The sequence below is a fragment of the Rhipicephalus sanguineus genome, chromosome 1, assembly GCF_013339695.2.
Source record: "Rhipicephalus sanguineus isolate Rsan-2018 chromosome 1, BIME_Rsan_1.4, whole genome shotgun sequence".
Taxonomy (NCBI): domain Eukaryota; kingdom Metazoa; phylum Arthropoda; class Arachnida; order Ixodida; family Ixodidae; genus Rhipicephalus; species Rhipicephalus sanguineus.
Genome location: NC_051176.1, coordinates 136,465,724 through 136,609,902, shown reverse-complemented (window position 1 = coordinate 136,609,902; position 144,179 = coordinate 136,465,724). Strand labels below are relative to the sequence as shown.

The following is a 144,179-nucleotide window of genomic DNA, read 5'->3' as shown; positions in this document are numbered from 1 at the left end:
TCGATTCCCACAGTACGTGAAATCTGCTGATTTTTTTTTTATTGTTTGCTTGCCTAAATATTTGAGCCGCCTTTCGACCAGACGTCACATACATTTCGTAACCATCGCCGACGTATCGACGTGTGGTCAGCAGTGCGCATTAAAATGTGCTCCATATCGCTTCGATGTGAGTCGGTTAATATTCTAGCATTGCAACCTACCCTCTAAGTTAAAGTTATTAATGATATATAGTTCTGGTGTATAACTTTCTTTTCCTTTGCGTGAAGCGCAGAACATTGTGATTGTGAGGGGGTCACATGGGGTCACAGAATTAAGTCCGGCAAAATTTTCCAGGCCTTCTGTGGCAGTGAAAAGGGTTTGGAGCCCTATGTATGTATGTACAGTCACAACGGAAAAGGATTAGCACAAGCGACAGGTGGCCGTAGCCGCAAAATCGCGACACGCGGCGCTGTTGCTCACGAGAACGCCGATAGCGAGATTGCCAAGCACATTCGATTTTCTAAAACAGGGGTAGCTGCCGGACCGGCCGAAAGCAGACCATCTTGTGGTTGGTCCATCTGAAAGCCCATATCTTAAAGAGACGCTTGTTCATTGCTTATCGGCAGATGTGGCCTTGCACATGATTTCTTTTTGTTTTTTTTTTTGCCAGCAACCGTATCTTTATCGCACAAGCCCCGAAAAAGCTGTTTGTTAGAGTGCTTTCCGCCGGCCACCCCTGCTTTGGAAAATGGAATGAATGTGTTTGACACTCTCGATATCGGCGTGTTCGGGAAAAAGCAACGCCGCGTGTCGCAATCTTACTGCTCCGGCAACCAGTCAATTGTGCCAATCTTTTTTCCGTTGAGACTGTACATGTTTGTATGCGTGTATGTATATATAGACATACAAATTGAGAAATTTCGGACTAAGGAGGTCTGGATCCCCCTCTCCTGTCCCTCTGGTTACGCCTATGACGGACAACTATGCTTAGTTACGTACTAGCAGTGCGGGAGGGACACCATCACTGTCCAATGAGAGGTTTGAGTCTCTTCAGACGTTTAGAGGTACGTTCTTAATTGGCTTCGAGAGTACGAACCGTAATAGATTGAGAATGAGAGCTGGTTGAGGTACAAAGATACTTTTGCATCAAATGCCGCGCGGACATGTCCCGAAAAGGCATTAGTACCATTTGAAATAACATCACCACGTTTATCAACAAGGCATGTCATTCTCACCGCTTTTTATTAGAAAAGCGAGAGCATCTGTGCTTCCCAATATTTTTTGAATCATGTGTCACGTTGGTTTCAATACCGTCATTATGGTGTTGGCATGTGTTATTGCATAATTTACAGAAATAACGACAGCGCTTAGGTAACGTTTCCCATTATAATAGCATATTATAATTAATGATGGGAATAAAGTTAGGAACCTATCTCACGAACACACTACCTCCAATAATCATTTCAAAGGCTCAATAACTTGTTAAGGACTTGTTCCTTACCTCAACTCCACTATTACTGCTTCAGAACGTTACTTACCTTGCCTTCTTTCTCCAATTCCGTAGTTTTTATCTGGTAATAAAAATATATTCAACGATGTTAAAAACTTAACTGCATTGTCAGTATGTATTCAAACTCAAACATGAACATGAAACAGCTTGAATACATGACGCCTCAACGAAATAATCGGCAACGTGATATGGATGTGCAGTGCATATGGAACAACACGCCTCAATTTATATCTAAGAAACACCCGTGATTTAGTTTCCACCATACTCTGTTAAATGTCACATCGGCGTCACATTGGCTCGAGCACTCATATTTGAGCCGACATCATCTTTACCGACCAGAGTCGTAGTGGTATGTCGTAGTTATCTCGAGCGATCGCGCATACCAGTTTTACCATTTGTTGTACTTAAAGGAGAACTGACACGATTTTGAGATGTCGTAAAAGAGACATTTTTCATTTCATTGGTATGCAGTGTCAACGCTCTCCACACACCAGAGTCGGAAAACACGTATAAAATATTTTACTTCGATATTAAAGTTTTCGTCGCTGAGCATCTGCAAGCCAGGCCCACTGCAATGGACATTATCTTGACTTGTTGCACTGAGTTTGCGAGCTCTGCGTCCTGCATGCAGCCTAAATCGCAGGAATCACTGTCAGGGTCACTGGACGACAATTCACTCATCGTTGTTTCCGTGCAACAAGAGCAGATGACAGATTTGCCGCTAGTACGTCGCGAGTTGCTGTGTCATCGTGACGTCACTGAGAAGCCGCCCCCTCGGCATCGAAACCGAAACGTGCTTCTTAAGGTAGCAATAAGAAAAATATATTCCATGCATTCCCAGGCACCCCAATACTTGTTTTAGGTTTCTCAACGACGACGACGACGAAGTGTGTTGCTATCCAAACGCTTCTCTTTGTGCTCTGAATTCTTCGGTGAAATTTTTGGTCTTGTTGCCTCGGCTCCCCGTCTTGCGGCCATGGTCGCGGAGCATTCCAGAGGACCTCCTGGCCAGAAGTCATCTCGGCCGTCCACAGCGAGGAAAAGAGGAAACTCCCCCAGTGACACCGAGGACACAGAGCTGTACTCAGCTTCGGGAGACGACTCATCTGATGACGATTTCATCCCCGTCCGGAGTAAGAGGGCGAAGAGGAAGGTCGTCAACGCAACCTCGCCCACTCCCGCGAGTACGGCGACTATGAAGTCAAGGCTTGAGCGTTGGCCGCACGTCATCATCTTCGTGCCGGAAGAGTCCTCAGGAAACTTGCGACTGCTGAACAGGCAAGCACTATCCGCTTTTCTGGAACGTGTGGTGCCTAATGAGATCAAGGACGTCAGAATAAATACACGGAAAAATATACTCGCTATAGACGTATTTCACGTGAATGCTCTCGGACCACTTCAACAAGTCACTGAGCTAGGCGGCATCAAAGTGCGTTCCTTTATACCGATGGACAGTGCATCCATAGCCGGTGTGATATACGACATAGACATCGCGATTCCCGAAGCAGACTTGCCTACCCTTATTAAACCGGCAAATGAGGGTATTGTCATCACACAAGTGCGCCGTCTTGGGAAGACGCGCTGTGTAAAACTGGTCTTCAAAGGAGATTGTACGCCATCCCATGTCAAAGTCGGACATTTCCGACACCCCGTTCGGCCGTTCGTACAGAAGCCACTTCAGTGTCACCAGTGCTTTAAGCTAGGACACGTCAAGGGTGTGTGCCCGAACTCGCTAATGTGCCCTCGGTGCGCAGAACCTCACTCGGAAGAGACCTGCCGTTCCACGATTCTTAAATGCGGCAACTGTAATGGATCACATGCTGCCTCGTCAAAAGACTGCCCTCAAATCAAGAAGGAGCGCGTGGTGCTTAAGCAAATGGCCAGAGACAATTCGACCCACAGGGAGGCTGCCGAAACAGTACGGCGTCGGCACCGGCGACGGCGGCATCGTTCGACCTCAAAGAAGGCGCAAGCTCCCTCTAGCACAGAACCACTCAGTCAAGCCGTAAAAGGACCGATCAGCTCAAGGAAGACTGCGGAGAGGAATCTATCTGCAGAGGAATGGCCGGTACTTCCTTGCCGTCCCCTTGCCGTGGAGCCTCAGAAGATCGCGCCCACTCAAGAGTCTTCACCGAGCGCTGGTGACGCACCTAGAGGCGATCGACAAGTCATTTCTCTGCTTCGTTCTCTCATGGACGCCATCCGAGGGATATTATTGGACATGGGGACACCGTCTGCTCGAAGCGCTCTCAAAGTACTGGACGCCTTAAGCCCAGTGCTTGAATCTCTCGAGTAGAAACATGGCTAACGTTCACCCTCCTTTCCGAGGAAAAGTCAAGGCAGCGTCCATCATCCAGTGGAACGCCAGAGGACTAGCATCGCGCCTTTCAGACTCGTCAGTTTGTGCACCCTAACATGTTCCCGGTCATCATAATTTGTGAGCCCAACTTATCGAAGCCAGTAAGACTATCGGGGTATGAAGCTGTCATGTCCCCAACAAATGGAGCATGCAGCAAAGTCCTCGTTTATGTTCGTCGGGAACTCACTTATTTGTTGCATCCAATTGCGCCTCATGATGGCAATCAATATGTATGCCTGACAATTAAGAAGAACAAACTCATGTTCACTCTGATAGGCGTTTATATATCGCCTTCAAGTAATTTTGACTCAAAAAGGTTAGATAGTATCTTGGCCGTGTGTCCAGCTCCATGGGTCATCATAGGAGACTTTAATGCACATCATCTGGCATGGGGAAGTACGAGGACAAATGCAAGAGGGCGCCGATTAGCAAGTTTCGCTCACAATCATGACCTCACCCTCATGAACGACGGCAGCCCCACTTTTCTTCGAGGTGTGACATATGGCAGCTGCCTTGACCTTGCTTTCGTTTCCAACTCATTCGCCAGGTGTGCTAACTGGTTTTCGGATATTGAGACACACGGCACACGGGAGTGACCATATTCCCACTTATCTTCACATCAAAGGGATGTCCAGATCTGGTCCAGGGAAGGCCGTTCGAAGAATTGACTGGACCACTTATAAGTCTGACATGGATAATGCTTGCCAAGCGGGTCTAAGCACTGGGCTAGAGCAAGTCATCAAGTGCACAATGCAAGATGCCACGCGCACGATATCGATTACATCCAGGCGGAACGATTTTGATGCCGAATCGGAAAGACTGCGAGCGCTTCGCCGCCGTGCGGAACGCAGATATCGGCGCACAAAATCCGTCAACGACCTTAGAACAGCCAGAAGAATGCAAAAGAAGATTCAGCGTCGTATGGACAAGTTAGCCTCCGAACGTTGGAGAACGTTTTGTCAGACACTAGACCCCCGCAAGCCCCTATCTCACATCTGGAGAACGGTGCGTGGCCTGCGCTGCATTCCTGAACAGCGTTTTCCGTTCAAGGCGCTTGCTCTCTTCCAAAAGCGGCGAGACATTGATGTCGCAGAAGACTTTTGCGCGAGGATAGCAGACCAAGTAGTTCGTCGAGGTGCTCTGGCCGAAAGTGACGCTCCTCATTCCCGTGACGGCCGCATGGACCTTCCATTTACAATGGAGGAGCTTGAGGCGGCACTAGCCCTATGCAGGCGTTCTTCATCACCGGGGCCAGATGGTATATCATATCGAGCCCTGTGCAATCTGGGTGAGACTGCGCGGGGAGAGCTGCTACGTCTGTACAACGCATCCTGGCAAGAGGGCAGTGTTCCTGACGAATGGAAGACAAGTCGTTTGGTACCACTTCTGAAGCAAGGCAAGTCCCCACTTGAACTTGCCTCATACCGCCCTATCGCACTGGCCAACTGCGTGGGAAAGATAATGGAACGGATGATCCTTAGCCGCCTCGAGTGGTATCTCGAACATTACAAGGTTTATCCAAACTCCATGGCTGGCTTTCGACGTGATCGCTCATCTATTGATAATGTCATTGATCTCGTAACGTATGTCCAACAGCAGAAATCACGCAAGCGTTTGTCTGCAGCCTTGTTCCTAGATGTAAAAGGCGCATACGATAACGTGCTACACGAGGCCATTGTCGACGCCCTTGAGATGGTTCGCCTGGGTGGTCGAGTTTTTCGATGGATTGCTAGCTACCTGACAGCTAGATCTTTCTTTGTGTCAACCGACGACGGCCCAACCACACGACACTATACCTGCAGGGGCGTTCCTCAGGGCGGAGTACTAAGTCCTACTCTGTTCAATCTCGCTCTCATTGATCTTGCCGAATCCCTACCATGCACGATCGAGACATCTATATACGCAGACGACATATGTGTCTGGACATCAGCCGTCACACGCCTCCAGATACGAGCGAGGCTTCAAAAAGCTGCAAGTGTGACAGCGAGCTATCTCTGGAAGCAAGGCCTTCAAATATCCCCGGAAAAATGTGCATTAGTGGCCTTCACACGTAAACCAATGACGCACTATGCCATTTCTATCGAAGGACGGACCATTGCTTATGCCCGAAACCACAAATTTCTGGGTATAATCATAGATAGAGACCTTCGTTGGAGCCCGCATGTGTCTTACATGAAACAGCGCCTGACAGCAATCTCCCAGCTGTTCAAGTTCCTGAGTGGAAAAACCTGGGGGATGTCGGTCGACGCAATGCGGGAACTGTACAGATCACTATTTCTCGGTTTTTTGAGATATAGTCTGCCTGTATTGACTAATACATGCAAGACAAATATTCGCACTCTGCAGGCTGTACAAGCTCAGGCTCTCAGAGTTTGCCTTGGCTTGCCAAAATGCGCGTCGACTGAAGCGACTATTTCCATCGCACGGGACCACCCTATGCAAACGCACATTGCGGTTGAAGCCTTGAGAGCTCATATTAGGCATTTTTCCCGGGCCGATTGCCACCACCTTGCAACATTGCCTTCAGAAAGACCACGGGCATCGTACTGTGCAACGATTGCGAACCATTCTGCCCACCTTCCGTCAGGCTTCAGCCCCGCATCTAAGCCAGCGATACCTCCTTGGTGCTTCATTAAACCTGAAGTGCACCTCAACGTCCCGGGAATCAGAAAAAAATCTGAGCTCTCATCTCCAGTGCTGAAACAGCTGTCTCTGATTCTTTTACACGAGAAGTACGCAGATCATGTGCATGTTTATACTGATGGGTCAACTACCCCCCAGTGTTCGTCCGGAGCAGTGGTCGTCCCAGCGAAAGCTATCAGCGTCACTTTCAAGACAGACCACCCAACGACATCAACAGCAGCAGAACTTGCCGCTCTTCGCGCTGCACTTTGTGTAGTCAACCGTGAACAGCCCCAACGATGGTCAGTCTTCTGCGATTCGAAGGCAGCCCTACAATCTTTGCTATCAGCCCTGCGACACGGACCATACGAGCAGTTGGTCTTCGAGGTTAGATATCTCCTCCATACTTCGTTAGAGAAAGGACACCACGTGACATTTCAGTGGCTACCAAGTCACTGCGGCCTGATAGGCAATGAACACGCCGACAATGCTGCTCGATCAGCTCTTCAAGGTGACAGGATCGAGACGATACCCCTATCAAGGACCGATGCTGCTAGCCAACTTCGAGTGGCTGCACAAGAAATGACTTCCTCCACTTATAACACAGTAAGCAGACTGCACAACCACCACCGCCACTGCCCGACCAATCTGCGTCTTCAGACACCTACGGGACTACGCCGAAATGATGCCACTCTGCTTTGCCGTTTATGGCTAAGAGTGGCTTTCACAAAGTCATTCTCCTTTCGAATCCAAATGGCTGACAACCCGTTTTGTGACAACTGTGGTAGCGAGGAGACACTACAGCACATCTTCTGCGACTGTCCTCGCTACAATGCGCAGAGGAAATCCCTCGCCGTCGCTCTTGCTCGCATAGATCCCAGACCGATGACGGCAGGAACCATTCTGGAATGTCGTCCTGATAGGTCATCGCGGGTGAAGGCGACGAAGGCAGTGCTAAACTTCTTGAAGGCATCAGACCTGCACCGTCGCTTATAGACTAACGTCGTTATGATGACCGTGAAATGTGTGTGACTTTTTGTGCGTGCGTGCTCTCCTTCTCTCTCTCTCTATCTTTATATCTCCCCCATCCCTTCCCCCAGTGTAGGGTAGCATACCGGTCCTTCTAGACTGGTTAACATCCCTGCCTTTCCTTTCTCTCCTTCTCCTCCTCCTCCTCAACACCAGACCTTTTTATTTAGAGCAACAAACCGAATTTTTTTTTGAATTCTTGTCAGTACTCCTTTGACGTTTTGTTGTCACGTTTCATTCCGTGAGCACTGTACGCAGTACGTAAAGGGCCGAATCGTAAAGGATCCAGCAGCACTAAATACCACATAATGTTACGGTTGGCGTTTTTAAAGCAGTCGTGAACTACTTTTCCAAGTAATGATCAAATAATCTCAGCATCGGAGTTTATTGCCTAATAGATAGATCTCCGCAAAAAAATTTTTGAATGTTTCGTGAAGAACGAGCGGAGTTAGAAGGACTTGTCACACGCTTTACTCGCTTTCGCTCTTTTTTCCTCCCGATGAGGGCACTGGAAACTACAAAGCAGGGATGGCAGAGGGAAAGAAACTACGTCAGCGCTCGTCATGACACGCGACCGCTCTCTCCAGGTGTGATTCTGTCGCGCGATAGTGTTGCTACTGTGCAACTTTAGCACACTGTAGAGCGCAGCACCGGCACAAGGCGGCACCCCCTGGCAAGAAGCGCATCTGATCCAAACTCTTGGCTTATGTCATCTATCGGCCAATAGCAGCAATCTGCTCTATGACGACAAACAGCTGGTGAATGAGAACGCGTCTCAGTACGGAAAAGGTGCGCTTGAGAAAGTGGCAACTTCGCGCTCTGCTTGTATACTCTCCTTGCCATGCACGACTGCAATATTTGGCTGAGCCGTTCAGAGCAGCTTCTCCTCTCCGCTGTATGTGTTCTTTCACCAAGCACAGGAGTGATTCAGGACCACTTGAAGAAAACTCGGCATAAAAATATCAACAGTGCAGTTTGATCAAAGCCTAACAGAGGAAGGATGAGCTTGCCCGCCCCCAAGTTTTAATACTGCATCGCATGTGTTTGGCCGAGATTCTTGCTTGCCAGGCGCCTTTCGCCCAGTAAGTCCCTGAAAAGCCAGCTTGTCTAGTGCTGCCGTCGCTGCATCGCATGCGAGGAACGCCATGGACGCCAGCAGACAACTCCAGATGAACACACCGAACAATAGGGTCATCTGATAGAAATAAAAAAATTGCACTTTGGTGGTACAAATTTAAAGACCGAGGTTTTACGAGTGAAAACTAATAATAATTATCAGGGTTTAACGTCCCAAAACCACGGTATTATTATGAGAGACGCCGTAGTGGAGGGCTCCGGAAATTTCGACCACCTGGGGTTCTTTAACGTACACCTAAAACTAAGTACATGGGCCTCAAACATTTTTGCCTCCATTGCAAATGCGGCCGCCGCTGCCGGGATTTGATCACGCAACATTCGGATCAGCAGTCGAGCACCATAACCACTAGAATACCGTGGCGGGATTTCCCCTAAATTCATGTTCTGGAAAAGTGGGTGATCCCCTGTCCAGTGGTTGTGAAACTTGCCTTCGGACCATGAGGGCGCTTATGTTGTTTTCTTTATTCCCGTGTTTAGCAAACGCCAACGCCGCCAGAGTGGGCACAGGGTCGGCTAAGTGAGCTTGGCTGTGGAACACTAACTACAGTATCGGAGAGGACTTCTGCCACGTAGCATTTACTCGCGTATAAGCATTTACTCGGGTCGAAATGTTATATATTTGATACATCAGCGGATACCGTAAAGTTAATAGCATAGCAGTTTCCTCCCTCAGCAAGCATCGATAATGCGCCAGCCCGCTTCCCACTGCCATGTTCTCTCGTTCTGCGTAATATTTACTAATAAATGTAGCTTTCTTCCAAAACGGGAATTCACGAAGAACATTGTCTTGCCATCAAAAAGTAACCTACTCGTACTAACAGAAACATATCTTAAATGTGGTGACGTAACGGTGAAATGTGAACTGATTTACGTGAGTTCCACGTGTCTTCCACGATGAGTTGCAACTCATCAGTACATATCGTGCACTGTTGTTAACGTCGAACCCGATATGGAATCCTCATGGCAAATTTCTCCGGCTCACCGGGTAACAGTCCTGATGGCGTTCGCTATAAGCCCCACAAAAAAATTCGGCAGATCCCACACACTGTGGGAATCGATGTAATGCGAAGCAGCCAGCAAAGAGCTGCATATATCGCCTTGTTTGCCTTTTGAGCCAAATGAAATCATTCATGCCATGGCATCTAGTCCACCATATATCGCATGTTTGCCATGCACGCATGCATGCACAATCTAGTATACACCATGCCAATGAAACGCATATTCTGGTATATACAATGCATGACCTGTCGCTTATGTTCATCACGCACTCGAGTCGTGCCATACCAATTTCGGTATATATCCAGTTAACAAAACGGCCGGAAGCACACCATGACAGTGGCATGTAAATTATACCGTACATGACATGCATAACATGATTCGCATGTTAAGACCTCTCATTTATGGTCGTCATACAGTCACATCGTGCAACATCAATTTTGGTGTATATCAAGCGAGCGAAATGGCCACGAGTGCACCACGAGTATAGCATGTAAATCATGCCATACATGACGTGCATGTGATGATTTTCATGTTAACACCTTTCATTTACGTTCGTCATACAGTCGCTTCGCGCAATACCAATTTTGGTGTATATATCAAGCTAGCGAAACGGCCGGAATGCACCATGAGCGCGGCATGTAAATCATGACATACATGACATCATGTCACGGTTTTCATGTTACCACCTGTTATTCATGTTCGTCATACAGTCGCGTCGCGCAATAACAATTTTGGTATATATCAAGCTAGGAAAACGGCCGCGAATGTATCATGAGTGTGCCTTGCAAATCATGTCGTACATGACCTGCATGTCATGCTTCCATGTTACCACCTCTCATTTACGTTCGTCACGCAGTCGCGTCGCGCAATACCAATTTTGGTGTATATCACGCAAGCGAAACGGCCACGAATGCGCCATGACCATGACATGTAAATCATGTCGTACATGTCATGCATGTCATGATTTTCATGTTACCACGTCTCACTTACGTTCGTCATACAGTCGCTGCGCGCAATACCAATTTTGGTGTACATCAAGCTAACGAAGCGGCCACGAATACATCATGAGCGTGGCATGTAAATCATGATACACATGTCATGGATGTCATGGATTTCATGCTACGACCTGTTATTCATGTTCTTCATAGAGTCACATAGCACAATACCAATTTTGGTGTATATCAATCTAGCGAAACGACCGCGAGTGCGCCATGAGCGTGGCATGTAAATCATGTCATACATGACATGCATGTCATGATTTTCATGTTATCACGAGTCACTTATGTTCTTCATACAGAAATGTCTCGTCATAATAGTTTTTGTATATATCCCTTCATTTAAACGGCCGCGAGCGCCCAGAGACCATGTCATGTAAATCATGCTGCACATGACATGCGCGTCATGATTTGCATGTTAGGACCAGTCATTATGTTCGTCGTGAATTCTTGTCACGTCGTACCAATTTTGGTGTATATGAAATTAACGGAACGGCCACAAGAGCCTAAGGTCGTGGAATGTAAATCATGCTGTTCGTGACATGTGTGTCATGTTATGACTGGCAGTCGGTGGCGAGGCGCTGACCATGAGAATCTGCGGGCGAGGCGTTCTCACACTGCTAGAACACCTGCATCCTTCCACGAAACGGAATTTCTGGGACGACGAGTGACCAACAATGGGCAGAATCTCGGCCTCAAAGTCTGGGACGGCAAAGCCGGAGACAATGGGCCACCTGGGCTTGGCTTGGTACGCTGCCGAAGCCACCTGACAGGTATGTCTGGACGGGAGTCTCCGCAAACCTTGTTCTGCCTTCGGGGAAAGAACTGCAGGAGCAAGCACGAGGAACCTGTTGTCCTGCTTCCCCCACCTGCGTGCCGTCAACCGCCGGACCCTTGCTGCTTCAAGTGGGCAACGACCCCTCAGTGACAGTGAAATGGACTGTGCCATGTTGGGAGGTGTCGTGTGTGTGATTGGTGGTCATCAAGAAGGAGGAGCCAAACTGAGGGGTTAAAACGACGGTGCTGAGTGAGAAAGGGGGTTCTGAGCCCTCGGTAACAGGCTCATCCAATTCGCTCGTCGCTGAACTCTGTCCTTGTCAAGATGCAATTGAGTGTACGAAATGTGCCAGTAAACTTGTTATTGTTTTCCCATCTTGCTATAGCATCAGTTCCTCAACCCGGAGACTCGACTACGCTACCAAGCGGAGTCCGGGTACGACGCTGCCCTCTCGTAGCAACAACCTGGTTGCCGATGAGGGACGGATCCAAATAACCGGTCGCAACAACTGGTTGCAGCGGTGAGATGGATTCAAATACCCAGGCACGACAGTCATGATTTTCATGATATCACCTGTCATTTATGTTCGTAATAAGGCCACGTTATTATACACCAATTTTGGTATTGGCCTCGAGGAGTTACGGAGTCGCCCTCTATCGGACGCGCCTCGATTGCGTGCTAGGCAGGATACCGCCGGCGCGCTCCCCATAGATTTTGCTGTAGGCGCTCTACAAAAACACCTCGCGGAAGCCCTCCAGGGCATTTCTGTAAGTATTTTCGAAATGAACTGTGTTCTTTACTGTCAAAATAATCATTTTCGACGAACTGAAAGCACAAGGTAGTCTACAGTCGCTGCCTCTTTGTAGAAAACCGAGCACCAGCTTCACGCGGTCACCGCGGTGGAGACCCCTGAACCGGCTTCTTGCGTGAAAGGTAGTCACTCGCTGAGTGCAAACTATGCGAAATATCTCGTTAGAGTAGACTGCCTGTATAACCAAACGGAGCATAACAGAAAGAAGCCTCAAGCCAGCGATCGCACGGGTTCGCGACGACTTACGGTGTCTCTGCATGTATGATCGTCTGCATGTATGTTCGTACTGATGGTTTCGCTTTTGCTACGAGCGCGTTTTGGCACCGCGCTGTGAACTTTAGGCCGCAAAATATGTGAGTAAACAGACAACTACTGTTGCGCGGACGCTATCAGAGCAGTTCAAAAACAATTTCCTTACAGCTGCGGCTTCGGTGCGCATGGCAACTTTGTGATCTGCCGTCCCGACGATTCAGTGTTTTTTTTTTCTTTTTCGGTCTAAATTCGGGTACGTTTCAATGTCATTTGACAAGTTGTCTCGCACTGCGTATTGATCAGTCTTCTCAGCGGGCAAATGCCGCTGCTTCTGTTTCTTTATTCAGCGCATTCGTTTCGTTTGGTGCTCACACAAAACGTGAGCAAATGCCACGCCTTTTTTTAATGCTCCTTAATTATCGTTCCGTTTGCATTCCAGTGAACTTGCCGCTCTCTGTCATCAACAAATTCATAGACAAAAGCTTCACCACTTCGAGATTGCTGGTGGAAGAAGAACCAGTCTACGAGACCGAGCACGTAGTAGCATGCGACGCCTAGGAAAAGAAAGAAAATACAGTAACGTTTGCCGGACTTGTTCTGCAAACGTCGGCTGTGAACTAGGACCCACATGAACTTGAAATAGCGGTGAATAAAATAGAAGGTATTGCAGCAACCAGCAGCCGCAAAACAGGATAGTAATTATTTGGCGTGTACCCCAGCAATTTTGGCAGCAGTGTCGTGTCTAACGCCAACAGGGTGGCATCTTTCCCACGTAAATAAATGAGGCTCCAAGAAAATACATGGGGTTGGCCGGTAGGCCGATCACGGAGGCAATGCAAAATTTATGTAGCTTATGAAGCAATGCATGCCTCATCAAATGGGAAGGTTGCCCGTCGGCGTCCCGCGTCGGCGGCGTCAACACGAGTGATGCAAAAAATAATCGTCACGTGATGGTGTCACCATATGACGTCATCATGACGTCACAGATCGCCAAAATATGTAGCGTCATTACGACGTTACGTGATGTCGTATTCACACGTCATAGTCGCTTTGCATTGCCTCCGTGATCGGTCACGGAGGCCGTGCAAAACCGCGTTAGGTGCAGAACGCTTTTGGAGGGAGGCGCGGGAGAATCAGTACATCGACTGACAAGAAGAAGATGGCTTTCGCCTTCTAGTCATCTTTAACGAATGCATAAGGGACCCTGTGCGTTCTTCAATTTAACGTATCTAAACAATGACTTGCGCATCTGCAGCCGATTTTGTGGACGCTGCACGGGGCTGACGATCAAGAGGTCGCATTGGAGGGTTCTGAGATGGCATCGCACGTGGTAAAGGGTAGCGCTTTTACCATCCTGTGGAAGATAAGCATCATTTGCCGGCGGGAAGCGCGCGAGCCATCGTCTCAGTGCGCGCTGTCTGCTACTCACCGAACATCGCAGGCCCGACGCAGTAACAAAAGTCTTCGTCGCGGAAGTGCTTGTTGCACACAAGACTCGTAGCGGATGGCTACTTGCCGGTTCTTAGCTTTAGAACCCATGCATCACGCTGTTTCTTGTCCTGCGGTTACCAGTGCAGGCTGACATTGGGCTCCTTTGCGTAAGCGCGGCACTGCGGCACCGAGCGGTAGAGCTCCATGTCCGTCGCCTTCAGAGGCAGCCACTCTATTACAATAGTTTCAATTGAGTAGAAAATGACAGAAAACTTCCGAATTTGAACAGACCGCAGCGCATGTGGGACTTGAAACTCGTTTTCAAAGCACGCGGCAGTGCGCCAGAAGCAGCCGACGCGGCCGCTGAGACCACGTGATCCTGCCAAGCACGTCACGCCGACGGTGGCGCCGGCGTTTCCAGTGGTGGGCCTCGAGGCCAATACATCCGATTAACGAAACGGCCAGGAGAGCACAAAGTCGTAGGCGGCTAGATAGATAGATAGATAGATAGATAGATAGATAGATAGATAGATAGATAGATAGATAGATAGATAGATAGATAGATAGATAGATAGATAGATAGATAGATAGATAGATAGATAGATAGATAGATAGATAGATAGATAGATACGCTCAAAGTCGCATAAGTTGGCTAAGAAATGCTTCGCATTTAATAATCCAGACTTCCCACATCATCTGAACAATACCATTCATAAACTTGCTTCCACATGCACAAATGCCAGGGTTCCTCTTTGTCGATTTTAACTACCCCGACATTGATTTGCAGAACCACGGCCGCTCGAGCGGCCGTGGCAGAACATAACAAATTCTGGTATCTTTGCCCAGCCAAAGTTGTAGATAGATAGCACAAAGTTGTAGTGCACTTTGCTGGTGAAACCGATTAAGGAACTGCACCAAACCCTGAGAAAAGTTATTTAGTAATTTGCCTCATTTAAGAAATTGTGCGCATTAGCACACATATTTGTTAAGCTGAGAATGTTGAGGCAGACTTGTCCGTTTACTGCGTAGATGTGCTTAAAATAGAGTGAGCAACGAGCCCACCTGGGGTGGTAGTTTAATGTCACTAGGTAAAAGCGACACGAGCCGCGAAGCAACAAAGGGGTGCGATAATGACGAGGTAGATCTGTTTACCATGTTCCTGCTTGACACTGCAACACCTTAACCATATGGACAACAAACTGGCCCAAACCATTACTAACAAAGAAGCAAAAAGACAGAGTGAGCAGCCAGCACACTTGTGTAGGTAGTTTAATGTGTCACAGGTGTTATGTTTGTGTTTGTGTGTTTTTAAGGTAAAACGAAAACCTGTCGAGACTTTAAACGATATAGCGAAATCTAGCCACTGTTTGCGAGAGCAAGCGAGACCCCGCGGGGCTCTGCGTGAAAGGTGACAAGTCCTGGCAGAGTAAACTTAACGTAACTTTTATTGCTTGCCAAGCATGACGATGCAGCACGAAATTGTCTGCAGTTTCAGAATTTTTTTTCTTTCATCTTGCACTGCAAGAACGTGCTTAGGAAAATGACTTTAACGAATTTGTAAAACGGTTGTTTCTTCCTATTCTATTGTTTGCCCCATTCTGTGTCGCCAGGAAAAAACGTCACATCGCCGTGACTTCGTCAGTGATGGCTGTATCTATATGTGCGGCTTATTTTCACGCAGGTTATTAGCGGATTCTCGGCCTATAAGCGATGCCAGCAATTTCTTTTTTCCGTGTGCAGGTAAGACTTCATGTATGTATAGGGCAAGACCGGTTCTGGGGGAGTCGCTAGTTTTTGTGTTCATGGATATGTGAACTTGGTTCGTTTGCATATCACCCTCGGTGTTTGTGCCTAGAAATGCATAAATTGCACATACGAATTAATGAAGGTCATGCATGGTTCACTCTGTTGAGCGCTTCGACAATCCTTCACGCTAGCATCATATGCGATAAATAAATGAATATATATATATATACATATATATATATATATATATATATATATATATATATATATATATATATATATTAGCAAAAGAAGCAAAAGAAGCAAAAAGACAGAGTGAGCAGCCAGCACACTTGTGTAGGTAGTTTAATGTGTCACAGGTGTTATGTTTGTGTTTGTGTGTTTTTAAGGTAAAACGGTATATATATATATAAACGCTAGGTGCTTGGGTTTCTGTGCACTCTGATTTTGTTTGCCTTGGAGCCTCATTTGCCTTACGGCACACTTGAAGCCAAAACGGTGTGCCAAGCACACGAGAAAAGGTCATAAGGCAAAAATTACGCATTCTTCATGGTATGCAAGTTTTGAGGTTGTGATAAGTGAGAGCTTTCTCGTGTTCACTGTGGGGCCTATTCTAAAATATATTAGCCTTTTGAAGCTACCTTTATGGTTACGCAGTCGACCTACAAATGACAGCCCGTCATTGCGGAGCAATATATACGTTCAAATCTTCTGTTTGCGTGCGGCCTTACAGTTGCAACTGCGGTAGTATTGTAAAGGAGGGGGGTGCAGGGAATGTGATTCTGTCATCGCTCTAGCGCTGAACAATTACAACGTCGCAGAGCGTATAGCTTAAGCTACTTTCACGATGTTAGGATGGTGTTCACGATGTCAGGTGTTGGTTTAGCAGATTTGAGGTCAAAGGCGTGCCATGACGCGCCCATAAGCGAGTCACACGCATGTGTGTGTGTGTGTGCTTGGGGAGGGGGTGTGCGTGCGTTCGTGCTGCTCCCATGTCTGTCGTCGTCTATTCCCGTTTCGCCTCAGAATATACTTTCGCGAATTCGATTTTATCGAAATGAGGAGAAACTTCTGCGTAGAGGATACAGTCATCGTAAAATCCAGACCTTGTAGCAAAAAAATTCCCGTGATCCGTGCATATCTAAGTTTACCGAAAGAAATTGACACAAGTTTAGCAGTCAATGCACTGGCGGTTATCGAGTTCATCATGTTCCAGCGCTCAGAAAGTAAACTTCGAGAAAGAAAATGTTTTACTCTCAAAGGGAATTAACGCTTCGAAATATCTGCCTTCGGATATTATCGCACATCCTTCACAATTAATGCAGTAACGAGAGCTCGTGTTTCGTAGCTGGCAGTACCAGTTGCCAGATATTCTCGTATATGTTCGCTTCCTGTCGGGGTTGACAGGAGCAACAGGAATGCTTGGTACACTGCCAGCTTCATTTGAGCGGTTTTTGTTACCAACATTCTGTAATACTTAACAATAACGATGGCCTTTCCATACGTATTAGAAATAGCGCTAATATTGCCGAATAAGTGCTCTAACAATTCTTCAGAGAACTGTAAAAAAAAGTTAGAACCTGGACCTACAGCAGGGTCTCCGAAAGTAACTATACGTATGTATTAAAAAAGATGCAACGCTTCATTCACTGGGCGAAAAAGGAGCAGTATGTACCCCCACACCCAAAAGTTTTCGGAACACGAAATTTCCTAGAAAGCTATATTCCCGTTTTGTGGGAGAACACAGCCTGCAAATAGATGCTGCAGCCTGTAGCAGTTCTTGCGACCTACGCAGCTACCTGCTAGTTTAGAAGCGCCGTGCACTAACAGAGCAGAAATTCGCATTTGCAGAGGAGCCCACGGTCCGTAAACTTTTGTGGGCGGGTGTACGTGTGAACTAAATTTTATCTTAGAACAGGTATACAAAACTCGTGACAGGTACACTAGATACCTGAATGAAAAGATCAAGTTTTAAATGTTAAAAGCAGATAGTGTAGGTTCATAAATTACGCGTTCGCTTGTGCGCGTGTTTGTTATTGCTGTAACATCGCTCATTCAGGAAAACATCATTCAGGAAAAAGTAAAAATACGCCTACACAGAAAGGCAAAAGAACAGTAAGAACGCAGTAAAAACACTCACAACACCCAGTGTGCTCTGATGAGCGCTCGAGTCGTATGTCACTGTAATTAACTTCGGGTTTTTCTTACAGAAGGCAGAACCCGGAAAAATATTGGTAGTACGAAACCACAGACAAAGCGTCTCTTTAAAAGCCGCTTACATTCGCAGTAAAAGTGGTAAAACTACCGCCATCTCAGGTTCTTGTCCTGAAGTCATTGGCATAGCAGACTCTCCGACAGATGGCATTATATGCCCATTTGGCGTCATGAGGAAAACAAGTGGCGTCGGAGGAAAACAAGTTTTTCTTTTTCTTCTCGTTCTCAGGTGACAGTGGCAAAGTTGGCAGAATTTCTCTATGTGTTGTTTTTCTTGAGTAAGAATCTACGCGAGGCTTAAGGCGAAGGCCGCGCGAATAGTTCCTCTGGCTTTGCTAATGCTATGACGCCGCTAATTGCTCTGTCTGAGCCTTCTTCGCATTTTCACAGGTGATAATGACCCGGCTTGCGTTTCTTTCGAAGCTGGGAGCATGTTTACTGGAAATATTGTCGCGCGATTATTGGAGGTCCCCTAGGACAGGCCCGGTTAGATTAATTATGCCCTGCCACCCCTGGGTGCAGGTGCTACAGGACGTCATACGCGAAGTATAAATTTCCTCTAAGACCAGTGGTAAAAGATTATTACAAGCGCGATGTTGGTGCTACATGTTTTATGCTTATCGTTTTATTATTACACTGCAAACGGGTTTGAGCCTTTTAGGGAGTTTTGGGCTCGTTGCGCAGCGTGCATCCTAAAGGTACTACGCAAAACCCCCTTCAAAAGGAGATTTTATTTACATCCTTTGTTAAGGGAGTGATTGCAGGGAACTAACAGAGTCTTTAAAAGGTACTTTAAGTTTTTCTATTGAACTCATTTTGGGGGCTTGAACGGAGCGCATTGGGAGTTCTGCTTCTTTTAAGAGCTTTTAAAACCTCCTTTTATAGGCGGCCCCAGAGCGGTCGCGAGAAAAAAAAAATTTACTAGCGTTTCAAGAACAATTTTCTGCTAATATTTATCACTAAGACATATTAGAAAATGGACATCCATGTATTTATGCACAGTTACGTCATTTACATACAAGTACGCACAGCACAGGAATCGAACTCGCGACCACACGCACTGCAAGCAAACACCATAACCATTACACTAGAGCGCCACCACTTGCTCGCGTGTATTTTTTCATGGGCTTATATATGTACCAATGTATGTACACAGCGGCTGGTAATCCACGGCGGAACTCCGAATTTCTGTTCTTGTACCAGCGGCGTGTGTTTGCGCTTGAGTAAGGTCGATACCTAATTTGTGGGGCGTCATACACGGCGACGTAAACACCTTCGGCTCCGAATTCATCGGTTCGTCGTGTCGTGCCTTTAGGAAAATGATAAACGTGTGCCCTCTCGAGTGCTTCTCCATATACCGACAACGCTTCGCTCGCCCGAAATTCGCGAATACCAGCGCGACAAAGGTATCTTCAGATGACCGAACGTATGTGCATTCCATGAGCGTATGCTGTGGAGCAATTCTCGTTATTACTGCCGCCGCGAGCTGAACGCGTCTAGAGGCGGCAGCGTGCTCTGAGCTGTTCGAAGAACGCCTGCGTTCGCATATGAAAATTACACACGCAGAAAATTCCAGAGTTACAAGGACATTGTAACGCGCCTACATAAAGCGCGTTGAATGCGCGCGTACAGCCGCGAGCCGCACGCAGCTAGGGGCAGCGGCGCCTTCTGAGCAGCTGAACGCTTATCTATTTCCGCAATTAGCGCTTATTCGCAATGCACGCTTTAGCACGGCATTCAGTGATTCTCTATACCGCATATTCAGCATTTATTTGCATTCATACTCGAACACTACCCACATTTCTTACTAATTAGCTTTTATTGGTAAGCATCACGCCACCGCGTTAAAGAGAATGCCTAACGCGTGCCCCAAGGTCAAGGACAACCTCCCCAGTTTACCAGTGACAGGTCTCCCTCAAAACAAAAAAATTAATGTACTTGCACTTCTCTCTTGTGAACGTCCATGTGTACTTGGCCCTCCCCTCAGACAGATGATGCAGTGCCCATTAAGAAAAAGCATTATCCTCTTCCTCAATGGAACAGCTGTTCTTGAGAAAATATGGTTCTGTTGAATTACTTCACCACACCAGCAGAGAGGTTGGCTTGCTTGCAATTCAGAATTGCACAATCGTAACACAGAAACACGAGGACTGTAGCAAATATGCAGAAAACTGGAAAGACTATCATATGTGCACTCCCTCGTCCACCTGCACACTACTTTAAACTTTATTTATACAACAGCAACCTTCATTTATGCTACTATTGATAAAAGATCACCCAATCTACGTTAGAACACAGTGATAACTTTCTGTCTAACTTTCTGTTGCCTATCTTCTACAATGTGTCATAATTTGTGAATCATCTGTTCAATGTGTTTGGTAATAAAACACAAGCAGTTACATTGAGCAGGCAGTGCTTCAGCAATTTGTTTTGCAAGCACAAATTCATTTCTTCAAGTTGCATGCACGACAAGTAGTCATACTTCAATTGATACAAGAACCAGTGATTGCAACATTTTATTGGAATCAAAACAGCAGCAGTTCTCGTGTCAATGTAACGATATAGGTATATATTTCCATCGTTGTGCACAGAACCTACTCCCAAAACTGAACACGTGGAACAACATATACAGTACAGCCTAAGCACTATGCATAATTCACAGCAGTAAAGCAATATGAAAGTAGGGTGTAAAATCTCATCATGATACGCACTAACGTGTGCAGTTCACCGTGCCAGTATGTAAGTACAATCCAAAAAAATAAGCTACCCAAGGAACTTGGTGTCAGCCTACACACGAAGGCAACTAAATTAGTACAATAAGGCTAGCATCACTTTTGGGAAATATGAAACCGTGTACACAGGCAGTTGTACAGTTTTTTATTGCATTAGTTTGCCCTATGGCATCAAAACATGTCGCACATGATTTTGTAGTTGAGTTTCCTACAAAAAAGCCCAAAATGGACCTGTGGTGTTGACTGTAGGTCCACTTACCAAGGTGCATAAAAGCATTCAGCAATGCCCACAAAATTACAAGGTTGCCTTCATATGTTGCTGTACATATTTACTCACAGATACCTGGAAGCCATCGTAAATTTGTGGAAGTGTGCTTGGGAATTTGTCGGCATAATCACACGACTGCAATGTACCAATACTTCTAATATGCATAACAAGTGCAGCCATGCTTCGATGTTTTTATGCCAGCTAGTGCCATCTGTAACTGAAAAGTTCATCCTTAATTTCTCACTTGATGGCTTTCGCAAAATTACCACATTGAAAATAATCCAAGCACCATGGCTGCAACGTCAACTTGCAATTAGGCAATCACAGGCGCAATAAAAAAATTCCTGTAAATAGCGACTGGTCGCTTTGCACATAGGATCCTAGGATTTGATATGCCATGAGGATGAATAAAAATGGACCACACTTATATAGAGGCAGTAAAACAGTTAGGAGTTCAGTTCATAGGTAAGGAAAACATGAAAACGATATCACAAAACAGCAACAAAGGGGTCGGAACGACACACTACTAACAACTGAAGTTGAACATGTGCTTGGCTTTATTAGTCATGTGTGTTTATATCTTTCTGTGGTTTTCATTACACTTCAGTTGCTAGTAGCGCATTGTCCTGTCTGCCCCCTTCATTCCTCTGTGGATGTGTGATTGTTCAGTCTTGTGATGTTTTCATACTGTGTGTTTACATCTTTCTGTGGTTTCGATTAAACTTCAGTTGCTAGTAGCGCGTCATCCTGCCCCCTTCATTTCTCTGTGCTGTGATTTTTTTGCACCCTCTTTAACTATGAATATACACCAACTCGCCCAACTGCCCCTGTTAAGACTTATGTTTGCTGAATAACACTGGGTCCACTCAGCGTCTTTTTAAAAAATGCGAAATTTTCAAATGCACACGATATCAGAAAGGTTGCACGCAATATTGCGCATAACACTGTGCATCAATACCAGTGTTCGCCCCGCCACGGTGGTCTAGTGGTTATGGCGGTCGACTGCTGACCCGAAGGTCGCGGGATCAAATCCCGGCCGCGGCGGCTGCATTTTCGATGGAGGCGAAAATGTCTGAGGCCCATGTACTTAGATTTAGGTGCACGTTAAAGAACCCCAGGTGGTCGAAATTTCCGGAGCCCTCCACTACGGCGTTTCTCATAATCATATCGTGGTTTTGGGACGTTAAACCCCAGATATTATTTTTATTACCAGTGTTGGCCTAAATGTGGTAAGATATACGAGCTGTTCGACATAGTGTAAAGTGAGGCACATCAGGGTGTTCCCACAATCATGGGTGTCGGCAGGGGTTTGCACAAAGGGCACCTGCCGCCCTCAAGACACACCAGCACTTGACACCACCTAAGCTACACCAATGCTCTCCTGCTCACGAGGCCGACACGTTACGCCGCATTGCACCCCCAAGACAAAATCCTGCCGACACTCATGCCCACAATACACTTGTGTTGAACACAGACTGGTGGGCAAGCAACACTTGCTGCTTTGCCAGATGTGTATTCCTGAAAATTACACAAAAAAGAAATCCACTAAGATTTCTGTACACATAAAAATGAATGTCTTACCGAAGATTCGCGCTTGACTGTCCTTATTGCAGACATTTTGTTAAAAGACGAAATAAATACAAAATTGAGATGCTGCTAAGTATTTCCTTGTGAGCTTTTCACTTAGTGTGCACAGGGCGAAAAGCAAACGGATGTAAAAAAATGCGAAACACCACCAGAAGTGTACTCTTGTGATGTTTACCATTATGTGGGTAGTTTTTGATGTCAGTAAAGTTATCATTATATGTACACTTTAAAAGGGTTGTGAATGTTAGCAAGGTCTTGATTAACCGCACCTACTCTGTTTAGGAGTGAAGATTGGGCAACTTGGCACTGAACCATGGCAAAAATAAACAGCGTACTTCTAATGAGGATAAACTAAGGCCTGGGCACAATAACAGCGCTTTCACCTTGTCAAATTGTGTCAACAGTCATGATACTATGTATTGACCTTGAAAACTATGGCAACGTAATGCAAAACATCAATTTAACGAGAGGGAATAAACAAGATGATTCAACAATCTGGTTCAACAAACTCAACAGCTGACCTATATCAATGCGATTAAATTAGTCTTGCACATCTCTTAATGGCTAAGAATATGCACATGTATCCTTGGCAAATTCCACTGTTGATACGTGACCAATGAAGTTGCATTCCTTCCATGCCGTTGAATGGCCGTTCCTTCTTTTTTGTTTTCACTGTTTTCTGATTTTCATTGTTTTCACTGGCGTAAATGTTCACCCTTTTTGATTTTTCCACTTTGCAGATGGCGTAGGTGTTTTGCCTTTGAATGTGCACGTTTCTTCTTCTTTGTCTTTCCTATTTCTTTTTGTATGCGTATAGGTTTTGCCTTTGAACGTGCACACGTTTCTGCTGCTCTGTCTCTTTTTTTGCTCTACTGGGCCTTGTGCACTTCTGAAGCTACTATTGTCGCTTTTCACTTGAGGCCCATTTCCTGTATTTTGCTGGAAAAAACATTTATCCATTCATTCAATGCCATAAAACGCATGTGCTTCACAATACACACTGCACTTAACATATGTCTGTCACATGATATGGCCGTCATTGTATAGCTTTAACATGACTTATTCTTTCTAACTAAATGAATCCAAGCTAATGATGTTAATGTACCTTGATATGCTATTTCACTGTTCCTTGATGCATATGTATGAAGGTACAGTGCTTATGTACCTATGCTATTTCAGGAGACGGGCAGAGTGCGCAATGCAAAATTGTTGCCGAAAAGTCTTTTCACTTCCTGACAATCTGTGCTTCGGTGGGTTCTCACAGTTGCATGGCGGGAGAAAGATGTCCAGGGTAGTTGACTGCATCCAAGGTAGATGCTGCAAAATGAGAGCGCATGGTCTTGTCACATGTCAATGTGCGCAAATTGACACGATGATGAAGGATTAAAACAAACAAATGAAGTTGGAGAAAAGAATAAATCGAAAACAAAGTTGTCCTTTATGCACATTCCATCATGTGACAATGTGATAACCGTGGCCTTTTGCTCTAATGTATATTCCCTGAAAGCATCATGCCTCATTCATGCTTTATCGAAGGGAAGAAAATTCTATCGTGCAAACAACTTTATCAGGGCGCACTCCTGGGTCGATTGACTGGTCGTATGAAGCATGAGTGGTATTCACAGGAGTTCCAAAATATGCATCACACATCATTGCTATCTGAGTTTAACGACTTAAATGCGAAGCATTTGTTAAACACTTCTGCGACTTTGAACGGATCTATCTACTTATCTATCTAGCCGCCTACGACTCAAAGCTCGTGTGGTTGTTTCGTTAATGGGATGTATGCCAAAATTCGTGTGGCATGACACGACTGCATGAAGAGCATGAATGATAGCTCTTAACATGAAAATCATAATATCCATTTCATTAACGACATGATTTACACGTCACTCCCTTGGTTCTCTTGCGACTGTTTCGTTAACTTGATATTTACCAAAATAGGTATGGCGTCACAAGAGTGTACGACGCACATAAACGACAGTTTCTAACGTGCAAATCATGACACGCTTGTCATGTATGGTGTTATGTTGACAACATGGTCTCGGGGGCGCTAGTGACCATTTCGCCCGCTTCATATACACCAAAATTGGTATTGTGCAGTGTGACTGTACGACCAACATAAATGAGAGCTGGCAACATGAAAATAATGACATGCATGTCATCTACACACGCCACGCTCATGGTGCGCTCGCGGCCGGTTCGCTAGCTTGACATACACCAAAATTGATATAGCGTGACGTTATTGTGCGACGAACACAAATGACATATAGTAACATGAAAATAACGACATGTATGTCATTTACGGCATGGAGCCTGGTGCGCTCGCGTCCGGTTCTCCAACTTGATATCATACCAAGATTGGTATAGCGTGATGTGACTGTATGACGTACATAAATGACAGCTGGTAACATGGAAACAATGAATGACATGCGTGTAATGTACGGCATGGGTTACATGCCACGCTCATGGCGCGCTGGTGGCCATTTCGCAAGCTTGACATGCCGATTTTCTTTTCTTTTTTTTTTTTGCTTTTCATTGCACTTTTCAAGCGACGCAATGTGCAGAAGGTCATCTACAGGTGCATAAGCGACGATAAGGGCTCGCAAAGAGAGAGAACATCAGTATTACTTACCATTTTTGTTCCTGACTGTGCCGAGCACGCAGGGTGCCCACCATCTGCCTGGTAATGCATAGCGACACGCTCCCTTGAGTCGACAGGCCGTCGCAATTATCGCACTCGCAGCGCAGCATGTTGCACTGTCGTCAAACCACGCATTTCACATCCAGCGGCGAGAACACAGTGAGGCTGCAGGCACAAAACGCGCACACACGACCGACACAGCTGATCACTTGAGAAGTGGCGTTCACAAGGCCTAGCCGCCTAGCTACGACGATCGCGCCGCCGCGTGAACGACTCCCTCCTCGCGTTTCTTTCTTTTTTTCTATGTTTTTTTTCTTCGCGCGCGCATGCGGTGCGAAGCTTTGTCCCATTTCACTTCGGTAGCGCCTCCTCTGGCTTGCTTTTGAGCTGGCGGGGACGGGCCGCAGTAGGCTGCAGCCGCCAAGGTCAAAGGGCTTCCTCGCTTCCTCTCGAACATATGCAGCAGCCGTTCAGAGGGTCGCGTATATCTCTTACTCTGGGCTATCTGTGCAAGGGATTTTTAGTGCGCTGAAGCATGCCGCCTCTATCTTTTACTTCTTTCCCCCGCACAGCTGCATACATGCCCGCCAGCACTGAAGGCATCATGGAAAGCTTCGGAAAAAATAGAGAAAACATGCCGGAGGAAATGAGATGGGAGTATTTTGTTCTTGAACTCCATTTGACGAATGGCGTCAGATAGTGAATTTACCTCCTTTCTTCCACATAATTTCTTAACGTAGTAAAATTGAGGACGCAGAACTTTATTACACGCACCTCATTACACCTTAAGGAAGTACTGTCCAGATGAAGGTAGTATTAAGGCGGATTGTAGCCCTTAAAACGCGCAATTCGGCTAGTTTGCGTTTGCAGTGTATGCTTATCGTCTTATTATTTTAGCTTATCGTTTCTGTTATCACTTTGAAAATAGGATAGTTGATGTCCTTGGTGCCAGACACGCATTTCGAAGTGCTTAAAACGGTGCCTGTGCAGGCGACACTCGAGTAGTGAAGGTCAGCCTCCAAATTTCCCGGCACAAGCTCACCGAACCAATTTCACCAATCCTGCTCAACGTTAGGTAATAGTACCGCAATGAATTCGCGTATGTATCTACGTCACTTTTAACACGAAAGTGTTTTATGCCGGGGTCCACCACAACTCCACTGGTGTATTTCCGTCATGGTTATCACGTTGTAAAATACAGACTAACAGACGGCAAACAAAAAAACTGGACGAGAAGGTTCCGTCACCGGGAGTCGAACTTACGACTCCTTGCTCCGCAACGCGCGTCGCGAAACCATTCGGCCACAGACGGCACGTTCCCCGGCATGCTAACGGCGAGATATTTATATACACCATTTGCCGGTGGCGGTACGCAGAGATCGGTGGTACATCGGCGTGTTTTCGTTATCACTAGTCAGATGGCGCGAAGGGCTCGAAGAGCGTAAGAGTGCTCTTTAAAGGTCGTCGCGCCCCGCCACGGTGGTCTAGTGGTTATGGCGCTCGGCTGCTTACCCGAAGGTCGCGGGATCGAATCCCGGCCGCGGCGGCTGCATTTTCGATGGAGGCGAAAATGTTTGAGGCCCGTGTACTTAGATTTAGGTGCACGTTAAAGAACCCCAGGTGGTCAAAATTTCCGGAGCCCTCCACTACGGCGTCTCTCATAATCATAGCTTGGTTTTGGGACGTTAAACCCCAGATATTATTATTAAAGGTCGTCGCCCCACGCGTTGCGATGAGCGCGCTTCTACAGGGTGTGGTCGCTCATGCGCGCTTAGCTCGTGATGGCAGCGGTTTGTACGTCGTGTGATCTCACCGCAAGTTTGCGCTGAGAGCACGAAGGTCACTTCGCTCACTGCAGCGGCCGCTTTTGCGAAAGGAGCGCGCTGCTCACACAAAAATAAGTTATAACTGTAACAGTTAGTTCGGGCTCATCCTGTGCATTTTCGTTCCGTGCGTCCTTTCTGCTTGAGCAGCGCGTTGCAAGTTTCGAGCTGCTTGCCGTTCTTCGCGTGGCATTACAATTTGTTCCTATAGCATTCTTCATTCGCCCCTGGGGCGAAAGAATGCACAACAAACGTTCATCCACGTCTGTGAAGACACGTTTCTCTTTCGTGTTATACCGATTCCCATAACATAGAGATCATCCATGTTTTTTTTTTTCTTAATTGAATGTGCATACGCACAACTCGTGCATACACATGAATGTGCCTACACAACCCGTGCACAACTTGTGGCTCTGTGGGGGGCAAGCCTTTACGCGCCACTGCTCAGCTGACACGTCGACTGCGTGGACAAGCAAGAGCCGTTTGAAGAAGGGCCGTTTGCAACGATGTCCGTTCTTTCAAACGCCGCTCTCTCTCGTACATTTTTCTGCCTGATCTGTTCCCAAGACGCAATCCTCTTGTCTTTTTTTTTCACATACCGTTAAGAAGAATGCTGCCGTGAGCGAGAGCACTACTATATGCTAATTAACTTCTTATCGGCCCTTGCACCACAGCTCACACTTATGGCTTCCGGTTCAAGGACCGGCAGGAAAGGCAGCCAGAGCGTGGCGTTGTTGGCTTCGCATACGTGCAGTGGTTCTTAATGCGTGTAAACCGCGTCCGAGGTCTGATAAACATCGGCTGTTCTTTCGCAAATGACACCGTCTCAAGGATGTTCATGGCGCACAGGTCCCCACCCGTGGCGATTTCTACAGCACTTACAATATGCGATTCCGGTACTCCGAGATCGGTGGGAAATGAGTACAGTTGAATCATGCATATACTGAACGTCTTTGTATGCAATCCACGTTCACTTCTCCTGCTTCCTTTTTGTACAATCTCATCCTACGAATGCTTGTCTCCGCGTGTAAATTCTGGCTGGAAACCGGGTCATTCCTCCAATGCACGGTGTACACGGCAAACCGCTTGTGTAGCCTTCTCTGAGGCTAACGCACCAAAGTATTGGCGCTGAATTCCAACGTTAAAGTAATTTATCAAGCGGTACTACAGTCCTCAATACTTCAGCCTTTGCTGTGTTGCATCTATATTAACGAAATACCTGATACTCTTAATCTCTTGAAGCTTCTATATGCTGACCACATATTGAGTCACTTCAATATGACATAAAATATTTAACAACCTTATTCCCAAACTGGAAAAAAATGTTAAACCCCAGATATTATTATAATATTAAACTGGAAAATACATTGGCTCAAGCTGTTGAATAGTCTCATTCAAACAATTTAACATTAAACCTCGTCAAACTCCGTTTATGCTTTTTAAAAAGCATCAAAGTTTGCTCGCCTGTGTACCCCAAGTGATGATTGAGAGTCACATATCTCCGTAGCTGCACTGTGTCAAGTTTCCTTTAATTTCAACTTTCTGCTACCTAGATACAGGAGCAACAACGGAAAAGTCACATCCTTGTTTTCATCTAAAATTACGAAATGACCGATTCTTTTGACTTAAATCTTAACCATTCATGGAATCACAAAAAAAAAAACTCACAAGGCCCTTTATGCATTCAGCTAAGACGACTCGAAGGCGAAAGCCACCTTCTTTTTCTTCTCAGCTGATGTGTTGATCCTGCCCTGCCATCCTCTGAAAACTTTTTACACCTAACGTGGTTTTGCACTGCCGCCAGGATCAGCAGCACCTCGGCTGGCTTTGCACTGCCTCCGTTATCGTCATACCTTTGACCAAGCAAGGGTGTCACGTGATGACATCACCATGTGACGTCACGTTATGTGACGCCATGATGGCGTCACGAATTTCGGCAATCTGTGACATGACGACGTCATATAGTTACGTCATCACATGATGACTTTTTGCATCACTCGTGTTGACGCCACCGACGGGGGACGTCGACGCGGGGCGCCGGTCACTTTTCGCGTTTGATGATGCATCTAAAGCTTTCGCCTTAAAAACGCAGTCGTCATATATAGTACGCAAGTCCTACTACATTTCCAGCATGAGAAACACCACGAACGCCTTCACATTTACACGGGTGGTGGAGTTTCTCCTACCACTCAGCAGGAGCAACGGGTTTTCCGGCGAATTTCGTCACCATGTTATTGAAGACATCGCATTTCACATCATGGACGGCCGCAGAACTCGCCGCCCTCCGTGCAGCACTAAAGTGGGTTTTTTTTATAGTTCATAATTGAAGGACCGTCATAGATATATACAGCGCGAAAACCGGTTTGCTCCCAGGAGCGGCCGTATTCTCTTACACAAGAGTTAGCCTCATTGTCGCATTCATTGCTTCGTCCTTGCGACGAAACTGTGATTTTTTTAACATACCTTTCTCAATGTTTTTTATTCCCTTACTCCCTTTTCCCGACCCAGTGTAGCCAACCTGTCTGAGAACTGGCTAACCTCCCTGTCTTTCTGTCTATTTACTCCTTCCCTCCTTCCTTAAATCATCATCTTTGAATGCATTCAAGCATGAATTCAAATATTTTATTGTGAATATGTTGTGTACTGCCCGGTACTGTGTTCCACTTTTCAGTTATTCGCTTGTTTAATTTCTTCCACATATTTGTCACTATATTCAATTGTGCACGTTTATTTCTTTAGCTCGTGTCGCTCATTGATAACAGCAGCGACGCCGCGGGACGCGACGCTGCGGGACACGACGCTAATAACTAACCCGCTTGAAATTAACGCATCAAGGATGACAAGGCACCTTTACAAAGAGAGATCCCCCATCGAAACGTCGGCCAGCCTGTCTGAGCCACCTTCACCTGCTGATTAAACCTATCCGTACGTTGTGTTTCCATGCGTCGGCTCTCACCGTGACTTTGGAGTGCAACTTTGACGGGCGCTTTTCTGTTGAGAGGCCGACCAAGTAGACGCATCAAACTGCCAACTCTGAAAAAGCACACACAGAGAAGCTTGTTTTATTGCGATAGCAATTATATGGACAGTCTGTGTTGGATTTTGCCGTCGCCGTCGCCGCCGTCATGCACCATATATGTATAAGTATCTATATATATATAAAAGCCCCAAAGAAAAATCATTCAGAAAAGTGCTTCCGAAGCGCGGAATCGAACCAGGGACTTCTTGCTCCGCAGCGAGTGGCGCTAACTACTACGCCACAAAACGCAGATCTTCCACGTAGCTAACGGCGAGCATTATATACACACCCTTTACCACTGAACGGACTCAGAGACGGCAGGCGATAATAAGCGTTTCTTCATTACCAGCGAGATGGCGCTAGGAGCCCGACGGTCGCATTTAAAAGTCGTCGGCGAGCTCGCTCTCTTCTTCTTATATTTGCTCATGGGAGAAGCTTGCGCTTCCGCTGTCTGCTCGCGCGGTTTTCTCGTGGTGAGGGGAAGAGGAATGTTTCACGCTTTCACCGTGATGTCCGCGCTCATGTTACGGAGCTTACGAAAGTCACTCGATCTCAAGGGACGCCGCTAAACGAACAAACAGAAGATGAGCGCGAACTATCAAGTGTCACAGCTCGACACTTGAAGCACGCTAGTTTCCTTCGCTGCTTCGGCCGCCTTTGCAACAGAAGCGATGTTCAAACTGAGAGTATCCATTGGCGAGCCTCACTTCGTATAGCATTAGTTCCTTGCTATCGCATTCATTGCTTCGCCCTTGCGGCGAAACTGTGACTTTTTTGATAAAGCAATTACTTTCTTTATCACATATATTCGTCGCGATGAGGATGTTCAGGTACGGTATGCCATTTTACAGCGTGGTCGTGCAGCGGAAAGTCCGCAACCGGGACACTTTTGGAGGTAGTTCGTGTGGGTCTGTATATAAACCTATTCGAATGCAACATACATTAGGTTTTTCATTACGTTGAACCGAAGATCTGGCTAGACCTGCCGCGACATCATGAGATCCAGCGGCACACCGTCAGACCAGGTGATTTTCTGCAAGACCCTGTGCAGTGTTTTGCACAAAAAAAAAAAGACAACTCACTAGCACCGCGAGAACACATCTTCCTTTTTTTTCTCTGGACTCGCACTGTCTTCGTTCACTTCAGTTCTCCGCTTCTGCTTCCGCGCTCTTCCACCTCCTGTGAGCTTGCTAAAAGCGAGCTTGTCGAGTGCTGCTGTCGGTGCCTCGCAGGCCAGGTACGAAAAGTACGCCAGGATGAAGCTCCAATCAAGCACTGAGAACAGCATCGTAACCTGCACAACGGATCAAGAAAGCGATTCGTTTCGACTTCTCTTATGTGCGTAGCAATAGAGGCGGACATTTACCCTTCTAATTTTATCTGTGAAGCATGCAAAAACGTCTATCGCTGTTGTAGGCCTAATGACGCCGGACATCGTATTAAGAATGCGTATTCAGTGCAAACTACCGCATACAAAGAGAAAATCGCCACAAGTGGGTCGCGTTGCCAAATAGTAAGCTTACAACCCTGTATGCATGAATTTGGTACATAGAGTTGTTAATCACTCCCTGTTCAATCATCACCTGATCAAATCTTGCAGTCATTGTTTAAATATATTTTTACGTTATAACAGCCTGATGAGATCGTACACAAGACGTCAGCGACAGCTGGGCAACTTTCCGTTCCACAAAATATTTCGTAAACGCGAGACCATGTAAAATTGTGTACAAACTTCCAGCTCCCATATGCGGGTGATCTTCGACGTGCAGTACTTTTTCACGCTGGAAACAAATGCGTGGCCCATGAACCGCTGAAAACGTGAGCAATAAGTACAATTGTGAACGTTAGAATTACATATGATAACACCATTCGGATACCAAAAACCTGCTTGAAATATCTATATGGCTTTTACATTACGTACGGCAGCCCCTGCAAGTTTACTTGAACTCGATCACCCAATATACTTAAAAAAATAGCGCGAAATTTCTATTTTCAAGAACTATATGGCTGTGGTGAAAAGCCGAGCAAATGATATCATTGAAAAGAAGGAAACCGTTCCCTTTTTAGGGCACAGCTATGACAGGATAGCGTCTAAAGAAGTGATTTGTTGCTTGCGCCATTAAGAGTTCGTAGGTATTTAGAATGCACAGTGTTTGCAATAAAAGCTGCTGGGCCTATGAATTGATGCAGTGATGCCGCTGTGACGTTTTGGATCCATCATTTATAGGTCCAGTGAGGCAGCTGAAATAATTTTGAAAATACAAGCAGCGTTTTTCTTCTATAATAAGGAGCTTTAACACAAGACCAACTCCAACACCACGTATTTAAAACGTATGATATGTAGAAATAGTTTTATCAGACAACCTACCTACCGATTTGAATGAAATATGTTTCATTTGAGAGATAAAGTTCACTTGCAGTGACTGTAGGAAGACAGCTTTCCATTTAAAGCTAGCAAATGTGTATAGAAATTGCCGAATAATCGGTTATTTTAAGAAATGAGATAACGAAATTTAGAAATTCGTAACTCTGCACCAAAAATAAATGCTGATGTTTCGTGAAGTGCATCCATAAGATAATATAGAGCGAACATCCCTGATGTATGTAGCTAAGGCTTAGATTAACTTGCAACAATGTTTTCAAAGGTTTTGAAAAAGTCTGACTCACGAATTAGCAGTATACTTGAGAAAAAGATCAAATGAATCCTTTTTTTTTTACGTTTGGGATCCATGATTTAATGAAGTGTGCATAATAGGAATGCCATTTTATAAAATTTAGATATAAAACTGCGAACTTTACATTGTCGTTTTGATTTGCCATTTTCAACACATTTGTAACAGTAAGATTGGGCTAAATAAAAATTAACTTGATACATTCCATAGACTTCATATTTCACCTCGAATGGCAAAAAACAACAACAATCAAACTCGGTAGATTGGCTGTCCAGAAAGAATGATTTCTTCGTTGTCATATGTTTTCAGATAGAGACCTCAAAGTAAAGTGCCCCCTTACGTTCACTAGAATTTAGCTAGCTAAAAAGCACGCAGCTCTGTGACTGGTGTTTACCTGGTTGAAGTCTGACCAGTGCATACGCTCCCTCGAGGAGTGTAGCAGCAGCTCGATGAATGGATAGTGGATGAGGTAGACGCCAAATGAGAGCTTGCTAAGGGGCACGAAGAGATTCCAGGATAGGAATTTGCCCACAGGTCCTGCAGGGTAATATGTATCGCAATATGTAAAACACACACACACACACACAAACACGCACATACATACATACATACATACATACATACATACATACATACATACATACATACATACATACATACATACATACATACATACATACATACATACATACATACATACATACATACATACATACATACATACATACATACATATATTGCCACAGTAAACTACCTATGTTCGAGTGCTACGCTCATCGCTCTATACCAGGGCCGTATATCAGAGCCCTTCATTGTGAACAAGGCTACTTTGTGGGAGCCGAAACCTCAGTAAATATTTTCAACCATCGTCCGTGTCCATCAATGTTTTCATCACGGTTTCATCCCGACCAGACGAGATTTCGTCAATTTCTCGACTTCATACTAGGGATCTTCATACCAGGGAATTTTCGACTATCTCCGATTATTCTGAAAAAAAATCGTGCTAGCATTTGTGAATATCAGAACTAGTTATTGACGCGTTAAATTTCGGGAAAACATTTTGTGTTACCAAGGGGGAGCTTCGAACTTTAGGCACGGAAATGAATCACTGTGTCGCGCTAAATAATTTATGTAAAATTACTGGTTTGAGCTATTACTGCGAAGCAATTTTTTTCTTAATGTCAAGGCGCTGATCTTTCACGAATATGATAGGTTGTTCATTTTTATTTTACCTTTCATTATTTTTGATCTTCATGAAAAATCGCAAAATTCTGCATGTTTAGCGGTTTTTAAAACAAGCACAAATTTTTTTTCGCAAGTAATATATTCACATTCTGTGCTTTATAGGTCCCTATAATAAAGGAAAAAATACTGCGGGAGAGAATGAAGTAGAAACGTTGCCGCAATATTGTGACAAATATGGGAAAATCAGCATTTTGACACATATTGCGGCTTCATTTACGCAATGTATCGTTCCAAGTAATAATATGACTTATACATCGTTGTGATATCCCCTGATATGCCAGTTTTGATATATTACAAGTTATGGAGACGACCAGGAGAGCACCCAGACCTAGGTGGCTATAGATAGATAGATACGTAGATTCAAACTGCCAAAGTGCCTGATGCTCGCAAAGAAATACTTCGCATTTAATAATTAACGGCACAATAAAGGTATAGCTTGCTTAAGTTGTTTTTATGACGTTTCGGGTAGAAGTCAACGCGTGATCGCTTACCACTGGTTTGCGTCATAAAATTTTGCATCCAAGGTGCACATGCTCGAGATGATTCGATAGCGTCCCCATAAATAACACATCAGTCACCATTACAGGACGGGCTTTTAACACTTTCAGCACCCTATGACCCTTAAGACAAAGGAGTGATGAAAATGTTAAATCCCGTCCAAAAATGGTGACTGACGTGTCATTTATAGGCACGATATCAAATCATCGCGAACATTTACACCTAGGTTACATCATATCATCAGGCAAACCAGTGGTAAGCGATCACGGCTTGGCCTATACCTGAACCATAAAAACATGGCTGATCCCTCCGTCATAGGAATAGGTATCACACGAAAGTGAAACGTGTCTTCACAGAAGCTGTTGACTGTTCATTGTGCATTGATCTATGAGAGCTACAATGTCTGTTGGTGTTTGTTTGGCAGCTACAGCACCGTTTGACCTGGATGCACACACGTTGACTTGCTGAATGCTGATTTTCCACACTCTGTCACAATATTGTGGTAATGTTTCTGCTTCATTCGCTCCCGCAGCTTTTTTGTCATTTATTATAGGAACCTATAAAGCGCAGAATGTGAATAAATTACTCGCTAAAAAACCTGTACATTTTCTAAAATCCGCTAAAGATGCAGCATCTTGCGTTTTTTCGTGAAGGCCAAAAATAATGAAAGGTTAAACAAAAATGAATAACCTATCATAGTCATGAAATATCAGCGCCTTAACATTAAGAAAAAAATTGTTTCGTAGTAATGGCTCACGTCAGTAATTTTATATAAATTATTTAGCGAGACAGAGTTTCACTTCCGTGCCCAAAGCCCGAAGCACCCTCTAGGCGACACAAAATGTTGTCCCGAAGTATAATGCCTCGATAACTGCTTCTCACATTCCCATATACTAGCACTTTTTTTGTCAGCGTGATCGGATATGGTCGAATATTTACCTGTTACACTTGATATTGAATGACCCATTCGGGGCCACCTCCGGGAAGGAGACAAATTAAGGTAAAATCAGCCCGAAAGGAGACGCACCGTGGTAGCGACCGCAAGGCGTGTATACCGCGGCTATATGAAGTAAACTTCACGAGTTTTATTGGCCGTATATGTTGCAGAAAACGATAACTTCCTAAAGAGTCAGATTTGTTTGGCGCACGCACGTACATGCAAGGGAACTACGACTGCTCGCTCTCAAAATGCTAGCACGGTGAACAGGGCAGCCAGAGCTGAGTTGACACTTAGTTTGGCTTTTCGCTTCAACGCGTCTCCGAAAGCTAAAACACCGTGAGCCTCAACAGCAAGTTGCGGGAAGACAGTGTATACACGAAGCTAGCAGCAATCGACAGTCTTGCTGAGCCTTTACACGCGCCGCAGATAACCACTAACATATACAGGCTTCGTGGACCCCCTATACGCTCGGCCACGCAGCTGTAAACGGGAAAATACGTGCACATATTGGCGTCAACTTAGCAAAGTCACTCAGCAGAAGAGACATTTCGAGTCCCAGAGTATCAGGCCGAATTCACTTCCGGAAACGGCGCCTTTACGCTATGCTCAAGCCTGTAGACCTACCACCTCGGCCTGAGGAGCACGTGAGAGTGATCCAAGCGAGCAAGAACGACCACATGGCGCGGTCTGAAAATGCGGCGAGCAAGGTTCCCGCTTTCGAGGTAGGATCCGGGCTCTTGTACCAGGCGAGCTTCATGAAGACGCAGCAAAGTCCACAGCTAGCAGCTATGCACCAGCCGGCCGCTTGCATTGTCTGCACCAGCAAGAAAGTATCATCAGATGGTCGAACACACACACACACACACACACACACACACACACACACACACACACACACACACACACACACACACACACACACACACACACACACACACACACACACACACACACACACACACACACACACACGCGCGCGCGCGCGCGCACGCACGCACGCACGCACACACACACACGCGCACTCACGCATGCACACAAACACAAACGCACACACACACAGCGCTTTGTCTGCCCGACATGTTCATTACCACATGTCAAAGGAATGTCATATACCACCCGTGTTGCATATGTTATGTATTTGTTCACATGGTTCACAGCACATCCACCCTTTGCCTGATTATTTGCTAGCTTTTTATCCACTCAACCAGATGTTGCCTACCTTATTCCTAACAGAAAACAGTACGTCTATGCCATACCTGGAATGCACCTTCTTTAACCCGCGCGCATTTTGTGTACGTACGGAACTACGGCACGTTTTCTGTTGCTTCCTCACTTCTGTCACAGTCACGTTGGTTGTTGGGGTGCTCAATGTTGCGAACCACAGAGCCACTTTGGTTGCTGGGGTGCTGAACGTTGCGAAGCATAGCGTTACAAATAGAGGCAAGCACATTTCTCGGGAGTCCAGCGTTCAACAAACGCGGTATCTGTATATTAAAGGCTTGACTTAAAATATGGGAACAAAGTTTTTAGCAGCGGAGCTGTGCTAAGGCTGGACCTGACGACAGATGAGTGTCCGCGCTTGATGTCATGCACCGGTTCCGAGATACACCCATAGATGACATAACTGCCTCAGGCGCGGACAAAGCGGTAGCCGCACAGTGAAACGGGGAAGCGCGGCTAGAGCGTGAATAGGGCCTAAAGCAATCCCACAACAACCAGTTCCCAGGTACACCCACAGATGACGTAACTGCTGCGGTCGCGGTGATCTCAAGGGAAACAGAGGAGAAGCGCAGCTCCGCTGCAGATTTCACACTGTGTGGAACTGGGGTAAGGTTCATTCAGTGCATCCTTCAGTACGACAGTCGCTACTGCCCTCTTAACAATCTTGGAATGGCCAGAATTATAGCTCGGGATGTGAACAAAGGTAGTGTTCACCGAAAGGTAAACGAATGTCTAGGAACTTGTTCACCAGAAGTTAAACAAGTTAATAGGCATTCATTTAGCTTTTTTTTTTCAGTTTTCTTCGACGACGACTGTTATTATTTTTTTATTATATGGTGTTTAGGAGATGTTAGCGCTTTCGTGCAGATCCGGCTACTCCTCTTCACAGATAATAGGATACATGAAAATCTCAGTAATCAAAAAGAAAAAAAAATATACGTAAGAGAGCACCTACGCAGAGTTCATGTAAGTGCATTCACATAACAACACGAAAAAAAAAAAGTCACAGTTTCGCCGCAACGGCGAAGCAATGAATGCGATGGCAATAAATTGGAATGTAACGCGAAGAACGGAAAGCAGCTCCAAATTGCCAGCGCGTCGCTCGAGCCCAAAGGACGCACGAAAAGAACGCACACAGGACGAGCGCGAACTATCATGCGTCACAGCTCGACACTTGAAGCGCACTGCTCAAACATAAAGCAGGACGCACGAAACAAACGAACAGGTACACACAGGACGAGCGCGAACTAACTGTCACAGTTGTTACTTATTTCTGTTCGAACAGCGCGCTCCTTTCGCAAACGCGGCCGCTGCAGCAAGCGAAGCGACCTTCGTACGCTCTGTGACTTCAGCGCCGATATCTCGGGGAAAGCACAAGACATACAACCGCCCGCTCCAACCCCCCCCCCCCCGACCACCCCCTTCTTTCCTCGAGATAAGCGCACGAAGGCGACCACGCCCTGTAGGGCGAAGAGCAACGTCGTTCGCAGGAGCGGGGCGACGATCTTTAAAGCGCGCACATCGCGCCATCTATGTGGTGACCTGGAAAGCATGCTGAAGAAAATGGTGTATATAAATAGCTCGCCGTTAGCAGGCTGAAAGGCGGTACTGTTGGCGGCGTAACCGTCTAACGCCGCGCGTTGGAAAGCGAGAGGTCGCCTGTTCGATTGCACGTGTCGGAAAGTTTTTCTTAAATATTGCTCATCGTGGCTGTTATATATATATATATATATATATATATATATATATACATATACGGTGCATGACGGCGGCAACGGCGACGGCGACGGCAAAAATCAGCCGACACTGTCCATATAATTGTTATCGCAATAAAAAACACAAAATAGAGTCCCGTCACATAATATATCTCACATAAAATGTTATTTATTGTGCCTCTAACTTACCTTTGTAATTTTGCGCTCCCTGAAATCATCCATGATGAGGAACGTTATGCAGCCACTGAAGTAAGGCAGGGCGTGAATGAAAGGCAGTATGTAGTATTCGTGAACAGTCACGATAGTTCTTCTGTAAGCCAAAGAGCATTAGTAATAGTTAGGGAACAGATAGTGCCGTTGGTCGTCTGCAAGAAGAGTGCTGACGGCAGAAATCACCCAAAATTGTTCGTTTATGAGAAGCATAGATAATAAAGAAGAGATGCTAAAATTAAGGCAACATCTGTGTTTAAATATCATTGGCCATATGCACACATCCCATTTCAAATAAATTGATGAAAGCATATGGACATTCTTAAGATATGTACAAAATTACATAAATTAGTCACATCTTCATAATTGTCCTGTTTAGGCACCAATAAATACCTCATATCTTCAGCAATTTACTACAAGACGCTGGACGCGTTCTTGCGAGAAAACTGAGGTGGTGGGATGTTGCCTTGTACATGTTCCGGTGAGCCGTGGTAATTACGGAGTACATAATTGCATATTTATTGCGCATGCATATTTACTTTGCATTAAAAGTGAGAAATCTACTCGAAGTAAATGCGCGAGTTACGATGAGCAGTCAAAAAGTTCAGGGGAAATTGGAGACTTGATGCGGGGAGAAACCGTTGACAATGGAATTTCGCTGCAGCCAACGTTTCGACAAGTGGCCCTGACGGAAACAAGTCCACTTCTTGAAACGTTGGCTCCAGCGACATTCCCTTTTCACCGATTTCATATTGGCTTCAAGCAGTAGTAAGTACGTAACAAAGCTATTCTCCCATCGCTGCTGTCGTTAGCGGCACCTCGACCACCGCACGACATAGCGATCTCTTCAGCAAAGTGACCATCCTGAACAACTTATGGAGCCCGCTGCAAGTTTAGTCAATAGAAATTAGTCATTAAAATTGTTGAGTTCACCCAACGCTCAGTTTTTGTTTATTTTTTTGTACATCAGTAGTCACAAAGGCAAAAACAAATCACGTGCAAAAATATGTATACGGTGCCTTGAGGGGTTACATAAGAAACTTCGTTGAATGCAAATACCTCCAATGTACAGTCTTCCGATTTTTTAACAGTACCACGCGAGCGTCGACTGGCCGGACGTTAAGCGCCTTCTAGCAACGTGAAGTGATGGACTCAGCAAGAGAGGAACGTGTCCTGAAGAGTAGCCCACTAGTAGCGTAAACTTTGTCTGCTAGGTTCTTCCGACCAGCACTACACAGCACTATTAAACTGCTACATTGCCGGCTTATACGAAATAGCAAAGGTGTGTGCCGCTGGCTCGCGGCTTTTTTTTCTTCAGCGTGCGGTGCTCCAGTGCGCATGCACAGACAAAGAACGAACAATAAGGACAAAGTTTAAAAAGTTCAAAGCGTATAAAATGTACTGCTGCGGCATATCTGTTAAAAAAAGACGCGTACGTACTGGTGCACGCAAAGATGCTGTCTCCGATAAACAGGAAAGCTTTCCGCTAAGCTAATCACGAGAGGTGGTGTTATGCCTGTGGCAAGAGCATAGCACACAAAGCTTGCGCTACAAGTGAACCTAGTGCGCATGCGCTGCTCTTCCTGATTTCGTCGCTTCGCGTCGCTGGAAGGTGCTGACCGGCCGGTCAGTCGACGCTAGCGCGATACTGCTCATAATGAATGTTGTTGAGGTTTAACATCCCAAAACCATAATAATAATATCTGGGGTTTTACGTCCCGAAACCACGATATGATTATGAGGGAGGCTGTAGTGGAAAGCTCCGAAAATTTTGACCATCTAGTGTTCTTTAACGTGCACTGACATCGCACAGTACACGAGCCTCTACCATTTCGCCTCCACCGAAATGCGACTGCCACGACCGAGATCAAACCCGCGACTTTCGGGCCAAAAGCTGAGCTCCGTAACCACTGATCCACTGTGGCGGACCTCTCAAAAACCACGATGTGATTATGACGGACGCTGTAGTGTAGGGCTCTAGAAATTTCGACTTCCTGGTGTTCTTTAATGTGCACCTAAAGACCTAGATCTAAGTACACGGGCCTCAAGTTTTCGCCTCCACCTAAAATGCGACAGCCGCGGCAAGGATTCCATCCCGCGGCCTTCGGATCAGCAGTCGAACACCATAACCATTAGACCACCGTGGCGGGTCGTGCGGTACTATCAAAAAATGGGGAAGCAGTACTTTCACAACGCCGAGCCCAAATCACTCTGCGCCAGCTCAGATAACGTACGAAAAATTCACTTCTAGCTTTAGTTGTCACTCGAAGCTAGCATTCGCCACATTCTGGCGATATATGCGCCGATGATTAGGAAATCACAACGACGAACATGACCTCCAACGTTTACGCTTCACTCGTACACGACCATCGTCGGCTTAGTGATCGTCATCAATTATTCGTCAGTTATGTTCGTCATGCATACGATATGCTTCTTTATTCCGGGGATGTATTCAGAAGAGATAAGCGTTGTGCTAGTTGGTCGCACTTTTTAACTACACAAAAAATAAGCGGGAATATCCTAGACCAGGACACGTCCTCGTTATTCTGAGCAGTCAGGCTCCGTTCCTCGTATATTTATACAGATCACTTGCGCTTATGACTTGCGGTTAACGTCTCCTGTGTTCTTTGGTGTAGCCCACTTGTTGTACAGGCACGGTTGCCGCCGCGCTTGCCGTAAAGGCTCGTTCACACCTGCGACTAGCGCCGGTCATGCGACCAAGTTGGTCGCAAATGGCTGCTTTGGTCGCAAAGCCACTGCTTTGCCTCAGTCGCTCGCTGCTCGATTTTTCAATCACGCGACTGCAGTCGCAAACCTCTGGACCAATCAGATACGCAGGATCTTATATTGCGGGGCAATAACAATGCGAGCAAAGGTGAATTCCACGTGGCGACGGGTATAAGTCGCATGCTGTTGTGAGCATCGATCGCGTTGATTCGCTTTTCGGTCGCTAGTCACAAATGTTAGGCGACCGGTGCTAGTTGCAGATGTGAACGAGCCTTAAACTTTAAGGATTTACTGCTTCGAAGTTTTAGACGCAAGGGCAAACTCATAAGCCGTGATAGCTTAGCGGCTAAGGCGTTGCATTGCTAAGTTCGAGGACGCGGGCTCGATTTCAGGCCATGGTGGTACTCAGATTTAGGTGCACGTTATAGAATTCCAGGTGGCCAAAATTCATTCAGAGTCTTCTACTATCTCGCGCCTCTTACAGCGGATGTAGCGCACACATTCTAAGAATCTATTTCTTTCTAAATTAAACAATTTAGGAATTATAGTACAGCGCGCTGGAGTAAATATTCTCTAGTCAATTGTAAGCTGCAGGTATATGGAACACAGTAAAGAAATATTGAATGTGACTTTGGAGTTCCTCACTTAGGTACTCCTTCAAGCAAGTGAGCATCCTAGCTGACTTTGAAACGTAATGGTATAAGTTCCTTGCCGCGTGCTGCGCAATAATGTTTGGCTCATATGTTCACGTGAGCCTCGACTATACCGATCGGCAGCGTTTTCCCGCTGTCTTTCTTCCGAGCGAACGACACCCGTCCGTCCTACAGCGAGTCAAAAGGGTGATTGCTGACAACAGCGCTAGCGCGATCTCTACGTCACGAGACAACGGGGCACTACGATTGGCTTGAAATGCCGCCGCCGAGTATCGCGACACTTGTGAATCGTGGCATCGGCAGTGGCCTGGGGGCGGTAGGCGCCAGAAATTCTTGTTCTACGCGTCTCTTGTGTACAAACGCGATAGGCTAGAATCTGGTCATATATAGAGCTTTACTGTAAAACTTATTTATTCGAAGCTTAGTAGATAAAGAAAGAGTAACGAAAATATTCAGCTCTGCGAGTACGTCTCCCAGCGGTAACTTAATGGTGCAAGAGCGTAATCAGCCGTCATGTAGATTAATAGGTATGCCTCAATATCGCAATACGGAAAGCGTTTGGTGGTCAGTCGTATGAGCAATATTTCCTCAACTTTGATTAACCGGTCGCCAGTGATTAAATGATGCTGACATAGTTGGGGTTGACAGTTATTAAGGGCTTCCGAAAGTCTTCATTGGAACGCTCTGAGAGACGTCCACCGCATGTATGAGACATCAAACACGACAGTTTCCTGTACACAAGCACCGACCGCTTTGCTACATGCACTTACTGTCGCAAAAACGGGGCCTACTGCCATCAATAGAAAGCTTGCATAACAATCAGTTAAAACCTGCGATGTTTACGCCCACATATCACTGTTGTACTTACTCAGGTGTTTCTGCAGGAAATATCATGAATGGTAGCGCATTAGAGGACGCCAATTCCCAGGCTGCAATGCCATATCCAAGCAGAGACAGCAGGGCAAATGTTCCAATGGCCAGCGTTTTCCGGCTGCACGAATTCAATATTCGCTGCTGCTATTATTTGCAGAAAAAAAAAAGAATACACTTTCTTCAACCACGTCCATTCGTCCAATTCTCCTTCCCCTGCCTCCTTTTTTAAAATTCAATATTCCAACTCATTACATGCATTGTCTCCGCTTTTATTAGAAAACCACACAGAAACTTTACAGCGCCAGCTTACGGGGAAGATATTTAGGCCTTTATTTTAAGTATCTATTTCTACTTTTTGAAAGAGCCTACCTGTACCCCATACCTGTACCCCATACCTGTACCCCATACCTGTTCTTCCTTTAGTATAGCAACACCAAAACCTTCTTCAACAAAATGAGGAGTTGTGCTAGTTGGTTAAAATTCATATTGAGCAGATGTCGAGGTCCGCCAACACACAAACGAATATTAAAACAGCGCTTTCACTGTCAGCTATATTTAGTATTCGTCCGTGTGCTGGTGCACTTCGAGGCCTGCTCAATACGAAGCACGCCTTCTTTTTTTTTTTTTGGAAAACTCAGATTTCGCTTACTTTTCTCAACGCACCAGCTTTTTCACCTATTTCTCTATTAATGAAGAACAGAGTGAATTACCTAGGGGCACAAAAAAAATTGGAGGAAGCTAAATCTTCACCTTCAAGAGTGCAATGCAATAGAATAATCGCCCTCTCATTCGCTTGCCACGCTTCGCCTCACGGTGGACACCTCAACCGCGCCGCGAGGAAATTTCCTCTGTACGCGTAATATTGGCTGCTTTAAGCTCTCCTAGAATATATACTGCAAGTACAGTTGCGAAGTGCCCGTATACGCCATAATTCGTCACATTGTGAAACAGGGGCGTAGCCAGAAATTTTTTTTTGGGGGGGGGGGGGGGGTTCAACCATACTTTATGTATGTTCGTGCGTGCGTTTGTATGTTGTGCGTGCCTATATACGCAAGCAAAACTGAAAAATTTCGGGGGGGGGGGTTGAACCCCCCCAACCCTTCCCCCCCTTGGCTACGCCCCTGTTGTGAAATAGTGAAGTACCCAATTGCAGTAAAACTGAGAGCTGGGCGAGTTGGTATGAATTCATGTTGAAACTTTTTTAGCGCGCACAAAAGACGGAGGACACAGAAAGAAGGTACAAAACGAGCGCTTACTCACAACTGATTTATTTTTTGAAAGCGACTAAACATATAAGCAGAAATAATCATCACAAAGCATGCGCGGAGCAAGTCATGAGGCATATTAGCAGATTACAACAAGTTAACCACAGTTCAAAAAAGACATTTCTTTATCAGTAAGCGCCACCGATGGTTGACTAATACAATTTTTCCCACACCTACTTATATGGAAAGCTTCAGTGACTTCACGTGTTAGTTTATCATTATGAGCAAACAAAATGTCCGTCTCACTGAAAACAGGATTACAATGACATGATTTGCAATGATTGGACAAGTGCCAAAACGTCTCTTTTCCCAAAGAACTGTTATGTTCTTTTAGACGAGTATTGATGCAGCGACCTGTTTGTCCGATATACATATTTCCACAAGCCCTATTCTGCATCTTATGAACTTAGAGTCTTCTTTTAGCCCACAACTACATTTTTTCTCTTTTTTGTTAAACTTTTTGGCAACTGCCTGGCACAACTGTTGCACTTTTATGGGAGCGCTGAAAACAACATCAACGTCATACCTGCGCGCTAAAAAAGTTGAACAAGTGAAGTACCCATTACGCGTCCGTATAAGGCCATACGCGCGCCTACGTAGCTGCACACTTTGTTGATGCTTTGACTGATGACGGTGATGATCAATTTTGCCTGAGCGCTTTGTAATGGATGGGCCTTTAAACCGCCCGCTCTTTGCGCAGTTTACGTGGTGACATATGCCTGGTGCAAATCTACGCTGATGCCACGCAATATTACTTCTGTTAATACGACCACTCGCGCTACATGACGCCTGTATAGGTGTTTTTTTTTCTCCCGAAGCAGTTTCAAGCACCGGCGTGGCTCTGTGGCAGAACACCTGACTGCCACGCAGTGTATGTCTGGGTCCGATTCCGACTCGAACGCCTGTTTTACTCTTTTGCATCCATCGCGATTTTTCGCGCCTTTCCAATGCCTACGACGCCGACACCGACGCCATCACCGGCATTTCTGCGGCACGGGCTCTTTAATGCTATCACGTTAGAACCCCGCTAACGGAAGTAGTTTCTGCCCTGACAAATACAAGACCACTGACAGGAACGCTGGCTCTAGTGACATTACTTGTTCGGCAAATTCTAATCTATGCTATTTGGGTCACTTTTAGTTTACTATTATTTTGACATTTTCATCGACACAAACGAAGAGAACGGTCATGTTGGTCAAAATTGTCTTTTAGCAGATCGTTTCACGCAAGACACACACTGTTAAAATGAGAAGGAAAGTGATGTGTCATATATTTTTTTTTTTTTGTCCTTGAGATAATCGCTCAGATTCACTCATAACATTTTTCAGTAAGCAGAAACTCCCAGAGAGTAATATATGATTCCCTGCGACCGCATAATAAAATATATTGCATATCATTAATTTATCTTCAAAAGAAGGCAATCAAATTTTGTGGCGCGTATATGGAAAGCGCCTAAAGAACAATTCAATTTCATAAAACTTTGCATCTTTGTAACGCCTTCTGGCTTCCGTCATTTCCTCTTATTGCCTGAATGGTGCGCAGCTTCTCTTAACGCTGCTTTTTCCTGTCAAATTTTCACTTCTTTGGTGCAATAGCTCACCCTTGCAGCAACGCCAGCGTGAGAAGAGAAACCACGAAGAGCTGGAAGTCAGCGGACAGGTACCACGTGTGACCAAGGACGTGCTGCAATTTGAACAACATTCTGTGAGAAGACTCGTAAGACGTAAATTTTACCCCTGAAAACGCTGTAATAGGAAAATTTCGCAAAACTGGCTGTGCGGTTCCTGATGTGCCCACTGAGCAGACTGCTTTTAGAAACATTTGCAGTTAGCACTATTTTCCAAAAGTAGTTTAAGTTGCATTGTTGCCGCTAGGCGTGCGGATAAATTTTATGCCCCTTTCTTCCCCCCAAACTCTCGTGCTGCTCCTCCTCCGTCTAGACCCGGCAGGCAGCAAACTGCTGGATCGAAGTCCTCGCTGTGAGGAGAACAAAAGAAAGGGAGTAGATTGTGGAGCCGTTTTTTTTTGTTTGATTGTTTGTTTGTTTTTGAGACGCTCACACGGAAGCCGGAATGATAGTGCCTCAAAAAGGGATGGAAGCAGTAACTGGGGAGCAGTCTAAATGAGCAAGAAACTGTTTACAGTATAAAGGTCGAAAAAACAAGGAAATAATTTTACATGCTATATACTTTCAGGGAACAAGAAGAGAATAAAGAGCACGCGTAATGCTTCAACACCATATAGGAAAACCCTTTCACCTGTGCAGGGTAGCAAACCAGAAATAAAGCCTTCGACACGCTCAATCGCTCAATTCTATATAGCAAGCTTGATTCATATATTATCACCGGACCGGCTTTAAACCCTTTTAATAGTTATCTGCTTAACCAACAATACGTGGTCCTCACTGGTGGCTCTTACTCTAGCACTAAGATTACTAATCAAGGTGTTCCTGAGTGGTTCATTCTTGGTCCCCTGCTTTTAACAGTTTATTTAAAGGGGTCATGAAGCACCCCTTGGGCTTGTTGAAAAAACACAACCCGTGGAAAGCTGACACGGCTATGAACTCCTCTGCAAAATATTACAGTCGTCGTAAAGGCCACAAGCGGAGCGCGAAGTTGCCGTTTCCTCAGGCGCCCTCTTTTCAAACAGAGGCTGGTTTTCACTCTCGTCGGTGGGCGGGGCGTCTGCACGTTGACTTCGCGGAGACATAGCATGCTTATTGGCCGATATCCGGATGAGATGTGCTTCTTGCCACGCGGTGCCGCCACTTGCCCGCGCCGCACTCCTCAGTCTGCTAACACGGTAGCCGCACTCGCGCATGCGAATCACAGCGGGAGAGCGATCGCGTTTCATGACGCGCGCTGACGTAACTTTTTTCCCCCGTGCCATCCCTCCCTATGTAGCTTCCAGTGCGCTCGTCGGCACGAGAAAAGAGAGAAAGCGCTGAGAGCGTGCGCCAAACCCCCGTAACTCCGCTGATTCTTGACGGATTCGAGAAATTTTTGCGGCAATCGATTCAGGAGGCAGTAAACTTCGATACTAAGGTCATTAGATCATTACTTGGAAAAGTAATGACCCCTTTAAGTGACTTCCCGGACGACATGGGTTGTGTACATAACGCGTTATATCCTGACGACGCTACAGTACCCTGTAAGGACAAAACGGTTCCCACTCTAATATGAAATGTAATCTCTGTGCTGAGCATGGTTGTTAACTGGCGGAATGACGGCCTAATAACGTGATTTTCACATCCTCTCGATAGGGTATATATATATATATATATATATATATATATATATATATATATATATATATATATATATATATATATATATATATATATATATATATATGCTGCATGTGATCTAATGATCGACCCTGACATTATCTCTGCTTATGATTCTGTTTACTTTCTTAGGTACAACCAAATGAATCGAACAGACAATTAGGCCAAGGAAAGCATATGGGATATGAATTGTTGTCTTGAACTGTAGTAGCAATTATGACGTAAATTGAAAGGAGTTAAAGTGGACGAAAAATCACCCTTTCCGTCGGTGTGATCCGAACCCACAACCTTCGAATTACGCGTTCCATGCTCTATCAGTTGAGCTACCACGGAAGGCACTTCCCCCTTGACTTCGTTGGGTTTTTCTGTACGTCTAATCCCTGGGAGCCAGCGCCCCTTGTAGCCAAGGCGTCGAGTGGGGAACTCACCACCTTGGATACGAGTGGAACTGGATAAGAAGGGAAAATGACCCTCAGCAACTGAAGAGAAAGGGGCATATACATTCTTTGGTATCAGACATACAACATATAGAACACAACATTCATTTCGATGAAGGACAACCATAAAGCAAGCATCCAAACCACATATTTGGTGATAAGGAGTGTAAGCACGTAGCGCTCACCGCATTCGATTCCCGGTGAAGATTTCTCGTACGGAAGATTTCGTGACGAGGGCAGCTTGCGACGTGGAGATGGCGTGCCTTTCATATGTAAAACCCGAGTATGGAGCAGGTATACAAACTCTTGACCAGGGTTATCGCTTTTCTGCGGGGCCTGTACTGGGGCGGCGGGTTTGGTTACGTGGAAGCTGATGCCGAGCGAACACTGGAGCCATAAGGACAAGCAGGACTTTATCGAGGTCACTCGTTCCACCTGACCCGCAACCCCTTACTAAAGATGGCCGCTACAAGCGATGAAAATTCTGGCCTATATAAGAACACCAGTGGTCATAGGCGTGCGCACAGGGGGGGGGGGGGGGGGCAGGGGGGCGGCCGCCCCCCCTAATCACCTAAGAGGGGGGCGCGAGATCTGCCCCGTACATTGACCCTTCTAGTCACCTAAGAGGGGGGGGGGGCTGCGACGACCCTTTGCCCCCCCCCCTAATGGGGAACCCTGCGCACGCCTATGCCAGTGGTTATTGTTGGCGACATTAATTATGACACTGAAACCGTACAAGACGGACTGCATGGTTCCTCTCGTTTGACTGGCAGGGACAATTTTAGACCCGCGTACAACGACCCCAATCAACCAGCCACGAGGTACAGATGGTGTTTAGATTGTCTTGGCCACGAAATCATCGAGGCCACAGAACTCGTCATGGCGTACCACCACGACCACAAGGCGAATGTGACTATTATTACTATAAAGCAGAGTGTCGAAACGAAATGTGTTTCTTTTCGGTCTTAGTTTCGTTCCACCGAATAAAGTTCCGTTCCGTTTTTGTTCCGGAACAAAAAAGAAAAAAAAATGTTTCGTAACGGTTCGTTCCAGTTAATATTTCTATGCGAAAATTTGAAGCTAGAGCGACAATAAAAACATATTATTGAATTTACTCATGTGTGAATCACAAGTTCTCTGAGCTGGCTCAGTGCTTTGCGTCAAGGGGGTAAGCATGATCTCAGAAGAAGCACGTCATCGAGTGTAATCTCTGATATGCGACACCTCTGCTCTCATGAAATAAAATTCAGCGCTGAAAATGCCCTCTCCACCCTGGCCCGTGTGACTGGCACACCAAGGTTCACTTGCGTTAATAGGGAGTTTTAGCTTGTAACGTATACTTCTTTACGTTACCGTGTTACCGGATACCGGATGGAATCTGCGCATGCGCGAACCTTTACGGAACGTTAAGGTTTACGGAACGTAAACTACTCGCTGGATAGGCTTTACGTTTACGGCCCTATCTCGCAAATCCACCTTCGTTCGTGGCTTCGCGGAGACTACAGCCGCCGAGTCAAAATAAGCCGAAGTGCGAGCGCCACTTACGATCACCTCATTTCAGCCGGATTACCGAAGCTAGAGCGACCTAGAATACCGAGTCCGCAAACGTGAGAAGCCTAAAGACGCTGACAGACTGGATAGGTGGCGCCATCTAGCGGGGCCAAGGTGTACCAGGCGAGCACAAAATAGTTACTGCAGAAACACCGGGCATTCTACTCCCGATGTAAATGCCTTGCAGCGGCATTATTACGAATGAGTTGCCTTTTTAATCATCTTTTCCCCTCAAGTACACTAAGCGAAAACAAACGTGTCCATGATAGTGGTTGCGCGAAGCGTCAGAAGATGTCGACACCATAGCCCGGTAACCTGGTATTGCTACACCCCTTCGCTTATACTGCACACGCTAAAAACCTCTCCAAGGATTTTGCCGCAGCGTAATTCAATATTATCTAAATTAAATGTAGTTTAAATGCTGTTATCTTCACCATTTAGTGGTTTGCGCAAACGTAAAGGTTTACATACGTACGTAAAGGTTTACGTTTGTGCAGCTAAAAAACTTTACTAAAACTCGAGTTCCAGTAAAACGGTATACGTAATCCGGTAACGGTAACGTAAAGAAGTATACGTTACAAGCTAAAACTCCCTAATATAAACAGCACCGGTAGCCACTCTTCTCCTTTTTCACATAAGTTCAACACGTCTTTCGTTTGGAATCTCGGCCCGAGACACAAGGTAGTATTGCCCTCTGAGATATGCATTAATGTTCACATTGCCTAACCTCGGTTGTTCCGGATGGCCAACTTTCCCCCTTGATGGACTTTTCCCCTTGAACCAAAAACCGACAAAAAATATTTCGATTTCACTCCAGAAAGTAATAATAGATAAATTTCCGTTACGTTACGGTTTCGTTCCGGTCGAATATATTGTTTTAGGGGCGTAGCTCCTCTTAGTCTAACCTTGTCACGTCTCCGTTGTCCGGCGTCAACTGCAGTATCTCTGTCCGGCGTAAACGGCAGATAGCGCTGTCTCATAGAAGTGCATACAAACTGCAGTTCAGGGACGATATTCTAGATAGCGCTGTACACAATCCGTGTCGTCATCACCATTTGTCGTCTTATTTCCTAGATGGCGTTGGTCCAATAGAATTGTATGCAACATGGCGCTTGTGTGAATCGACACTAGATGGCGCTAGAAGTGCCGCTGCTCTCCGATTGGCTGCTGCGCGGGCTGCGCGGGGATGCGCGGGGAGCGAGCGCCTCTCTCATTCTCCTGCATCGTCGCTGTGCGTGTCGGATCGTTGGTGGAGCATGAACGATGCGCAGCGGCGGGCGCTCGCTTGGCGGCAGCCAGGCGCATCCCGAGACGGTGCGCGCCAAGGACGCCGCTGTGAAACGGGCTTAACGAGAAGCCGATCCCGAGACCATGATTGCTTCAGGAGCTTCGCCCAAGCTCTTCATCATTCACCCGTGAATATGCTGTAATTTTTTTTTTTCGTTTTTTGTTCCGTTCCGACACACTGCTCTAAAGCAATGAAGCATTGCATACACCCCTCAACACTTGTTGTGGTTATCAGCAGCTTCGCTGGACGCCCACTTTCGCGGTGCCTGGATAACTAGTAATGTTTCTTTGTGTGCACAAATTAATCATCGGAATGAGATTGAATGAAGCTAATGTAAGCGCTATAACAGCGGACAGCCATATTAGATAATATTAGTCGATCGCCACAAGTGTTGGTAGTATACAAGTAAAAGAGTTAGGCTGCACTGCCTTCGGGATCGCCCACTCCACGAAGATGAAGAAATCTAGGGATGCGAGTCATATGCAGCCTAGCTGTAAAAGATGGTCGTTTCGCTGGTAGCGATTAATTGATGGCGATATCACAGCTGAACGTTGCGCTTGAACACATCGGGCGGTGTTCTACGCGGATGCGTCATGATGGCGCCACCAGCACACAAGGCAACCCTTGCTAGAGAGGAGGAACAGCCGGGAACAGCCCAGGCAGCTACCAGGCGTCTCTGAGCACTGTCGTGATGACGAGCGTCGCCAGTCTCATTGAAACTCAATGATTCGCGCGATATAGCAGGAAAGCGGGAACCATCGGTGTTATTCGGCGTTTTGTACAATAATAGATAACGGTAGCGTTATCTATAAAAATTTGAAGGACGCTTGAGCTTTCTCTTCAAGAGTAGAGCGCGATAGCGTAATCGGGTCCCTTGCGTATCGCCTTCTCAAATGCTAGCCTCGCTTCGGTTCTCGGTGCATGCCTAAACCGTGCCGTAAGGAAACGAACGACTATGCGCGTAACATTGGCCTTTTCAAACTATCCAAGAAAGCCTACTTCAAGTACAGTTGTTAAGTGCCCTTTACGCCATAATTCTTCCTTTCGCGAATCAGCGAAGGGCCCAGTATACGCGTCCGTAAGGCAACACGCGAAGCTACGCAGCTGCTCACTTTGTTGACTCTTTTGCAGCTGATGATGATTAACTATGCCTGAGCGCTTTGTAATGGGTGGGCCTTTAAAACACCCACTCCTTGCGCAATTCACATGTTTTGACGACTGGAGCGATTCTACGCTTTTGCCATGCAATATTACATGCGTTAAGCAGACTCTTCTTACTACAATACATTCCTCTAGTGTTTTTTTTTTTTTTCGAAGCTGTTTCAAGCAATGGCGTGGCTCTGTAGTAGAACACATGCTTGCCACGCAGACGGCCTGGGTGCGATTCTCACTCAAACCGAAAATTTTAATTTTTCATTTTATTTGACCTTTTTCGATTTTGCGGTCACGGACGAGATGATGATTTTTCGCTCACAACCCACGACGGCGGAATTTCTTCGAAACGAGGTCTTTAACGCTATCACGTTAACATAATGTGGTTTAAGCTGACGGTTATCTATTATCGACCAAGTGAAAGGGTCGCACCACGGCCAGCATCCTCCTCTCCTCCTCTTTCATTGGACTGAGGACAAGGCCTCCCTCACCCACCCCCTTTCTCGCGAAAAAAAAAAAAAAGGCACCGCCAATAGTTCGAATACCTGACGAGTCCAATTGTTTCTCAAACTTTCGCTGTGAACCTGGATGTGACCTCTTACGCCTATGTTTCTTTATTACTTTGTTTTCCCCTTATTTCCAGCCATCCAATGTACTACGAAAGAGGAAACGCCGCCGCGCTCGTGTGTTGTCGACTCGTTGGTCTAGGGGTATGATTCTCGCTTCGCGTGCGAGAGGCCCAGGTTCAAATTCCGGACGAGCCCACTCACTTTTGCCTTTTTCACCATAAATTTGGATATGGCCTCGGATGCTTACGTTTTCATTTCTTTTTTTTTTTTGCATTCATTTTGTTTTCTCTTTACTTGTGACCAGCAAAGGTTTTATAAAGTTGTAAACATGCTCCTGGGGCCACGTGTTGAAGCATCTTTGTACTGAGCATATGATGATATTGTGGGTAGATGATCATTGACTTTCGTTAGGTAGATAGATAGATAGATAGATAGATAGATAGATAGATAGATAGATAGATAGATAGATAGATAGATAGATAGATAGATAGATAGATAGATAGATAGATAGATAGATAGACGAAGTGCGACGGCATCCTGTCGCGTGCCGCTAACGGAGGTTCTGGCACAAAGAAAGGCGTGCGTGCGCGGATGAGCGAATAAAGATAGTGATATGATGCGCCATGTCATCACGTGTGTGCTAGAAGGGAAGGTGATTTGCGTCTTCTCCTCTTAATCTATCTATCTATCTATCTATCTATCTATCTATCTATCTATCTATCTATCTATCTATCTATCTATCTATCTATCTATCTATCTATCTATCTATCTATCTAGCCGCCTACGACTTTGTGCTCTCCTGGCCGTTTCGTTAATCGGATGTATACCAAAATCGGCATGGCATAACATGACCGTATTAAGGACATAAATGACAAGTCAGGACATGTAAATCATGACACGCATGTCATGAACAGCATGATTTACATTCCACGGCCTTGGGGCTCTTGCAGCCCTTCCCTTAATTTCATATATACCAAAATTGGTATGGCGTAACAAAAGTTCATGACGAACATAATGACAAGTCCTAACGTGCAAATCATGAAACGCATGTCATGTGCAGCATGATTTACATGACATGGTCTCGGGGCGCTAGCGGCCGTTTAAATGTATGGATATATATGAAAACTGGTATGACGAGACATTTCTGTATGACGAACGTAACTGACACGTGGTAACATGAAAATCATGACATGTATGTCATGTACGATATGATTTACATGCCATGCTCATGGAGCACTCGCGGCCATTTCGCTAGATTGATATACACCAAATTCGGTATTGTGCGACGTGACTGTACGACGAACCTAAAAGAGGTGGTAACATAAAAATCATGATATGTATGACATGTACGACATGATTTACATGCCACGCTCATGGAGCACTCGCGGCCCTTTCGCTATATTAATATACACCAAAACAGGTATTGCGTGATGTGACTGTATGAAGAACGAGAATAACAGGTGGTAACATGAAAACCATGACATGCATGTCATGATTTACATGCCACGCTCATGGTGCATTTGCGGCCGTTTCGCTAGCTTGATATACACCAAAATTAGTATTGCGCGACGCGACCGTACGACGAACATAAATGAGAAGCGGTAACATGAAAATCATGACATGTATGTCATGATTTACATGCCACGCTCATGGCGCACTCGTGGCCGTTTCGCTAGATTGATATACACCAAAATTGGTATTGCGTGATGTGACTGTGTGAAGAACATGAATAACAGTTGATAACATGAAAACCATGACATGCATGTCATTATTTACATGCCACGCTCATGGTGCATTCGGGGCCGTTTCGCTAGCTTGATATAAGCCAATATTGGTATTGCGCGACGCGACTGTATGACGAACGTAAATGAGAGTGGTAACATGAAAATCATCACATGCAAGTCATGTACGACATGATTTACATGCCATACTCATGGCGCACTCGTCGCCGTTTCGCTAGATTGATATTCACCAAAATTCGTATTGCGTGACGTGACTGTATGAAGAACATGAATAACGGTTGGTAACATGAAAACCATGACATGCATGTGATGATTTACATGCCACGCTCATGGTGCATTCGCAGCCGTTTCACTCGTTTGATATACATACACACCGAAAACTGGTATTGCGCGATGTGACTGTATGACGAACATAAATGACAGGTCCTAACATGCGAATTATGTTATATGCATGTCATGTACGGTATGATTTACCTGACACTGTCACGGTGCGCTTCCGGCCGTTTTGTTAACTGGATATGTACACCAAAAAAGTGTATGGCATGAGACGAGTGCGTGAGCATAAATGACAGGTCATGCATTGTATATACCAGAATGTGTTTCATAAGCATGGTATATACCAGATTGTGCATGCATGGCAAACATGCGATATATGGTGAACTAGATGTCATGGCATGAATGATTTCATTTGGCTCAAAGAAAAACAAGGCGATGTATGCAGCTCGTTGCTGGCTGCTTCGCATTACATCGATTCCCACAGTGCGTGGGATCTGCCGGATTTTTTGTTGTCGCTTCTAACTTATATAAATTTAACGTGTTCTAGTATAACAAATGACCACCTACTTAAGCTTGGTAATAGCCAAAGCCTGTCCGATAATCTAAACCACTGTGCAAAAACACGGAGTAGTATATTTTAATGGTTGTCAGCGAGCCCCACGAAGCGGCGTTGAGACAAGACCTCGACGTCCCGTCGTAGGAGGCCTTAGCCTGGGTCTCTAAAACCTGCAGAACCTCTCAATAAAGGTACTTCCATCCATACAAGACAATTAACACAGTGAAGCTCACCTGTGTACCTAACTCGTAGAAGTTCCTGATTTGGAGGACATAGTGCCACCATTGAGAGGACACTTCGACGTAAAGCTTCTGGTAGAATGATTTTGTGTCTGGCCCGGTGACGATAACCGGCAGCAGGCAGAGGCACATGATGATGAAGAACAGTGGCACGCATATCCTGTAAAAATGCAAAACAAAACAAAAAGAGGATGTGGTAACAATAATTTTCACGCACATAAACCTTATTTTGCAATACTGCACTGATACTGAAATAAAGAAAGCAAAGCTAGATAAAATAAATTGCGAAGGCACGGAGTTCAACGTCAGCATGCAATATATCCGTTGTTTAAATTGCGCCCACCGCCATGGTCATCTAGGAGTCTATACGAAGAAGTAATGTACATACATCTCAAAGGTGATGTTTCCGAGCAGAACCTGTTATGGTATTAAAACAAAGAATGCCAGATTTAACATAAAACTTAAAATCCAGGAATCGTTATTATAGGGTTTCACAGAACGAAACAGGGACATTATTCACATTTAATAAGGTCGTTTGTAATTTTTTTTGCTAAACTTTCGCCGCCAGTTTTCTTCACTGTGTGCTGTAACTACGCCAACTGTGACTCAAAGCGAAGTATGGCGGAGTAGTCTGAGATTGCCTTCGTGAATTTCGAGTCTTGTGTTGCCGTAAATACCGCATTTGCGTCTCTAGTCGCTGTGTATGCCTTCGTGAAGGCAACTCCTAACCAAAGCCGACATAGAAGCGAAGCTTCACGTCGACTAAATCCGGATGGAGGTCGGAGTTCCAGCGAAGGGTTTATTTGGTCGAGTCTTGTACGTCTTATACTTGGCATGTTCCACTCCGCCAAACAGAGACTACGTGCCAGGTGACGAAGCTGCCTCGCAGCGTCTGTCCTAGAAAGAGGAATCGAAACGGTGGTCTCTTCTTGATGGGATGTGCGAGCATCATTGTCTGCGGAAACATTGCCACTGATCCCGCAATGACCAGGTAGCCACTGAAAGTCAACCTCGTGGCCTTTTTCTTTGACACGGTGATTAATTGGAGTGACCGACAGTGCAGCATGCGAGGTCTGCAGTACTGAGGAAGACATTGATCATCTGCTATGCCGCTGCCCTTGATTTGCCTCTGAACGACGAACTCTTTCTGACGCGATGCGACGATTGGACGATCGACCGCTCTCCGTGCAGATGCTGCTGGAGCACCGTCCCCATCGCTCGGCGGCCCACAAGGCCGTTAAAGTACTTTTGTGCTTCTTAAGAACTACGGGCCTTTGTGAACGCCTATGACTGTTGTACAGTGCCACCGCCTCATACGTGTCAGCTCATTTATTGATCATTTCCTTTTTTTTTCTCGCTCCCCCTCTCTCTCTTTGTCTCTCCCATCTTTCCACTCCCCTTCCCTTTCCCCCGGCGTAGGGTAGCCAACCGGACTGCTGTCTGGTTAACCTCCCTGCCTTCTCCCTTTCTGTGTTCCTTCCTTCCTAGTCGCTGTGCTTGTCATCGTGTTTGAGGAAAACGCCAAGGCTTCATTTGACGTCTTGTTTCAACGAAATAAAAGCGCGTAGCAAACATGGTCTTTAAAGGGACCCTGAAACGGTTTTGACGATTTTGTACAAACACATTGGGACGGTAGAGCAAGTCCTAAGGATCATTTACAGAGCGATTTAAGCTCTGTGCGTAAACTGTGTAATTTATTACAAGGCCTTAAAGCTGCGAATCCCCACCGATCACAGCGGCTCAGCCAAACGCGATTTCAAACCGCCCACTTCCATCCAGTACGCGTCGTATTGGAAGCGCGACGTCACGCAGGCGGCTGATCTGACTGGATCCACAGTACACGTCACAGGCATTTTTTTTTCGACATAACTGCGAACAAATGTTGTTCGTGATCTTTGAAACTCTTTATAATTTGTTTTGGTTAAAAACCAGTCACTAATAAAGCGAACACAATCGCAATTTACAACTAGACCTCAGGACTTCCGGCGCACAGCGAACGTCGACTGCATGTGATACCACGCGCTCCACGTTGACGTGAACTGCGCGACCAGTGTGTATTGCGAGGTTTCTGTTTGACATCATGAATCGCCCTTGCTGCTTTGTGGGCTGCAAGTCGAGCGATTGGCGACAAGTGAAAATACGACACCGTGTGCCTTTGGAAGGCAGCAGGCGCGCCGAGTGGCTGCCGCACACCGAACTGTCTGTATCGGATCGACGGCAGGATATACGCGTTTGCGGTCGCCACTTTAAGCCGGAAGACTACGAGCTCAGTTCCGTGTTTATGCAGCGATTCGGCCTCGGGTCTGAAGAGGTATCCCCTCAAAGCCGACGCACTGCCGTATTTGTTTCTTACCGGTAGAAAGGTAAGTTCACAATTGGTCCAGACCGTGTGCTGTTTGTACATAGTGCGCGGTTCGCACGTGGGCACTCACAAAATTATACGTAATCTCGTTAATTATAACTATAACGACTCCATCTCTTCAATATAATGTGGCCAGTTTCGCAATAATTATATATACACAGAATGCCCCTCGCCGCTTTGCGATTTCCAGCGCTGATTAAAAATGAAAGGGTGCATGTGAACTGAAAACAATGCATTTGAAACCTCTGCACAAGTGTGTATGTCGTAGGGCCAGCTGGAAATCTCCGGTTCATGCGGTGTCGTGTATAATGAGCTCAAATAAAACCCCGCAATAGCGCAACTCGTGTGCGACGACGTTGATGTAACACGGCCCGGCGAGTCTGGTGGTGGCACACTCTTAATCAAATCCTGGCTAACTCATGCCCTGTAGGCGGGACGCTTCGAAACTCAGGAAAAATCCCGGCTATAGTAGGCCTTCGAAAAGGAGTTAGCCGTGACAAGTGCATATAAAAAACGTGCACCCTTCACCGCCGCCTTATAGACGGCCTGCAGTATTAGTGGCGCGTCGGTGTGGGCCGCGTAAGTGAGAATCCTGGCCATAGCTCAGCGTATGCTGCCGCGTGTTATAACTTGTCGGCGCAAGCGTCGGTGTATACGCATGCGCCGACAGCGTCAGCCGCAGAGGCGAGCTATGCTGCGAGGAGGTATACGCATGGAGCTAACTATACGCGCTCTCTCTTGGGTGCGTGAGAGAGAATAGGGGCTGCTACGCTTTCCGTTGCACTCCGCTTCTGCTGTTTTTGCGCAGAGAAATGAAAGGGAGGTAAAAACGAGAGTTCGAAGACATTGTGCGACGGGAAGGGGATTGCGTTTTTGGCGCGATATGAGTTAATTCTAGCGCATTCCACGACAGCGGCGGATGTTTGATAGGTTGGTGTGGTTTGTTGAGCGTGCCGCGTGAGCCTGTGCTCGGCCGCCATGGAAGAGTTCTCTTATCTCAATATTGAGGGGGTGTTGCGAGGACATAGCGACATCCCCTTGCACGTACAATACACGCAAGCTGTTGACGCAGGATTACACGACGCTTTCGCGCCATTTCTGTCTAGCTGGTGCGCACACTGCGGACGCAGCCCGGCGCATCATACCTGCCTGGGTGAGTGCTGTTCTTTCTTCACATATATGTTCATGCTGTTAGCGTTCACATTGTTGCATGCTTGCGCTTATGTATATGAATGACGGCATTGAACTGCTAGAATATTTTTTCGACGGCTTTTGAAATAACTATACGAGTGTGCGTACGAGTAACTATACGAGTATACGAGTACTTATCTTTGTTGTAATCGTCATCCGTCTCTATAGTCGCGCACGTGTTGTCGTGCTGCTCGCATTTATTGTGAACTCTCATACAGTTCAGACGCTTTCGTCGATCTTGACAGGTGTCACTGAGATAATCACTTCGTCTTGCTTGACAAGTTGTGTAATTTTAGCTCTCGCATGGCCTCTTATCCCTCGGCTAGCAACTGTTCTCTGCATTTAGTCAATGATACAACGCGGCATTAAAAGCAAGCATATCTTTGCTAGCAGTTGAATGATGTTAGGATCTGCTTTCATGGTAGGTCGTTATACTTCGCATTTATATTTCTTTTTTTACCTTTGGGAAGCGGAAAAACTTTTCCACAATCAAAAATAAAACTGCACTTACGAGTGCCGAAGACGTTAGTACCGTTTCATGGGATCAGGCGCTCATAGATACGACTCGCAGCATGTCTTGTTTTTAGGAGGCAAAATCAGCAATTTCACTTTCTGAATAGCGACAGTCTTTAAAACGCGGTTTGCAGCCTAATTTCTAACATGTTTTAAAGCCTGCCTCATTCATGTTCGTGAATACATGTGCAGTTACTGTGCTCCTTCACTGATTTCCGTGGTTTTCGATCACATTTGCCCATTGGTCTTATGCAGTGCCAAGTCAAGTGTGGGCAAGTACATCAGTGCATCATGCACCGGCTGTGGCGCCTGTGCAAACGGCAGATCTCGATGAAGGTAAAGTAATGCGTCATATCTAATTTAGGCGTTAGCTAGTTGATGGCATTTTTGTTCTCTCATCTATCATTCCATGCGATGCAACAGCCATATGTAACCGTGGTTGTATAAAAGTACTGTTGTTCTCGTTGGCAGCTTATTATTTATGTTAAATTGCTCATTCTAAATGTTATTACAGAGAAGTGAAGTGGGTACAGCAGTCGTAGCAAGGGTTATAATCCTCGTTCATCATCGTGTTAGTATACACAGAATTTGAATACGTTTCCAGGTGACAAAACCTTCTGACACAAGAGCCAGGCGCAATTTTATCGAGCAACTGGCCAGGAGCTCACACCTTGCAGGGTCTCCAGCAGCAGCAGCAGCAGCAAGCAGCAGCAACACCGGCCGTGGTGTTGCTTACAATGCCGTAACTGAGCATATACGATCTTTCTTTGTGTTTTTTATTATTTTGTGTGTGTGTGTGTGTGTGTGTGTGTGTGTGTGTGTGTGCGTGCGTGCGTGTGTGTGTGTGTGTGTGTGTGTGTGTGTGTGTGTGTGTGTGTGTGTGTGTGTGTGTGTGTGTGTGTGTGTGTGTGTGTGTGTGTGTGTTTCACTCCCATCTAAATATCGCAGCCGAGCATTGACCCGCCGCAGCGAATTAATTTTTAATCATTCATTGGCTCCTACCATTCAAATATTCGCCGTTACTGGCATTCCCATGGTATTAAGAAAATTCGTTTGCAATATTGTGCAATAGTGTGCAACCAAATTTCAAGGCAAGTTTACCTGCCACTTTATTTACTTAACGAATGAATCGTGAGTCTATTGTTAAACTGCTTTCCTTGTACGTGATTCTCATCAAATTACGGCTGTGCTGTGGTTTTGACTTGCAGCCGACATTCGAAACAGAGCTTCACTTTTAAGAAAAACTGGAAGTTTCATGGAGAAGTTCGACAAGGTGAAAGTAATAATCGGTCAGATGTGCAATGCCCGCATGTATTTCGTGGAGATCGATTAGTATATCTGAGGAAATCATGCTACGCTTTCTCTCATAACTTCAGTAAGTTTATGGTTAAAACGCTATTAGAAAGCTTCATTAGCAACTTCTGAAAACACTTTCATATTTGCAACTTTCGTGACGCTGTCTACACAAAATTCGACGAGGTGCATAACAGATTGGAAACGTCCGTTTACCAGGTAGAAGTTTTTGTGTGATGGGCGAAAGCGCCAGGTGATCTAAGAACATAACGTCGCATGTGTCCTCTGCTTTTCTTTTTTTTTCCGTCAGGATGACATGCCAACAGCCCGCCCATCACCTGACCGCTGAATTTGGAGGGAGTACGACAACAAGGCGTTCTACTGCGATCAAGTGCAAGAGAAAGTGAAACCTTCGTTTGGCACACTTATAGAGAAAGCCCTTATTTGGTGCTTGACGATGTACTATGTTAAGGACCTCACATAGCCAAATGGGTATGCTCAATACTTCGTCTTGTGCAGAGTATTATGAACCCAGTTGTTTCCCAGGTGTTTTGCCGGCGGGAAGCTGCTGAAGACACATTGAAAAGATCAAAGGTATTCGTTAAGCACCAGAATATATTTGTCCAAAAAAAAAACATCGGATGGCACGTTTATCGTTTCCTTCAGCGCTGAGCATTGCTTTTAGCGCGGTTTGTATTTTTTTACAATAAAGAATTATTTTTTGCACCTGAGCAGTACCTGTTTCTCGCATGCTTATACTCGCTAGACACAGCGGGTACTCTTGAACTATGAAGCTGGTATGGTCCGTGATGTCATTCTCAACCGAAATGATTCCGCTGAACGGTACATTAATGGGGAACGTGGTGCGTCCATGCTTTAAACGCCGCTACTAAAAAAAAAAACAATGCGAATTTTATACGCATGTCTAAACACACTGCATGCTTATAGTTTACAAGCTCACTGTTAATGGTTAACCTAGGTACCCATCAAGGGGGAACTGAGCGCGAAAACGCTCCTATGTGATGTAATCGGTTCACGTTGAAAAATCCTTGTGGTTAAAATGAGGTAGTATTAGAATACGGTAACCAGAGCTTCGTGTGCACAATTTCTTGTGTTTGTTGCCACTGCGCAACTGTCAAAGACTAAACACTGGTATACGCACGTTACTTTCCGAATACAATATAGCGTACGTGCCCAGCCAACGCAACGTGTGCGTACACAATTCTAAAACTCTGTTAGCCACAATCACCACTACACGGCCTGCCACTTGACGTCAAGGGAGTCCGCATTTGCATAATTAAATAATATTTGCATAACTAAATTAATTAATATTTGCATAATTAAATCACCGTCCTCTGGAACGTACATATGTGCCAGCGCGAAGCGCGCACGCCGGTGGGTGTACCTCGTATAACATCGCTGCATTGGCTTAAAAAGTTCAGAAATCGTTAAACACTCCATGTTCGACAAATGGCCAGTCTACGTTAACTTTCTTGCGATATGTCATAATTTAGCAGTTTAAGTTCCTCCTGACGACTGCCACAGTGGGGCGCAACCGCTTTGCATGTGCGCAATAAAAAAAAATCTAACTTGCACCAAAAGTTGCATCCTTCGTTGACCATACCTTGTCTTTTAGCATCTGCGGATAGCTCTGCAACACTAGAACCTATTACTCGATAGTGGCAAATTAATTTTCTGTTAATGCAGCACTATACTACGTTCTGGATTTCTGCTGTACGCAACGCGTCTCAGTAATCCGCGCATAAAAAATTAGGTGCGTGTATACGTAAAAAACTCCAGAAGGCTATCCCATGCAGTCTAGCACAACAAACATTGCCCAGTCGCGTGTCCATGCAAATGCAGCTGTGTGGATGTAGCTCGTAAATGTTTGCGTGTTCCGCCGTATTAATCACGGCGAGATTTGTCAAAAATGTATCAAAAGGTGAAACTTGTACAAGGCACTGCATGCTCATGAAAGTGCCTTTCGCACCAATACTATACTTAGTACATTGCATGGACTCGCGCTTCCAGAAAATGTTTCAGTAAACTTATGTGAAAAATATAGCAGCTTTGAGATGAGTGTGAAGTGATTTAAATAGCGCGGCGGGACCGCTATACCAGCGTGAATCCAGACGTTCTCAAAAATATGGCCACTGATGGAGTCCTAACAGAACGCCACAAATATTTCTGCGATAAGTGCTGCCGGATATAAGATCCAGTCCATGTTAGCATCAAATTCCTGCCTGCGCACTGCGTGCCTGAGAACGGTGAACCGCGAGCCGCGTCTCCAGCGTGCACAGCCCAATTCACGAGTCACGTATGTCGCGCGAGTGGCGTCCAACATAAACGGCATTTCCTCCGGGGCGCAGTCGGAGGAAGCTGCATGCAATCAGCGCCAGCTCCTCGCTTCTATGGTCGACGCAACGTCGCCCACATTTTTTATTGAAGCTAAAATAATGTCTGCTGGAATAGTGTCATTCATTTGAGGGGCAGCGACGTGAACTATCCAACGTTTAGAGCCAAGATGAGTTCCTTTACAAGTGAAGTTCATCTGCAGTGCGTGCACGGCGTACCGCACCTGCTCGGGCGTGTTCGCATATTGTTATACGGCTGACAATACCACGATTATCAGCGCATGTTCATCTCAGTGTGTAATTATTACGGGGAGAGGGTCGAGCCAACGACGGTAACAAGTAAAACATCCTGGCATATGAGCCTGAGCGGTTTGTTCTGAAGCACGGTCGACTACGGCTTCGAAATAAACTGAATAGGCTTAGTGACGATATCGGCTACCGGCCCGGTAACCGTCGGCGGTGAAGCGGCCAGCGACGTTACTGAGAACGCGGCGATTCTCCGTCGGTAATCGGCTACGCCGCTGTGCGGTTGGCGCGATGGATTCCGAGCACACGTTCCACGGCAAGCGAATCTTGACGTTGAAAACTCGTTCAATCCACGAAAGGCAACAGGCTGACGGCTAACATCAATAGAACTCGCGTATTATGCGCGCCAAGATTCTTTAGATGTCACTGAGGCGCCAGTGCCGAATATATGCGGAACAGTTTTATCTTTTATACCAAGCCCGCAAATTCGCTTCAAGCATGCTCCCAGCAATAACTTGAGTGACCCCATATATATTTTCACGAATGTCATTTAAAAAATGCCTCCTTACGTATCAGTGAACGCTACATTTTAATACGACCTCCACTGCACTAATACGCCAGTGCACGTAGTGACGCATTGGTGCATATAAACCCCTGTTCTTTTACCACAGTGGCCGCGGCGTGATGTGGTGTAGTGGTTAGCGTACGCGCTTGGTGACCGAGTGTGCGCGAGTTCGAATCCGCGTGTGTCTACTGTGAATTTTTCTGTGGTTTACTTCTGAATGTAATATGTGTACATGGATTATGTATGTCATAAAACGTGTGTATAAGCCTCCAAATCCCAGAATAGAGCTTAACAGGTGACCTAAAATCAAATTTTTTTTTCGCCGCTTCGTACACCGCCTATAGCTAGGACGCGCCGCAGCTGGGACGCACCGTGGGTAGGACTCTCCGTAGCCAGGACAGCTGGTCACGTGGAACGAGGAGATGTCTATAGCCGGCCTTCAACTAGCCGGGATTCGAGACGAAAAATCTCCGGCCTATATTGAGTCCCGCCTATGAGATGAGCCGCTAAGAAAGCTACTACGCCGAGGGACGGCTACGGGTGGCACCGCCTACAGGTTGTGCCGGCTAAACAGACAGTCTATAGGCGTTAGATTTTTCGTCTCGTTTCCGGGCTATAGACTGCCACTTTAAGCAGGACATGATTAAGAGTGCACATCAGGCGGATAACAGCCGCCACCCTCAGAACGAAACGCCGGATCGCGAGATGGCGTGTCACTGTATGGGTCGAAGCCCATTTCTCGGCTCATTCGGCGCAACCGCTCTTCGAGGCCGGGGTCCATTCTGAGCAACTGTCTGAACTGCCGTGAAACAAAACACACGCTGCTCGGATGGCGCTCGCAGGAGACGGACGATCAGCCGAGCCGAGCCAGCGGCCCAGCGCCTGACCCACCGGTGGCTACTGCGCTGCTTACCGGAAGTAGACGACGCGACGGCACGCAAGCGTTCTCGCACGTCACATCGTGACGCAGAGCCTCTTGAAGGCGGAGCTTAGTCCCGAGCACTCGAAGGAAAAGTTGAGGGTGAAAGGCGGAGTGGAGGAGGAGGGAAGGTAGTTATTATACGTAGCTCCCTTAATAAAGGATGTTTCGACTGAATAATCGTGCCAATGATTTGCATCCCAGTAATGGTTTTAGCAAAAACGAAATGTCAAAAAACCGTTCCAGGGACCGTTTCACTGGGGGGTCATTGCATGCGTTGCCGTTACGTTCACGCCAAGTAGATGTACGCGGCTAAATTGGCGTTGACTAAAAGCTTTACGTGGGATTGCTCCTCGCTTCGACAACTTGCACTGGCACTGCCATTGCCCCTTAAGCCCTTGAACGTTCAAGTTTTTAATGAACTTATTATTTATGTATTACATACCAGCGTCGCCCCAGTGGGCATTACAGCAGGGGGGGGGGGCACTTTTGCTGGAAGAGGGGCCCCTACCTTGTATATATGTGTGGGTCTGTGCGAAGATATATATATATATACCTTCGCAAGACTTCACAAGAAGAGATAAGCGCTTAAAAAAATGGTCTTTGCACTATAACCTCCACGAGTTTAATATAAACAAATTATCACTGCGTAATACACGCACACAATACACGAGAAATGCAAAAAAAAAAAAGAGACGCACGTTAGACAAAAACAAGAACTCCAAACCTGATATCGTGAAGTATGATGCAACGCCATTAAAAGCAAAAGTTTTTTTTTTTCAATCAATAATAGCTTTAGCGGCGTAACTTCAGTTACGATCACAATCCATGCATTCGATGTGTCACAGCGAGCGCATCATTTCACGGTTTGTAGACAACGATTACCTCGCACGGCGTTGCTCAATGCAAGGCGTTCGTGCACCGAGCGCGAGACTTACGCGACGGGCACTTCAACCTAGCACATCATTCTGGGCTGGTGGAACTGAATTCCGTTAAGACGACGCAACTGCGCCAATAGGCACACGTCACATAATCACACACGCACCAGATGACCACAGTTATCTTCTTATAATGCACACATCACTGCATAATCTCCACATCTGATTTGTTTACTTTCGCATTGTGTTGTGCTAACGGGCTATGTTGGTAGCTTCCTCTCTTTCACACTTCGTCCACACATACGTCACTTATATAGGCGCACAGCACGGCGCATGTCGCAATAGATTACCAAGATTCCCACCTTGCGAGCTCCAAGTAACACACACGCACACACGCACATGTGGCAACGCTAATGCCATGGCTTTTGCGGGCGGTAAATCGTAAACAGACGCGCACATTCCGACTTCACTTTCACCTCACTGCACGCGAATGAACGCGACGACAGTCGCCGATGTGGTGACCCTCAGGCGATATGCTTGGTGTATCCGAGCGATGGAGGGAACACACGCCGTGTTACAACTTGACGCTGCCGAAACGACTGAACGCGATAAAGCGTTGTAAAACACTCCTATAGCTGCTGCCGCTTCGGTGCACTTCAAACGCGGCACAGTCACAAGCTTCTACTCCATCGGATGACGACCGGCGAGGATGATGCTGGGTACGTGCGGATAACAGTAGGAAATAGGTTCTTCTGTAAGAAACAAACACCGCAGGAAATTTGAATTGACGGATCTCGGTCTCGGTGCAGCGGTACCTCGCCTCTCGTCCCGAACGGCGCCATGTTGCATTTTTCAAAGGTTCGCCTTAACCGTTATGTCATGGTTAAGAATGGCCGTAGTTGGACGCGCATAATACAAATGGACAGCGGTACAGTTTGCTGTTTATTCTTAGCTTGTCGCCGGCTACAGTTAAAGTTACAGGAATGGTAGGCAGTGGCTATAGGACATCCGCTGATGCAACTAGAGGCTAGCCTGAAAAGCGAAAAGCTGTACTACACAGCTGATATTAAATGCGGAGCATTTGTTAGTGAACCGAAGACACTTCGAGTGTTTCTATCTATCTATCTATCTATCTATCTATCTATCTATCTATCTATCTATCTATCTATCTATCTATCTATCTATCTATCTATCTATCTATCTATCTATCTATCTATCTATCTATCTATCTATCTATCTATCCATCTATCTATCTATCTATCTATCTATCTATCTATCTATCTATCTATCTATCTATCTATCTATCTATCTATCTATCTATCGGCCTACGTCTGGGTGCTCTCGTGATCGCCTCCTTAACTTGGTGTGACCCAAACCCAAAATTGGCATGGGAGGGTAAAAGGTTTTGACAAATATGAGTGTCTGATCATGACATGAATAAAGTGAAAATCCTGTCGCGTACGTAGTCGAACCCTTTTCTCCAGAAACGTGTGGCACCTGTTTACTACGGGCCGCGGTACACAGTTATGCGCCACAGGTGATTGGCAGTTTATATTTACCCAGGAACGGCGAGAACAGACATTGGTAATTTAAATGTGAGAGCGTGAAGAAAAATCGACATCGGCAGCGTTGGCCCAAAGAATGCAAATAATAAAAATTAGGATCCCAGCAGGAATCGGACTGAAGCATTCTGCGTGGCAGTCAGGTATTCTACCACAGAGCCACGGCAGGTCTAGAAACTGCTTTGCAAAAACACCCTATGCAGGCATAACGTCGGTGCAACGTCAGTTGTGGTCGTACTGCTGGCTATCTAATTTGATAAAAAAAAGCGATAAACACTACATATGTACTCCTACGATACAGGCGTCATGTCAGGTTAACGTCAACTGTGGTTCCAGTGTTGGCTCTGCTTTTACAGCAGTCTAATAAACATTGCATTTGGATTCCTACGATTCAGCAAGTATATTCATGCGTTGCTCGATCCCGGAGGAATACGCAAACGAAAGTCACGCATGATATTCACATCATCGCGCGGTAAAGTGCACTTCGTTTTGATAATACTGACGCATGACGTGAGTGCTGACGTTACGTCAGACCATAAGGTACCCTTTAAACGCCAGTGTTGTCGACGTGCCTGGTAAGCTCACGATGTGCACACAGCTACTACACTTATAAGAACACGTCGATTCACCTCGTTACGCTTGGCTCAAAGCCAAAAAATGCAACATGGAACTACTCGCTGACTGCTTCGCATGAAACCGATTTTCGCAAGTTGCGGCATCTACCGAGTTTTTAGTTAATATCTGCTGCGGTTGTGCGATTTATTGTGGCCCTTCGCGGGGTGGAGGTTTTTGCATGCGCGGCGTAGGAGTAACTTCTTAACCGGCTTCGCATTCTCCCGTACGGACTAGAAGAGAAACGTGGGTGAGTTGGTGGTAACTCATGATTGAGAGGCTACAGCGCTCATCAGACGAGGACAGAGGAAAGAGGGTCAATGCTCATGTCGTGATCCTCTTCGAGCCCTTGTCCTGGCCTGTTTAGCTATGTGGCCTGCTAATGATGAATTCCTGGTATGCTTCTGGTAGGCTTCCGCGTACCTTTTGACTGACATTGCAGTGATCCGCCTTTACGTAGCGTCAGATGATACGTTACTAAGAGCTCCTCACCTGATTACCCTTCGTAGAGCTCCCATTATAAAAATGACCATGGGGTTCGCCTTCCGTTTTCCTACGGTGAGGCACAGGAAAAATCCGCTGTAACAGCACAAGAAAACACGGTCAGAATGGTATTAAAGAAGTCAAAAGTATCGTCATGCAGTCAGGAAAGCTTTACAGCTGCTTTTGGATGAGCCTGATTTTATTCGAGTTGGCTTCTATTGTACAAATGGAGTCGTCGGATTCTGGTAAAGGCGAGCGAATCTATTTGAGTGAGCACTAAGCCGAATAGTGTCAACCCGCCTGCCCAGTGTGCGTTGAGTCGCCCAGCCTACTTACTTGGCAAGGAGCGCGGTAGACTGGGACTGAGCCAACTTGACTTCTCGGAGTGTTTGCGTCGAGCTTGTGTAAACACCACTGGTGTCAGTCCATTGTGATGCCCGATATTTTACGAGACGATTCTATGGCAGCGCAGTGTTCAGCGCTTCCGACGACTACTTTTTCGTCGAAAGGCTGAAGGCGCACTATTCACTGCGCGCACTCTGGCATATCCATCGGGCTGGTCATTCGGGCATGTTGCTTCGTTTGCCTTTTCGAGCAATATTTCTTGGCATGCACTGATTCAAATTTATTGCTCTGTAGACTCAACATATGCATACCGGCTGGCTTTTTTATACTATCGTTTTCTCGAAGACTGCATTAACAGAACATTTCTTCGTAAGTGCCTTTTTGCCATTGACCTGCCTCCATCGGTAATAAATGTGTCCGACATGACAATAGGCTACCATTCGCTCTTACAGACAAGTCTAGCGTGAGAAATGTTTTGTGAACACAGGCTCTGTTTAACAGAAATGCTTCTTTTTATAATTTTTGTTTTCCTGTTTTATATTTAATATTTTGGTTGCAGTAAAGCTCTAGAGGCACGGGCGAACAATACATTCATACTACCTTTCTGGAGGTCCTACTTGTCAATAAATCAGAACAAAACAAAGAAAAATGGCAAGGGTGGCAACCTTATCGCGCATCAGGTCCGACAGGCTGCGGTAAAGGTGGAATGGAACTGTACGCTGCGTGAATATTTGGCTTCGAGTACACGCGTGATGAGTCGGTGCGCAACAACACTCGCCCGTGATATCGGCCTCCGTTAAGATAAAGTGAAATGACCAATTCTTGTGAAGTTTTATTTGCACCGTCATTGCAACTGCAAATGACGAGGAAAATGACAGGCGTACAGGTGCCGCCAGTCGAATTAGTTAAAAACGATCTTCCATATTTAAAAAGTTTGGGCACTGTTCCACCTTCTGCTTTGCACCCCAGGCAAATGGTGAGGTTTGCCTTTTCACCAAATGCAAGTTCTCTGCTTTAGGTCCCCAATGTTGCCCCTGTTGTTTAATCATCATACGTGTAGTTGCCTCGTCGACCTCTTTCTGGCTTCTAATTCTATTAAGCTATGTGGCCACATGTACAATGATCTACCTCGTTTTCCAACTTTTCCGCCCTTCGTCGTGGGCTCAGGCGCCACCGCACCGGAGTTTTCAGAAATCATCAAATCAACGTGATGCATAGAAGGAAATAAGAGTGTAAAAGCAAGTTGCAACCTCACAAATACAGGCTCTCATTTCATTCGCTTTCGCCATTGACCCCTGAAGATAAATTTTTTTCTATTTCTACTTGTTTTACCCTTCGTAGATCGAGCGCTTGGAGGCGGATTCAATCAGTAGTTGTGGGAGACTATGAGAACTTATTAATCAAGTTGTGTATTCTCGGTGTGCTTGTAGGTAGGATAATATTCAAAAACACTCATACACAGTATGCTTCACTAACACATGATGGTCCGTCAAGTATGAGAAACGCTGATAACAAAACTGAGAATATAACATTTTCAAGTTGCGTATTCAAGAGCAGTACAAAATTGGCAATATTATTTTTTTTTCATTGGAACAACAGCATCAAACAACCAATTCCAGTTTTTGATTGTATCAGTAAAAAAATGAGAAAACAAAATTGTTATTAAGTAATATTTAATTAATGAAACCGAACAGAAAGCATCCTATCAAGCACGGCCACCGGTATCTCACAGCACTATGAAAAATATGGGGCTGCCCTTGTAACAAATGAAATCCTGATAAAAACTGAATTTGCCAATGCCCAACATTTACGAAAATATATTAATAACAAGTGTTAAGACCAGTATAAAAGGAAAAAAAACGACACCCTAAAACGTATTTCTAATTTAATGCCGAAACATGAAACGACCAATACAAGGAGCTCTGAAATAGGGGAAATACCGAGGTCTAGAACGAATTATACGTATCAGATATACGTTTTAGACTACCCTATCACTTAAATACAAAAAACATCATATAACGCTTCATGTTACGTGAGAGAATAAACATGTATGTAACTGCAAGCGCTTATGGGCTAGTGCCTATTTGTTGCATAAAAGTTCTGTTTTCTTTTTCTCTTTGTACTATGCGTATCAAGTTTTGTATATGCTGTGGCACGAAATGTTTCGCGCATTGCGTCCCACAAAACTTGTGTATGTGGTGCAACTTTTTTTTTCTGTTTGCTTTTGAGCTTTTCGTAGTGTATCGATGGCCAGTAGTATTTATAAGCTTGTATCATCATGTATTTTCACAGTTCTGAGCGTGAACATCTCATTATTTCTATTTTATAGTCTTAAATTGTTGTCCTCATCTCGTCTTTTGTTGCTGCCTCAAAGTGGAAGATTGGGCCAGTTGGTGATTCATGATCGAAGTATACTGCGCTTGTCCCCGTGTTCTTGTTGTCCGTATTGTCCCCCGCGCAGTATACTTCGATCATGCTGCCTCAAACATGGGGTCGTGGACCATGTCAAGCCTTGCTGGTTTTTAGTTCATGGTCCTCAACATATGTTGTATGTATGTTGAAATAAATTTGATTTGATTGACGATTTGAATAACGCACTGACAAAACGGCACTTAATTTAGGCGGCGGGATAACAGAGCTCGCATCCATTGCGCAACCCGAGCCCAGGCGGCAAAGGTTAAAGCTTAATTCTTGGCCCATTACGTCTGGCATATATTGCTTTAATGTATTAAGAAAGAAACAACCAACGCGACCACAGCGGTAAGGAACGTAAATTAATAGCCCCACAAAAGAATGAAGCAACGCGAATACGATATGGAAGCTGCTGAGCATTGCTGTATCTACTCTTCGAGCCAGGTCAGACTAAAACCCCAATGACCAGCTCGCCTTCGCTATAAAGGTCCTCGAAGTACTTTAAAATCCCAAGCACACAGTGCGTAGTAAGTGAGGATTTGTGTGTTTATTTGTACACTGGGTAACTATTGCTAGGGTAAGACCAATAGTAACGTTACGCTATTTCAACTGTATGCTGTGACGGAGACAGTCTAAAGACATTTCACGTATTCAAAACAATTTTTGTCTAGTGTCATAACTTACCTCAGGAAGAAGAACGTCTCCACACTGTTGAATGCAGCTGCTATGAGCATGCTTAACCAGCGGTCAGAAAGGATAAGTATATTCATTAGGGTACCTGAAAAATCAACCCGAGCAGTTAAACAATATGACCCTAAAAAGCACACACTCAAAAACCAATTAACTTCCATTCTTGAAGCACACCAGTGACAAAGAAAATGAGAGGGAACGAAAGCAGAAGAAAAAGAGGAAGAACAAGAACAAGAACAAGAAGAAGAGCAAGAAGAAGAACAAGAAGAAGAACAAGAACAAGAACAAGAAGGAGAAGAACAATAAGAAGAACAAGAACAAGAAGAACATGAAGAAGAACAAGAAGAAGAAGAAGAAGAAGAAGAACAAGAACAAGAACAAGAAGAAGAACAACAACAACAACAACAAGAACAAGAAGAAGACCAAGAAGAAGAACAAGAACAAGAAGAAGAAGAACAAGAACAAGAAGAACAAGAAGAAGAACAAGAACAAGAAGAAGAACAAGAAGAACAAGAACAAGAAGAACAAGAACAAGAACAACAACAACAAGAAGAACAACAACAACAGCAAAAACAAGAAGAAGAAGAAGAAGAAGAAGAAGAAGAAGAAGAAGAAGAAGAAGAAGAAGAACAACAACAACAAAAACAAGAAGAAGAAGAACAACAACAACAAGAACAACAACAACAACAAGAAGAACACAAAAAAACATGATAAGACGAAAATGAGAACTAAAATAATGAAAAGAGGAACGCAAAACGAGGGGGGGGGGTGTTCGCGTTGGAAGGGTACAATGGGGAGGGAGGCATTACGCTAAAGTATAGGCAGTTACTGCACTGAAGAAGATAGGACCGCTTGTCCAAACGTTGGCCCCACCAACACCACGTATTCAAGGATACTTCATCGCTTCTAGCTTCCATCTTTCCTTGGACTCCTTCCTTATTTTGCCTTCTCTCCCTTGTTGCTTCAAAGGTGTGATATCCTTCAGATAGTTATAGAATATCACCAAATATGGCCTTACGCACATTAATCATTTGCATAGTAAGTATGCTTAAGCATCACGCGAACACGACCATGTAGAGAACGCAATCAACCGTGATGGCGCCAGTGTTTTCAGCCCACTTCTGAGGGCCCGTAAGTTTCGATAAGCTACCTCGGCAGCATAGAAGTGCACAAGCAAAGGTTCTGTGCGCCGACAGAGCTGCCTAAAGTGTTCATGTGAAATTATCTAGCGACAAAATATAATAAACCTACAGAGCGAGACTCCCGATGAACCGGCGAAAGGCGAGTAGTGGGCCAATACGCACAAAGATACCACGCCTGCTTAGTCTAAATTGAATGAACGCATAACAAAGGCAGCCTTTTGTACTTGTTTAGACTGCATGGAAATAGAGAAACATCAAGTGAAGTAGGACAATATATAGATTTTGAGCAAAGGGATCTGCGATGAGCAACACCTTCTTTTAGAAAATTTGTGAAGCTTGCTCCCTGAAATATATATATATATATATATATATATATATATATATATATATATATATATATATATATATATATATATATATATATATATATATATATACGGTAGAAACAGAGGTCGACCAATAAGCGAACCACACATTTCGCTAACCTGTCGCCATGAGGGCCTGCCTTCGTCAGAGTGAATGGTGCACTCTGACGTAGGCAGGCCCTCATGCCGAAACGTTAGTAAAACTTGTGTTTCGCACGTTTGTCGACCTATATATATATATATATATATATATATATATATATATATATATATATATATATATATATATATATATATATATATATATATATATATATATATATTTATATATATATATATATATATATATAGAGAGAGAGAGAGAGAGAGAGGCGCGTGTACATGTTTGAGGGTGGCAGAGGACCAACAACACACATCTTTACTCAGGTACTCTTTCAACGCTGTGTTCGGGACGGTATCCCCTTTCATATGTTTTTTTTTACTGGGACATACAAGCCAAACTTATTTAGAAGTAGGAGAAACCTCACAAGATTGATAAAGTAATTATGAAGCGGTGCAAGAAAACACGCGAAACGGTGCTGACCTGTGGTGTCCGTTATAGTCTCGTAGCAGTGACCGAGCACAATGTGCACGAGGCTAAAGAACCGCAGGCCATGCAGAAACTGAAGAGCATAGTGGTCCCCGTCTGACCTCTTGGCCGTCCTAAGCAGCATCCGCGTGTTCGTCACCAGCGAGAATGCCTTCACAGCTGTTATGAGAGAACCTGGGAGGTAAGTGGGAATGCTTCTAAGTACAAGCTATGACGCTGCAGCATTGTACGCGTACGGTGATTTCTTTCCATATTTCGAAACTTGGCATGATTTGCCGCAAGGTATATGAAGGATAAACTGAACTCACATAAAAGCCTTCAACTTCGCACCATGCAATAGAAATAATTGTTGGGGTTTCACGTCCCAAAACCACGACATGATTATGAAAGACGCCGCAGTGGAAGGCTCTGGAAATTTCGACCATCTGGTGTTCATTAACGTGCACCTAAATCTAAGCACACGGGCCTCTGGCAATTTGGCTCCATCGAAGTGCGGTCGCCGCGGCCGGGGTTCGGTCCTGCAACCTGCAAGTCAGCAGTCGAGCCCCATAACCGCTACACCACTGCGGCGGGTGTGCATCATGCAAGAATTGACGCAGTGACTTTGAAGTTTGCACTCTGCTGCCCACTGGTAGTAGTCGTCAGGTCAGTCAGGCTTCACTCCAACCTAGCCCGTACGTCAGCGGTCCAGAACGGGGTCCGCAGGGGAAAAGGGAAAGTTCAAGGTGAGTGTCTAGAATACGGTTTGGCCGTTGCCCAATGGCGCACTGGATAAATAAAAAAAATTGGTATTTTTAGCGTACGCGGAAAAGCAATGAGGTTATATTGGCAGAGCACTTTATGGCGCAAGAATTTATAGGAGCGCACCAGACAGTTTTTCAGCATCGCCATCGCTGTCGCCATAGTGCGTTCTGGAAACTATCAGTGCGAAAAGATCCTTCCTTCAGTTTACTTTTATTTTATTAGTTTTTCGGTCTCCTTTTCTTTTTCTTCCTACATGTCACACGCTGCGGTTCCGAGCAAAAGCAAGCAAGGGTAGTATAGAGAAAGGTTCGTAAGGTTATGCTTAGAAATTTGGGCCCTAAGTGCTCTATGTTAGACACCTCTAAGAGCTGAGTAGCCGGCGCCTTATGTGTGCGCCAACATCTCCTTACATCATGTCAAAAAAAAAGAAAAAGAAAAAAAAGTGGACTGATGCGTGTAGACTATTTAACGTCGGAAGTGACCCATGCAAAGCGCGTGCAACGCGGCGTGTGTGTGTGTGTGCGGTCGCCAGGGTCAGCCGGGAGGCCAACCGAGGCTGACCATGGCGACCCGGTTGAAAACACAATCCAAACCGCTTTCCTGGCACGCGAAATCAAGTAAATACACCTTGTACGCGGAGGATAGAAACGTTATCTACGTACCTTCTTTTCCATCACGCTTTCGTCTGGCTTGTACAAGCATGTCGAAGACGGTAGCCGATGTGATTATGACAGCAAGGAAACATAAAAATATCCTGGAACAGAAAGCGAGGTACACCTCAGTTGTAGTGGTATTTGCCACTTGCAATGTCTTTAGGGCCTTTCTGTATGTGGAATACAATTCAGGTTACACGCATTTCGCCTTGTTGGACATGACGTCTTGTCTTGTCTTCTTGTGTCTTTACATTTGAGCCTTACTTTTGCCCCTTCAGTCCTCGCCCTGATTCGCAATGCTTCCGTGCCAACTCAGATAACTAATATTTATTCTCCAACCAAAGTTACGAAAACACGTAAAAACCCGACGTTTCGGAACCAGCTCGGTTCCTTCCTCAGGGGGGACTGCGGCGGCTTGGCAGTGGCCTCTTTAAGGCACTCTCGCGGCGGTTAACGATCCCACGCATTACCGCGGAGCGCAGCCCATGCGCATACACCGGGGGGAGAGTTCCGAGGGAACGGTTGATATTTTGAGTGGTCCGCTGTATGTGCCACGATTCCAGTAGTAACCTCCTCCTCCACTTGGTTTCACTTTCGAGGATGGCGGTTCCGTTGAAGTCTATTCTGTGGTCAAACGTCTCCGCGTGCTCGACGACGGCGCTGCGTTCTTTGTTGAGTTTACGGACGTCGTTGACGTATTGCCTAATTCGTTCGGGGAAGCTTTTGGTCTCGCCGATGTATGACGAGGGGCAGTCGGCGCACGGTATTTTGTAAACGACGCCGGGCGCCCTGTCCTTTGTTGGACGGTCTTTCGGGCGGGGAAGGAAGCGGCCCAGCGTGCATGAAGGCACGTGCGCGATGTGCACACCTTCTTTTCTAAAAATCCGGGCCAACGCCTCGCTGGCTCCCTGGACGTATGGGACCGACACGCGTTTTGGAGAGCTGTTCGTCAATGCTGGCTGGGAGGCGCGTAACCTCTTTTGCTCTGCGCGGCGGGCGACGGATCGAATGAAATTTCTGAGATAACCGTTTTTTCTGAGGTCCGCAATTACGCGGGCCTCTTCTTTCCGGCGTTCCGTGTCAGTGGAACATATCTTTTTGGTTCTCTGTAGTAATGTGGACACAACGGAGGCCTTGTGGGTGGAGGGATGGGACGAATCGTATTGAAGGTATCGGCCGGTGTGCGTCGGCTTCCTATAAACGGAGAACTCCTAGTCACTGCCCATTCTTGCCACCTGGACATCGAGAAAGGGGAGGGTGCGGTCGCGTTCACACTCGACCGTGAACTGTATGGCTGGCTGAACGGAATTTAGGTGCAGTCTGAAGTTTTCAATTTCAGATGTCTTCCCGACACAAAAGCAATCGTCCACGTAGCGAAGAAAGATCTTGGGTCGCGGCGAGAAGGAGCCAAGTGCTTCCCTTTCTATATGTTCCATGGTCAGGTTTGCCATTGTGACAGAGATGGAGGCTCCCATTGCGGTTCCACTGTTTTGCCTGAAAATCGTTCCTTTTTAGGAAAAATACGTGCTGGACAGGCAGAATTCCAGTAGGCGGCAGAGTTCGTCAATAGTGAGCGGGGTCCTTTGACTCAAGCTATCGTCACCCTCAAGAGCAGCACGGGCACAGGATACAGATAAGGGTACCGGCACTTTGGTGAACAAAGATACGACGTCGAACGAGACCAGGCTCTCGACATCGTCGATGCTCACCTCTGATGCTAGCTGCACGAAGTGGCTGGAGTCGCGGACATGAGTTGGCGTCTTCCGGGTGAGAGGGGCGATGATTCGGTGCAGGAAGCTTGAAAGGGCTCGGCATGGAGATAAAGTGAAGTCGACGATCGGTCGGAGGGGGGCGCCAGGCTTGTGAATTTTGGATAGTCCGTAGAAACCCGGTGCGGAGCCGTTGCGGCAGATTAGACTTAGGTAGAGTGCTTTATTGTGGGTGGTGCTTGAGAATTTCGGAGTAGCTTGTTTAGCTGAGTCTGAGTTTGCTTCGTCGGATCCTTTTTTAGCTGCGTATATGCGTCAGCCTCTAAAAGGGCCGAAATTTCCGGTCATAGTCCCGGCTGTCCAACAGCACCGTTGAGTTGCCCTTGTCGGCGGGGAGGATGACAATGCTCTGATCTTGTCGGAGTTCCCGAAGGGCTTTGCTCTCTTCTGCGGTCAAGTTCTTTTTCCCTTGTGACGGCAATTTCGAAAGGATTCCAATTGAATTTAGCCTAATTTCTTCTCTGGCGCTTGGCCTCACACTCTGGACGGCTTCCTCTGCAGCTGCGACGACTTTCGATAAACGGGGCGTCGTTGACACGTTATACCCGTGTCCCTTTGCCAGAACAGAAGTTTCCCGATTAGTGAGTGGGTGGGATGACAGATTGGTGACAAACCTGGGACTTGGGTTGCCTTGGGGCGAACCCCGGTCCAACAGGTGAGAAAGTTTCCTATCCTGCGTGGTCCGATGCCTGTCTGCAGACGACGCCGCCACGGAGTCCGCGAATGCGTCGACCGGAGGCATCAATCCAGGGATGCGGTGCTGAAGTTTACGCTTGGCGAAGAACAGGTCCAATTCCTTTTTCCGTAGAGAGGCGTTGATTTCGTGCAGGCGGGCGTTGACCAGCCGTTGTTCTGCTCTCATGACGATTTCCATACCTTCGGGGGTCGAGACAGGGCGTTTCAGGCGTAGGCTTTGAGGGACGACTTTCCTATCTTTGCAGGTGCGATTGAAGTCCAGATGAGTTTTGAAGACTGATATTCTCTCCTTGATGCGTATGTAGCGCTCGACTAGCTGCATGGTATCGCGGCCGAAGTCTTGGCTGATTGAATTGAAGGTAAACATTAGACAGAAGTCTGTCTGGTTGGGTAAGTAAACTGAGATAACTAATATTTATTCTCCAACCAAAGACCGTCCAACAAAGGACAGGGCGCCCGGCGTCGTTTACAAAATACCGTGCACCGACTGCCCCTCGTCATACATCGGCCAGACCAAAAACTTCCCCGAACGAATTAGGCAACACGTCAACGACGTCCGTAAACTCAACAAAGAACGCAGCGCCGTCGCCGAGCACGCGGAGACGTTTGACTACAGAATAGACTTCAACGGAACCGCCATCCTCGAAAGTGAAACCAAGTGGAGGAGGAGCTTACTACTGGAATCGTGGCACATACAGAGGACCACTCAAAATATCAACCGTTCCCTCGGAACTCTCCCCCCGGTGTATGCGCATGGGTTGCGCTCCGCGGTAATGCGTGGGATCGTTAACCGCCGCGAGAGTGCCTTAAAGAGGCCGCTGCCAAGCCGCCGCAGTCCCCCCTGAGGAAGGAACCGAGCTGGTTCCGAAACGTCGGGTTTTTACATGTTTTCGTAACTTTGGTTGGAGAATAAATATTAGTTATCTCAGTTTACTTACCCAACCAGACAGACTTCTGTCTAATGTTTACCTTCAATTCCGTGCCAACTCGCCCACATTTCCCTTCTGAAAATACAGCATAGCGTGAAGGTGTTTGAGAATAAGCAAGTATTGAATAGGAATGCAAAAATATAGGCGAAAAGCTTTCTTTTGATAGTCTGGTGAAGGTGCGTAACGTATACTACATTATTTTTTAAGTTGCGAACCGATAACACAACACGGCATGCTTCGCTGGATTACCTGAAAATGTTGAAATCACCTGCCCTATTAATCGCAATGTCAAGGAAGTTAATGAAAAAATACAGGATTCACTAAGAGTGCTTTTACTCATTCACTTTGAGGGACATGCTGATATTGCGAAACTCAAGCGGAACGTTTGTAGACTCTTAGAACTCCGAACGCTTGTTAACTTTCGACATATCCGTTCAGAAAAGCTGCATATGTATGTATGCACATTTGTATTTACTTAAGGTTATTGTGAAGTGATAAAGGAAGCCTTTTGAAAAAGTTATTTTCAAAGGGTTAGTAAACGCATCATCGTGAAAATCATCGATTTTCAGAATGATGCGTTTAGCAGAAAGGCTTCGTGACGAATATTTCATAAGGGGTGTATCTTTTAAAGGGGCACCCTGCAATACCTTTTCAGTATGGTCAGAAAACGCTGCCGATCGGTAGTCGATGATCCTGAGAACACGCAAGCCAAACATTATAGCGCAGCACGTCGCCTGGAATTTACAATTAAATATCATAGTCAGCTTGAAATCGTTCCCTTTTCTCTCGACAAATGATGCCATAAACTCAAATGACCGCACCACAGACCCAAAGTCAACGGCCATTAGCTGATTTGAGCATCGTGTGCTGCATAGTTACCGCGGCCGCCGCGGGATGCCGCCACGTGTCCGCGCGCTCGCTCGCGATCACGCTGAAAAGTAAGCCACGCGGTCCAAGAAAATTCACTCCACCTCCCCGAAGGGAATCGTGAGGAAATGCGAATGCATTTGGCGTTTCACCACCTGCTCCGGTTGCTAGGGGCGAGGAGGAGCGAGCGCGCTCGCAGCTGTTGTTATGAGAGAGGGGGGCGGGAGCGGAGAGATCGCGGACGCCGCACGACGCCTGACATAGCTCGATTAAGAAATGTATTCGCATTTAAAAAAAGAAAGTGCTCGAGGTCGTGAAGCGCGCTGACGAACGGTAGGAGAAAATGTTGTATTGCACATGCGTTATGAGGTTTCCTGGTTGGATGCGTCCCTTCAATAAAGCCACAGTGTTGCCAGCGTTGCATGCGTCTGCCTTCCTTCTCGTGTCCCGTGCTTTTGCTGGCTTTTCTCCAAGTAACGTGCACCAACTGGCTCAGATATCAACTCTTATGCTGAGAAAAAGCGCTTGAAGCGTACGACAAATCCCTGTAACTCTGCTCGTACATGACAGATTCTGAAAATGTTTGCGACAGTTGATTCATGAAGCAATAAGCTATTTTAATGAAGCCATTCGATGATTACTTGGAAAAGTGTTGCAGGGCCCTTTTAAGTTATCTGCTAAGCAGACATGATATCAAATACTGCTCGCTTTAATTCAATATCACGATGGCAAACGTTCCGTAAAATGAACAAATGGAAGATTATTAACTATATATCTTACTAGCGATCGAATTTTTTTTAGGAATATTGTCCGCATCAGATAATCCACCTCATTTGTTGGTCCTATTCCCTACGCAGTTTGCGTTCTTAAATCAGATAAAACCAGCGAAAAAAAATATTTTATATCTTAAACAAAAAGATTTCAATCGCGTCAGTGTTCTGGCCAAAGCAAAATAATGAAAGTATTGTGAGTTAATGATGGTATAACTGACAATGCTTTACAACAGCAGTTAAGTAAAGTGTGTAAGTCAATGCGATATTAACCTTGTGTGTCTCTGGTTAGGTTCTGCATCATGAGGTGTCGCTACCAGAGTTAACCGTCACGTGTAGTTCTTCGGTAGCGCGTAAAAACTTAAATGGTAAGCTGTCTACGTACAAACTAAAATTACGTAACTCTACCAGTGCACGTTGTTGATCGACATAAAATATGCGACACGTCTCTACCAGGCACATTCGTTCAGTTTGCAATGCAACGTGCCACGGAAATGACAAAGAGACTTACGCAATTCCTTTTTGGGCTGCACTCCATGATTCAGGTTCTGCCGTGACGCAGTTTGAAACTTCAATTCGAACAAGTGTAGAATTTACTGAAAGAACAAAGAAGCAAGATAGCATCCTTACTTTGAACTCTTGGTTTTCTTGTGCTTTAACAAATAATGAGCGCGAAAGTTATTTGATTCGTCTGTAGAAGTATTACGAGGCAGGCCTGTTCGTTGAAAACATATGCTAAGAGGATCGTAGCATAAATATGCGGAAACCGATATAACTACTACCGGACGTATACCAACTATATGGTACGCGAACACTAGTCAGTCCGGTATATACACTACACCTTCCAACATTTAACGCGGGAAATATTGTGACGCTTCTGCAGAAAGCAAAAGTTAAATTTCAGACATGCGTTCCAAAACCGCGAACTGACCATTAAACAAACCGTAAGAAACACTCTGCAATAATTTTGACCACTTTAGGTTTTTTTATCGTGCACGTATCTCTAACTACGCATAGGCGCTTTTGCGTTCCACTCCGATCAAAATTCAGCCGCCGTGTTTGGCATCGACCTCAAGTTCATCAACACAGACCTTTGCCACAAGGCTTGTGTTTTGCTTTTTCCGTGAACTTGAAGGTGCATTCGGCACAAAGAAAGAGGAAGTACCAAGATTGTTAAGGTTATACAAAATTATGGACAAGAGAGGGCACGGCCAAAGCTCACGTGTAAAAGTATCAAAGAAGGGCGCTCTTATTCAGATTGGAGCGCAAGAAAAAGCCATCGGGGTGGAAAGGAGACGTCTTAAATTAGGTATTTTCTGAAGTGGCTGAACGAATCGCGCTATTTTGCCGCGCCACCAGGCGCACTCATTTGTTTACTCTTTCATTTATTGGGAATTGGAAATGGTGGCAGCAAAAACACAATATGCCGCAGACACAAATACTATTTCTGCTTTCCTATGTTATACATGCATTGCCGTAGATAGATTGAGGTAAAGAGTACTTAGACTACTCTCTCTACAACATACAATAGATACCCGAATAAATCATGAGGCTAGAATAAATAAATGAGTAGAAATGAAATTAAACACACAAAATAACATATAACAGCGCATAGTTCATTGACGTTCTTCACATGTTAAATGCATGTTAGGTTCCGATATACACATCCATTCGTGTTCCTTTCACAATGCTAAAGAACTACGTATTAGGATTTCTAAAGCGAAGCATGTCAAGTATTGATCTGTTTAAGTCAAACGCAGGAAACTAACAAAATTTGATAAATAACCGGCAAGTTCACGTAGAACAGTCACTTCGTGCATAATAAGGGAGACACTCTGCATATGCGAACAGTACACAGACTACCGTTCTCATATTTCAAGTTGTCGAAGCCAACACTTTTCAGCCGACATACCTAAATTTACTAAAACTTGTAGGTCTTGTTGGTTGCAGTCGTCCAAAAAGCAAATTCCAATGCGAAGAGCTGAAATCTTGTTGTAGGAGAAGTAGCCTTTGAAGTATCTTGCCTTGAAAAGAAAGATACACCGATTGCACAGGCACCATGTGAAAACGCCACATCACATACGAGTATTAATGATTCATAGAGCAACGGCTGATACAAGCGCAATCTTGAGAATTTGGTTCCATTAGCGACAAAGGAAGGTTCTGGTAGAGCGTTTCTACCGATACTATTATTCATATATCAATTTTTAGCTTTCCCGCGCCAAGCTTCACAACTGCCTTGATAGCTAGAATAGACTTTGGTTGAAGATCTATTCAGTGTTGAGGTTTTCTGTGCTATCCGCCTCGTGCATCGGTATGGTGGCGCCACCGCTCGGCTCAGGCGGTTGTACCCTCTCCAAACCCCCCTTAGGATCCCATGCATTTTGAATGAAGTTTGCGATTCCGTTGCGCAAAAACAAACTAGCGCCATCTCTCGACAATACGCCACACCGACGACGCAACGCGTCCTCTTTCTTCCACCGACTGGCCATGCTCGAAGCTAACTCCGCTCTCCACTTTCTTTTATTTCTTTCGGTGGCCGTGAGAGCGCGCGCTGTGCACTGTGTAGTCGACAGCGCACCCGACAAGGCCAGCTGGGCTCGTCGCTTTCGTCGCGTCTTCCTTGGACGTTGCAACGTTAATATTGTGTAAGGCGGTGGCCACACGTCGGACGATGAACCCTGATTTCGTTCAGCTGCCATCTCATCAACGGCAATGTTTCAGACGCCTCAGTTGTGTACTTTTGTCCGTTGGTTGCTGGACAAGATGGCTTCCTGCAAGACCGCGTTTTTCCAAGTCAGCTGTGTGTGTAGTTCTCGGCGTCGCAGCAGTTTGATGACGCGAGGACGTCAACTAATGCTACATCGTGGGAACTGCTGAAGTGACTGCAAGCTTGACGACATTGTGCCAGAATATTCTAGCGTACTGTATGCGCACGATTGTGCTACACTTAAAATACCACGCTTGGCCTCTCGCGCGTCAACCTGGTACGCCTGTGTGCAACAAGTGTGTTGTTATCGTTGTTGCGTCGGTTAATATTGAATTGCAATTGGAACACCGTTTTTGCAAAGGTAAGTGAAGCTGTAAGTAGTTGCCCTTCTATATGCTCGCTACTCCACGAACATTACTTCTAGAATCGCATTTTATGTTGAGCTGCACGTACCAAAGGAGAATCTAGCATACGAGATACATTACACGCGTGCGCATTTTCTATATAAATTCGAGTAATGCCACGCGTGCGCATTTCCTATATCAGTCTGAATAATGTCCTGCTCAATTTAAAGCGCATGTGTTAGAGGATTGTGGCTTCAATGGTGAAAGTGATTAGATATTCTGAAATATGTGATTGCAATGCAGTTAGAACTTTCTGATATGTTAACACGGTCTGTGAACAAAAAAAAGACTCTGTGTGAATGTTTGTTGGTCATTTGCTAAAGTACTTTCACACAATATTATGCAGCTGTGTAACGGCTGTTAAAACGTTCAACAGGTTAGAGTTTGGTTTTCTTGGCCTAGTTGAGTGCTACGAATGTTGGGCGAAGATAAAAACGCGTGTCTTTTGTGCGTTTCTTAAGCAGGCGTACAGCCGTAATAGTCGTTGTTGTACTGTTTGGGGTGTTCAATAAAACAAGAATGCTGTTTTGTACTGCAACAGTTTTTATTTCTTCTGTGTTAACAGATCACGCAAACAACTTGGGCACGTGCACGTAAGAAACGTACGCAGTGCATCGCGCGCACGCATAAAAAAACGGGCCTGTAATTTTAAAACAAATAATATACAACAATCGACGTAACAAACGGCATGGTTGTCTAGTGGAGCAGCGTCGCAGTACAAACCAGAATGAAAAATGAATAGAAAAACGGCGAGTAACGGGCGCTTTGCCCACGTTCTAGGCACTATAGCCCACGGCTTCTATGAGCTGCGCGTACCCACCTTTCGCCACCGTTCGCCGTTGGTGGCGCCACCAGTACAACTCAAAGCAGCAGCGCACGAGGCGGATACTTCTGGCACAAATGACGACAGGGCGACGCGGGACAAGCATGTGCGGAAACTCTCAGCTGTTTATTGCTCGCAGACGCACGTCAAGTATACGTAATGGTGAAAGAAGAAAAAAAAATTACACCATTTTCCGCTAAAGGGGACCATGAGGCGATGTGAAGCCGGAGCACTTGCACGATCGCGTTCCGTTGGCGTTCGTTGGGCATGCTACCGACCTCGCGTCGTGGAACGCGAAGAGGAGCGCTACGCGCGTCTTGTCTTCCCCCTAGCCTGGCCGTTAATTCTCACATGGGGAGCGGGGAACGCGGTCGACAGGCGTGCGAGAGGGGGGCAGCGTAGGAAAGGAGAGAGGGGGGAGGGGACGTGCGTGCGCTGGTGCTCATCGCGGCGTTGCGCAGGAGAGAATTTCGGCATGTCTAGCCCGCGTTTCGGAGGAACAGAGGAAAGGGGGAGGGGAGAGGGGAAGAGTACAGGAGGAATGGTGAGGGGGGAGTGGAGAGGAGGTGTGTGGAGAGGATATGCGCATGCGCAGTACACCGCCGCACACCACCACCACCACCACCGGATTGAACTCCGCCATAAGATACTTCGCATCTAAAAATTAAATCACGAAATGCAAGAAGAAGATGAAAGCCATTTAGGAAGATTTACTTTCGCAATGACAAGAATGGCTTGATCTAAAGATTGCCGATGATTTAACTGCTGCTTCACTCAGCGCCCCCGAGGTTCCTCTAACGTGATTTTGCTGGTCATATTTTAGATGAAATAATATTTTAAGGTTTTACGCGCCTTTTTAAAAGCGAATTTAAGATGGACTTTCAGCCGCATCAGGAGTAGATTGCCGCTAAATTTCCTGGTGACAAGGGCATCTCAGTAACATATCCTTTTCCCTTTAGTTTGATAATAAAACAGTGGCCGGTCGGCGCTATGTGGCATGTTCAGCGCGTAGACAATGTTGTCAACGCATTCTAATTATCTGTTGCCATGCTGTACATTGCACTTGTTCAATTGACCAGCACCTCCTTATTTTTTCGATGCCAGTCAGATGCACCCGATCTGACTGTTCGCACGACGGAAGTCAGAGGAGGTAATATTTTTTTCGGTTGTGTTTTTATCCTTGCAGCGGCGTCTTGCATTCCTTATGATCACTATGTTGCTTGTCACGCTGTCTCTCTAAGAGAAGCGGTGTTTTGAGATGGCGCGTCTCCATTCGTGGCGCTTTGCGTGCTATCAATGGGGCCGAGTCACTGCGACGCTACTGCAGAGGATGGCTTTAATATGTGCCACACGAGCGCTTTGCGGCCGCGGCGGTTTTGCCTCGAGCCATGAAGGAAGGAATAAAAAGGAACCAATCCGTCAGGCGCATGATATAGGAGAGAGAGAGCTGGCCCGTCTACCGTAACAGTAGCGCTTCGCGCTCATACGCACGTGTGACGCAATCAGCCGTACCCTTTAGGTGGCGCCGCACCACGACAACTCCACGAACTAAGGCGGACCAACGGCTTCAGGAATGACCTCTTGATCTTGTAAAGGGGAAAAAAATCCGGTATCGGTTTGTTTGACTGCTTATCACTAGGGGTGTGCGAATATCAAATTTTTCGAATACGAATCGAATACGAATATCCACCTTCGAATATCGAATCGAATATCGAATATCAAAGAAAAGATGCCTCCACAGTAACAATATTTTATTTAACGTGTAGCTATTTTAAAAAAACATTAACAGCCTGTCTGGCAACACAACATACACTGCTATTTCCAGAATACAATGTCCAGGCTAGCACAATGCATTGTGCCGTGATATTTGCTTGTGTTGTGATACATCACAACACAAGCAAATATCGCGGCACAATGAAAGTAATGACTAGAAGTTATCATGAAGAAATATGAGTTGCTCCACATGATCAGGCAGCAGGCGCTCCCTTCTAACAGAGACACCCCCCCCCCCTGCCACTGAAAAGGCACGCTCGCTTAGAACAGAAGTGGCTGGTATAGGGAGGTACATGGGGCAAAGCTTTGCCAGGCTGGGGTATCTGAAGGTGGCCTACAATCCGCCACCGTCACATGGGTCACTGTCTTTCTCAGAAGTGGGTCTCGCATAGTGAATGAGTGGTAGGCGGCACGTTACGGCCGAATAATATTGAAGATGTACAGTTACATGATCGCCAACAGCGCTGCACGTCGGAGATGCACCAGCAATAAATCATACGTATTGGGGCGCTCGTCGCAGGCAGATATCGTGCCTCCGTGTACTTACGATGTGTATCGCTCCTCTCGGCAAACGTTTTTATCTATACGAACGCAGCAGAAAGTGGGAAGACGAGTTATTTTATGCATGATAATCGAATCGCATATTCGAATTTTTCGAATATTCGAAGTTATCGAATATTCGAAACTTTTCGAATACACGATTTTCGAATCGAATACGAATATTTGAATGTAATATTCGACGAATATTCGAAACTTTCGAATATTCGCACACCCCTACTTATCACGCATACTCATTTGTGGTTTTACATGAAGTCCTCCTGTACAATGCGCCTGCGTGTGTTGCTTTCTGTTTTATATATATACGTGCCACTGTAGAAAATAAAGCATATGTTGGAAGTCAGCGCTGTGTCCACGTCGTTTTTCGTCCCTGTCCTTTTGTGCGCTCTACAAGTAAAAGATGAATTACCAACATGTCCAAGCATACGCTCTTCCCATTGAGAAGCGAGCGTTTGTACTGGCATCGAAAAAAAATATATAGAGAGAGGAGTCGTTGTCTTGGCTAATATTTCTGTCACGTTTTTAACCTTTCTTTATTTCATTTCTTTGGTTTTATATTTCGCAGAGGCCTTTCATCTTTAAAAGAACTGGAAATGCCACTTGGACCCAGTGCCTTTCCCCTGTCCTTTTGAGGCCTTAAAAATATTAAGGCACAGTGCCAGAGCGTGTTTTTATTGCTGTAGATGAGAAGCCTGCGCAAAACAGCTGTGCTTTTACGTGCCAAAACCAAGATATGATTATGAGTCACATGGCGACTCAAAATCAAATAATAATTTTGAGAGCGCACGTCACTTTCTTTACCAAAACAAGCTACAAATATAAACCACATTTTATTTTCGAATTACGCTAGGAAGTGACAACAGCTCATACGTATAACAACACAAACGTTACAAGACACAAAGCACAGAACAGAGCTGGGTAATCGCGCGGGTGTTCAAGTTTTTTTTTTTCTTTCGTGCCTCTCAAACTGTCTTGAATATGTGAGGCAGTGAACGCTGCTCAACCTGCACCTAGATGCACGAAGGAACACCGTTTGCGATTTGTGGATTGCGTGGATAAAGTGGTATACTGCATTCCGCTTACCTGTGGAAAAAGATACATCGACAAGACGGCCAGGTGCCTGTATGAGAGGCTGAAGGAGCACCACTATAACGTGACGAGACTGATGTTAAGGCACTGCCGGGATTGCAGTTGTAATCCTAACTTTGAGCGGACTTCTGTGGTGCACACATGGCGGGATGAGACAGCGTGTGAGATAATTGAAGCTCGCGAAATAGACAAGACTGGTTGCTCGTGAGTAAGCGGTTCTTCGTTCTTGTAAGCAAACAAAAAATAATAAAAAATAAGAGAACAAGAATTTTTTATACTACATTAGAGGTGACTGTTATGTTCTGGATAGGATGACGCAGTGGCGCATAAACTATGCATTACCAACTGGCCGGCCAGAAAACGTTACTGGCAAAAGCTGCTGACGTGTTAGGCCTATGCTAAAGTTTAGTATGTGCGTAAACGGCGAAGAGGCTGCAGTACAAAGGCTTTGTTCAAGGAGAACGCGATTCGGCTGTCCGAAGAAATCAGAATCTCAGCGGCGGCCCGGCGTCTAGGTATAAATGTGCCAACTGAGCGGGTCGCGCAAGAATCGTGGTAATAATTTCCATGCCATGCATACTCGGAAGTGGTCATACACAAGGTCGTAACCATGGTTGCAAGAGGTGTCCGAGTTGGTGCTCGAGCATCACGATAATTTTTTTTGCCGTGGCAAACGCTGAGCTTCTACAAATGAAGGCAAAATAACTCTAAACACGTAGCCCGCATGCCTCGACGAGTTTTTAAAGCCACATTTCTTTTCGCATGCCGTCTCATTTTCTCCTTTTTTTGCGCCCTCTCCTATGATTCTCCGTACAATTCCCGAGCTCGCGTTATTTGTTAAGAGGGCGAATTCCTCCCTCGTATTGTGCTCGTATAAACATGCTCTGACGCCACGCCTGTCGATTGACTGGTAGGGATACCTGTCATATAACTTGCCGCCGGTCCCTGCCGGCGGCAAGTTATCTTTTCGTCCACTTTAATTTCTTCACATTTATATCCCAATAATTACCAATAACATCCCCTATACTTTCCTTGGTATTACAACGTTAATCGGAATGACAGACAGCGCGGCGTGTGATGTTTGCGGCACCGAGAAGACATCGAACCACCTGCTGTGCCACTGCCTCGTTTTTCCTCGGAGCGACAAGTACTGTCCAACGCACGCGGCGACTGGATGATAGGCCAATTTCCGTGCAGGTGCTACTACAGCACCGTCCACATCTCTCGGCGGCCCACAAGGCAGTGAAAGCACTCTTGTGTTTTTTGTGAACGACGGGCTTATGCGAACGCCTCTGACTTGTGGTGCAATCCCGCACGCTGTAGTGAATGCACTGCATCTCTTCTCTCTCCTCTCTTCTTATTTTTTTTCTCTTTCCTCCCTTCTATTTCTCGTCTTTCTTATTCCCCTTCCCGACCCCCCAGTGTAGGGTAGCCAACCGGAAGTGTTTCTGGTTAACCTCCCTGCCTTCTCCTTTTTCTGTTTCCTTCCTTCCTACTGCCTGTTAGTTCTCATTACTATTTTTTAAAAGAGCGACAATGCACCAGTGGTGGATAGCATCCCACAGACAACACTACTCTACAAAACCAGGGTGCTCTATAAATCGGAGATCCGCGTGTTCGAGAAAAAAGTCACAGTTTCAAAGCAAAGGCGAAGCAATGAAAGCAACAAATTGTATTGTTACATACGAATGAGGCTGGCAGCTAACTCTTTTGGATCCGATCTCGCGTAACTCTACAAAATGCTGGTGTAAGAGAATACGTCCGCTCCAGGGAGAGATGCTCTTTCCGCACAGTCTCTTTGCGTTGAAAGCGCTGCACGTAGAAGGGTAGACGAGCCGCCCGCTGATGGCTGTCGAGATAGCTCGCGCGCCAGCGATCGCGACCGCGCCCTTAGAATCAAAGTTCAAAGTTGCTGCTCGAGCGATACCCTCCATCCCCCCCCCCCTTCTTTCCTCGCGTCTTTTCATGCTCGTTCAAGACGAGCGGGACGTTTCCTCTCTGCTTCGACGGCAGGCCTCCCGAGCAGGGTGATGTTATCGTATGTGCTCCCCCGCTCGCGCGCTTTTACCCGCGATAGAACATACGATGCGTGGGGGGATGTTATCAATTTGGACTTCATACGGGACATGACGGCGATGGCAAAAACCCGTCGAGAGTGTCCATATAATTGCTGTCGCAATAATAAAAAGAACTGCTGACGAGGAAGCCTCATATACTTTCTTGTCAGTTATTCCCTTCTGTTTCGACCGACAGCAGTTGGCATGTATTACTAACGATCTGAGCACGAAAGGTGTTCTGCTCCCAGAACAGGAGTTCAGTCATCGTTTCTAGTCCAGGTGCTGGTAATGCTTCGGGAATCCAGTCATCACAATTAGCCACGTTTTATGGTACCGACCATCCAAAGCTGCTCATATTGATTTAGCCGCTGATTCATGCATATGTATATCGAGGAGCAGCCGTATACTTATAAAACAAAGATAATTTCAAATATCGAACATCTCCACGCACTGCAGAGTATTCTGACTTCCGCTCACTCTAGCCTTACCTTGGGGTGCATGATGTTCAAGAGTGGCTCTATTGTCTTTTCCCAGGTTGCGCTCTTCTTGACATACACTAGCAGGTTACAGTACTGCCCGTGCGAGATCTCGTTGCCGTAACTGTCTCGCACAACAGTCGCGATGCACTCATCGAAAGCTCCGATATCAGAGCGGGACCATCGAAGCATTCCTGTCGGGTACTTCCCTGTGGCGTCCAAAACTGCACGAAAAGAAGTTACGAATAGGTGAACGAATGCAGTAGCCACAGCCATGCACCAGAATGAACAGTACGATACCTCGGCGTTCGGATGGCAAAACATACACTCGGTTGGTTAACCGCAACTGAATGAAACGAACGACGTATAGTTTGCCGCCATGTGGCACCCTTAGGGTATTTTTATGTTGCGCTTGATTAGTTGATTACTAAGATCATTTATGCTAAATTTCTAATATTCACTTTGCGGCCGAGTGCGTTTCGTTACGTTGTAGAGCGCATTCCAAAGCGACGAATCCAATTTCTTGTGGCAGCGTTACACGCTGTATGGTGATCGCTGGCGGCGTTTAAAGAAAACCCGCGAAATATGAAATAAAACTGGCACGCGACTGTGCACTCATGCTCTACCGTATCGTAGCGCACTCAATCATGCTTCGACTGAAACACCCGTGCGCGCGGACCGTCAACATATCGTTTAGCAGGGACGACGGCGCTTCTTTCCTCGTGCCGCCGTCAAAGATGCTGAACCGGTGTGAAGCCGATGCTAGAGCCGCGGCCGCCATGAATATTACAGTGTTTATTTATTTATTTATTTATTTATTTATTTATTTATTTATTTATTTATTTATTTATTTATTTTTGTATTTATTTATTTATTTTATTGATATATGTATTTCTCTATTTATTTGTTTATTTGTTTATTATTGAGAATCCCAATCGCCCCTTTTGCAGAAAAGTAGAAAGGGAAAGTGACAGGCTCGAAAGCTGTCCATACAAATATCCAGGCCTAATGCAACATTATTTCGAATTGATGCATGGAGGAAAATGTAGTATGGAGTAAATAGAAATAGACATTCAGCGCATATGCTCACGTCCTATAAAGTAGATAGTAATTAAAATGGTGAGATTAGAAATGTTTGTATAGGTTTTTGCGAGCTTAAGTTTTGTGTTGTAATCTGATGCTTCTGCTGATGACGTATTGCGTAGTTCGTTAGTTTTTCTGTTGTTTTTTTTTTGTTGAATCACGGAACATCTGCAGTGGCGCCCTTGCTACCATTGGGAGGGGAATCAGGCAGCGGAAAAAATGTTCATACGCAGGAGTGCTTATTGGGTGCAGTCAAATGTGTTGCACGAAATGTACTACGTTGACATACTTGGTTCAACGTGGAAGCTTGAACGCTTGTAGAGAAAGAACCCACGTTATGCGCAACGTATCTGAATGTCTGCGGCCGACCAGTACGATCAAATTAACTGAACAAAAGAATAGTCTGCGAACGAGATTCATATTTGGCTTTGAAAGTCGAGCTGTAACATTATTGATCACTTAATATATGCGCTACGTGAAAGAAAGAAAAATAAAAGCAACTGAGAATCGGAGTCTCAGTTGCTTTTATTTTTCTTTCTTTCATGTAGCGCATATTTTAAGAAAAATGTTTAGGTAAGGGAATACGACTAGTAGCACCTATGGCGTGAAAATGTTGCAATAAAAAATACGTGCGCATTCATACATGGCAGCCAAACCTATTCAGTTGCATGGATATTGTGGTTATGCAAATAATATTGTTACGTAAAATGACACGAGGCGTGACTATTTACAAGTGTATTTGCACTGATGTGCACAGCATCGGTCAAGATGGAGGACAGCACCCACAGCAGACCGACAGGCCAGTCCTCTTTGTCGTCTTCTGTATGCAGAATGTCTGGCTCTTGATGGGTTAGCTACGTAGCAATATTTCGGTTACTCCGAAGCTGAATATCGTGACCACTAATTAACCATGTTCACTTGCTAATGCAAATGAATCTGGCTGTCACATTACAGGGGAAGGCGACCCCGTGTTCGCTGTAGAAATATTGATAATGATCATGAGATGCGCCGTAGGGGAGGGCTCCGGAATTTTCAAATACCTGGGGTTTTTTAACATGCGCCTAAATCTAAGTACGTGGACCTCAATCATTTTCGCCTCCATCGAAAATGCGTCCGCCGCGGCCGGCATTCGATCCTGCGACTTTCGGGTCAGCAATCAAGCACCATAACCACTGGACCATCGTGGCGGGGGACGCTGAAGAAAGAAACGGCACAACAAAGGCGCCGACTGTGCTTTTTTTTTTCATGTCTGCCAATCAGCAACACGAAAAGAGCCATAAGGAAGAACTACGAAATAAAACAGAAAGAATACATAAGAGGTTGCTAGATTGCACGAGCATGGAAGAATTACCGGTAAGCTGGCGCCTTACCAATGATTCCGCTAGTCCCGCGAAAGCCGTAACTGACTTAATGAATATACACTAATGGTATCGTTCCTGGTATCCATATAATAGAGCTTCCAGTGCCTTCGCAATCGATATTGCAACAGAGCTTCGATGCATATTGCTGCTTAGAAACCAGGGACACCGTCACGTAAAGCAAAGAAAAGCAAGCGCTAACATGATACTCTCAGCAAAGAGAAACCAAAGTGCCAGAAAAAAAAAGGTTAACAGAAAGACGGGCGCGCTGATAACTTCGTTTCAGAAGGCGTATATCCTGCAGCTTCAGGATCTACGGTGTAATCACGCTCCATCACCCTCAACGATAGTTGTGTTTGCCAGACACTTCTGAGACTGCCTAGAAGTTAGTCCTCTATTTAAGTTGGAATAGATGACGTGACGTCATTCTACGCATCATTGGTATTCTTGTACTCTCACCGGGACCGTTTTTACTCCGCTTATCGATGGCGACATCCTTGCCCGCACTTACTATTCCAACCACAGTGGCAATTGCATTTATCTTTCGCATATACTTAGCGGCGTAAGCGAAACTACCTCCTCGCGCTATGTTCGGCGCCGCCGTACTGCGCCATGCATTAGTGCTTCTTTGGGCCGATGAGAGATGCGTAGCAGCTTGTGACTCAAGCAGTCTCGTTAAGATGGCGAATTTTTCAACATAGCGATATTTGACTGCCTGAATGCAGAATGCAGAATAGCGCACCCGCCCCGTCCGCTGTAGAGTTGATATTGGCCTCGTGCGGGATAACTTCTACTAGTGGCAACACTGGTCCCACTGATTCCCTCAGCAGGCCGATTTTATCTGTTACAAAAAATTCATAAGCAGAACGATCCCGGCCGCCTGATTGTTTCAGGTATCGAAATGGCATCAGAAAGCCTGTTTCCATATATCTACATAATTCATAAACCTGTCTCCATAATTCTTAAAATTCCAGCCACATTAGAGTCTTTCGATCTTGAAAAAACTAACCACTTCTGTTGGTAATTAAGAACTTCTGCTGGTAATTATTAGGGCTGGGCAATATCGAAGATTTATGCATCTTAGATACTATCTTAATGATAATTAGGTATCTTGTATCTGTATCATTGAGCCTTTGGCAGGTGGGGTATCAGTATGTGTATTTCTGATACATCGTAGGGAGTATCATGTATTTTAAAATACATCTTTGGCACAAGTGACTCAGGTTCTATAGAAATTTGGGGTCGGTTCATCTTTAACGCAGAAGATTACTCAACGCATTTTTTTTTGTTATAAACACACGAATGACTAAGGCAGATGCTGCGCAGCAATGGCAACAGTATAAAAATTTTAATAATTACTTTCTTCATTATGCGGGTTATGTGGAATATTGAAATTTCCCAACACTCCACTGCTGATAGCTTACCCTTTTCCTTTCTTTACGCTTCGAAAAATACGTGTTCAACACCTGTCCTAAAATGTATTGTGGTTCTAACAGGATCACTTCAAATATATTCCCTAGTGGAGACACGCATTACTTCGAACAGTAATATGTATCGCTGCAAATGTGAGTGCCTACATTGAACTTTGCTCGAGTTCTTCCATTTACTGCAAAATACTCGCTCTCATACGGTATAATACCACTACTCGAAAAGAAGAAGCAAGCACTAAAGAAGAAACTGTTTTAGATTCGAAGCAGCTTTTGCTCGGGGCTGTGCCCGTCGTCGGTGGTGGCGTCCGCGCTCCACTGCGCATGCGCTTACTCTCTCTCCTACTCTCCTCCTTTACGCAGGTGTTCGGTCGCCTTCTCTTCTCTCCTCCCCCGTGCTGTAGCCGCGGCGCAGCCTCTCCTCCCACGTGATGCAGCCGCGCCGCAGCCAAATACAGCCTGTAACCCACTCTCTCCTCTCCCTCCCCCATTTCATGTGTAAATAAGAGCGTGCGCTCGGTCGGCTTCCGTCATTCTCGCTTCGCTCCCGTTCAGATGAGTTGTAACGTCAACGTCGGCGCCACTCGTTGACTCGGCGCTAACGGAAAGCAACGCACAAACGCAACGTAATGATAACACAAACACTAAATAGAAACCTCACACACTAACGGAAACGCCGAGTGAACGTAACGGAAACTTGGTGTGCGCCCCCAATGCTGCTTCGCATCCCCTCATGGTTCCCTTGAGTGGTAGATGGTGTAATTTTTATTAAATATATTCAGCTGGCAGCAGCGTCTCAGTCGCCGCTGCCCATGTCTCTCGCAGCTAAAGCACGCTGTTTCAAGTTACGTGATTAAAGAAGAAACTATTTGCTGCACTACATCATGGGAGCTTTCACAGAGTGTCTCTGCATTAGTTTTACGAGTCCAGCCGTCTTCTACTATGCAAATAATTTCTATCGGCAGGTTTCTTTCTTTCATTTCACTATGTTTAAACCCCAGGGCTTTCGAGAGGAAAATTAAGTGATTACTTACCCCTTCCTGGGCGGTATGGCATGACGCGAGAACGTTATGAATATTTTCTGCGCCAGTTGAAGACCCCGCAGACTAATACTCATCATCGGCGAATTTTCTAACCCTGTGCAGTGCCGACAATGAAACACCCTTGGATAGGTTCGAGCATGCGGTACGGCTCGGCGTTCTGAATCAACATAAAACTTCTCACTCTTGATTTCAGCTTTTGGTGCTTGATGTAGTCGACTTCCTCTCAATCGCGGCTATCCGGTATGCTTTCGTAGCGTTATCTACATTGGCCGAGGTGGAGCAGTTTCGCGTGGCAGTCCGAGAGCCGTGCTGCGCATGTGCGAGGAGCAGTGACGTCACTCGGCGCACGACTGGCGCACCGAAGCCGCCGCAGCCGCGCGTGCCTCGGTGGTCTGCGCATTCCAGAGGAGTGACGTCATAGCTGCTGCAGACGCACTGGTGCCGGCGCGCGCCCAGCTGTGCACCTCCGTTGCGCAGTGGCCGTCTGACGCTGCGCCGAAGCCGCTTGATAGCGCTTCCCATTTTGCACGCATGCGCAGACATATCAGTGGGGTATACACATAGCGGGGAGGAGCTTGAGGAAAAGAAAAACGGAAGGACAGGGAAGTTAGCCAATTGTCAGGCCGGCTGGCTGGCGTTTTCCAGTGTGGTCATGGCAAAGGAGAGCGCAAATGCTGCTAAGCGGCGCAGAAAAGCGGAGAAGCTTGACAACAGGAAAGCTAAGAATAATCAGCTGAACCTTAGCTAGCGCTACGTATATCCTGGCATAGCCGAGCTAAGCAACTGCAATTTTTTTTATCTTGACGGACTGTATTTATGACGACGGCGGATGTAAACGAGTCGTCATAAATTCCTTCGTGACCTTCCTCAAGGCCACATTCTCATCCGACGCCCTTCAGCATAACCCTAATTGGACTTGTCGATGTGGTACCAGAGACTACCAAGATGAGCCTGTATGCAGACGATATCTCCACGTGGGCTTCCGGTGTTTTACGGCCACAGCTTTGTGCAAGACTACAACGTGCAGCGTCGGTCACATCTAAATATTTGCGTTTGCGAGGTCTACAATTGGCGACTGCGAAGTGTGCGGCCCTTGCATTTACGCGCAAAGCAATGCCCCGCTACGGGATTACGATTGATGGCGCTGCCGTACCACATGTAACGCATCACCGATTCCTTGGAGCGGTGACTGACCGGAACTTGTCCTGGTCGAAGCACGTGTCGATGCTTAGGTCCAAACTAAGTAGCTTTATACACATGCTTATATTTACAGGGTGTTTCAGCACAAAGCATAACATAACTAGCACAAAGCATAAAAAAGCAAGAAAACATAGGTGCTACGTGTCTCGAATTGGCACAGTATTGTTCTGAGCCATATAGAGCACGTCAGCATATTTTCTCCAGCCCGCAAAGCTCGATAATTAACAAAGATTGGTCAATGAGCTTTTTAAATAGTAACTCTAGACAAAAATATTCAGTACAAAAGTTGTAGGCGCTTGCTTTTTTAAAACATCGGATTTTTTAATATATTCTAAGATATCTCCCCTGATTAATTTTTTTTTCAGCCTTGGTTTAAAGCGCGCGAATTTTAAAAAAAGTACCACATGACTACCGCCTAACGCGCGGCGCTTTTGGTGCTCTCAAATCCGCGTCTCAAATATAAGTTGAACGAATTATAGAAGAGTGCTCGGCGCACGAAGGTTGATTGAGCAGGCTATCGGTGACTGCGATGGACGTTAAGTGGTGGTAGGGGCGTACTATCTAAAAAAATTCTACGAGAAAGCGGCCGCCAAGTGTGGGTGAATCTTTCATCTCAGTCCTTCATCATGCTGTCACCCTCGCTCCTTCCAATTGTTTCTTCATTCGTGCGAAAAGAAAAGATTGCCTACTCTGCACCAAATGCTGCCTACGGTCTCGTATGGCATTTGCCCGTGGCTGCTACTTTTTCGTCAATTTTTTTTCCTAAAACGGTACGCCCCTTTTTTCGCTTAAGGACGCAGGGTACGCAGGGGACGCAGGACGCAGGGTTCCTTATCAATATCTAGTGCCTCACACATTTTTGCGCATTTTAACACGAAAGTGATTTATGCCGGGGTCCACCAAGACTTCAGTGACGTATTTCCGTCACGGAAATGACGTATAAAAATATACACGATCAGATGGCAAAGAAAAAAAGTTACGTCAACAGGCATCGAACCCACGACCGCTCGGTGCGCAACAACAGATGCCGGGCACGCTAAACACTGCCCCACGGTCACAGACTCTATAGGCTTTACTAACGCGCCTTTTATATCTACCACTCTTCCGGTCGGCCGGGTGGTGTTGCCCTCTGGGAGCGGTAAAGTAATTCGTCATTACTATGGCCTCCGCGATTAGCACCTGCAACGCGTTACACGTCCCTCCCATTCGGCGCGTTTTCAATAGAAGTTCAATTTTGTCAATTCCTTAACACACCGCGAGGTGGCGACCTTAGCCAAGCGTCGGCCACCCTCATAGCTCTGCGACGCGCGTCTGCCTCACGTGGCTGTAACACCGCCTTCCCCGCTCACGCGCTCGCCCCTAGAAAAATCGCGGCCGGGCTACCGGGGCGGCACGACGCACTTTGCGTTTCCCTCTAGTCCGGCCGTGATGTTCAATCACATTTTAACATGCTGTGGGAAGGCGACCAAGTTCTGCGTCCAATATTCGATGCTGTTCTGGCTATCACACCTAGTTCTCTGATTACGCTTTCACCGTTAACTACTACAGCTACCACAATGGCTTGTTTAATCATTTAGCAGGGACGTTAGTCGTCGAGATGGAGATGTACCACCAATCATCAAAGGGGGCACATCCATGTTAAATGGTGCTATAGCTGCCAGACATCAATATACATTGTGCAAACTCTTATATCAATGTACAGTAAACATTCAGTTACTTCTGTAAGGGCACGCTTTACTTTCGTGTACTCCGATTACTATGACGGAGGGATAAACCATGTTTTTTTATTGAGCCAAAAGGGCCAGGTTTTCGAGACCAGCAGACGAGCAGCCAAGCCCCTTTTTAAAGACGATAGTCTTTCTTGGGGAACTTAAGCGCAGACATTTTGGTCTGTCTGTTTGTCTGTCTGTCACCCGTTTCAGCCACCCGGCAAACGTTGAACCACTTGCCCAAGGGCCAGTCATCTTGAACTGGCTTGTAGGTTCATACTTGTGTACATTGTCGATCAAAAAGCAAACATTACGCATAACTGAGGCGCAACATCACTACGTAAGTATTAGGCAGTGTGTTCCTTTACCAGAAAATACATAGATACGTAATCCTAAAGACCCTAGTTTCTTAAGCTGCGCTTAAAATGGCGGCTGCGCTGAAAGTGCGGCGTTGAAAACACAAGACGGCGACGAACGCCCTCTGCCACGGAAGAAGGAAACCCTCTGTACAAGCTCATGTTTCCCGACGTATGCCAGATGGCGCTGATATCTCACGCAGCGCTCGTCTATCGTCTTTCGGCGGGATTTGCAGCGTAGCACGCAGATACGCGGCCAATTTTTCTCAGACCGTGCACGACCTGAGCTTTCTGCCTCGAGGGAATTTTAGATGCGAAGCAGCTTATGGCGGAGTTCAATCCGGTGTGCGGCTTGACCACCCTTACTGCGCGTGCGCATCCTTCCTTCCTCCTCTCCTACGCTCCCCCCCTCTCGCGCGCCTCATTCTCTCCTGCCCAACGCCGCGATGAGCGCCAGCGCATGCGCGTCCCTTTCCTCTCTCCTCTCCTACGCTCCCCCCGTCTCTCGCGGCTGTCGACCGCGTTCCCCGCTCGCCCTGTCAGATTTAACGGCCAGGCTATAGGGAAGGCACGACGCGCGTAGCGTTTTTCTTCGCGTTTCACGACGCTTTGAATGGATGAATGCAGCTTACGGCGCGGGACTTCGCCCCAGCTTAAGAACCTGGCGAGCCAGCTCCTAAAAAAAATTACACCATCTCCCGCTCAAGCGAACCATCTCACCGCTGCTTCGCATCCACACATGGTTCCCTTTAGTGGGAGATGGTGTAGCTTTTTAATATTCGAAAGTGGTAGTTCCCTTGAGCTTAGCAGGTTTTTAAAAAAGTATTCAGGCTACTTAAAGGCACATGGCGTAGGTTTTTTTTAACACACTTGGCATTTACCGAGTCCACTTGCCTTTTGTGTGTGAGACGCGCATGGAAACGCGGTTCTGTGCATTTATGTTGAGCTTAGTTGCGCCTTTGTTGAATTTGTTGCGGCGGCAAAAGATATTCTTGTGTTGACAAATCAGAGAAACTGTTCAGAAAGCGCATTATAATTGGAAGTCGACACGCTTCGGCTATTAACAGAAACGAGACCGGGAGCACTCGTGCGAGCACTTCAGCAAGTAAGCTTTGTGCACATTCTGCGTGCCGCAAGGACAAAATGTTAGCTGTAGTTACAATGGATACTCTTCAATTGATGGGGAGCTTCTACAAACCGTGATTACGAGTAGCTGTGCCTGCACAGAATGCCGAAGAACTGTGTCGTTTTCCGTGGAATGGAAACCCTCAGAACTGCCACCTTTGAAGCAGTTCTAACTTTCAAAAAGGCCTGAATGGCCCGAGTAAGCGTTCTCAAGGCTGTTTGGCATACGACCAAGGAGCAACACCGTGATATGGTTGGGTGAGATCGACCGCCTTCGACAGTATTTGGCCAATAGAAAGACAGAAGATATGCCAAAACAAGCCAGGGAGCCAAGAAAACAAGAAAAGAAGCAAAACGCTGATTGGTGTGATGACTATATATGGCAGGTTGCTCTTAAATAAATTGTTCAGTACATCGCTTTTTTTTTATCCAAACGTGAAATAAGGTTGCTTTTCCTCTTTAACTCTCAATATCTGAAAATCGTTTTTTTTTTTTTAGATTTGCCCAATTTCAAAACAACTTGAAAAAACAGAAGGCTGATTGTTATCTGAATAAAGCAAATATCAATACGAAGCTACTGAACTAAAATGGTGTACGTATGCAGAATAGTTTTCATTTTTTGGCAGTTTCATTTAAATTATAATGACAAAATTTACTTGTTTTGCTAAAAAAATTGCAAAAATGTGAAAACTTCAAATACAATTGTAATTCTAGTCCCATTGCAAGAAGAGACGCCGACGATTGAAATGAAACAAATCCGCACTCTCTACTTCTAATAGCTTAAGAGGAAATGGGTCTAAAGATGCCTTAAAGTGGTACTAACACAAAAATTCGCCGCCGAGATAGCCTGCGGGATCGATTCCCGTGAACATGCGCATATCATATGCAATATATCAACAGCGAATATAGCTTGGAAGGTATTTTAATTGAAATTCGAAGTTTGCGTGAGCGATCGACACCCTCGTGCTATTGACACCCTCAAAGGTGACCCTTGGTGATCCCCCTACTTCCCTCACGAGACCCCACTACAACAAGTTATGATGACGTCATAGCCGCCATTTTTTGTCACGTTCGCTCCAGCAGCCTACTTCTCGGCGGCTGCTCGCGAACCGCGCGGAAGTGCGTCACAGTTCTGTGTGCTGACGTGATTGAGCGCTGCACCCGCTAGGTGGTGATAGTTGCACCCAGAGGCTTGTCGTTTTCGAAACCGAAACTGACACTTGTCGGTAATGAGGAGCCTGTAATTAATTATCTGTCGCGCGCTCCAGCAAACGATGGGCCGTGTTATGAGTAACAGGCCCCCAGAAACACATTGCGGCAAAAAAAAAAGCGCGAGGCCAAAATTTTTGCGTCAGTACCCCTTTAAGATACATGGAAGGTTGGGGCCTACCCTGTGCCCTAAACATAGGTCGGCAAAAAAATTGGAGCTCACTCAGACTCACTCAAGAAATATATTTTGCTCTTAGAGCTCACTCGGACTCAGACTCACCAAAGGTTTCCTCAGCCGGACTCACTCGGACTCAGACTCACTATACGTTTTCACAACGGGACTCACTCCGAGTCCACCTCACCAGCACATTACTCAGCCGGACTCTCACAGACTCAGACTCACGGCGTGACCTTGTGTCATACTGAGCCTGAGTGAGTCGACTCATGAGTCTGTTAGCGTGAAATTTGCTTTTTCGATCATGGTGTCAATGCTCCTTAACGACAATATCTCACATAATTGATGCTCTACGATACGTCATTAGATCTTGTACCGTTTTATACGAGGTATTGGAGTTTTTAATCAAGTAAGGACATTTTTATGAAATACGCCACTCACACAAGATATTTATATCATGAACTTCCCGTAGAAGAGTTTGCGGGGGAAGTCATTGCACCCCCCTCCCAACTCACGCCCCTGATCAATAAACATTGAGATGCATGAATGGTAGTGCGTTGAGGTATATGTGAATAGACTTGAGTATAGACTTAAGCCTATATAAGGCAGATAGTAATGTTGAACGTCAGTAGATAGGACCATAGGTCGGCAATAACAGGTGGAGCTCACTCAGACTCACTCAAGAAATATACTTTGCGCTTAGGGCTCACACGGACTCAAACTCACCAAAATATTACTCACCCGGACTCACTCAGACTCAGACTCACGGCCCGATATGAGTCTGAGAGAGTCGACTCATGAGTGAGTTTGCCGACCTATGCTCGTGTGACAGCTGTCCATGCTTTCCACCTTGCTTATATATATAAGTAACTGACAGTGCATTGCAGACAAGGAACCAAGGCTCAGAACAAACCCTCGAGGGCCGAATTTCTCTATTAGACAGCAGAATGGTCCTCACCGAAGTTCTACCGGTAAGACACCACACTGGTAAGGCACACACATGGAACGCTGTTCCTTCGCCGCACTTTCATAGCAGTTGTCTTTATGAATGAAACATTTCCATCGCATGAAATTGCTCCCATGTTCTTTCTAGATACCTTATGTCCTGGGTATGTGTTCCTGCTCCCGTTATACCTGTGACTCTCAAGCAGATTGTCATGGACGGGACAATCTAATCGCATCTCAACGAATCTCAACTCATGTAATAGCGATTTTGCTTCCTCCACAACTTCCTTCGACTCATAATTATTATCAGTTGACAACAAGTGCGCGTACTCACGTCTGAACGCCCAAGGCTCCAGGTTCTGGAAAGCTCGCATCGTCCGTAGCAGGCCCACGCTGCATTCCGGCCGCACATCCGCCCCGAGCAGCTTTGTCCGCACCGAGTCCGGTATGCTTGCCATGGCACGGGCCATGACGTTTCGCAGGGTTTTACCGTACTGCGAGATCTCCTGTTCCTCTGGGGACAGCGTCGTCCTTGCCGGTGCGAGTGTCGACAGGTGTTCCCAGAGGGCTGTCGTTGCATTGTCTGCGCGCGTAAACTGAGCGAAGAAGGGTAGCAGTATACACGCTGTCGCGAGCGCTAATCGCATGATAGAAGGCTCGTTGCTGCCTGTTAATTTCGTCTGCGGTGGTGCACTCGTTCCTGCTGCTTGCTTCAACGTGCGAAGCGCAGGTCGCACCGTGCGCTCTACCCACAGCGAGTCCGACTGTCTACCACTCGGCAGATTTCGCAATACCTACGGGTATCGGGGAAGGCCCTTCTGAGAAGACAAAGAGAATGAAATAAACAAAACAAAAACGAAAAATTAAGACCGACGTGAGAAAGAAAGAAAGAAAGAAAGAAAGAAAGAAAGAAAGAAAGAAAGAAAGAAAGAAAGAAGAATGAAGAAAGAAAGAAAGAAAGACGCACAGAAATACGAAGCACGTCCGACGGGAGAGCCCGTTCAACGACCGTTCGCGGTTTTAACCGAGGAAAAGCGCAGGTAATACGCAAGAAAGAGGGTGCACCTGGTTAACCACCCAGCTAAAGCTACAGATTCTACGTTGCTGTGTTGCGATGCCGCATCACAAGCAGTATGTACACCTCCGCCGGGAATTGGAACGTACACGCAACAGGTCACCGTTCGACGTTATTCAGCGCACGCAGCAGCGTCCCATTATCCATATTCCATGAAACTAACAACACTCGCAGCTCGTGTGGTAGCTCAATCAACTTCGACGATTATCTACACTAACACACAAGGAATCTAAATACGCGGCAATGCGTCTTTTCTTCTTTCTTTCTTTTTCCTCTCTCTCTCTCTTTCATTCTTTCTTTCTTTCTTTCTTTGCGCAGTGAAGAGAACGCCACCGTACTCGGCGACTAAAGAAACAACACCGGGCTGACTGGTTGACGCAAGTGCGTACGCTCTTTCTCTCACTCTAGAAGAGAACCTTCGCGGCCTTTTTTCGCCGTAACCTTCAACTCTCCCTATCGCTTTTCTTTTGCACATTTCCCCATCGCTACGTAGCAACAAATCGGTGGCGTTATTTGGTCGGAGCATGTTCAGCTCGGCATGCAGGCAGCGTGATCGATTGCACACTTGTAAACGAAAACTGCTCAAATGTGATGTTATGGAGACAGAAATAGCTGCTCGTTTCTGCCTCTTATTAAGAAGCAGAAAGCCGTACTGTCTCTTATTAAGGACAGACATGTTTCTGTCGCGTAAGCACATGAAATCTATTTCAAACCGAAAATACTTTGCCACAACTAACATGACATTGACGCGACTAATTAAGAAACTCGTTAATTAACTTCTTAATCACTGACTTGAGGGCACTTGTTTATATTACAAAGGTGCAGTGCGCGCCAGTTTATGGCGCAACCATTTTTTTAGAAATCACGAAAGTTGCACGTAATCAGAAATATTCGTCATCACTTTTCAAGGGTGATACCGAAACTGACCGCGCCCAGGAAACGCGGCCTCTCTGTTATGTCATATCAGACCGGAACCACCTGGGACAAGGAAAGAGTGAAATCGTAACCAATAATAATAATATCTGGGGTTTAACGTCCCAAAACCACGATACGATTATGAGGGACGCCGCAGTGGAGGGCTCCGGAAATTTCGACCACCTGGGGTTCTTTAACGTGCACCTAAGTCTAAGTACACGGGCCTCAAACATTTCCGCCTCCATCGAAAATGCAGCCGCCACGGCTGGGATTCGATCCCGTGACCTTCAGGTCAGCAGTCGAGCGCCATAACCACTAGACCACAATGGCGGGGCGAAATCGCAATCAAAGCACACCGAAGCGAAATCTGGTCAGGAAAATCGGAAAGTATTCTGAAATACATAAGTAGACAGTTTATTCTTTGCGTGCTTTGTGTGGTGCTTATTTGTTTTTTTTTTCTTAAACTATAAACAGGGGCTATTTCGCCTATCTGCAAGAATAAATAGCGTAGTGGCTGCCACTGAGTGTTACGCCTCACAGAGAAAGAGAGGTTGATATCGCGGTTTTCTTGGGCACAGCTCGAAAGAAACATATAAGCACCAAGCACCACACGCAAAGGTAAGGCGATCCGCTGGACAAGTGAGATTACTCGCTGCTTCTCACGAAAGGATACGACCGCAACGCGCCTTCATTCAAATTTCGTCACTTCTTGTCCCGCTTAGTTCTGGTCTGACGTAACAGAGTGACCGCGTTTCCTGCGCGCTGGGCGCGATCAGCTTCGATATCTCCCATAACATTCGATTATCAATATGTCAAATTACGAGCAACTTTTGTGATTTCTAAAAAAAAATGAGCATGCCATATATTGTCGTATACTACCACTTTTTTAGTATAAACTGCTGCCCTCTGGTCATTAGCGAAAAAGTTAATTAAGGCGTTTTAGTTAGTTTAGGCATTAGTGTCATTTTTGACGCGGCAAAGTATTTCCGCCTAGACGTACAAGCTTCTTCACACTTAGGGGAAAACTCGGAGCGAATTGCAAGGCGCTCCGAGTTTTCCCTTAAGTGTGAAACAGCCTGTACATTCGTCCGCGAAAACGACAGCAGCCTTACTGTGATAAGATTTTTATAAAAAATATGCATTGTATAACAAAAAAAAAAGAAAAGCACCCTGACGAATACCGGCTTTAAAAGAAGGCGCGACGATGCTCTGGGCACAATGCGGTCGCACCTAACACGCATTGAGAGTCCTGTCGATCTCAATTGGTTTGTTTACAACTGCTGGAGTGTGCCAAATTGACGTCATCCGCGCGTACTTCGAATCAATCGCTTGCTCATTATTATATGTATTAACCAAGGGGTGGATGTTCTTTGAACAACGTTCGTAATTCAATGGGCCGTACGAGGAAAAAAAGACACAAAAATTAAGTGAGATCCACATCTTCGTGGGATTTTTTTATCTCCGCTGCTAGGTGTACAGCAGTGGAATACAAAATATTACATATTGATAAGCGGCGGTGCCAACTAGTGAACTTGTGTGTGTGTGTGTGTGTGTGTGTGTGTGTGTGTGTGTGTGTGTGTGTGTGTGTGTGTGTGTGTGTGTGTGTGTGTGTGTGTGTGTGTGTGGTGTGTGTGTGTTGTGTGTGTGTGTGTGTGTGTGTGTGTGGTGTGGTGTGTGTGTGTGGGTGTGTGTGTGTGTGTGTGTGTGTGTGTGTGTGTGTGTGTGTGTGTGTGTGTCAGGGCTGGGCAGAGATACCCAGAAAATTATTCCGGAATACAGATATCGAAATACATGAACTGGAAGCCTAAAATACAGATACTGAGATACATTTGCTTTTAACGTAACGGGATATTTCGGAGATACTTTGCAATAAGACGAAAAAAGTATTCCGGAATACAGTTACAGTCGATACAGATACTGGAATACTTTTTTTTCAAGATGCTCATACTACGCAAAGACACTTATTAGTGCAGCATAATGTTGTAAATAAAGTTACAGCGCATCGAAACGTTCAGTTCATTTATTTATTTATTACAGTACCCTCAGTGCCATTAAGACATTGCTGGGAGGGGTGGACAACGTACATAATTAGCAATAATGACATAATTACAAGTATCAATTGCAATAAAAATACACTATTTCACAGCAACAGTAACAAGGATTGGACATTGAAATCGACATACTTGGCGAACAAACTAAGCTATGCTAGAAATGGCACACTTTAAGCAAATCACTCGAATCACTAATGAACACCAGTGAATTGAGAAAAAATATGCATTTACTTTGCACATAAGATCTGCTTTGCTGAGAAGGCTGCTGTTTGAGCTTCTCAAATAGGCTGTCTTCTAACAGCGTCGGTTCAGCCTCAACACAAGACTCACGAAAGAAAAAAGTCTGTCTACCGCTGAAGGCGAGCACAAATTCGTGTTATAATGAATAAATATCGCCTTCATAGCCGGATTGCCCTGCAGCGTGGCGATATCTCTTCTCGGGTCATCTAGATACCGAAATGCTTCCGCCCTCGCTTGGGTTGTTCTGACTGTTCAGAATCCGAAGTCTGTCCCCATCTTCGGAATCCTAAGCCTCTGACCCTATCTGCTTCAATGAAGCTGTCACCACCACCGACGCTACCAGCACCCATTTCAGAAAGCCGCAACAGGCGAAGTCGGCTCCGGCGGTGGGGGAGCCTGCTACCACAAAAGACCGTTTCACGCATGTAGTCAATTAGGAACGCACCCTGACATTGGAGAGGTGGCTGAACGCGCGTCAAAGATAGCCATCTTCTAGTCCCTTCCGCCGCGACTACGGGAACTGCTTTTGGAAGTGCCGCCGCTTTGAGAACTGAATGCACGCGAAGCGTTGCAAAGGCTGCTCCAAGGCGGTATCCGCGCGGGGGGTCGCGAAGTAATAGCTTGCCACCCAAAAAAATTAGTCGTGCTGCACTGACCTTGAGAGACAGCGACTTTCGTCGGCAGAGGCCGACAACACTGCCCCCGCGATTCTGCCGTCTGCGGCGTCGCGCGCTTTACCACATGGACCATTCTGTGCTTGAGCGGAAACCATGCATCGCCGCCCTATCTGTCGGCGACCGGCGGCGCGCCTTTGCTTCTCTTGGCACGAAAAAAAAAGACGCCATTCCCCCATTGGAAACACGTCTCAGCTCATTTCCGACACAAAAAAAACAATGTAACGAGGTACCCGTGTCCAGCATAGTATCGCGATACAGGCGATATACCGTAAATGTATTTCACTACTGAGATACAAACTCATTTTTCAAATGTATCTCGATACAGAAATACAGATACTCAAAAGTATCTCTGAAATACTATCGCGATACTCTTGTATCGCGATACTGCCCAGCCCTGGTGTGTGTGTGTGTGTGTGTGTGTGTGTGTGTGTGTGTGTGTGTGTGTTTGTAAGCCAAATGTCATTTTATATTTCTTACATCGCAAAAACCTGCATTCCATTTGATGAGCTGATTCTCTCAGTGTTCGTGCGTGCGTACGTGCGTGTTTGTGTGTTCGCTCTTCCGTTCATTATTTCGAAACAGAACAACAAAACGTAATGATGCTTACGCTCAGTAAGGCCCAACTATAGTTTTGCTCTTTTGATTTTGGTCACGGCTGCCTGATTTTGGTCACAACTTTTGATTTCCGGTCACGGCTGCCTCATTTCGGTCAGGGCGAATCGCAAGCACACTCGTGTACTTAGATTAGGGTGTGCCCTAAAGAGCTCCAGGTGGTCGAAATTAATCCTAAGTCCTCCACCACTGTGTGCCTCATACTCATATCGTCGTTTTGGCCTGCGAAATACCGATATTACGTCATCACGTCAAGAGCACGAAGATGCCTCCTAGTGAAACCACGGCACTTCTTCAGATAGCCATAGACACATACACGCGATATCGCATTCACGTGAGCGCAAGTGCAATCCACGCAGATTCGGCTACGCGCAAACCCACAAAACCTCTTTTCCGCGTGTTACCTATATAGCCACTTATACTGTCGTTGCTTGCGCTCCTGCGGCAAGACTTCTTCGTCTAAAGACATGTAAATGCGTCGAACTCTTTGAAGAATTCATTTTCGTGAAGCTGGTATATTTTTGAACAATTACAAAATTTTTATTTGTCTCGCAAAACTGCGAACTGTAACGGTTAAAAACATTCGGTGTATACGTTACGGCGCGACCTGCGGCACCCCACGATGCAGACTTTGTTCCCAATTGGCAGCTGACGCTTACTCCATGTAATTTTGCGCGAAACGTTGGCGTCATAATTCGTTAAACGACGCCGTGGCGGTCGCCATTGCTGCTTCCCTCTATTTGTCTACAGGAACGAGAAATGCCTAAAGTGAAGCGATAATTTTCGCCCACTGTCAACCGAACACTCCCGTTTGCATTTTACAACTTTTCATTACATAGGTCGCGCGTGAGGAACAACAATGAACGGGCGCGTTCGTCTGGATCGGAGGCCAAAACGTCCAAATGAAAAACGACGAGAAAGCCGTCAAGGTCGATGATGACGCGCGCTGACGTAACATCTTGCCCCTTTGCCATCCCTCTCCGTGTTGCTTCCAGTGCACTCGTCGAGACTAAGAAGAGAGATAGCACTGAGAGCCCGCCGATAAAGTACCTCTAACTCCACTTATATTTGGCTGCTTCGAAAAGTTTTTACGGCAGGAGATTCGCGAGTGAATCTGGCCCAGCAGTGAAGTCATTCCGCGATTACTGGGAAAGGTCTTCGATGGCCCCTTTGTAGAGAAGCTGAAATACTTTTAGAACAAAAAAATACCGAGGTGCGTGTAATAATTGTTTTTACCTAGAATTTGAAAACTGACCTGAGGCTACGCTTAAGTGCACGTAAATAGAATTCGCTGGCAAGAAACAACGGCTATTGCCACAGGTTGCGTATCCACAGAGTGTACGCGATACGTTTCGGTTACGTTGCTCTCGGACATTCACAATTCGGTCATGATGCAACATTGTAATGCAGTTGAAGATTTTACACCGTTGCCGTATCTATCTGCACTTCAGGCCTCCTAAAAGAGCACTGACATCAAATTTACGCACGTTAAGATTTTTGCATCCACAAGTAGTTATTAACCCCCTAGTAGTGCAAATGCAACTGAGAGACGAACAACTATCTGTTTTATTGATTTATATTACATGTATCTAGCGTGATTCCAAACGGCCGACAAGCCCGTCACTTTTTAGCGCTGGCAGCGCTTCCTCGCGGTCACTTCCAGACCGCGCCTCAGCTGACTTGTCCACAGAAAAGAGTGACGTGATGCTCAGCTGCTCAGCTAACATTTCGTCTGCTAGGCGCACATGTCCCGTCATGACTTTCCACCAGCATCGCCGTCGTCGCCGTCCAAACTGTCGACTGTGTTGAAGACGACACTCTGGAACTCGGAATCGCCGCGATTCGCGACGTCTCAAACCATTTTCGCTTCGAACCTTTAGAAAACATCGGTTCAAAAAGTCACAGTTTCGCTGCAACGGCGAAGCAATGAATGCGATAGCAATAAATTGGAATATAACGCGAAGAGCGGAAAACAGCTCGAAATTGCCAGCGCGTCGCTCGAGCCCAAAGGACGCACGAAAAGAACGCACACAGGACGAGCGCGAACTAATGCGTCGCAGCTCGGCACTTGAAGCGCAGTGCTCAAACATAAAGCAGGACGCACTAAACGAACGAACAGGTACACACAAGACGAGCGCTGATTGTCACAGTTGTTACTTATTTCTGTTTGAACAGCGCGCTCCTTCGCAAACGCGGCCGCTGCAGCGAGCGCAGTGAACTTCGTACCCTCCGCTCCACCCCAGAGGCCGCCCCTTTTTTCCTCGAGGTGAGCGCACGAAGGCGACCACGCCCTGTAGGGCGAGGAGCAACGGCGTTCGCATGAGCGGGGCGACGATGTTTAAAGCGCGCCACGCGCGCACGTCACGCCATCTATGTGGTCACTAAGAAAGCATGCTTAAGGAAATGGTGTATATAAATAGCTTGCCGTTGCTGTTCGTGGTCTAACGCCGCTCTCTGGCAAGCAAGAGGCCGCACGTTCGAGTCCGCGCGTCGGAAAGTTTTCCTGAATTATTTTTCTTTGTGGCTTTTATATATATATATATATATATATATATATATATATATATATATATATATATATATATATATACACACGGTGAATGACGGCGACGGCAAAAATCAGTCGAGACTGTCCATATAATTGCTATCGCAATAAAATGCATGCCGTTGCAAGCAGCAACGAGGAGGTGCCCGGGGACGCACGTTTGGGCCACGCTCGCTGGCGTGTCTCAATTAGCTATATCAGAGAATTTTAGCGTGCACGGCATTCCGGTATAAACAAAGGGGGTCTATGGAATATCGGTATAGTGAATGCACGCCAGCGGATAAATAAAATACGTTAGGTTTATACAATAAAAATTCCGTGCTTGCCAGGTTTTTCTTTGCGCCGCCAGATGGCCCCACCTATCCCGCCTCTCACGGTTACGGCTGCAGCAACCCGGTATTACGCTAGCGCAAGGAAATCTACGGACTAACTAAAATTTACTATTAATGCTACCTGCGTGTTACTTCTTAGCGATGACATTTATTTATACGCTATATAAAGACGTTTATTAGCGGGCACTCGGCGACGATAAACGACTGCGACAGTCAAGGCGGGGTGCCGACTCTGAGCGCGAGGAGCGTGCTGTCCCAGAAGAGCGGAAGAGGACGACCCACTAGTAAGCGCTCGAGAGGGCGACCCATTAGAGGCTTCCAACGCTTCGCTACAATTACCCCGGGTACGAAAAGGGAGCCGCCTGGCGACCTAACTGCTTGTCACTATGAGCTGGTCATGGTAGGGTTTCAGGCGCTGCACGTTGACAATGTCGCGCCCTCGACGGCGCATGTCCGAAGATGGTTCAAGGGGTTCGATCACGTAGTTGACCGGGGACGTGCGTTCGACGACACGGTAGGGGCCGTCGTATTTCGGCAGTAGTTTTGAAGAGAGGCCAGGTGCAGTGGTAGGGACCGAGAGCCATACGAGTGCTCCAGGGAGGAACGTGGGCGCAGAAGTGGTGGTGTCACCGCGAATGCTCTTCTGCCGCTCTTGGTCATTCGTGGTAAATGTCTTGGCAAGCTCCCGACACTCCTCAGCGAGTCTTGCTGTGGCAGAAATAGGCGCACACTCAGACGGGTCCGGCTTGTAGGGAAGGATTGTGTCGATCGTGTGCGACGGGTGCCTGCCGTACAATAAGAAAAAGGGCGAGAAACCAGTAGTGCTCTGCGGGGCGGTATTATAGGCGTAGGTGACAAAAGGCAGAATGGCATCCCAATTTGTGTGATCGGCGGCGACGTACATCGAGAGCATGTCGCCGAGCGTGCGGTTAAAGCGTTCGGTGAGGCCATTCGTCTGCGGGTGGTAAGCAGTAGTTTTCCGGTGAACAACGTTGCACTCTTTGAGAATGGCTTCGACGACTTCGGACAAGAAGACACGACCTCGATCGCTGAGCAGCTCCTGGGGTGGACCGTGGCGCAGCATGAATCGGTGCAGCAGGAAGGAGGCAACATCGCGCGCTGTAGCCGCTGGGAGGGCGGCAGTTTCGGCGTATCGCGTAAGGTGGTCAACAGCGACGATGGCCCAGCGGTTACCAGCCGACGTTAGAGGAAGTGGTCCATACAAATCGATGCAAACGCGCAAAACGGCCGGTCAGGGCAAGGTAGAGGTTGCAGACCTGCCGGCGACAGGTGCGTTGAAGTTTTGCGGCGCTGACAATCGATGCAGGAGCGAACGAACTTCTGCACGTAGCGGTACATCCCTCGCCAAAAGTACCGTTGGCGAATGCGGTGGTAGGTTTTCGATACCCCAGAGTGTGCACACTGCGGGTCAGAGTGGAACGACTCGCATATGTCAGAACGCAGACTGCGGGGTATTACGAGTAGCCACTGGCGGCCGTCGCCGTAATTGCGTCGGTGGAGTAGGTCGTCGCGAACGGCGAAATGGTGCGCTTGACGACGCAATGCGCGAGTGGATGGTGTCGCCGATGGATCACTCAGCAAGGCTATCAGTGAGGCAATCCAGTGATCTTTGCGCTGTTCAGTGGCGATGGTTTGAATGTCGATAGACGAAACGGCATTGTGAGACACTGAGCTGGAAGTATTGTCGTCAGGCAAGGGGGAGCGCGAGAGTGCGTCGGCGTCAGCATGCTGGCGTCCGTTGCGGTACAGCACGCGGATATCGTAGTCCTGTAGGCGAAGTGCCCAGCGGGCGAGGCGGCCTGAGGGATCCTTCAATGACGACAACCAGCATAGTGCATGATGGTCGGTGATGACATCAAATGGGCGACCATACAAATAAGGTCGGAATTTCGTAAGGGCCCAGATGATCGCCAGGCATTCCTTTTCGGTGACGGTGTAATTGGTCTCGGCTTTAGTAAGCGTACGACTTGCATATGCCACGACATATTCAGGGAACCCTGGTTTGCGCTGCGCAAGGACAGCGCCAAGGCCAACACCGCTAGCGTCTGTGTGTACCTCTGTAGGGGCCGCAGGGTCGTAGTGGCGTAGTATGGGAGGCGACGTCAACAAACGACGGAGCTTTGCGAAAGCGTCGTCGCACTCCGACGACCACGAATGGAGGGGCCCGTTACTTCCAAGAAGCTTCGTCAGTGGCGATATGATAGTCGCGAAATTTCGAATGAAGCGCCGAAAGTAGGAACACAGTCCTACGAAACTGCGCAGTTCTTTGACGGACGTAGGTTTGGGGAACTCAGTCACGGCCCGAAGCTTGGCGGGATCAGGAAGAATTCCGTCCTTGGACACGACGTAGCCGAGGATTGTCAGCTGCCGTGCTGCAAACCGGCACTTCTTTAGATTCAGTTGCAGACCGGCGTCTCTCAAACGTCGGTGCCATCTGCGCCAGTGAAGACCGGAGGGTCGCGGATACGAGGCACACCTGGGCAGGAGGTCGGTGTAGGCGGGGCCGTTTGCTGGGAGGCGTCTTGAGGCATCGTAGGCGGCAGGGTACGGGATCGCAGAGCTAGGGGCATCGAATGAGGGCCGAAGTTGTTGTGAAAGCCCAGCACCTCCACCAAATTATAAAGACGTTTATTAGCGGGCACTCGGCGACGATAAACGACTGCGACAGTCAAGGCGGGGTGCCGACTCTGAGCGCGAGGAGCGTGCTGTCCCAGAAGAGCGGAAGAGGACGACCCACTAGTAAGCGCTCGAGAGGGCGACCCATTAGAGGCTTCCAACGCTTCGCTACAGCTACTACATTTTGATAGCTTGTGGTCGTGTTGACGTGTACCGTACGTGTAATGAAACGACACACTCATTCCGCTTTTTCCGCGCTTCCAACAACGCAACTGCAGCTCACAACGCTTCCCCGACATGCTGACTGACGAACACACGTCGAATCATGCTCTTTCCTTTCGCCTGTCTTTTCTTGATGGTTTGCGTCGTGTAATTTTATGAAATCACTCAAAGCGGCGCGACGAAGATCAGGCGTGAAGACTGAGAGCGTTTCCAGGCGTCGGCGCCACGATAAGAACACTCGGATCGTCGACGTCATCGCTACAAGCGCGTCGTCACTCAGGATGGTATGCGCCACACCGAACACGTCACAGTAGTGTCGATGTCGCAGGGTGTAGAAAGCCCCTTTGAGCCTTTGCCCTCTAAATAAAATAACTTCTAGGTAACGCACACCCTTAAAATTTGGTCAAAAATACTTATGCATACCGGGAAATCGAATGAAGGACACATCTTCAGCTTGAAATTTTATGTCAGTGCCCCTTCAAGAAAAAAAAAAACGCTATCGCCGACGGCAGCGACAACCATGCCTCGCTTACTGCAGAAAGCAAAGTGTCGACTCTCAAATGTGTTTAAAATGTGAATTTATGCATACACATTGCAACGCTGCCACATCTTTTTTTGGTCGCTATGAAACGAGCGCATGCGATATGGTGATCGATTAGAACATTTCTTTTATCAAAATAAATTTTACCCTTATAGTAAGCGATGCCACTGAAATACCCGATCCACACAAAAAAAAAAATAAATAAAGGCAGCTTCGCACTAGTGGTGCTCAGCCTGAAGGAAGTGCAGAGCTGGGCGGCCTGCTTTGTTTCTCTTTACTTTTCTCTTTCCTCCTCTCTTTCTTTCTTTTTCTCTCCTCTCTCTGTTTTTCTATGTAGCTTTTTTCTGTGTTTATTTCTGTTTATTTATTTCTCTATCTATTTCATTCACTTGCTCTTTCTTTCTCTTTCTTTGATTATCTCTCTCTCTCTGCCTTTCTCTCTAGTTCTCTCTTTCTCATTCTTTCTATGCTATGCTTTGCTCTCTCCTCGTCACCATCACTTCACTTTCCCATCCCATTGCTATAATATACTATACAAGGCTATGCAATGCTCTGGGTTCGAATTCCGCCTCCCGAAGAAATCTTTTTTCGCCAAGAATGTTTCTGTTTCTCTTTCTTTCTTTCTTTCTCTCTCTCTCTTTTTACGCGTTCTCTCGTCCATTGAACTTATTGCATCCCAGGCCGGAGGAATCGGCGCACGTGCTCTGGGAGCAAATCAGAAGACGAAGAAGAAGAGGAAAAGGAGGTCGAACAGAGCGCGTGCCGGTTCACGATGATGATCATTTCTGTTCACCCGTCACGGACCAACGGCCAGCTTAAACATATCCGTTGTGAAAAACTAGAAAAAAACACTCACGCCTTATGACGGAGGCGGCTACAGCAGCAGAACCAATGTTCCTTTCCGACACCCTTACCAGTGTACTGCACATTAGAAAAAAAAAAGCGGTGCAGAAAGGCAAGCAAAGCTAAAATCGGAAACGAAACCATTTTTGCAGCTTCTGTAAGATGCGAGCAATATCTCTTTTAATGTAGTTCCTCCCTCAGCCGTATTTTCTCATGAGGTCACCTCAAAGTACAGGTGCGTCCACGAGGCAAGTCGCGCGCTCCGTGGGCCCGAGAACGCGAAATTATTTTAGGAACTTTCTTCGCGCAATTCAAATAATTTAAATCAAGCGAGCTAACTTATGTCCTCTTAAAACAGTGCTGCGAAAACGTAGCCTCTGTAATCAGAAGTTTGGTCGCAATACCAGAATGTACTTATGTTCAGTACACTGGACACTAGGATGCAATTGGCGCGCACCGTGCTAAACATGGGGAGGAGAGAAAAAGTAGGAGGGAGAGACACGAGACAGTCTCGAAGCACAGCCATAATAAATTATAGAGGGGAAGGCTGGGAATTCTACCAAGAATATTTAGCGCGAGGAGGGAGCGGCGTCGGAGGATGTTGGCTTGTGGATGCTAGCAGCGCTCACTATCTATTTTTGATGAGCCCATGCAGCATAAAAGAAAATAAAAGAGGAGCATGATGGGAATTATACGACGAGCACGAGGCAGTAGCAGCTTCGGAGCAGCTTCTGGACGCGACGCACGCTCCATGCTAAGTATTTTTTTCCTCTACGGTGCTAAACGCCGCGTGCGACAGTTATCCATGCGAAACATTTCTTTTTTCTTTATCTCGGGTAAAAATAAACTGTTGCTGAGTTTTCTAAGACAATTTACCTTCTGACAGGACCAAAAGCAACATTCTTTCAAGAGGGAAAGCAGCATGTGTGCACCCATAAGGGCAACAAAGAAATCCCAGTGTCCAGTATACTGGACATGGTTCTCCCATAAAAACTATTGCACTTACTGTCTCTTTTGTTTTTTGCACGCTTTTCAACATCCCCTTAACCAGAAAAGAACTTCAAAAAAATTTTGTTCTGCCCTAGAAAAAACTCGGGGTGGAAAGGGATACGTAACAGCCTTTTACGATAACTTTGTCGCTTACTTCCGTCTTCCTGCAGATGCCCACTAAATACAAAAACATACCACGTGACATGCCCGCTTTCGCGCCGTACATACAGTGCTCTGATACGTTCCTCCTGCGAACGGCCATAGCATTCGGCCACGTGTGCTGCGGCTTGAAAGGGGACAAGACAGCAACGATGTGGTGGCTGTGCGATGACGAACCTGTTGCTTGCGGCAGCACAAGCGATAACCGCTGCGTTTGCTTATCACTGTCGTGAATCGCCACGAGGGAGCATCTCGCTTTTACGCGGAGTCGTTTCTGTTTGCTGTATTCGTGGTTTGCCTACATCTGCGATGACGTTCGGCGTTATAACAGAATCGAGTGAGCGTACGTGACTGTGGGATCTATGTATAGTCCTCGTGCGCTCAGTTAATGGCGCCACCACTCTCCAAGTGCGCAGCGCCAATGCCGCTACTTAGCGTATTTTAAATGCGAAGCATTTCTTAGCGAACTTCTGCGACTTTGACCGTATCTATCTATCTATCTATCTATCTATCTATCTATCTATCTATCTATCTATCTATCTATCTATCTATCTATCTATCTATCTATCTATCTAGCCGCCTACAACTTTGTGCTCTCCTGGTCGCTTGGTTAATCGAATGTGCACCAAAATTGGTATGGCGTAACATGACTGTATGACGAACATAAATGACAAGTCATAACACGAAAATCATGACACGAATGTCATGTACAGCATGATTTACATGCTACGCTCATGGTGCGCTGGCGGCCGTTTCGCTAGCTTGATATACACCAAATTGGTATCTTGTGACGTGGACTGTGTGACGAACATAAATAACACGAGTTAACATGAAAATCATGACACGCATGTCATGTACAGCATGACTTACGTGCCACGCTCATGGTGCGCTGGCGGCCGTTTCGCTAGCTTTATATACACCAAAATTGGTATCTTGCGACGTGACCGTGTGACGAACATAAATAACACGAGTTATCATGAAAATCATGACACGCATGTCATGTACAGCATGACTTACGTGCCATGCTCATGGGGCGCTGGCGGCCGTTTCGCTAGATTGATATGCACCGAAATTGGTATCTTGCGACGTCACCGTGTGAAGAACATAAATAACACGAGTTATCATGAAAATCATGACACGCATGTCATGTACAGCATGACTTACGTGCCACGCTCATGGGGCGCTGGCGGCCGTTTCGCTAGATTGATACACACCAAAATTGGTATCTTGCGACGGTGACCGTGTGACGAACATAATAACACGAGTTATCATGAAAATCATGACACGCATGTCATGTACAGCATGACTTACGTGCCACGCTCATGGTGCGCTGGCGGCCGTTTCGCTAGCTTGATATACACCAATATTGGGTCTCTTACGACGTGACCATGTGACGAACATAAATAACACGAGTTATCATGAAAATCATGACACGCATGTCATGCACAGCATGACTTACGTGCCACGCTCATGGGGCGCTGGCGGCCGTTTCGCTAGATTGATACACACCAAAATTGGTATCTTGCGACGTGACCGTGTGACGAACATAAATAACACGAGTTATCATGAAAATCATGACACGCATGTCATGTACAGCATGACTTACGTGCCACGCTCACGGGGCGCTGGCGGCCGTTTCGCTAGCTTGATATACACCAATATTGGTCTCTTACGACGTGACCGTGTGACGAACACAAAATAACACGAGTTATCATGAAAATCATGACACGCATGTCATGCACAGCATGACTTACGTGCCACTCTCATGGGGCGCTGGCGGCCGTTTCGCTAGATTGATACACACCAAAATTGGTATCTTGCGACGTGACCGTGTGACGAACATAAATAACACGAGTTATCATGAAAATCATGACACGCATGTCATGTACAGCATGACTTACGTGCCACGCTCATGGTGCGCTGGCGGCCGTTTCGCTAGCTGATCTACACCAATATTGGTCTCTTACGACGTGACCGTGTGACGAACATAAATAACACGAGTTATCATGAAAATCATGACACGCATGTCATGCACAGCATGACTTACGTGCCACGCTCATGGGGCGCTGGCGGCCGTTTCGCTAGATTGATACACACCAAAATTGGTATCTTGCGACGTGACCGTGTGACGAACATAAATAACACGAGTTATCATGAAAATCATGACACGCATGTCATGTACAGCATGACTTACGTGCCACGCTCACGGGGCGCTGGCGGCCGTTTCGCTAGCTTGATATACACCAATATTGGTCTCTTACGACGTGACCGTGTGCCGAACATAAATAACACGAGTTATCATGAAAATCATGACACGCATGTCATGTACAGCATGACTGACGTGCCACGCTCATGGGGTGCTGGCGGCCGTTTCGCTAGATTGATATACACCAAAATTGGTATCTTGCGACGTGACCGTGTGACGAACATAAATAACACGAGTTATCATGAAAATCATGACACGCATGTCATGTACAGCATGACTTACGTGCCACGCTCATGGCGCGCTGGTGGCTGTTTCGCTAGCTTGATCTACCCCGGAATTGGTCTTGCGCGATGTGACTGTGTGACGAACATAAATAATAGGAGTTAACATGAAAACCATGACACGCATTTTCCTCAATGACATACAAGACGATGTATGCAGCTCTTTGCTGGCTGCTTCGCATTACATCGATTCCCACAATGCGTGGGATCTGCCGGCTTTTGTCCCTGTTCTCTTCCTGGCGCGTAGCTCGAAGTTTTGTGCAGTGAACGTCGATGTGTGAAAATGGTAACACAAAACGAACCCCGCTTGCTTTCTTGCGGCTACGGACGAATAGCAAACGTCCAGGAATACTTCAAACGAAGTAGTTCGCTTTGGCGTGGCAACTTGTATGCCGCTAACCACGTTTGCTGCGTGAGATAAGAACTGCACAGTGCCGTCGGTCCGTCGGAAATATTGGGAAAATGCGTCACACAAATAAAGAGCGGGGAGTACGACGTGCGTTTAGAAGCGAGTAAACTTTATTCTTGGCATACGATAGAAAATACTTTTTATCGGCAGCCTCGCGCGTATCTTGTCCTATGACCGGCGCGCATTAGCAAAAGGCTGGGATAGTTGAAATAACATGTTAGCCACGATAAAAAGATAGAGACCGCATGAAGTGCTCGCCTCTTAGTTTTCTAGCGCTCTTAATACGTCGAACACATTGCTAAATTATATTTTTGCACATGTGCAACTATTTTTTGCCTAGGTCCTCCGATCATAAAGCCGATCATGAGGCCCCTCAGCCCGACAGTCGTGCACAGCCGACAAAGTGGGCACTTCAGAGTACTGTTTTGCGTCGCAACGGTTGCCACAAACCTCCGTTCTGGTTAACAATAATAGAAGGAACAAGGGAACCAACAATATGTCAATATTCCCTGGAGCCGTAGCGCAGCCACAATTTTTTTTTTCGGTGGGGGTTCAACCATACTTTATGTATGTTCGTCCATGCGTCCGTGTGTACATACACATGCAAATTTAAAAAAAAATTCTCGGGGGTTTGAATCTCCCTGGTTACGCCAGTGACTGGGATAGAAAGTTAAAGAAACCGTGCGAAGACAGGGAGCGGTTGCGTACTGCATGGGCGCACCGAACGGCTTCATTCCAACGTATTCGACGATCAGCCTCGTACGACTTCCATGGAAAATGATAAAACTGCACCTTCGGCAGTTTCCCGGCCGTGTTCTTGTAGCTGTTATAACATGCGAACTCGCAAGAGCCGATAGAGGTCGTCTTTTTTCGCCGCTTACACACGCTTGCGCTGCTAGAGGCCATTGCCAACCTGCTGCATGCGGCCAAGCGCGGCTGTGCTGAGGAAACAGGGACATTTTACCAGCAGCCGCCGCAGTGGCGCTGCATGTCTGATTTGAAACAGCAGCGCACGAGGCCTGTAATTCTAGCATATGGCATGGCCGATCTCAACGTAGACGGCGTCGCGCGCGCTGGGTGTCGTTCGGGCGCTCATACTCGCATGTGTTATCTGAGCATTTAATGATGGGTTACGTTTGTAAAACACGCGATGAATAACCGCTCACGGCGTACCCCTGACTGCCGGAGGATGCGCTTGGGTGTCGGAATATGCCGGCGCAAAGCCGGGCTTATACCTGGTGAAAATACTGAAGCGATTTCTCAGAAAAGAAGTGATTTCATTCGTGCATAGCATGTGCCTATTGCACATGCTCTTCAACACTCTGTTCGCTTAATGCCAATACAGTCGCACTAATAACGTTTAAAAACTCTACAAAAAGGTATATATACATACCTTGAAAGTTACAGGGCCTTTGTCTAGAATACATTTTTGCTTGTCTCAATGGCTACAACACTGGATTAGCAGCCAGAAAGATAGCAATATGAGTGAATATAAAGAAGAAAAACATGGCTGATCCCTCCGTCATAGGAATCGGTATAACACGAAAGTGAAACGTGTCTTCACAGAAGTAGTGCTTATTGTGTAGTGATATATGAGAGCTTGTACAATGTATATTCGTGTTTGGCAGCTATAGCACCGTTTGACGTGGATGCAGCCATGTTGACAGCATGTCTCTATCGTGACGACTAACGCCCATGATCATGATTAAACCGTTGTGGTAGCTGACGGTGTGAACATATATTTGGGCACAGCGAATCGTGAATCCCGCGTAAGGATGATATCAACAAGCTCATAACCAACACTGGTACCCGGTATGCACTTCTTCAAAGCGTCGTCAATTAAGGATAGAAACGGCACGGGTGCGCTTTCTAGTAATGGGTAGCCGACGCCTGTGCTCATGCATACATAACACACACTGCGCTTCAGCAACACGGGAGTAGGTTCATGGCCTGAGCCGCAAACGCGGGAGTCCCGCTGGCCTCTGTCTCGCAGGCTCTGCTCTCGCTCCACCAAGGCACGACATTCGCCCGTCGAAATCGCGTGCTTTCTGCAACACATATTGCAGCAGTTTTGTTAGTCGGTGCTCTCGCAATTGAAGCAGTCGGCGGCGGAGAAATCCCGTTGCTGCACGTGGAAGCTGCACTACTCCTATGAGCCGACGCACGCTAACACGAAGCCAAAGGCAAAGAACGTAACTGCGTCAAGGGTGCCTCGGCGACGCCAGCGCGGCCAGTCTACCTCTCTGGTATCGAGACGCTTTAACCATGACCTCTGATATCGCACGAAATCTCGGAGTAAACGCTAGTAAGTGTCGATCGCGAAGCATTACTTCTTTTCACATCTCACAGATGGCGGCACCGCCCCGCTTCGCCCGCCGCGAAAGAGAATGTGTGAAAGATATAAGGCGCGTTCGCGCCGTGTCTCGCATCTCCCGAGTTAGCTTAGTCGGTAGAGCGTCGAGCGCTTGCCGTCGCGGCCGCAACGTCGTGGGTTCGATTCCCAGCGGGGTATCTTTTTCTTGGTTTTTTCTTTCTCACCCGTTGGCGTCCATTTTATCAACGTCATATCCGTGACGGATGTACTTGGTGGACCCCGGCATAAAACACTTTCGTGTTAAAAATTAAACAGCGTGCATAAATAAAAAAAGTCAAGGTTTTCGTTTGCTTTGAATCAGTCTAATGCGACTAAAAAGGAAACAAGTGATCAGAATAAAAAAAAAAAAAACTCGTCACAAATTTCACAAAAGGAAGCAAATGTATACAAAAGCAAGTGCCGGGGTGTGACACCGGTGGAGAAATACGGCCATGCTGTTGTTGAGCTAGTTCGCAGCAGCGCATGGACCTCACCTTTACATGTGCTAGCTGCTGCCATTAACCATCTTCAAAATGGCGAGAGAAGGAAAACCTATACCCACTAGCAGTGTAGAGGCGAAACTTTTTCCGTGTGGTAATTACTCGTTATCCCATGCATTTGTCTACTGGCTATATGCGGCGTCCAATAATAAGGCTTGATAAATATAGTATCGAGACGAAAAGTTCCTTATTTAGAAATGACATCAGATTAATTTGCAAACATGCACCATTAAATCGTTTTTGTTCTATCGTTGCGTCTCGCTCAAATAAGACGAGGTTATGACTGCTCGGAAGAATACCAACATAAAAAAAGTGAACGCCTATCCCATTTTCAAATGTTACTTTTCCATAATTAACGCAAAGCGATGAAACAGGATTTCTCGAGGACAAAGGGTCAGGGGATAAAACAAAGATGTCGTGAAAAAGTGAACCCTCCTTTATTTAATAATTGCAGCGACTGCAGTATAAGAAGTCAAATGGCAGCTGATACGGGATAAATGAGTCTCTGTGATATGTGCGAATTTCATGCAGCTGTTGCCCGCCAGGAGGGGTGTTAGTCTTATTCCTGCAGCCACACGATATAAAGAGCTGTTCATATACCATAGTGTGGAAAGAGGGAAAGGAGGAAGAAGTGATCACAGGGAACAGCTTGAGCTTCGATCTCTGTGAGTTTTCTAACTATTCTGCCGTGATCTTACATTCAACGACAAAATCTCTGAGGGACGTTGTCCCTTAGAATGGGGGACCAAACCCCCATCCAGAAACTGGGCCCCGGACGACCACATCATTGTGCCTCCGACGCGAGTGACCACTTCGGCCCCAGCGTGGTCCACATTGATACTTCCGATGGCTCTTCCACAGACGATATGGCCCCGGACAGTGACTTCACCGTCGTATCAAGCCGCCGCCTGAAGAGGAAAATCAGAAGGACATCGCCAACTGGTCGACAAGCACGAAAAAGGCGAGTAGCATGCGGTCATACACGATCTCGTATGTGCCCACATCGACGACAGACATCTTGAACTCGCTGAAGAGGCAGAGCCTGTCGGAGTACTTTGAGCTTGTCGCCCTTGGCCAAGTTGCAGAAATACGCATAAATGCTAGAAAGAACATCCTGTCTGTGGAGGTCACTACGAAGAGTATACTGGACACACTGAAAGCGATTATTCAGCTGGGAAACATTCCGGTTCGCGCATTCTCCGCATACGACAAGGAAACGACCACAGGAGTTATCTACGACGTGGACGAAGACATCACAGACTCTAGCCTTGAGAAACTGCTGTCATCGTCGTCTCCCATTGTTGGTTTTCATCGCTTCGGGCGGTCCCGATGTGTAAAAATAGTGTTTCCGTTGGAGACATTGCCTACACATGTAAAGGTCAGGTACGTGAGGCATTCGGTGCGCCCTTACGTGCCTAGGCCTCTGCAGTGTCGTAAATGCCTGAAATTTGGGCACGTCAGTGCAGTTTACAAGGGTGCAGTAACCTGCAAACATTGCGGTGAACTTCATGATGGTGATAACTGCAACGCCGCTGCGAAATGTCCAAACTGCTCTGGCGCCCACGACGCAACGTCAAAGGAATGTCCCAAAATGAGGAATGAAATAAGTATTATGAAGAAGATGGTTCGAGACCGCTCCACTCACCGAGAAGCTGCAAGGGCTGTGCGGCGCCGTAGACATCCTTCACGACTCCGACGCAAGCGAAGCAGCAGTGTTCATCGCGCAGAAGAATCAACACCCAAAGCCAAGCCTTCACCACCTCCTCGCCTGCTTTTGCCGGCCAGAAAGGATGGTACACAAGATTCAACACCTTCACAGTCTACGCAAGCGCAAGGCAAGAAGTCATTGGCTCTGAATACGTCAGAGCTTCAGTGGCCTTCACTACCATCACGAGCCGCGTGTACGCCTTTATCGTATGATGCTACTGCACCAATGAAGACAATGAAAAGATGGATAATGCAGACGTCAAGTCTATGTTAAAAAAAATTTGATGGGTTCAATGCGCAAGATTCTTGGCGGCCTAAACACACCCGCTGCTAAGGCTTCTGTCCAGCTACTGGAAGTTTTGGAGCCACTTCTAGTGGTTCTTCAATAAGCGAACAAGGCACTGATGTTCGAAGAACGCATGCGGCAGTCGCTTGTTATGCAATGGAATGCTCGAGGGCTACGTGGCCGTTTGTCGGATTTCAGACAATGGGTTTTTAAATACCAATTTCCAGTTATTGTTGTCTGCGAGCGAAACATGGATTCGACTTTTCGCATCTCTGGGTATATCCAAATGTGGTCTCGCAGCGATCAACGTACAAGTAAAGTACTAATTTGTATACGACGCGATCTGACGTACTTAAGACACGACATCGTGCCGTACACTGGCTACGATTACGTGAGCCTGACTATAACACATAAAAGGCGGACGTTCTCAGTAATAGGAGGATACATCCACCCAAGCGCGAAGATCGACTGCTCCCACCTGAAGACCGTGCTTCAAGCCGCACAAAGCGCACACATTGTGATTGGTGACTTCAATGCACATCATCCCCTCTGGGGTAGCACTGCGATGAATTGCCGTGGAAGAGACTTGGCGAACTTTATGTGCACTTATGATCTAAGCGTACTCAACGACAGGTCACCTACATTTATTGGCGGTACTTCTTATAGCAGCTGCCTCGACCTTACGTTTGTATCCAGGAGCCTTCTGTCTTCTGCATGTTGGTGCACGGATTTGGAGACTCGTGGTAGCGATTACCTCCCAACCTATGTCCAGTTTAGGTGGTTTCGCCGCACAGCTTCACGCTACATCCGTCAAACAAACTGGACCTTGCTTAAGGCATCTGTCAAGACGGGCTGTCAGCACACGACTGTATCATCCGAAATAGAGGATATCATTGCTTCTTCTCTGCGTGACACAACCAGACAGGTTAACCTACCGATGCAGGGATCAGCAACCGACACCAATACGAGGCCCTTCGTGCAATCCGTCGCCGCGCAGAATGACGACACAGAGGAACGAAATCCCCGTCAGACCTCTCCGCCAGTCGCCGAGCTCAACGACACGTTCTTGGGCATCTCGACAAGATTGACAGGCAGCGGTGGAGGACATTCTGCGAATCTCTCGACCCAAGGCAACCTCTAAGATCTGGCGGGTGGTACGAAGTTTGCAGACAATTCCACAACAAAGTCAACCATTCCGAGCCGTGGCTCTACATCAAGGTCGGGGAAAAATTGACATAGCCGGTGACTACTGCAGCGTTATCGCGGCCACCACTGTTGCTGTGATTGAGACTCTTACCATCATAGCGCTCCCATCGTCTGATGAGCGCCTCGATGTGCCTTTCACAGTGCATGAGCTTGACGCTGCCATTTCTGTTTCCCGACGCTCATCGGCACCAGGACCTGACGGAATCACGTACGCTGCACTCCGCCATCTTGGTACAGAAGGACGATATATCCTGCTCTCGCACTATAACAACTCGTGGGAGTCGGGACATGTCCCAGCTAAATGGAAATGCAGTCGCATTATTGCGTTGCTAAAACCAGGGAAGTGTCCTCATGCCCTTTCCTCCTACAGAGCGATCGCCTTAGCCAGCTGCGTCGGGAAAGTAATGGAAGGGATGGTGCTGTAAAGATTAAAGTGGCTTCTAGAAAGCAATAATTGCTTTCCTGCATTTATGAACGGCTTTAGAAGAGGACGATCTGCAGTCGACGGTGTGGTCGACTTGATCTCAAATGTTGAAGAGGAAAGAAACCGACGCAGACAAGTAGCGGCCGTCTTCCATTAAGGGCGCCTACGATAATGTGCTGCATTATGCGATCCTTGACGCACTGGAAGAGTTAGAAGTCGCCGGACGACTATACGCCTGGATCGTAAGTTACCTTAGTGACCGTACCATTTACATGACGACAAGCGACGGAGACAACGATCGACATACTATTCACCATGGGGTTCCCCAAGGGGGAGTTCTCAGCCCAATTCTGCTCAACGTTACTATGACTGGACTGGCAGCAGAACTTTCCAGCACGGTAAAAGTCAGCGCATATGCGGATGACATATGCATATGGGCGTCCGGAGCTACTCGTCCGCAATTGCGTGCTCGACTTCAACGTGCAGTGACGTTAACTGCTGAATATCTACGGCGCCAGGGTCTCACTCTTTCCATTGACAAATGCGCAGTGCTTGCATTCACGCGCAAACATATGTCAAGATACCCTATAACTATTAATGGAACGGCGATACCTACTGTAACGCACCACAAGTTCCTAGGGGTAATCATAGACAGGGATCTATCATGGTCGAGACACGTCGCAGCAACAGGAGCAACATGGGGCCCATCAGAATCGTCACTTCTTCAACTCTACAATGCGCTGTTTGTAGGATATATATAGTACGGTATAGCATGCCGGTGCTCTCAAACATGAGACCGAGCTGTGTGAACACGCTAGAGAGTATTCAAGCTCAAGATTGCGAACATGCTTGGGCCTACCACGCCGCACATCAACGAATGGAACAATCGCGGAAGCTCGGGCTTGTCCCATCAGTGTATACATGCGCTGCGAGCCACTTCGAGTGCATCTTCGCCTGTTGACCCGACACAGGCAGCACCCGATATCAGCACTCCGCGCCACCCACCCAAACTGCAGTTTTTCAAGAGGCATGAAAATATTCTACCATTAAGGTTTTCTTCCCCGAGATTTCCTGGAACACCTCCGTGGGTCCTGCCTACACCACCTGTTAGCCTTGTGATTCCTGGGATTACGAAGAAGTCCCTAGTTTCACCAATTGGCCTCAGACAACTGACCCTACATCACATTTATACAGCGTACGGCGGCACCGTGCACGTGTACACCGGTGGATCTACCACGCTATGTACCTCTGCTGCAGCCTTTGTCATCCCACAAATGTTTATAGCTCGACGGTACAAAATAGACCACAAGACCACATCAACTGCCGCAGAGCTTGTTGCTATCCGGGAGGCAATAAGATTCATTTCTGGAGAGCAACCTCGTACATGGACGATATTCTGCGATGCAAAACCCGCTTTGCGAACCATTAATTGCGTCATGAGACAAGGTCCATATTATATTTTAGCCATAGAAATTATGAAGTTTCTTCACGTTGCTTCAAAAAATGGCCACCTCGTCACCTTCCAATGGATTCCTGCCCACTGCGGCATAATGGGAAACGAAGACGCAGACGCCGAAGCTAAAGGAGCCTTGACCAGTGGCCCTGAAGTGCGCACTGCGCTTTCACGGCCAGACACGAACGCCCTGCTTCGGTACGTAATGCGTAACCTCACACTTGAGCACTGGACCAAACCGGAGCGACGACACCGGCGATTGCACAAATGGGACCCCGAAATGAGGTTCTGTATGCCTCGTAAATTAAAACGACACAACACAAGTATGATTCACCGAATTCGTCTTGGTGTGGCCTTCACAAGACGTTATGCACATATCATCGGCTGCAGTGACACCGGTCCTAACTGTGATCACTGTCAAGTGCCATATTTTGTACATATTTTGTACCTGCCCAGCATACGCACGCGAACGACAGAAACTGATTTCCTCTACTGAAGGAGCGCATAATAGGCCATTAACTGATGAGGTTGTGTTGGGCCCTTGGCCTGACGCCAACAGCACAAACAACTGTGGTCATAAGAACGGTCGCAGCTTTCCTGAAAGCCACTGAACTGGATGCACGGCTATAGCACTGTGCTACCTAGACGGGACTGTACATGCTCACCTCCCTTACTTACCATCGTCATCCATCATTCTTTTAAAGACGATAGTCTTTCTTGGGGAACTTAAACGCAGAAATTTTGGTCTGTCTTTCTGTCTGTCTGTCTTTCTGTTTGTCGGCACGTCCCTCGATTCAGCCACTCGGCCAAAGCTGAACCACTTGCCCAAGGCTGAACTTGCCCAAGGCCAAAGCTGAACCACTTACCCAGCCGTCTTGAACTGGTACGGCTGTTCATACTTGTGAACGTTGTCGATCAAAAAGTAAATATCATGCATATCTGAGGTGCAACATCACTAGGTAAGTATTAGGTGGCGTGTTCCTTTAATAGAAAATGCATACATACGTAATTTTAAGGACCCTAATTTCTTAAGCTGCGCTGAAAATGCATAAGAATGGAAGCTTGAGCGAGTTGGTATGCGTTCAGCTTTGTTGAAACAGCGCTCACTAGACGACGACGACGTAAAAGAAGGCACAGGACAGGCAGCGCCTGTCCTGTGCCTTCTTTTACTTCGTCGTCGTCTAAGTGAGCGCTGTTTCAACAAAGCTGAAAATGTGACTGCGCTGAAATTTGCCTTCCTCCGTGCCCTTCGCACGAGCTCATTGTTGTGTTTCGGTTTCGGTTCTGTATTGCACTGTACGAATGCCATGGGTTGGTGTTGAAAAACTTTAGTTTTGAGAAGGCCAAGAAGGTGAAAAAAAATATTTAAAAAATGAAAAAGCAGCGTTGTGGGCGGCCTTCAGGCTGCCGGTTGTGGGCGCCGCTCTGGCGTTCCTGTTTTACCCAGGCGACGTGTAAATAAAAGAGTGTGTGGAGAGTACTCGTTGAGTGCGGACGTTTCTCTGCTTCAGCGCTTCGCGCCAAACCGTGTTTTCAGGCTGGCTGGCGTCCCCGCCGGTCGCGTTGGTCACCGCCGGTCTTCGCCTGCTGCTGCGCCGGGACTACCAGCACGCAACACAGCACTCATGTTTTCCGACGTATAGCCAGATGGCGTCCATATCTCACACAGCGCCTCTTCTATCGTCTTTACACGACATTTGCAGCGAAGCACGCAGATACGCGGCCAATTTTTTTCTCCCCTTTCCCCACCCCCGGTGTAGAGTAGCAGGCTAGAGCATACTATCGCTCAGGCCGGCCTCTCTGCCTTTCTATAAATAAACCTCTCTCTCTCATAGTGTGGAAAGAATTTTCTCGGCGAAGACGTCTGCGGAGACTGCGCATGCGAGTGCCAAATGGCATAAAGGCTACAACCAGTCTCGTTTACTTTAGACGCTTACTAATAGTGCTTCGGGCTACGATAGGAGTTGACGTTTGCTTCTTGAAGGTCTACAAAGCGTATGATGTCTGCAAAGCGTATTTATAACCTTCTTCATAAACCAGAACTAAAGCAGCAATAGCCAGTATTAGAGTGTATATAAGGATTAGCATTCTTGATAACAATGAACTTTGACAGTGCTTTGATGTGTGCATACCATGTGTAGAACCAAAGTTCAAACAAGTAACAGCACGAAGGCTAGCATAGCGAGCAAAATAACGCATGCACGATATGCACCCCGCGGGGTGAAAAAGTAGCTATTTCGTTTGCGGAACGTAGCCAGTGCGCGTGGTAAGTAGAAAACTGACAAATTCTCTGCTTGTTGTATTCCTTGGCTTTTCGGGACGCTCCAGCTAAGGTTTATCAAACTGTGATAGCAAAATGGTGCAACGCTAGAATACACCATTATCATATACAATGATCAGTCATCGGTCATGTTGCACCCCTAGTAAGCCTTTATGTACTAATTAGCAAGCGAGTTATATTCCTCATACGCGTTTTCATTTTTAAACCAACTGGCTAGAGTTGCGATGCGAAACCTTGTGTTGTGTCCTATGCATAACATCCACGGAAGACTTTTTCAGGCTTTCCGCTATTGGGCTGCATAATTATACGCAGCATGTTTTCGCATTTTGCGCGCTATACGCCCGCGTGCTTCTGTGCCCCTGCCCCGAAAAGCGATTTGAATGAAGTAATTATTCTTTGACTTGTATTTTACGGAATTAAATATTGTGTGACTTGCATTGGCAAGGTATCACGGGTTTTCATGCATTTCGCCGGAACGAAAATGCATCCGCCGAGGCCGGCAGTCGGACCGGCTTTCTCAAGCTTAGCAGCGCGACACCTAACTTGCTAAGATATCGCGCCGGGTTAACGTACTCTCGTGAAAACACATAAGGCAGAACAATTCGGCAATTTTCAGCCGATTTCTAGGAAGACATAACACCTCAGGCCGCATGGGACAAAAAGACTGCTTGGAAGGTGCGCTTCTTTGCAAAAACCACAGCCTGTGGTTGGCGGAAGCCGCATCACTCTTCCCTGCACCCCTTGATCTCAGACATATCTTCATAACGTATGTAGCACGAATGCTACAGGGTCGATAAAGAGTAATGGGCGTCTATCACCGCACGTAGAATAACAGCGAAAATAAACAAAACGGATAGGAAAATAATGGTATTTCGTATCTCTAAAAGAAATTTCGTTGAAAAAAAAGCGAAATAAACAGGCCAAAAAAATAGCAGGGCTCGTCCGGGATTTGAACCCGGGACCTCTCGCACCCAAAGCGAGAATCATACCCCTAGACCAACGAGCCACAGACGCTTCTTGCGCTTCCTGAGGCATATTTATACCATTTGTACACCTCGGATGACTAAGGAGGAAAAATATGTTCGCGCTGCACGCATGCAAAGCAGTAAAGCTACCCATTAACTATGCGCATTAAGTCTACCCTCTTTCACTTCATTCCAGACCGAAGAAACACTTGCAGGTGCGCGGGTTCGGTCTCTTCGAGAAGAAAGCTGGTTGAATCAATTATGCCATTCGAGTGATCTTCGTGCGGGAAAATACCGCTACCCTGGGTTAGGAGGAAGTGAGAGATACGGAGTTTTTTTGTTTTTTTTCGCCTCGGTTTTGTATTCTTGTCCTTCGTTCTTTTTTTCCTTGTTTTCTTTTACGCTGGCTTCGTTTGATATCGCTTCGCGCATCAGAAGAAGTTTCCGAAATATTCTACAACCATGGTAGTTCAGAAAGATCACAAAACGTTGTATATTTGATGCCTCCGATTTTGCTGATAATTTTGTATATCATGCCCATATGACCAAATCGCGCAAAGTCACAACTTGTTTTGAAATAAAGATTTTTTTGAACAAAGGAAAAATCGACAAGCGTCGCCGGGTGACGACAGCCACTTTACAAACAGTGCGTTTTTTTATATTCGCCACCATGCTAAAAGCGACGCAAGCTAAATATTACAAGTATCTTTATTCGTAGCACAAATAGAAGTAAAGGAGAATTAGCTCATAAGATATTATCAAATACTGAGCAACTTTTATATTTAAAAAAAATCTCTAAAAACGCTGAGTTTTTGAAACTCGTTTGATTTCGGGACGCAATTGCTGCTTCTGTAAACGTCTCAGCTTGTTCATATTTCCAGCACAGATAGGCCTTTCTAAAATTTGTAACTTTGTTCTGATAAAAACGATGCAACGTGTTTTTCCAGTCCTCTGAGATCAATCCGAGTAATTTTGACCAAGATTGACCAAGATCTATTACTTTGACCAATATCTATTATTATTGATTTTTTGATTGACCAACAGTTTTGTCTTTTGATGTTTTTGAGCAACGAAATTCATTACTTTAAAAATGACCAGACAAATACAAGCTGATCATTCCCATAAATGCCTATCCGTGCGATTGAAGTCCTGGCATTTCCCTTTATACTCGTAGTTCGTACGGGCACAGAAATCTTTTTTTTTTTTGTTGAAATGATGAATAGGAAAGGTTAGTGCCTTTATGGCGGCATAGGCTTCTCCTTTTCGCTTAGCAGACGAAATATTCAACATAATAATAATAACAATAATAATAATAATAAGGGAACAAATTGTCATGCTGTAGAACAGATGATGTGCAAATACAATACAATCGAACAGCCCATGGGTCAGAAGTAGTAGTGCACATTCTAAGGTAGGTAAAATAAGTTCCCATGCACACGTCCAAACTCATATTCTGTGTGGCTTGACAGACACTGCAAAACACACGAAGACAAATAATAACAAATAGCATGAAACACATGATCGCAACATTCTACAATTCTGAACATTTACCAAGATTAATGTTACGCATTTGCTTTCACAATATTAATGAGAACTAACAGACAATAACGCCAAGGAAAGTATAGGGGGTGTTATCTGTAGTATTTAGAATATAAATGTGAAGAAAAGTAAGTGACGAAAAGATAACTTGCCGCCGGCAGGGACCGAACCTGCGACCTTCGAATAACGCGTCCGATGCTCTACCATTGAGCTACGGCGGCGGTCATCCTCCCGTCCACTTTATGGCGTATATATGTGCATTTAAACCTTGGAGTGTTAGTCAGCGCCAATCGCAGCCATGGCGGCGAGTGTGGAACACTCTTTTTCCGCCTTTCTGGCGTCACGTAGCACGTGATCTTTTTACGAGCTGGCAGCTGACCAATAATCCCTCGCATACTACCTGATGGCATCAAGTCTGCCAGAACGAGACCCTTGCTATGTAAGAAGGAAAGAAGATGACTCTTAAGGGCTCGTTTTTCTTTGTTAGACACAATATTAATGAGAACTAACAGACAATAACGCCAAGGAAAGTATAGGGGGTGTTATCTGTAGTATTTAGAATATAAATGTGAAGAAAGTAAAGTGGACGAAAAGATAACTTGCCGCCGGCAGGGACTGAACCCTGCGACCTTCGAATAACGCGTCCGATGCTCTACCACTGAGCTACGGCGGCGGTCATCCTCCCGTCCCACTTATGGCGTATATACGTGCATTTAAACCTTGGAGTGTTAGTCAGCGCCAATCGCAGCCATGGCGGCGAGTGTGGAACACTCTTTTTCCGCCTTTCTGGCGTCACGTAGCACGTAGCACGGTAGAGCATCGTACGCGTTATTCGAAGGTCGCAGGTTCGGTCCCTGCCGGCGGCAAGTTATCTTTTCGTCCACTTTACTTTCTTCACATTTATATTCTAAATACTACAGATAACACCCCCTATACTTTCCTTGGCGTTATTGTCTGTTAGTTCTCATTAATATTGTGTCTAACAAAGAAAAACGAGCCCTTAAGAGTCATCTTCTTTCCTTCATACATAGCAAGGGTCTCGTTCTGGCAGACTTGATGCCTTCAGGTAGTATGCGAGGGATTATTGGTCAGCTGCCAGCTCGTAGAAGATCACGTGCTACGTGACGCCAGAAAGGCGGAAAAAGAGTGTTCCACACTCGCCGCCATGGCTGCGATTGGCGCTGACTAACACTCCAAGGTTTAAATGCACATATATACGCCATAAAGTGGACGGGAGGATGACCGCCGCCGTAGCTCAGTGGTAGAGCATCGGACGCGTTATTCGAAGGTCGCAGGTTCGGTCCCTGCCGGCGGCAAGTTATCTTTTCATCCACTTTACTTTCTTCACATTTATATTCTAAATACTACAGATAACACCCCCTATACTTTCCTTGGCGTTATTGTCTGTTAGTTCTCATTAATATTGTGTCTAACAAAGAAAAACGAGCCCTTAAGAGTCATCTTCTTTCCTTCATACATAGCAAGGGTCTCGTTCTGGCAGACTTGATGCCTTCAGGTAGTATGCGAGGGATTATTGGTCAGCTGCCAGCTCGTAAAAAGATCACGTGCTACGTGACGCCAGAAAGGCGGAAAAAGAGTGTTCCACACTCGCCGCCATGGCTGCGATTGGCGCTGACTAACACTCCAAGGTTTAAATGCACATATATACGCCATAAAGTGGACGGGAGGATGACCGACGCCGTAGCTCAGTGGTAGAGCGTCGGACGCGTTATTCGAAGGTCGCAGGTTCGGTCCCTGCCGGCGGCAAGTTATCTTTTCGTCCACTTTACTTTCTTCACATTTATATTCTAAATACTACAGATAACACCCCCTATACTTTCCTTGGCGTTATTGTCTGTTAGTTCTCATTAATATTGTGTCTAACAAAGAAAAACGAGCCCTTAAGAGTCATCTTCTTTCCTTCATGCATTTGCTTTCAGCACGAAATGTACGTGAATATTTCCGTAAAATATTTGTTTCTTCGAGAAACTTCTTCAAGGCGAGAAGCGCTTTTTTCAGAAGGCGTGCTGTTGGCCATAGAGCCATAGCGTTTACTTTAAAGTGAATGGTGTTCTGTCTAAGAGCAACAAACTTGCTTGTAATATTTTTCGTGCTGAACCATATTTCTCACACTCGAGGAGCAGATCTTGCCTTCTTGCGTGCAATGTCTTGCAGTTACGCGAGTGTGTCTTATTTACCGTTTGGTTTGATTGAGTATGCTGACCCTTCTTGTTCGGCGTAGTTATTTCTGGTCACTTTGGTGACCTTGGAGGGGCCCTGAGCGACCGATGTGACGTCAGTAGCACGATATTCATCTGTCGTCTGCTATATTCTGGCTGGAGTGGCTGCATTTTACTCCGTTTTCTCACACTCTGATTGCGTGCTTGTGCCTTACGGCTCTCTTGGCTACCGCATGTGCTGTCTTTTGGCACTGTTTCTATCGATGAACAGCTTTAGTAAGACCACAAAATTTGCCTATTTGACCTGCGATGTAGTGCGAGAACACGTGCATGCGTTTTTCCCAACAGGAGCTGCTAAGTCGAGCCAACGCAATCGGTATATATATATATATATATATATATATATATATATATATATGTCTGGCTTGGCTCCCGGGTGTCGGATCGTCAAAGGGAGCTTCTGCTGGCTTTTATAAAAGAGCACCCACAGATAGCTACGCCGTCGCGCCCGCTGGGGCCGTCGTTCACGAGTGAGGACCGGGACGACACGTGGCAAGAGCTGGTAGCGCTTTTGAACTAAGAAGTCCCTGCGCGTAAGACCACAGCCCAGTGGCAGGCCCGTTCATTTCGTTCGCACTGTTCGTTTCGAGAACCGAAAGCGACGCCGCAATCGCTCATGGCTTCAAACGCATCTCGCACCTCCAACCACAAGAGAAGCACACATTGCAAGCGCCATTTTCTGAAAATCAGCTGTTGCGGCAGCCGCAACCGCCGCATCATGCCGTGAGAAGCCGTTTATTCGCTCGAGAGAACGCGTGCGAACGGCCTCGCGATCCGTTCGTTTGTAGCAGACGACATGCTCGTTATGACGCGGTATGACGGCACCAAAAAATAAAATATCAAGCAAAAAGAAAAATTGCTACGCCCCTCAGAGACGTGGTTTTTTCCGGCTTCGGCTAATCGCGTGGGCCGCCAGAATGGGTGCAGAACGAACGGCGCAGAACAGAGATCTCCGATCACCCTACTCGTTATGACGCGATATGACGTCACCAAAAAAGAAAAGATCAAGCAAAAAAAAGAAATGGCGACACCCCCCGGCCTTGAGTGGCATCTCCCGCTTCAGCCAATCAGCGCGCTTGTTCTTCCCCAGGAGAACGAACAAGCGGAACGAACAGATCTCCGATCGCCCCCTAGGTTTGCTTTTCGTAACACCGTTCCTCATTTTTTAAGTAGTGCTCCGTGATAGTCAGGACCCGCTGTATATAAAGCTTTCGTTGCGAAGCACAATCCCGTGATTTTACTGAAAAACTGTTCGGCTCGAGCTTTATGTGACCAAGCTCTCATGTGTCTCGCTTTTGTTGAACCAGCCCCTCCATTTTTTTCAATGCCAATCAGGTGCGCCAGATCCAACAATTCATAACGCTCTCTCGTTCTTTCCTACTCTCCCCCGTCGGCTAGCCTTCGCGCCTGTTTTGCGTTCATGGGGGAGAGTACCCTTTAGGTGGTGCCTCACGACGGAAGTCAGGTGACGTAATTTTTTGTTCAGATGTGTTTCCATCCGTGGGGCGGCGTCTTGGATCCCTCCTGATCACTATGTTGTTCGGTCACGCTTGCTCTCTGAGAGACGTACGCGGTGTTTTGAGATGGCGCGTCTCCGTTCGTGGCGCTATGCCCGCTGCCAGTGGGGACGCGTCACTGCGACGCTGCTGCACGCGCTGGCTTCAAAATGTGCCACACGAGTGCTGTGAGGCGGCGGCGGCATTGCTTCCAGCCACAAAGGAAGGAGTACGAAGGAACAAATCTGACAGACGCGTGGTATAGGAGAGGGATGGCGCGTCTACCGCACCTCCACGAGAACGCGCTCATACGCCCTTGTGACGCAAGCAGTCCTGCCCTTTAGGTGGCGTCGCACCTCGACAACTCCCTCAACTAAGGTGGACCAACAGTTCCCATAGAGGAGCGATTGCACATGGCATTGAAAAAAATAGGAGGTGTTGGTAGAGCGTACGTTAGACTATAACCGGGCAAAAAAAAAAAGAGTCGTCATTTCCATCTTCTCATTACGAAACGTTATGCTCTTATAGGTTAGAATGATTGTCTAATTCAATTCCATGAAAACACACACGCGTACATACATACCCCATCTGTATGTATGTACGCGTGTGGGCTTGTATGAATGGATGTACAGCGTCGTCCACTCTTGGTGCGAACACGGCGCAGCGTGGCCGCGCTCTGCGGGGCTCCAGCGCACACGGTGCGGATACGCATCGAACTAATCGGCGCAGGCACAATGGCATTGCGTTCTCTTCTGAAGCGCTGGAGCACCGTGTCTGCTTTGCTGTGAAGCACGCCTAACTATCAGCATGCCAGCAGCGATTGCGCGTGGCGCAACGGCGTTGCGAGAAAGCGCGCTCGGCTTACTGCGGTTTTGTGCACTTTTCCGCGTACGATGTGAGTGGTTCCTTCTTTCACTGCCACAATCCCTCTTAATTGCAAACATCTCTGGAAGTCGCTCAGGATTGCTTTAGATTATGGAATTTAACACCACATAGCGACTCTACCTATATGAGAGATATTGTAGAAGATGGCTGTGGGTAATTGCGACCACCCGTGGTTCTTAAGCGTGAGCTGACATACACAGCATGCGGGCGCGGAGGAAGTGCTTGAATTCCGCGCCCATGAAAATTCAGCCAGACCGGTTGAGTTTTGGTCGCGCAGCATTGTCCTCGATGTCTGTTGGCTGTCTTTATGTACATTAGAATATTACGAATCGTCCAGACTCTTCAGACAGGCACCTAAGAAACGGGTTTCATGCACGCAGGACGATTGTCCTGCCATATACATATAGTCTGCTGCATGATAATGCATAAACTCTCGCTTGCTCTACCTTCCCGGCTTTTAATTCTAAATTTGGACACATTGGTCCAGCCGCTTGTTGCCACCCGCTACGTATCCTTTTTCTGCTAGACGTCTTCAAAGCTATTGTGGTGCATGCTATCTTGGGCTTGACTCTCTCATTACTGCTGGCGACGTTGTTAAAAGGCTGAAATTGCTTTCCAAGCTGTGTCTCGTTTCGCGAGGAGAATAATGGCGAGATGGACTATTGGTGCCCCGCGGAGCACAGCCAAGCTGCGCCGTGTTCGTACTAAGAGTGGACGGCCCTGTACATACACACGTACACACTGTGATATAGCGCAGAAAGGAGGTCTCGACCCCCTTCACCTGTGGCTACACCTGCGAGGGACAACTATCCTTGCTTGCCTCTTAGTAGTGCGATAGGGGTACCATCAGCGTCCAATGAAAACGGAGATTTTAGTCTCTTCAGACAATTAGGAGCAAGTTCTTCACTGACTTATAGTCTACGAACCGTAAAAGAATGAGAAGGAGTCATACGCCGGTCACACTGGCAAATTTAGCGTAATTTTGAGCGAGTGCAGTTGCGCCCTCAGAATGTCCCTTTGGCAGCGCTTTTACACGTGAAAGGGGAGTGTACTTTGGAAATGATGGTAGTGGCGATGAGTAATTAATTGGCACAGTAAATATTTGTTTTTTCAGTCAATATTTCTTAAAGGGACCGACAACCGCTCAGAACACGAATTGAGATAACCCTACTAATAGAAGGATTGTCTATTGTATTGCCCAAAAGTAACCCTGCTTTTCTCAGTAAACGCGGATTTATATTTTTATTTCTTCACTCATAATTACTTTTAGCGCCTCTGGCGGCAAAAAAAGTGTACGTGCACATGTCCTTCACGTGACCTTTTACTGGTGTACGCTATTAATTGTCTCTATAATAGCGTTGAAATAGAGCACACTTTTTATTATCTTTTGTAACGTAAAACGTGCAGCTGTGAATTCCTTTGCACAGCTCGCTCTCGTGCATATTGCGTGCGCCTGAAACAGAACTCGGTGCTCCCTTGATCCGTTAAATTATTAAAATTTGCGGCCTAAGATGCTCATTAATTATCAGATTACAGGGACAATAATTTTAACCACCACTGAGCACGTTAAACCTTGAAATAAAATGTGTGCGTTTCCGAATCAGGTTCCGAGCAGGTTCCCCACAGCCGCTGTCATGCAGGGCTTTATTTTTTGTTCATTGCCTATCTTGACATTCAGCGTAACTTGAAGTGCAGGTGGTATTTGGGTGAGCTAAAAGTGCTTGTTTTCTAGTTCGAATAAAATAGGCAGGCTGTGAGCGTACTGAAACTTCATCGGGCACCTAGCGCTCTTGTAAGCAGCGCAAAATGCGCGCTATTATAGGTTTCACTCTGTCAGCGTTTGGAAGTCTTCCTATGGTTACAAGGCATTTTAACTAAGCTTATTTTGCTTATAAAGTGCTGTAATAGGTTTACTCAGGAGAAGGAAAAAGAATCCACAAGTGCAGTTGCAATGCATTTGCGGAATATCAGCAGCCAGAGTACCTTTCAAGATGGATGGATGGATGGATGGATGCTATGAGCGTCCCCTTTATAACGGGGCGGTGACATGTCTGCCACCAGGCTCGAAGAAAAAAAAAAGCTTCCTTGTTTTATGTGGGCCTAATACCTTATCTACATTGATTAAATCTATGTTATTATACCAAAAAATATAAATTCACGGTCTATCTCTCTGCCTCTTAAGGCAGAATGACCTTATTTTTCCCCCATTATTTATTTTTGTTCTTTATCTCTACTTTTCTGCCACCAATACTCTAACCGTCTCTTACTTATTTCTATCGCGGACGTGTTCAGCTTTCCATTGTTGTCCCTAAAACCCAAGGCTTCATGTAGACTCGTGCCCACACGTATACCTGGGTGAATATCGCCCCATTCAATCAGTACATGTTCCATCGTTTCCTTAGTTCCCCCGCAGCATGTACATTGTTCTTCTTCGTTACTGAATCTCGCTTTATGACTACGCGTTCTAAGGCAGCCCGACCTTGCTTCAAACAGTAAAGCGCTTCCCCTTGAATTATCATAAAACCTTTCCCTCCTTATTTCGTTTTTTCCCTTTCGGTAGTTACTCAGAGCCGGCTTCTTTTCCATCGCTGCCATCCAATAAGTCCTCTCCGCCTCTCTGACCTTCCGCTTAATGCTCCTTGTTGCCATATCACCCGCACTGTTAGCCGTATATTTACTGGTGAGCCTCCTAGTTCTTTTTCTCCACTGCGTGTCAACGCTTTTTCTATACAAATACCTGAAAACCTTCTCTGCCCATCTACTCTTCTTCATTTTCCTCAGCCTCTCTTCGAATCTCATTTTGCTCTGAGCTTCCCGCACTTCAAAGCCTGTCCATCCCATATCACCCTTTACAGCCTCATTTGTCGTCTTCCCGTGAGCGCCCAACGCGAGGCGGCCCACCGTCCTTTGATTTACATCCATTCCTGATTGTACCTCTGACTTCATGCACACCACTGAGTTCCCATATGCAAGCCCCGGGACCATCACACCCCTCCACAGCCCTCGAAGCACCTCGTACCTGTTGTACCCCCATAAAGCTCTGTGCTTCATAATTGCAGCATTCCTCTTTCCCTTTGCTACCGATGCTTTCTCTTGTACCTCCATATATCTATCCCCCTCATTTACCCATACTCCGAGGTACTTGTACTCGCTTACCCTCGGTATTTTTTGGCCCTGTATAAAGACCGCATGGTCTTCGTGATCATTGAATACCATCAATCCACATTTTGTTGCACTAAATCTATAGTCCTAGAGCCTCACATTCCCTTCCGCATATATCTTCCAGTCGCTGTATATCATCTTGACTGTCCGCAAATAAGACAATATCATCAGCATAAAATAGACCTGGAAGCTTCTGCTCAACCATCGTGCCGACTTGTTTGTGTGACAAATTAAATCCAATGTTGCTACCCTTCTAGCGCTTTTTCCATCCTCTCCATGTACAGCATGAATAACAGCGGGGACAAAGGGCATCCCTGTCTCAGCCCCTTGCTAATTTCAACGCTGTCCTTGCTACTTATTCCTTCCCATTCTATACAAACTGTATTTTCTCGGTATATTTCCCTCAAAAGCTGTATACAGTCGTCACCTATGCCCACTTCTTTCAGTATATCCCACAAATTTCCTGGTTAACGTTGTCATACGCCCCGGTAATATCTAGATAAGCTACGTATAAGGGCCTGTTTTCTATTTTCGATATTTCTATACACTATGTAAGAACAAACAGATTATCGTCTAACCACCTGTCGATTCGAAATCCATTCTGAAGTTCTCCCAAAATATCATTTTGTTCTACCCACGCTTCTATTTTTAATTTTACTGCCGGCATCGCCAACCTGTATAGCACCGATGTAATGGTTAGCGTCTATACGAGCGAATGTTATCCTTTTCTCCCCTGCCTTTATAGATTAAGTTCATTCTACTTTTCGCCAACTGTCTGTATTTCCCTCTCCTGTAAGCACTTTTCTACGGCTTCAGCAGTGCTTCTTTAGTGTTATGTCCGAGTTCGTTAATGAGGCTGACGGGAACCCCATCTAAGCCCGGTGTAGTGCGCTTAGGAATTTTCCTTCGGCGTTCTTCCAATTGAAATTCTCTAGTACTACATCTTCATCGGTTGCACTCCTTTGCGCACTTTTACTCATCGGGGGAATCCCTTGGGCGAACCTTTTTAAACGAATCGGCTGTTATCTTTCGGATGTAACCTAGCGCTTCATACCCTTCCAACTGATTTCCTCCTTCATCTACCATATGTTGTTGCATTGTGACAGACTTCCTACCCAGCGCTTTTAGGTGGCTCCAAAATATCCTAGGCGTGGCCTTCTTCTTTCGCGAATCTCTGTCATCCAGCGTTCGCTTTCACCTTTAATTTTTGCCTCGACTAATTTCTGCACAATGGATTTTGCTCTAAATATATTTCCCATATTTGGTTGACTTCGTCCTGTGGCCGCTTCTGCTTTTTTGCTTGTCTGTGCTCCCGTGATGCCTCACGTCACTTCTCGATCGCCTCCCGGATTTCTTTGTTCCACCAACTTTTTGGCTTTCTCTTTCCTTTCCAACAAATAGTTTTCTTCTCTTTTTCCATTTCTTTTGTGATTATATGTAGCAGCTCACTATACTTCCAGTCTTTACCTGGTAGTTCGTCTAGTTTTTCCTCGACTCTTGTGGCTATATTTGTTATTTGTTTGTCATTTAGATACAAGCTGCCAACCTTTGATTCTATGTTCTTATTATCAGTTTTATATCCCATTTGTAATATTATGCGTTTATGATCACTACCCAAGCTGTTAATGCCTTCCTCGTCTATTCTCATCTCTCTAAGTTTGTCATATATTCCTTCTGTCATGAGACAATAATCATGCTCGATTGCCGTTTCCGACTTCCCACGTGATCTGCCCCTCACACTTAGGCCCCACGTTAACTATCTCAAGACTATGCTGCTCGCAGAGATCTAGCAATAACTTGCCATTGGTGTCTGAATATCCGTCAAGGTCATGAATGTGAGCGTTCATGTCCCCTAGAAGGATTATTTCGGCATCATGGACAAATCCTTTAATATCGGTGCTTATGCATTTCACTATCTCCAGATTCTTTTCTCTGCAGTTATTCCCCGTCCACAAGTAAGCTACACCTAGCCACGTTTTCTTTCCACCTACTGTGCCCGAAACCCACATATGCTCTGAAAACGTTTGTTTCACTCTATCCAATTTTGTTCTGCTATGGATTAGCATTCCAACACCCCCACCTCTCCTTTCTGATGTGATCCTGTTACATCCTTCCCAAATATAATTGTCAATATGTGGTGGCTCTTCCAAGTCTCTAAGGTGTGTTTCTGTAACCGCATAAACACCTACCTGTTCCTTGTTTAACTGTTCCTCAATCTCTAACCATTTTGCCTTTTTTCTGCCACCCTGCATGTTTATGTAACTAATTGCAACACGCGCCTTCGCCCTTCTTTTACCTTTTCTCTGGTTTTTCGCTATACTGCCTGTCAAAGAGTTCCCCTGGTTGTTTTCCTCATTACAAGCTACCCTGGGCACCGAAGGGCCCGCGTGCCCCCCAAAAAAGCTACTATGCGTCCTGCCAGTCGCCAGCCCACCTCATGACCAAGCCTCTTATCGAAGTGAATTCTGTCTCTTTGGAAACCGCCCCATCTGTGCACCTCCCTGTTTATATCCACTACCTCGAAGCCCTTCTCTCGACTAATTCGCCATATCTCTTTGTTTGCGTCGACAACCGCTCTTTGCAAGTTGATATTCCTCACTGGTACTTCCGGTATTGTGCATACCACTATCTGCACCTGAGGGGAAATGGCGCGCATGTCATCGACCCCTTTCGCCAATGTGGTCGCTAGTTTCGCTGATTCTTCATTCAAGACGTCGTTTAGACCTCCGCGATTATCACGAGGTTACGTCCATTAGCCTTAGTTGCGAGTTTTGCGCTAGCTTGCCTCATCACTGATCCCAGCCTATGTCCCGGGAACTTCCCTATTAAAACTCGTTTGCCGCCTCTCACCCTTTCCTTGACTGCTTCTTCGCATCTAACTAAATTCGAGTCCCCGGCGATTATCACGTGCTCCGGCTCTTCTGCTGGACCGTCCCGCACCTGGCCACTGCCTCGGTTATTAGCGCGTGCCACTGCTGCTTTGTCCCCTCCCCTTCCCAAAACTACTTCGCGGAAGCTGGGTCCTGTGACCCTTGCACCTGTCTTTTCCAAACCTGTTTCCCCCTTCACGTTTACCACTGTGGGGGTCGATGCCCCACTGTTCCCGCTGTCGCTTGCTTCCTTGTTCACCATGACTACCTTTGCTAACCCCTCCTCGGCTGACTTAAGCCTTTCCCCCATAACCATCGCTTTTTCCCGCTCTGTGGCCAACGCAATCTCCAGCTCGGCGATTCTTACCATGAGCTCATTCTGGGCAGCCATCATTATTTCCATTTTCGCCTCTAACTCGCATTGCTTACACTTGGCGTCAGCTCCCTCTGTCTCCTCATCCGTACAAACCTCTATTTTCCATCCCATTCCGCACCCTGTACACTTTACGGTCTTTTGACCATGGCTAGATCGTTCACACGGCGGATTAGGTACACTTAGAGTCAAATGGTATCACAAAACTCCGCAAGTATGCTATACTTCAAAGCACATGTGTGCCGTTCAGCCACGCGGTGACCGAACAAAAAAAAAAAAAAAAAAAAGACCCAGGCGACTGTCACACAGGAAACAGTACAAAATTGCAAGCCCTATTAAGCTTCAATCTAGTGGCTTATGTACTCATATAACTAAAAAAAAAACAAGCTTGAATCATGCAAAAAAAAAAGATATAGGAAATATAGCATGCCCTCTAGTGTCTCGCCCATTTTAGTGCTTAACTGTTTTTAAGGACGTTCATTTATCCAAAGCCGTCCTCCCTTTTACTATACCCAACCGCCTCTGTGTCCCGCAGATATAAAAGGTATGCTGCAATGTTACCCGAGGCAATTTCATATAAATTTGGGCTATGTATACACCTACAGGCCCTAAAACCTTGGCTGCTTTAAGTTATAAACATTCAAAATCACTTCGCATAGCCAGGTGTTTTCTGTGGGCACAAATTTTCGTGCAACTGATTTTGTGGGGCCATACCTTCCTTCAGCGTATATTTTTGTCACCGCGAGGAAGGGAAAAAAAGAAAAACAAAAAAAATATTTTTTCCGTCCTCCGCGCGGTGAGGCAACCAAAGGCATAGAGAACCGGCATACTAGCACGTCACGCTCTAAACATTCAATTCAAACTCACAATTCCTGCGTCCACTCAACTTCAGGTACATAAACGCTCCTAGTTTGCAACAACAGTGTGACAGAGGCGCGTGAAGTACTCTATCCATGCTAAAATTGTCCAACTCCAAGCTTGAAAACACAGTCATTCGTATCTCTCGCTGGCACAGCGTGCCGCCGCTGGACCCTATGGGCGGGGCGCGAAGGAGAAAGGGTCACGTGTCGCCAACCGGCCTATCGCAGGGCGCGGCGGTTGGATGAAGACCTTTCGCTACTTTTGAAAGATAAAGATACTTTATGTTAGCTGAGGGCCTAGCGGCACCTGCCGACATGTTGAAAAGTACTAAGAGCGCCTCACTGCCTCCGAGACTACCTCCTGTGACTCGTTGCCGGAACTAATCGCGGAGGTCACGAGCGCCTAGCTCGCGAGGCGGTAAAGAGATCCCACATGACGACGAGCGTTCGGAAAACTTATTCTACGCGCTTTTTATAATCCAGAACGGTCGAAAATGTCAATGTGAAGGTAGTTTCACCCGCTCCTGTGAAAGCAAAACCTTGAGCATAATCGGCTATCGGCATCGCTATTGCTTCACAGCGTTGCTGGAGGACATCTACGTACAATTCAGAGGGTTTTCAAACCGAAAAATACAGCTAATAAAACAACCACGCGCTTTGGCATTAACCGCTGCAGGTGCAAACACTATGAAGGGTGAGGTTTCTATTGCGCCGTTAAAAACTGGGTCGAGAAAAATCGGTTGTCGGTCCCGTCAGGTAACAATGGGTTATAAGTTATAACTATTAGCAGCCACTGAAATAAACTTTCGTAACAAACACAGCGGATACGGCCGTTGCACCGCGTGTGCTGGACATGCCCCTGGCGGCCGTGACTATAAACTGCCTGAGAGCGAGAATAGCACAGTAGTTTTTTTTTTTTTTGGTATAGTATGCTTTAATGCATAACAATTTTTCTAATAACGAAACCGATAGTTTCAAAATGCTATGAGCTCTTCTTCGAATAATAACTTATTTATTATCGACCGACTGCTACCGAAGCTACACACTCCGTCGCAGCGAAGTGATCAAGTTTTGTGAATGCACTCGCCGGCACGTTCTCCTTGCAACGAGGGTCACTAAGCGTTCCCGTGTGGCAGCGTGCGAATGACACTAGCAATGAACTGCACTCCCTCAAGGTGCACTTAAGTTGACCCGTGTGACAGAGTTTTTGCTTGAAGTAGAATGATTTTTTGCATCAAATGCCGAGCAGAGATGTTCCGCAGAGCTCCAGTAGCATTTGAAATAACGTCGCCATTTTCAGCAACAAGACAGACATTCTCACTGCT

The 144,179-nt window shown here is 46.3% G+C and overlaps 1 protein-coding gene and 1 non-coding gene across 2 annotated transcripts; both read right to left on the bottom strand.

The window, feature by feature from the left end:
* Positions 1 to 30,723: 30,723 nt before the first annotated feature.
* LOC119386997 (nose resistant to fluoxetine protein 6) lies at positions 30,724 to 124,174 on the bottom strand. Its single transcript, XM_037654302.2, has 13 exons — positions 124,133 to 124,174; positions 122,753 to 122,927; positions 101,854 to 102,102; positions 73,566 to 73,745; positions 71,470 to 71,563; positions 68,038 to 68,124; positions 55,045 to 55,210; positions 45,555 to 45,637; positions 42,685 to 42,807; positions 38,416 to 38,536; positions 35,915 to 36,104; positions 33,002 to 33,144; positions 30,724 to 31,229 (listed from the first exon to the last, which is right to left on the bottom strand). The coding sequence occupies exons 1-13, from the start codon at positions 124,172 to 124,174 to the stop codon at positions 31,017 to 31,019; spliced, it is 1,866 nt and encodes a 621-aa protein (XP_037510230.2). The 3' UTR covers positions 30,724 to 31,016.
* Positions 124,175 to 129,398: 5,224 nt separating this feature from the next.
* Trnap-ugg (transfer RNA proline (anticodon UGG)) lies at positions 129,399 to 129,470 on the bottom strand. The gene has a single exon. It is a non-coding gene; the product is annotated as a tRNA-Pro (tRNA).
* Between the last annotated feature and the right edge of the window lie 14,709 nt (positions 129,471 to 144,179).

Excerpts from the sequence above, each read along its gene's own strand:
- LOC119386997 (XM_037654302.2), bottom strand. The coding sequence starts at position 124,174 with ATGCCCAAGAACGTGTCGTTGAGCTCGGCGACTGGCGGAGAG. Across the intron at positions 38,537-42,684 it reads TTTCCTGCAGAAACACCTGA|AAGAACTATCGTGACTGTTC; the intron begins GTAAGTACAACA and ends TTTGGCTTACAG. Across the intron at positions 36,105-38,415 it reads GGGAGCGCAAAATTACAAAG|ACAATGCAAGCGGCCGGCTG; the intron begins GTAAGTTAGAGG and ends TTGCTGGTGCAG.